The sequence below is a fragment of the Manacus candei genome, unplaced genomic scaffold, assembly GCF_025592945.1.
Source record: "Manacus candei isolate 608988 ecotype Guabito, Panama unplaced genomic scaffold, ASM2559294v1 h1tg000028l, whole genome shotgun sequence".
NCBI classification, from domain to species: Eukaryota; Metazoa; Chordata; class Aves; order Passeriformes; family Pipridae; genus Manacus; species Manacus candei.
The window spans coordinates 1,321,046-1,465,224 of record NW_026138076.1 but is presented as its reverse complement, the minus strand read 5'-3'; the positions used below and the strand labels follow the sequence as shown (position 1 = coordinate 1,465,224).

The window sequence follows — 144,179 nt, the reverse complement described above, 5'->3', positions numbered from 1 at the left end:
AGGTCCTACACTGATTTTCTGGCTGTGCCAGGTTGTCTCAGCTAGTACTGTCTGCCCATGTCTAGGCAACAGGCTGCCTTCCCATCCATCTCACATGGCTGTATTTGTCCTCACCTGCCTTCTCCTTCCTCCTGGCTAGGTCTGTCATCATTAAGGTGAAATGTGGGGGAAACAGAAACAGGAACTATAGAGCCGGGGTTTTATGAAATGTGAACAAAAAGAAGAATTCATCTGCTAATGAGCTTTAAGCCAAGGACATAGAGAAAGAAGTGAGAACCCTTCTCATGTTCAGAGCATTTTGATTAGCTGTGACTGAACCAAGTAAGCAGCTTGCTTGAAGTGAGAAAGAGCTTACCTCAATGATGAGTTTTGTAAAGGGGTCTGTGATAACTTTTAGTAGCTCAGGGGCATCTTCACCACTTTCAAGATGAAAGGACTCAACTATAACATTGGTGAGATGGTAAAGATAGCCAGAAATAACTTCAATGGGCAACAGTGCAAACACAGCAAGCCAGTTAAAGAAATCATGGATTGTTGCCCCAGCAAAGGCCCTGCAAAAAGAAATTAAAAACCAGGTTTGCTTTTAATTAGACAAAATATGTACATCAGTTAGATATGAAATCATAGCAGTGGGGATGAAGCCCATTTCAAGGTGGGAATCATTTCATTTCCAGGGTCACAGGAGATGGCTACTTGGCTATGGAGCATTAAGTTGTCTCCACACTGTTGATCAATTAAAGAGCCAGCCAGGTGAGTAAAACAAGAAAAACTAGAAAAGGCAAAAGAGATCTTTAACACAAGGCTGCCAAGAGTACTCATGTGAAAAAAGAAGTGGCTGTAGAGCCTACATTTGTTTTGTCTCTCACCCATTTTTGGCACATTTTTATTCCTCAGCCAGTGATTTCCTCTGGGACCTGTTGTCCCTGAATCCTAGGGCAAGAGAGCTTTGCGGCCCTCTCATGTGTTCCTGCAAGCCATTGGTGTACAGCTGCCTTCCATCTTCTCCTCTAAAGCCTGAGGAGCCACAACTCTCCCCTCAGAGACTTTGGCGAAGAGTATTTCATATGTCCAGTATGGCACAGATGACAAGGTACCAAAGTCTCCTATCTCTACCAAGTTTACTGCCCATCTCCAGCAAGGCGAAAGCTCTCTCAGTGGTAATGTCAAGTGGTGGTCTAAAAGCTGTCACTTTATGTGTTCGACAGCCAGAACACATAATTTCTCTACAGTTACCAGATCTTGCTTACTGTAGACTTAAAAAAATCTTCAATATTGAAATCTTGTTTAAGGAGACTAGACAAAAATAATGTAATATTAACTTCTTATACAACTCTCCAATAACTGACATAATAAAAGGTGGGTGGCATAGTGGGAGCAGCTGAAAATTTATCCTTGTGTAAGATCATTAAAAATGGTGGATCCTTACAAAACCACAAAACTTTTAAAGGAACCCAATATGCTTTTCTTCAAGTATATGAAGCCATATATATGGGCAGCTTTGCACCTTTGCCATTGCCATGCTTGTGACTTTCCTAACTAGAAAGGTTGAATGGCTGTAGTAGTGATAGGGAAAATGGAAGAAAACCTACAAAGAAGGAACAAACGACTTTTCAGGTGTAGTGTTTAAGTACAATACCTTCTAAATTCATTCCTGTCCCCAGCTTGCATGAGTGCCACAATCGTGTTTGTAACTGAGGTGCCAATGTTTGCTCCCATGATGATCGGAATAGCTGATTGAACAGTTAGCACTGGAAAGCAGAAAAGGAAGCACTGAATGAGAAAATCAGATCATCAGCAAGCTCTATGCTTCAATGAAGATTTCTATTAATGTCACTGAATCCATGACTTCCCTTGATGTCACTGGGATTAGGTGCTGTGATCCAAATGTTTGCTTTAATCAAACCCCATGGGAACATGACACTCCCATAGTCCTGACTGAAACTGCAGCCAATGGTTATCCCTTTTCACCACATATTGGAGGGCCAGAGTAAGATAAAGTCTCTTTCCCAGGCATTTGGCTACTTACTGCAGAATTTAGAAATGATGCCACAGAAACAGATGAAGTTTAGTAACTGCCTAACATTAGAAAATTATGCAGATAATTTCAAAATTAAGGCATTCAGTGCCAAGGTTTCCAATGATTTTCATGGCAGTTGTGGTCTTACTATTATTACTAGTACTTCTAGTATTGCTACTACTATTAATACTATCATTATTAATTTTTAAAATTTTATTTTATATCAAGGTAACATCTGTGAAAAGCTCTTCCTGCAGTCTCTATTCTTACACCCAAAGCTTCCACAACTTGAACGTGGGTGGGAATGTTTGCACCCCAGATAAGATTTATGAGTAATCTGTAGGAAGATACTGTAAGCAGACTTACATGTGGAGGACACCATGCTGACTATGATGGATGAGGAAGTACTGGAGCTCTGGACCATAACAGTCACCAGAACTCCAATCACCAATCCCGCGACAGGATTAGACAGCACTGAATCATCTTTAAATATGTCCCCTGCTGCTTTACCTACAAAAAATATATTCCCAGAGTGAGGGAAGTGCAAGGTAAAGTCTACAGAAATTATCAGAGTGTTTAATTAAAGATTATTCAACCCATTTAATTGACATATATATAGCCATGCTTGCTGGTCAAAAAAATTACAAGGTGATGCAGCCCAGGGATCCAAATTTAGGTCCTGAACTCTCAGCTTCTCAGTTGTTAGAGAAAAATTTATATTCTCTCATTTCAGTGACTAAACAAGCTTTACTGAACTCTGCAGAGAAGCATATAAAACTATTACCATCAGAGGAAAGACTATCGCTCAAAAACCACATATGCGTAGATTTAAATGCTATTACTTGGTATTTTTGGTTACTGCCTCAAGGAAAACTATTTTAATAATACTGATTAATTCTGTCCCTGTAGCTTTCTGTGTTTCCAAAAATCCAAAATACTTCCACAGAAACTCATATGATAACCACTCCTGAACCCCTCATTTGAATTCAACCCTTGAAGATTGGCAAATGTAAAAAATATATTTCAATAGTTTTCGTCTTTGATAGTTTCGGGGGATATTTCAGTGCTGGATGCTTTGGTCAAGAGCACAGTTTTCATATTTCAACTTGTTGAAATGTCTTTCACATGTGACAGATTTATGCACAGATGTATCCATGTAAACTGTCACTAAAGTAACAGGAAACCACTAAGAAATCAGGGCCAATAACCACTACATCAACAGCTCTTTGGAATTTGAGGAAGAAAGGCCCTTCCAAACAAATGAAGGTCAGTCTTCAATCAGAGCTACTCCTAAATCTCTGTCTCAAAACATATGAAGAATGTTCTTGAAGAGTGAGAGTTGTAACTAAGTTGCTCAGATGAAATTTCCCATCTTATTCAGTTTATTCTTAATATTTTAAACATTTTCATACCTCCTACCAGTTGGAAAGCAGAGCTCAGAACATCCAGAGAACACACAAACATGTAGAGCAATCCAAGCAGCATAATGAACTTTCCTATCCCGTAGAGTACACGAATGATTTTTCCTTTTCTATCCAATTCTGCAAAACAAATACATTATGCATAAAGGACTTGCTTGAAGTGTTCTCTGGAACACTAGCACACAAGCAGAGACTATGTAGACAAAGACAGTGCTGTGAATTCAATGTGTGATTAAATCCAAAAGAATGTTCTTAATCACATTTTAACTGCAGAAGCAGGTACTTTGTTTACTTAATTTTACCACCAAAAAAAAGTTTTTTGGTATGTGACAAAAGCCTCATAAAATTTGAGATTGACCCTTCATTTTATAGTGATCCTACTGAGTAAAGAAAGACAGGAGCCTGGATATAAAACCATATTAGTGCTGGACTGTTTTCCATATATCTCTTTGTGTTTTAAGGAAGGTAAGCAGCATGATTTCCAGATCCTTCTTAGCTGACTAAGTATAAGATCCCCATTAACTTTTAGAGAAGGTGAGAGAAGAAGTGGTGGGGAAAAAAGTGCAGGTAATTTATTTGTGGAGAAATGGCTACCTGACCACTTGACCCCAGTGTCCTGCAGTTCCGGCAGAGCCCACGGGTCCTCTTCCTCTGGCCTTGTCTCATCTATCAAGGCTATTGTGGAAAATGCAGGTTGAATTTCCCCTTTATTTCCAAGTGAAGCCACATTGCCTGCTGAAATAGAACGTGTAAAAAATTGTTTAATTACTTTCCATCCTGTCCAAGGATCCCCAAAACTTATATACCTCTATAACTCACTGGTGAGCACGTTACCTTTGTGATTTTCTCCTTCTTTCCCAGCCATGTTCTGGTTTTGTTTGGAAGAGTCCCCAATATAGTTATTGGTTTCAGGCTTTTCTACCTCAGGCCAGGGAGCCATGATCTGTGACTAATAAAGTAGTGTTGATTAAAATGCACATGCAGTCTATATTCAACTTACAACAGGGTATGTGGGAGACATGATTAAGATTAAGAACAAAGGAGATGGAAATGGAATATAAGCAATTTGCCTTTGAACACAACTTTTTACTAATCTTTATGAATTATTCCTTAATTTCTGAAGTTGATTTCTTAATTATTTTTTAAATCACTCTTTATTTGTGTACGAAACTAAAAAAATTCTTTCCATCTCACATCTGTATTTTCATACACTTTTAACTGTCATGAAAGCAAAGATTCCTCTGCTTTCCAAACAGTAGGCATTTCTTCTCTTTAATTAATTTCAGCTCCTTTCAGGAAGAAGTCAGAGAACTGTTTTATTTTCTTCCACCATCTAGATTTAAGAAACTACCTTTACCAAACTGGTAATTCAATACATCGACCTTAGCAAAAAAGTTCTTCCCTAAACGCTGCTTAGTTTGGGTCATGCAAGCTGAACACAATGTTCTTGTTGCCTTTACTGCTTCATTCCCATGGAAGCATGGAGAGGAGAACCCTGGACAAGGTGAAGGAAGAGCCCAGGGTTTCAAGTTCCAGAAGGATGCTTGCTGAATGCCTGGACAAGAGCACAGTTTGAGACCGGTGACCATTTGCAGGTCTATATGTGCCTGTAACTCACAGCTGATGCTGCAGATGAAGATGAGCTAGTGGCAGCAAGGTCCATCTCACCCACGTCATGTAGGATCTCCCTCTGATCCTCATCCTTCCTAACCCCTTTTGAATATATTTGACATGCACCTCAACATTAATAAATAAATCACATGGCCAAATCCTGCCAGCACCGGTGCAAGCACCCTTAATAGATCCTAGCCCAGGTACAAAAGAAGGCAAAGCCTAGAAGAGTCCTACGTATTTACTTCACCAATGTTGGAAGCCAAAGGGAAGGACATGAAAGAGGGGGAAGGTGATCATGGAGAGACAAGCCAATATACACAATAATTCTATCTTTCTAGGTTTGTTGGTGAGCTCAGCCAGCACATCCAAAACTCAGTGGAAAGGATGGGAGAAGTGAACCCTACCCAAGAAAGCCTCACCTTCAGATCTGTCTCTTCCACCCTCTCTGCCACACGAGTCGATCAGTGCTGCTGGCAAAGCTGCCCCACAACCACCACGTCTGGCACCCTGTCACACTTCTGAAACACCGGTGAGCAAATTTGCTTCCTATGCTCCTCATAAACAAAGCCCCTGTGCCCAGCCTCCAAAAGTCAGGAGGACTTTTGGGCTGGACTATCATGCTCCCATAAACAAGGTTCAGCTACAAGCAGCAGCCACTCTAAGGGAGTATAATTAATCATTCATTTAATCATAATCCTTTATGTAGCTGGTGGTGAAAATGTTTTGTCCCTGCCCACATCAGTAAGCCACACATCCTCTTCCTTTTCCTGGGAAAGAAAAGGTCACAGACAAACCACTCATGTCTTATTCTAACAGAGGAGGGTATTGTTTGCTGGCACTCCACAAAGAAAAGAGTATCTCTCCTTCCTCATTAGCAGGAAAAGCTATTCTACAATTTCATTTGCAATATCTATGCTTTTACACGTTCTTTATCTGTGGTGTAAGAACCATAGCAGCTCCCAAGATACACAAAGATCTTAAAATAGATGAAAGTCACTCTTGCTTGTTTCAACAAGGGTTTCCATTTGCTTGAAGCAAATTCTTGCATTTTCACCCAGGCCAAAACAACCACCAACCCCACCTATGTCAGAACATCCCCATCTTGTTAAACGAGTTTCATTTATACATGTTCAGCATTTAAAGAGCTATTAAAAAAATAACTGCTCTGCACAAGTTCTTCTTAAGTGAAATGCAATCATGAAAATGCACTGGGAAGTCAAATGGTGAAATTGCATTGACAATGAATTCCAACCATGAAGACACAGAATATGCTGGACACCACTACTCCTAGAGATGCCATCAGTACTTCTACAGTTCTTCTCTTACACTCAGTATGGAAATTCAGCCTGCATGATTATTGTATGGAAACTGAACTGATGCATTCACTAAAGAAACAGGAGCTCGAAAACTTCGCCAGAAAAACAGACCCGTGTCTCCTCAATAAACTCATTCAAGAATTCAGCAGAGCATTTTTTCATAAGCATCTCCCATATTCCTGAGGTGCTCAGGATCCCACAGGTATGTCACGTATTATTATGGGTTTTGCTTTATGTGATCAAATGCCATAGAATGAGAGTTGATCACTTCTGTGGAGGAAGTTTTTGTATAGGTATGTATGTAAAGTTATTCATATGAGCCCTAGTCAACCTCTGATTTGAGAAGGCAGATTTGAATACTGGAGGTCTTTACAGCGTTTCTTCAAGCATTTGGATTTACAGAGGTTTAACTAGAACAGCCTGTTCTGTGTGAGTGGTATCAAGGAGTGATGAAAGCAAAACCACCTAGATCCTTGAAGCACTACCAAAGCTGTCATCTTTTTCCAGATCCTGACTCTTGTCCAAAGGAACAGCTGAGAAGTTTAGAGACACCTGATACTATTTGCTGGAGTCCTGCTCACAGCTACTTACTGTTAATTAATCGCTGTGCTACAAGGATAATCTACATTCTACAGTTTTCCCTTCAAAGAATTCTTCCTTGGCCCAAATACAAGCATTAGCGTCTTGATAAAAGACTCAGCAGAAGATGTGTGTGCTGCAGAGCAGTGGGGTGACAAAGCTGACTGCATTGCTCCCTGGCAGCTCACATGTGCCTTTGGAAAGGCTGACGTCAGGCGCTGGGTTAAAGACCAACATCCTTGATGCAAGATATAAATGACAATGAAAACCCTATTAGTGGTTTGCTTTTGAACACTGAAGATAACTATGCTGCCAAGGAACATGTTAGAGAACGGGCCAATGACAGCACACACTGCAAAAACTTGCTGCATTCAGCTGGACGCACAGGTCCAGGTGCAGAGGTGGGACAGCCACGATTGCTGGATGAGGTGCTGGAGTGATGAGCTCTGCCCATCCCTGTGCCAGCCCAGGTGTCTCAGAGATGTGCATCTGGTTCCCTCCTTGGCTGGCAGAACACCAGCCAGGGTGCCTGCACCCAGGGTGAAGTCATGGAGCTCCCATCCGGATTCACGTCGGCACTTTGGATATCCTCCTGTTTGGAGCTATGCTGAAATGGGAGCTAATTTCCTCCCGAAAGTGGCAGGTCACAATATGCTATGCATATTGCAAAGGTCTGAAAACTAATGCCTGCACAAACTGTAATCCAGTCCGTTTGGTGCACCTTGTGGCAAATCCTCTCACACCATCATGTGTGCTTCTTTCGTTGTAAGTATAGTCTTTCCTTGTCTTTGGGAAATGCTAACTATGTGTGACATCCTTTCTAACTTCAAAAGAAACTGAACCCTCTCCCTCTTAAGAGGGAGATAGATGGAAATAATCAATGGCATTCAAATTTTAAAATAAACTGTGAGGGAGGAAAAAGTCAGAGCCAAGTGGTCTCCCATGGTTTTTATATCCATACTGACTCTCTCACTGCAGCATTTCAAAGAGTTAAAGTCCCTGGGGAATTATCTGAGCAACACTAGGTGTCACACAGTTGCCCTATATTGCATTCCTCAGTGACTCACTGGGCTGTAACAGCTTTGCCTCTGTTGCAGGGCTGCACTCTTGGTGCTTTGCAGATTTAAATTAGAAACAGTTGTTGATGTATTTGTTTAGCTGGATTTAACACAGAGAAAATGAACTACCACTTGCTTGTGCCCAGGTGGTATTGTTCGTACCTCTCCACCCATGACAGCTCACCAAAAGGCCACCTTGTGCCTGAAATAAGAGCTAGGAACCAGTAACCCTTAAAGAAATCTCAATCCTGGGGAACAGACTCAGTCAAACCAACATGAAATAAAAAGTACTGAAGAAAATAGCAGTATTTTCGAAATTAACTGGTGATAACTGCAACAACTGCCAACGTGACCATACATATTGCTTAAGCTATCTACAGATTGCTTAAGCAGCTCCATATAAGGCTGTGGGTTCAGCCAAGCTTTCCCCATTTTCTCTCTCTCCCTCTCCTCCTTCTCTCTCAGTTTTCTACAAAAATACATCACTTCCTTATCATTCACCATAGAGCTATGGTTTTTATGTTAAAAAGGGATTTATCAGCTAATCTGATATCCGACTATATGACAGTAAATATGAATATTTACCACACATACTTCATAAGGATAAATACCAAGCTACATGGCAACCTTTCTTGTATAAAGTTTTAAAAAATATTGTCTTTTTCCCCTCAAAATATATAATTTCCAACATAGAAGCACATCATGTAGAGACAGAAAAAGAAAGATCCTTAGCCAGCACAAATTCATTCGGTAGTTTTACATCAGCTGATAGTTTTGCCCCAGAACCTGTTCCATGGCAGCCACAAAGCCCCAGGTGCAACAGAACCAGTAACAACTTAAATAAACACCCTCAGTGATTCAGCCTTACTAGGAGCAAGTCTTTTCTCTGGCACCAGCCACTTCCCTGGGGCTTTTTCTTTGAATAAGTTAGCAGACTTAACCAGGATGTAAACTTTCAACTCATGTAGTAGAAAAGGAAAAAAAAGATATTTGAAAACTACAAAAAAAAGCATTGTACTCGCTGTTTATCCCTATGGATTCCTGAAATTCATTGCTCACAAGCCTGAATCTAACACATAGCAAAACTAAAAAAATCATATGAAACAAAATAGCAAAAAGAACTAATTTCTAAGGAAGTGCAGAGAGAGATGAATCCCAAACATTAATTTTTGAGTTCACAACTAAGAAAAGCACTGGAAACTACCACTGAGGAGCCAGAGCCAGGAAATATCAGTGAACTACTTGAAATACCTAGTAGGTGTTTAAATAAAACAATTGCTTTTTCAGAATAAAGCAACAAGAAAATTAAAAACCCCACCAGCAAGGAAATAGAACAGATCTACCCCCTCCCAAAGACAAAACATGCAGTAAAGAATAGAGAGAGGAAAAAGTAATGACATTAAAAAGACTTACTGATCTAATGGAAGAGCTGATAATAAAAGTTACTGAGAAACCAGCTGATTGCCTACTGACACATTAGTTGAGCAAACTACATTAGACTAATGTATTCCTTTTACCTCCGTGTATCAAACCAAATTAGCATAAGAAAATGTTTCCATCAAGAATAGTCTGACACAGCCGTGGTGAGGAACACAGACCTTACACAAGATCTATGCTAACACACGAACTGACCGTATTCCCTTCCAATGTTTCATTAATAATATCCTATACATTTTCCAGTATCCAATACCACTGATTACTGTGACTTAAAATCTCACTTCTTTTCAATCCAAATAACAGTTAAAATAATACTTTCTTTTGCTATAGGCAGTTATTTCTGGCTGGGTTTTTGGTTGGGTTTTTTGGGGGGTAGCTGCTAACAAAATGCTTTTTTTCTTTATCATATTCCATAAAAAAACCCCCTAGCTGTTCACAGGAAAAAAAACACAGTTTGATTTCAGAACTATTTTTTTGTCACTTCCTTAAAACATAAATGCAGTTGAAAGAAAACAAGGTGAAAATGCTAACAATTGAATGACATTTCATATGCCACTACAGTTCCCTGTGTTAGCTCTCTGTTGCCATTCCTTAAGTTGCAAAAGCAGAACTTCAGATTTGCAAGCTAAACAAGCTCAAAGAAGAAGAAAACTCAGTCTTAGTTGTTCTTACTTACCACGTCTTTATTCCCAGACAACAGAGTGAACGGATCAACTGAGCAGCCACTGAAACCTGCAATATATATAGACAGGTGTTGAGCAAAGTTTGCTTTCATCACTGCACACTAACATTCCTATTTTACAGTCCAGAGGAACTGCCTACCTGCAACTTAATGATCACAATAAAACTTTTTTAGCAGGAGTGGGCAGCAACCAGGACTGATAAAACTACAGGCTATTTCACACTTATCACATTCTAAAAAATGTCCCATCAGCATTTAAGTACAAGTTACAAATGTGTTCATGTGAGTGCTGAGGAACGGTTTGTTCCAGCATGAAAAATTGCTGTCCACCTGATCATTCAGTAATCTTTTTTCCAATAATAATTTTCCAAAAATATTTTGCAATCTCAAAAGTCTGTCAAAAGGGTGTGAAGGAGATGTAGTACTGTTATTTGTCTGTTCAGGTGCCTATTAATCTGCCTTAGAACAGAAGTGAAGGAGAATCAGATAAAAAGCAATGTAAGTAGGAAACACGTAAGAACTTCTTAGAACAGAGGATGGAGTTTCATTCTTATCGGTGCTCAATGTTTGCAATTAAGGCAAGCTCATTAGCATTTTGGCTGTGGCTCTCCTTCCAAATGAGATTTAAAGATGTAAGGACACTTTTGATAATCAAATTCAAAATGCCAGTGATGAAGACCACCTGATGATAAATACATGTTATTCAACAAATACCATGTGGCATTATAGGTTAGACAAAGCAGTCACCAGCATTGCTGCCTGTTCTACTGATGAACTTAATGAGGAGCTGGTGGGGAGGGCTGCATTAGACACTGTACTTTATTATTTTTTGATTTTTTTCTGTTTCAACAGGCAACTTATACTGAGCAAATAAGCTGTAAACTATCTGCCTAATCAGCAGATCTGCTTTGTCTGCTTGTACGCAGTCATATCTCCCAGCAGCTTAGTGACTTAGTAACACAGTAAAATAAAACTCTTGCTTTTGCACGTTTCAGTCCCATGGAGACACTCAGCCTTTGGAGCAGTGAGTCAGAACTCACCTTTCTCCTGTGTCGGCATCAGAAATGTTTAATAAGCGGTGATCATGAAAGCTTCCACAGCCCCTCATGCAGCATCACATCCAGACAGTGGAATCACCAAGCACCTCCTCTGTCTGCAGTGTCTCTGCTGGTGTCGACCCCACTGCCCGCACCATACTGGGTAGGGCTCATGTTGTAGCCCAAGGATGGAAGCACCAGCCCTGCCTCGTCCTCCCCACCTGCAGTTTACACAGAGGTGGAAAGGATGGAAAGGAAACTGATTTTTCTTCTGTGCAAAGTGGAGAACTGTCCAAAAGTGTAAATTAGCAATAGAAAATGGACCCAGTGTCTACCTTGGTGGTTCACAAAAGAAGGTTTCTTAACAGAACTGTACTTTAACATTGCACTTAAAAATAGTAGGTTTTAATTGATGCCCTACATGTAGGAAATCAGGTGGATCTTTTAACTGGGAATCCTGTATCCCTGAGCTGTGGCTTATTCTCTACGGAGTCACTGTGAAACCCAGCTCTGACAGTGGGAAGGTATGAGATGTGTACACTTCAAGTACCCCATCGTGGCTCAACCAAAGTATTATGACATCTTCCACAGCATTTTTATTCCAACACTGCTCATTCCATTTGCTAAGCACAATCCTATGCACTGACCAAGTAAACATGTTAGAAAGGGAACAATTCTATATCAGACCCACTGAACTCCCACACAGAGCTTTAGGAAAATAAAACCAGCTACTTATACAAAAGCAGGCAACCTACAGTCTGTCTCTGGCAGTCCAGGGTGGACCTTCTACAGAGTCACTCTGGAAGAACCTCCGTAAGGACCTAGCGATGAAGGATGAAAGTGGATGTTATTTGTCCCAGAAGCCTTCCCTTCATTCAAAATCAGAGGAGAAGAGGCTGAAATCCTTCCCAGGATTGCAGGGCAGTCAGAGTGATAGTCCAGAGTGCTTTTCTTGCATCTGGCACTGATTCAAAAGATTCTGCTTCTGCTAAGGAAGAATAACAAAATGCTCTATCTTCTCCCTTTAGAGATTACTAGAAGCAACTGACCTAATCTAAAAAAATATTCTTGGATAGGAAACATTTAGTAAAATAAGGCAGCAAGCAAATTTCAAGGCTCCTGATTTCATCTAATAAGGTGCTGGATTACTCTGCAAGCTATTTGCAACACTACCTGTGAGAGTCTAGCACTTAACAGGAAGTACAAACACAGAAAATGTTTCAAACACAGAATAAGAAAAAAATTCCAAGCATGTGCAAATTTTGTGAGAGGTGAACTCTGTCCTGTCACTGTTATATGTTGCAAGAAGTTATAGCGCAGGCAACAAACATGTCTACATAGCAGAGAGCTGGACTACAAGCTCCCTTGTAGATCTGCCCCACAAAAAGGATGCATGTAGTGCAAGTATGAACCCCATCCATGTCTAAGACCCAGGCCCTAGTACAATAAATCAAGTGCATCTTAGTCTCAACCAAAACAAAAATAATTAAAGGAAAGTAAAAGAATGGCCATCCATCCTGCAAAGGTGTCAGAGTAGCCCAAGATACATATTTACTAACAATAATACATTATGAGATTTGCTCTTTTAGTAGACACAGCTTCGAAAGACAGCATGCATGAGCATGGCTCTCAGCTAACATCAGAGAGAAACTCTATCTCATAAAATTTAATTTAATTTTCAATATTCCATAAAGCCAAAGAAAGCACTAAGTGCTGAACACTTAGTGTGCATTTAAGATGGTGGGAATCTAGAAAACAGCTACGTGGCTCTTTACCAAAGAGAATTGGTATTGTTTCCATCATTTAGAAACACCATTGTCTATATTATCTTGTTCAGAAACCTTGAACAAGTCTAGTTGTCTACATTTGGGAACAACATGAGTATAAATCAGCCTTCCCTATTATGGATATGTAAAACACAAAGCCCTGATCATTAAAGAGAGAGGCCAGTGCTGATTTCAGTGGGAATTACAGCCAGAACAGTTATTTGTATTACTATACTGTGCATTTTATCTTACATAAATGATATGCAAAGAAATTAATGGAGTTACAGTAGTCAATGTATTTCCAAAGCTGAGTAATGAATAAAGTCATAAAGAGACAGCATTCAAAAGAGCCAATGCCAGGAATTGGAGGGTGAAATAAAACAAGAAGTGAAGGAGTCACAAAGAGAAAAATTACAGGAAGGGTTTTCAGACATAAAAAGGAAAATAAATATTTCAACACAGGAAAGATAGTTTTTACAGAGGAATAATATGGCAAACAATTTTAAACAGAAGTGTTTGTTTGGTCTTATAATAATCGAGCAGCACCTTCACCACAGAATGAGTTTATTCTCATTACTACCATGTCTCAAATGTTTTTGTCAATTCAAATGCATCCTTGGGACATGAGTTAAGAGGGTTATTTGTTTACATCTTCCATGATTATGTTTCCCACTAAAGTCACTTAATACAACTGTTTTTATTCCTCCTGAAGTATCTGATTTTGACTTCCTGTTTAGTAGACACTTTGCTACTAAGATGCACCAGTACCCACTCTCAGCATTTACCGATGTGTAAGAGATTGCTTGTCTGGAGCCTGCAGTACAGGCAGTGGTGGTGGTGGGGCCAGGGCAGGGGGTGTTCTGCACAGCCCTGCAGCCAGGCACCAAGCACTTCCAACCCACTCACAGGGAAGGACTGGCCAGAGGCAAAAAGGTACCGACTAAAACATGGCACATGTGAAAAAATAGCACCAGCAGTAGACTGAATTTGATTTCAGTCAGAATGCTAAAAATGTGAATCATATCACTGCTTTGACCACTAAATCCCAGAAAAAAATTTAAATCTTTTCTTACCATAGTTGTTCAAAACTTTTATTGCTTGTTTTAAACATGTAGCTAAGAATTTTAAAATATGTCTGTTAAAAAAAATCCCCACAACAAAGACCTGATAATGTTTTAGGACTAGAAATTTTTAATCACAAAAGAAACCTAATCTTATTCCCCTCTTGCTAACCTTTTCTACACTTTTTATAGTCTATTCCCTTACCTTGCCCCCACACCACACCCCTCTCCTCCCTGCTTCTGTTCACTCTCACAACCAATCTTATATTCCACATCCTCCTGTTGCCTCCCACTTTGGACACATATTCATGAATGCAAATAGTGTCTTCCCAACAAAGGAGTAATGGGGGAAGAGGAAGAGAAGAAGCAAAGGGAAATGTGAGAGCTCTTAAATAAATAATAATACTCACGCTCTTATGCAAACCTTAATTTACAGATTCAAGTGCTTTGGGAAAGTAGGCATTGTTGACTCCTTTTTTATTCACAGACAGTTAGAAGCTATCTGTATTTTAAGAAATCCATTGTTTTCTTCCTACCCAATTTGTTAACTCTTGGCTGACACTGGACATGGTGTTGCTGGTAGCAGGACAAGCAAGTATAATTAAGAGCAGCCAGTTGAGCATGTTTACAAAGAAAAGAAGCTTCATCTCACCTTTCCAACCTGTACACTCCTTCTGCACTTGCGCTGTACAGCCTGCTGGCCTCCACACATTGCCCATGGACCAGCTGCTCAGATTCCGTAGCTGTGCTTATTTGTCTTCTGCCCAAATGACTTCTGCCCTAAAGACAGATTTGAGAGTGACATAAAATGAGGATTGTTGACAAAATAAATAGTCTCCCACAAACATGCTACTCATTCGAAGGCCATATATGTATGTGCTAATTCTCTGTGGAAATGTACATTCCAAATAATATATTAAACACCTCAAACTCCAGGTGAAAAATCACAAATTATTTCATCAATGGCACCATTCGTTACTTATTTTTGCAAAATGCTTGGCAGCATCTTCTGTCTGAGCCTGCATCCATGAAACAAATTTTGGGCAACTCTGGGTGAGTTATCTTAAGGCGATCTATTGATATAAACTATTTTCTTTGAACTTACTTTCCACACAACCAATTGTCCAACACACTAGTTCTGTAAAGATCAGTAAACTAGACCTACAAAATTAACAGCAAAATCCAACCATCTGGCATTTAATAAATACCAAATACAATAATTTTCCTTAATGAATAGTTCATAAGCGATTACCCATGATTATCATCTAATACAAAGGTCCTTGAATGTGTCCAGAAAACAGCAACAAAGCCGGTGAAGGGCTGGAAGGAATGTCCTGTGAGGAGCCACTGAGCACTCTGGGCTTGTCTAGTTTGGAGAAAAGACTGCTAAGGGGTGACTTTATTGCTCTCTGCATCTTCCTGAGAAGAGGAAGTAGAGAGGGAGAGCTGATTTCTTCTCCCTGGGATCCAACAAAAGTATGTATGGGAATGGTTCAAAGCTCCACTACGGAAGGTTTAGACTGGACATTAGGAAGCATTTCTTTACCAAGAGTGCAGTCAAACCCTGGATCAGACTTCCTAGAGAGGTGATCAATGCCCCAGGCATGTGAGTGTTTAAGATGCGTTTGGACAATGCTTTTAACAACAATGCTATTCTAGTCTATACTGTTCTGGTCTGTTCCGTTCCATTCCGTTCCATTCCTGCCAGGATAATCAGGAAAGGATTTCAAGTCAGGTGTGAGGACAGCCCTCTCCCGTGTGAGCACTACAGTAATTTTCTTACTGTATTAGGCAAAATGGTCTTGCTGCACAGTTGTGAGATCTTACAATTAGGAGTGTACCAAACATCGGAAAAATTTTCTCCTTCTGTCATAGCAATTTCTCTCAGTGATGCCTGTGCCACATAAAATGTTTTGATCCTATCCTGCTGCCCCCTGTTAACACTGGATCCTCTTGGAGGATTTAATTCTTGGAAACACGAGATGCAAGAACCATCCCCACTCTCCTTGCAATATAAATTCAATATAAATCTTCAGCCTTAAGTCTCACATGAAGAAAGGCAATGCTTTTTTTCTTTAAACATAATTCTATCCCCAGGACGTTCTATAGACTTCAGATGCCTTTCTTGATGATGCATGCAATGAGTAACTTCACTAGAATAAGAAGACATAGTTTCTTTTAAACTATTGAAAACTGAAATCTGCTATAGACACAAATTTACAGTTTCTATTGACTCAGAAGAACCTACATGTGCATATGTAAGGCATCATACAGATCAAGGCATGCAGGCAGTAGCTACTTTTTAAGTGTTTACAGTTCATCTTTTTATACAAATATTTTTGGCTTTATAAGAGATAATTAAGGGAATATGAAGACCAATATTTGCTTTTACAAAGGAAGATTGAAACACATGCAAGGTAAACCTGAAGAGGAACCTAAGACAGAAAACATTTCCTCACAGCCCTGTTGTGCAGGGTTTTCCTCAGCTGTTTCCCTTAAAGAACAGAAAGTTATGTGCTTTTACCACAGTTGTTTCTCTTCAAAAGGAAAATCATAGAATCACAGAACGGCTTGAGTTGGAAGGAACCTTAAAGACCATCTAGTTCCAGCCTCACTGCTATGGGCTGGGATGGAACTCACTAGATCAAGGTTACTCAAAGCCCCATCCAACCTGGCCTTGAACACTGCCATGGATGGGCCATCCACAGGTTCTCTAGGCAACCTGTTCCATCCTCACCACTTTCCCAGCAAGAATTTCTTCTAACATCTAATCTAAACCTGCCCTCTTTCACTTTGAAATCATTGCCTCTTGTTGTGGCACCCTGCCCTTATAAAAAAATCCCTCTCCCTCCTTTTTATAAGCCCCCTTAAGGTCCTGAAATCTGTAACAGCTTTTCATACTGGGTACACAAAGCAGACCTCAAAGGTACTGAAAAAATATTCAAACCTTTGGGCTCAATGATGACAGAAAGATGCCAGTAGAAAGTCACAATAAAATATTCTCTGTCCTATTCTTAAGCTGAATTAGTGAAACAGGAATTTGAATATTTTTTGGAAATACAGAGGTATACTTCACAGATTTCTGACTCCATCATTAACTACTTTTCCTAAAGGAAATAGATCTAAACTTTGGCTGGTTGCTCAAGTCCAAAGAGGCAATACTATAGCAGAGACCATCTGCTTACTGTAAAAAGTGGATGTTGCTAACTTTTAAAAGCATTATGAACAATTCCTCCGAACAGGAAAACATAATTTTATCACAATAAAAAAGATCAATTGACAAACTCTGGCATAATATGACCTAATTAAGCTATTGTTTTTATGTCTTGCTAAGTATCTCTCTCATATTGCTGGAACACAGTTTAAAAATCAGTTTATGCATTTTAATTAAAATTGCTGCACTATCAGTAAAAATGACACTATCAAAAACCTACAGCTTCCCTTACTTTAAAATTGTTTCTCGTCTAAGTAACAAGCATAACTTATTTCAGCAAGAAGACAAGAATTGCTTCTTAATTGTACTGGAAGGACACTTTCTTTTAAAACCTGAAGGTAACAAGTGTCATTTTGCATATATTAAGATTTAAAGAGGTGGCTCTGTTACGGCTGCTGTGTAACTCAAGACTTTCAGAGTTGTAAAACTGTAACAGTATGCTAATTTCTATAAATTATATATAGCCCATTTACAATTCGTTACGTTCTGTTCTTGATCCCCACATCATGCTTGCATTGGTCTGCTATTTATTTATCAACTCTGTCTCCACAGGCCTCATAAATTGTTACTGGTTGCAGGAAACAAGATTTGACTTACTAGCCCTCTCCCCTGTCAGTCACAGCAAGGGTTTGCACGTGTCACATATCACAGAGCACTTTGTTTCATTATTATGTGAGTTTGAAAAAAGTCCATAGAAGTTCTTTATTGGAAAAATGCTGTTGAATACAATAAAAGAGGAATGAAATACAGAGTTTGTAATATTCAGAGATAATCAGAGAAGACATTTCAGAATAATTCTTACATATGACTTTTCCACAGATTGAAGTCCTTGGTCAGATTTAATTGTCCTCTGCTTGCGGCTGTTCTTTTCACTGAAACTTAGCATCACAAATAACAACCAGGATTTTTTTCAGACCACGTGCACTAAGAACAATAGGGACCACTGTGTGTGGGATGAAAGCCTGTCTCAGGCACTCACTGCGAACCACAGCCTGCCAAGAAAAGCAGTGACGGGGATGTGGACAGGACAGAGCTGCCCACCTGTGCTCGGGGACCTGGACATGCCCCAGCTCCTGCAAGGATGCTAAACATGCACAGGACAGGTACACCAAGTCTTGGCGGCAACTGAGCATCAGTTTCTAGATGTGGTGCCTTGGGAACGCATGCCTATTTCTCATGAATGAATAAATAGTGTCACAAAGTACAAGCCCTGGAAATGGGTAAATGGGAACACAGCAAACTGACAAGGTTTCCAGTAGAGTTTACACTATGATTGCATACACTAAACGAGTGCCCAAGGCTCAATCCAGCTCCTTCCCCTTCTACTCATAGAACTAGTCCACATGAATGTTGTTACCAGTTGCAGTTTGTCTTTCCTGTTTGTGATAAGTCATGCACTTACCTGCAAAGCTGAAGTGCTCTTGCGTAGCTCGATGTTACAGAGATGAAGACAGCAAACCATCACAGGAAAGGGTAGCGTGAGGAAGCAGAAATAGCTTGTACAACTCCTTTATTTGTAAAATCAAACATGTTGTTGTGCCTTCTACTAACTGACTTACTGATATTTCCTCTGGAAAGTCACTGACTCTTGTTCTTAGTCCCATACACCATTTCCAAAAGGTGCAAGATGTGGCAGATTCAGCTGCTGGTCTTGCATTTTGAAAATTAAAGCAGACCATAAATGGTATTAAAGCAAAATCAGCATGATTTGTTCAGGGGGCATATAGAACAGTTCCCAGCACCTTTAGAGTAATCTGTAAACAAAATACATAAGGCTTATTATGCCTGACAATAGTGTAATAATATCTGATGTTTGCATAGTGTGTTTCACGTTAAAGAGAATTAATCTGTTGCAGCACATTGAAGATGTAAGATTAAGAGAGAGAGAAATGGTTAAGAGCAATTCCTCATGAAGGACAAGTTAATATAGCCTGGGATAGATACCAAAGTATACACGAGATACTGACACATCTCTAGTCTGCAATCTTTGTTTTAAACGTTCCTCTTTCAGGTGGTCCTGAGCTTAAAATTGTTCTTTGAAGGGGAGGACATGGAGATGCCCAATTTCAACAACCATTTTTGAGAACCTTCTCTCCTTGAAATACTTTCCTATAAGAAGTGGTTTAGTGGCAGTTTTATCCAGGCCAGTAAGCACAGGAACATTGAGTTGGCTAATTTGAAAAAGCGAAAAACTTCCTGCTGAATTCTTCAAAATATGTCACCTTTCAGTCATGAGGCACCATCAGATGACCTCTACCAGGGGAGCAGCTTCATCTGACTCCCAGTGGCCCCTTGGTCACCAGATCAGGCTGCCTGCAGCACCCACCTGCTGCTGCCACCATTCAAAACAATATTTGGACTTATACAAGCTTCAAAGAAACAATGGAAACCTTCCTGCCCTCGCCACAGCCCTTGTGAGACACTTTGCTTTGAGCTGGACCCCCCAGGTCACCATCAGTGCAAAGCATTCCCCCACCAAATCCCTTCCTCCTCTTTCTGCCCATGCTGCATCTGCTCCCAGGGCAGCCTGAGCAGCCTGCAGCTCTCTGGCACTACCAGGAGAGGGGAATTCACTGCAGGTAGGAGCAGCCATGAGGCTCTCACCATTTCAGGTGCAGCGGGCGGCTGCTGCCCCTTGGGATGCAGGAAGAACCCAGCACATCAGCGTTCCAGGCATCCCAGCATAAAGTACCATGGCCCACAAAGGGGACTACCCTCTGGGAACAAAGTGGAGTTCACAGCTCGGTGATGAGGAAGAGCTGGCAGGGCTGGGGAATGGCACAGCAGGAGCACTTACCCCATAAATCGCACATCTGACAGCCAGGCTGTGGTTTGCAATGACAAGTATGCAGAGGGAGGGAAGGGGAATAAGGCTGAAGTGCTCTCTGCTGTTAATGTAGGAGCTGGTCCTCACCCTCAGCCACTAGCAAATCCAGCTGTGCTGTAATAGGCAGAAACACGCACCAGCTCTGATGAACAGGGTGAGATGTGGAGATCTCATCCTCTCCTAAGAGTTTACAACTGGCCAGAAGGAATGAAAGTTCACAGGCCTGGAGGTTCAGGGTGTAACTTGCTGATGCTTTTTCTAGTCCATAGATCCTGGTGATACAGTAAAACTATTCACAGATAAGAAAATGCATAGGTTTTTTGTGGGCTTTGGTTTGCAGGAATTGCAAGATATGTTTTGTGAGATAACCTCCATCTTATCTTTATTTTTTCTGTTCTGAATTAGGGCAGGCTGGATGCTAAGGCCATTTCTACCACAGTGTTAACTCCAGCAGGCAGAACAAGCTTCAATAAAAGAATTTTAGCCTTGGCCTGAGATTCAAGGAGTTAAAACGTGGCATTAGAGCTACAACAGAGCTTCTAGCATTGGAAGATGGCTCCTTCCACACTACAGAAGAGCAGGGAGCCACAATTGGCTAGATAAGCTATTCTCCCTAGACTTACTTCTCTGGCTAAAACAAACGATTGACTTCTAATATTCTGTATTTTATATATGTTTACATTGATTTTTAGTATTGCAGTCCTCATGCAGTTTCTTTGTATGATCCTCTGAACCAATACCAATTGACTGATATATGTCTGTCAGACAGCTCTTCACCACCATCACACTTCTCACACTAATACTTCTCCAGATTTAGGTATTACTTCTTTCTGAGAATATAGTCACAGTTTCACAGGAGCACAGATGAAGAATTCAGCAGGCCTAGAAAACAAATGTTTTTATTCAAAGTTTATGTTTTTATTCAAAAAATAAAATAAATTTGTGGGTTTGCACATCCTACCTGCACCTGACTTTCTGTTTTATCGACCTCCATATGTTAATAAATGTTGCCTTAAAATTCTTTCTGAGGCCTTGCACACTATAACATACCTGCACTGTTCTGGTCACTGCTTTCTCCCTTCTTGGATGGATAACATGTCACACTTGCTATTTCTGGTCGTGTTGTCTGCCTCTTGGGTTGGCAGCCATTTAAGCCATCTGAACCACAATTACCTCTGCCCATTATCTCAGAATTTCTTCTCCAAAGTGACCAGCCTTCCCAGTGCACTGTAGCTCCACATATTCCCACACCCCTGACCCTAATTGCTGCCCAGTGTTCTGCCCCTGGAAGCGAAGTCTTTTTTTTTCCCCTCAAAGATGCACCATTAACCTGGTGATCAACAGGATGCACAGGTACCGACATCATCAAATTTCTTTCAGTAATAAAGAAAGGAAGAGACTATTTGAGCTATGTTTAACAAATCCACTTACCTAAAGCCCATCAGGGGATAGATCCTCCTGTGTGAGTAGTATAAGCAAAGACAAATTATCTACTATTTAAAGACAAAACACACACGTATCATGGAGGATTTGTGCAGTTTTACCTCATGAGCTATCTGTGGCTGTAGGTTTTTGAACACAGTAACACTTTAAAAAAAGTCCTTTCATAAATTCCGCTTCTTTAGGTAGATCTTGAAGGTAAGAACTGCCTTATAGAGCATATCATCACCTTGCCATTACATCACACAATAGCATTTAAGAGCCCACTGTATCTAGGATTGCACGTGCAGCATGGCGCTTGCTGGTATGCACCAAATGCAATTGCCTACAAAGCAGCGTGTCAAAAATGCCTGAAAAACAAAATGGGGGACGCTTTTAGTCATTACAGTAAATAATACTTTCCTACCTGACAGCAGAGAAATTTTATTCAGTGTGTCACGTAGAGCAGCTGGCACAGCCTTCGCCTGGTGCAGCCTTCATCTTGTGCCAAGTCACACAGCTCGCACCTCTGAAAGGTGCCTGCTCAGTTCAGGACACTGCTGTCAACCAAAGTTACAAGCAAACAGAACCAGCTCAGGATGGCTGCCAAACTTGCAGGGACAGGTCTCTTATGCCCACCCTCAAATGAAAAGGCCAGGACAGAGGTCTTTCCTCCTCCAAGGAGGAGGAAGCCACTTCATAGCCTTTGAATATAAAACCAAAAGGTGGAAAAGCTCACAGGAATGTTCTCCCACCTTTCTTGTGAACTTGGTCAGGCTTGACAACACAACTTGAGCCTTGTCCAAAACAGAAATCACAGAGTAGGTGAACCAGTATGGGAGATCTCAGGAACCCTGGAGAAGGAGGAAAGTACTCTAAAACCCTTCACCTTTAAGTCCTTTCAATTAACTTGGCTTTTCTTACCTTTGATTCAAAATATCTTGTATAATTTATTGTTTGTATTTTGCAGAAGGCTAGCACAGTAAACATAGGCTTGTATTCAGCAGTAGTGTACATAAAGGTAATCAGGAACTTGGAATGGAAATTAGGTATGTCAAGATGCTCATCACAGCTTGATGGAACAACATAATACTGCAGTGTCTCACTGGCCATATATTCAGGGGTTTGTCATTTGAGTGCTTCAAGAGAATGGGAACAGATCACTCAAGCTGCCTTTCTGAAGTATTCCCTAAAGCCCCAAGGAGTCGGGAAAGGAGGTTAGAGATGAAGGTAGGTCTTTGGGACCTTCCAAATATGGAATGATGATTTGTTAAAACTCTTTGTGATTCATGCATTTTGTAATAAGAAAATTTCTGAAGGAAAGGTTCTTGGACTGAAAACTGGAGTGTTGTTCAAAAAAAGAGGAAAGATCTGTTGGATGTTAGCCCAAAATGTTTAGTTCATGAGTAACTCCCAGTAAGGCCTGACTGTACATCCTCTTCTAACCATGGCTATTCCATGCAAACCTCTATGGACAGGGTCATTTGAAGAGCAACTGCTGGGGTCAAGAGCTGCTTGAGAGCATTTTCACTTGAAAAGATTAGGAATAAATAACCTGAGCAACTCCACAGCAGAACTGGCTTTGGAACAAAGGCAGCTGTCCAGCAGGGGCCTGAAGATGCACCTCATTTAGCTAACCCAGTTGCCCTTCACACAATAAGTGACTAAAAATTTCAACAGTAATCAGCATATCAAATTTTGTGTTTAACACCAAATATCAATTCTCTGGACAGTAAGACTACAAAGTAAATGTGACAAATTAAAATGTATATATTTTTATTCACTTTATGCTCATAAAATCGTTGCCCATATCAGATGTGTATCACTCTTGGAGGATACTGAGTACTGAGGACACCTGTAAGAGAAATTTTGCATCCTAATAATAGCAAGTCACAGTAAAGCTTTTTTTTTTCTAATTATTTGTAGGCAAACAAGGCATAAAGGGCATAATAAATTAAAGTTTAAAAGTTAGAAACTAAGAAGGCAAGGAAGAAAGACAAAAACCATGGGTACAGACAACAATGACAGTGCCACATGAAGAATGTAGTTAAGTACAGAGCTTACTATGTGTAAAAAAAAACCCCAAAATAAACAGATGTACAAAGCTGTTTCCAATTTTTAACGTTTCCTTAAACATGTTTCTTCTAATGACTCATAGGAATAATCTGAGGACAACATTTTTAAGAGATGGTCCTATGGAAACACCTGCCTCATGCTGCTGCTTGCCATATATTCCAGATATAAAAGCAAGCTATAAGACAATTACACCTTTCTTTGAGAATTAATTCACATTAAAATTCCCTTTTCTCTAGACTACTATTCTTAGATTCGTATGATCCAGATGTTTAAACCTGATTAGATGTAACAGTGACTGTTTATAAGAATAACAAGTAATTGCCAAGAAAAGGTAAAAAGTGTTCATAATGTGATGAGTATCATCAAACAACTTGGAGATCTGTAGAGTTTAATGGCATTACTAAAAGCTGGTATTTCTAGTGATATAGACCAACAAGAAAGTACAATACCTTTCTAGTGCTGATCTTTACTTTCCCTGTTCAGAAAAATGCTGCTGTTCTGTAAATCCCTTATTTTTAGTTTCCAGTCAATCACAATCAGTGGAAAGAGACCAGCTCTTCCAGAAGAGGTTCAGAAGGTAACAACATATCACAGTACTCCTGCAAAACCAGCTTTTTTTCTCTGCTAATTGAAGAGACGGTTTACAAACTTGCTTATTTGAATTCTTTCCCTAAACTCATTTTCTGAACTAAACCAGTACACTGTGACCCCTGCTGACTGGTGGGTTACATCAGGACAATAACTTTGGTATCCTGAGCTCCCAAAAGGCAGCGATAAGTATCTTTCCTGTCCACTGGACTAGGTTGAAGGACTTGACTTCAGATACAGCAGTGGTCAGTCCCCTGCTTGGCAAGATGGGGCTTCCTAAGCAAAGGCAGTGGGGTAAGGCCAGAACACAGAAGAATAAAAACACTATGAACATTAGGGGATGATCCCTCGAGAAGAAGATAATGGGGAGAAAAAATACCCCCCATGTTTCCAGTTATTATGTAGACTGGACCAGAGTCTCAGCTTGGTGTCTAAAATGACCTTTCCAGAGATCTGAGATATATTTTCATGGTCAATGGAGTCAGTACTTAGGTTTGTTGACCTACTGCCAAACAAGCATCACCTAAGTAGTGCTGCAGAGAGGACATTGTAATTAGTCTGGACATAGTGCCATCCTACAGCAGCAACACCATCCAGGTGGCCTTGCACCAGGGCCACATCAGGGCATTGTACCACACTGATTTCTCTTGGAGAGGTTGGCTGGGATGATGCACAGTGTTTGGCAAACACCAGCAGATATCATTGGATGTTGACTTTTGAATTATGCAGTTCAGGAAAGAAATGTCGTGGTTTATTTAAACATGTTAAATAAATTCTCAGGCAATCTAATTTATGCCCAACTATTGATTGTACAGAAATCTCAACTTTGCCTCTGATGACAAAGAGCAAGCAAGGAATGGGGAAGATTACAAGCCAACTTTCTATGATTGCAGGCCAGAAAAAAAAAAAAGGGCAAATTAGATGTTTCCTTTTTAAGCAATGTTACTTTCCCTTTTTAAGTAATCAGGGGATTATAGTTCTATATAGTTAAGATCCAAAAACAAGTCAAACTTCCACCAAGCAAAAGGAAGACTAGACTTAAAATAGAAACACCATAAAATATGAGCTTCTTGTCTAACTCCACTATTTTCATCTTTCTCTAGTAGTGGAACTTTTTAGGTTTAAAAAAAAAAAAAAGTGTAACAGACTAAAAGCATAACAGACTCCTATTCAATGTAAAGAGTAGTCCAGCTTCACCATTTGTCCTAGCTCAAGTTTCTAGGGCAATTTTTCTGTAGTTCATTTCTGGTATCTCTAAAAGAACCTGAAAGAGGTTGCATCAGCTTTTAAGGAGCTATACCTGTTGGCCAGATCTATGTGAATGTTGCAAACTTCTTTTATGCTTATTTTAACTACTCCCAAAATTCAACATGCATTCTAAAGTAGTTTCAGTTATTCCAGAAGTAGCATTAAGACTTTAAATAGATGGTTTTACCAACTGTTGAACAGCAGCATGCCTCAGGCTCCTCTCTTACACTGGCCTCCACAAACTGCCGAAACGGAGCACAGATACATCTAAGCAAGCAGAATTCAGAGCGATTGGTGATGTTGTCACATCAGTGCCAGGTGGTGTCTCAGCTACCAGGTCATACATGACAGGTGCAGCATCTCTCTAGTGCAACTACCTTGACTTTTGCTCCAAGCACGCAACTCTGTGCAAAGGCACTTTTTATGAATAGATGAGCTTGGGTTGGCGCTACTTCAAGTCTTTCTTGTGCCATCATTCATGGCTGGTGTGGACCTGTCCTCTGTGAATTAAAAGCTCAAATTCCACAGACATCTAATGAGACTGTTTTTGACATTACCAAGGGCTTCATTTTACTGTGACAAATACTCATCTTCGGGCCAAAGTAGACAAGTCACAGGCACACATGAGGTATCACAACATCCCATGTTTCAGGGTAGTTCTTCATCATCCCTTATTCTCCTAGCTGTGCATATGGTTGATCACCAACAGTCTTCATGACTTTGAATATAATTAAAATATATAATAAAGCAGTATAATAACAATAATATGCATACAGAATAATATAGAAGAGTTTCATTTTAAAAAAATTTTAAAAATAGAGGCTAGGCTTGTAAGAGGAGAAGCATGGGTGGAATTACAGGCTGTGAGATAACAGCTCTCCAGACCTGTGTTGCATGGGCAACAGGGCTCCAGAGTCATATTTAACAGCTGTGCAGTTTCCAGAACAACATAGAGGATGCTCATAATTAGCTGATGAGAGGCTTAACCTCTGAGGCTTTGGTGGTGTTAAATACCAAAATCTAGGCTCTGTACATCTGCTTGCACTTCAGTACAAAATTCATGTGGAGCTATTCCTCCTTTTCTGTGGCTCTACAGCCCTGGTATTCACTTGTTAAGCTTTTCATTAAACACAGATAATAAATTTTCTCCATAATTTATAACATTCATGTTTGGAGGCCTTTACTAAGAACAATTCATTTTACTCTTGTGTTTTATCCTTGTGCTAATACCCTTGTAGCCAAGCGGATGGAGTTGAAACACAGCTCCAGTAGAAGAGTGATGTTAATGGATTCTCCCCATTTCAAAGAATGGGAGAAGAACATGAAAAAGGAGTGTGAGAATTTTTTACCTCAGTTCTACTTCTATTTTGCAGTATCTGAATGACCAAATGTCTCCGCTGTGATGTCAGTGAACCACAGATAAAAACAGACGAAGAAGCTGAGAAGCCTGTGGTTATTTTGGCCTCTGATAATGTCAAATTCTGCAGGCTAAGTCTCTACTGAACACCTAATATTGCTTCATTCCTGAGTAGTACCACAGAAGACAGTTTTGTGATCTAATTTTAAAAAGTGTTTTGTTTGAAAAGCTTGTTAGCCTTTGAGATAAAGTCAGCTTAGCTGCAAACCTATCTATCAAAGTTTTATTTGATTGCAAATAAAAAAATCCAAATTAAAAGGCCAAGCAAACATCACCTAAATATGAAGACTTACATATTCAAGGTTCCCAGATTCTCTGTTTGTTTTCTTTGGCTCTAAAGTCGTGATTGCTCATTACTGTTTTTAACACCAACCACGTGCTTCTCTCAACATTAAAGAAACAAACAGCATCACATTCCTACAATGAAAGGAAAGTCAAACAGACAATACAGCACCCCAGCCTTGTTCAAGGAAGACTATGCATATGGAAAGAGTGAGTCCAAGTAAATGAATAACACCCCCTGCAAAGTTTACAGGTACTGTGCCTTGGCCAGACATGTGCAGGTACTAGCTGGCATGGAATAGGCCCCAGCTATCCTGATTCTTGGGCCAGTGATCAAAAGGTACGTCAGAAACACCAGCTTACCACTCCCTGACTTCTCAGGGAAGAGCTGAGTCTTCCTCCCTTGTGGTCAAAAAGAAAACAATACCCAGAGAGATGGCTCTGGATAAAACAGCCTTTGCAAGAAATAGCTTTGGGAACAACAACAAAGCAGTGCCAGGTTTTAAAGCTGTGTAATATCCAGAACTGCAGGTATCTGCAATGCTGACCAATTAAGGACTGCATGCTTGGGATGCCCAAAGAATAGGTCTTATTTTGGAACATTGAGAAAGTTGAGTGAGTACAAACCAATGAGCATTGCATAGCACACATTGTAGGTAAAAGGGACAGGTGAAGGGCTGCAGTTTTCGTGTCCTCACTCACAGCAAACAGCCCCTTTCTCTCTAGAGTAGGAGTATTTAGATAACCTGGCCTATAGAAAAGCTTTCTCAACATAAATATCAGAATCTAATAGATGTATTTTCCATTTGCAGACCTGGACCTGCTCCAGAAAGACAAGATTAAAGACTCCCCTAATAACTCAGGAGGGAGAACAAGCAAAACATTTAGGTGATTTGTCCCTGGTGGAGAAAGAAGCAATGACACTGGCACTACTTTACTAATAGTTTAGTGACTGCTATCTACTCTGCTTTCTCCTCCAAACTGAGTCTGCAGCTGCCATACCTTGTTGCTCAATTGTGACGATAATTTTAATTATTTCAGTGCCTGAGAACATGCTTTATATCCCTGAAATACATTCAAGAAAGTGTAGAGCTCTATAAAAGTAGCAACTGAGGAAAAATTTTATATAGATATGAGAGAATTATTATTTATTTTCTTTTCTGACTTGTGCAGCTGCAGTTTGACCAAATAACTTAGCATCAAACCCAAAATTTTAGATTAAGTTGAAGCATCTAACTTACAGAAAATATTAAATCTTGTTTAAAGAGAGCAGAAGATGAAAAAGCCAATAAGTCCTTGAATTAACTGTTTCCAGGTAAATGATCCTCAGTCAAAAACCTGAAATGCATTCTAAGCCCATCTGTCCATCATTAATATCTTGAATATTTTTCCTCATGCAATGAAATTAAATATCTGGCACTAACCAAGTTCTGGCTTGAGCATACTTAAAATTGTGTCTGCCACCTTGCCAAACTGAAAAAAAAGTTAAAAAAAAAAAGAATTTAAGAGCAGAGCAAGTAATTTTTCCGAGATAATTTTTTACTTCAAAACTGAATGCTATGGTCAAATCTATGCAAAAATCCATTTTTCACTTTCTTTATTAATTCTAGTATGCTTATAATTAGAAGATAAATTTAAATGGCTTTAAAATTGCAAATAGACATTCACAGATAAGAAATATAAGTTATGCTATAATGTGGAAGAAAAACCACTGCAAAAATTAAAAAATAATTTCTATTTCTATTTGTTTTGTTCTATGGTTTCTCTTCCATTGTTTACCTTGCACATTCCTGCTACCAGACCTTTCCCACGTCAAGTAAAATTTTTATTAAGCTTGGTCATGTATTTACATTGAAGACCACAACAGCAGCGGCTGAAAATCAGTATCTGTACTAACACACTTTTCCCACAGCTGGTAAAGTTTTAATTCATCTCCACTGCGTATTTACATTTGAAACTGCATCACCTGTGACCATCTGACATCTGCTACACTGCCTGATGATCAACAGACTTAGTTCCCTTTGTGCAAACAGCTGAATCACACAAATCTTGTTCACACTCGGCTCTTTCACCATCCCTCAGTTATAATGTCACCAGAGGTGCACCAAAAGACTACATATTCCTACCAGAAACAGCAAATCAATGTGGTTGCCATAGAGATAATGCAGCCTCTTTGTCTAACAATGGATTATTGTGAAACCACAGACAACAAACAAGCATCTTTTTTTTACTGTATTTGCTTTTTTAATCTTTGTTCTTTACAGAAAGTATTTACATAAATAAATCAAAAGGGTTGTTATAGTAGCAACAAGTGCCAGGTTATGCATAGACGAAGGGTGTGCAAGGTGCCTCCCCTGTCCCCATGCAGGAGAGTGGTGGGGCTGGAGGCCCACGAGTGCTGCAGTTCTGCACCCACCGGCACAGCCCAGAGCAGGCCCCTGGCTCCCCTGCACAGCACCTGCCAAGGACCTTCCACCTCCAGAAGCTGTAGTGAGAGAGACCAAAATCCCCACCATATGCAGTGGTGCAGCCAACCACTTTAATTCCTGTGATGGATGAGCAAGCAAAGGATTTTTAAGGGGGAGTCCCACACTGTGCTGCAGCCCCAGGTTTGTGAAAAGTTGGCTACCCCAGAAGCAGGATTTCTCAAACTTGTTTCTGTTATGTCTACACTTACTAAACAAAAGGTACTGGGCCACACCCTACCTCATGCTAGGTGACATTCAGATGTAATGCAACATTTAATTTTATGAAACCTGTCTTGCCAAAGTTTGCAATGACCTCAGCCCAGGTGCATTCCCACCTCCCTCTGACACAGGCACCTGAACTCTTAAGCTTAGTTATGTTACCTTCCTTTCCCTTCACTGCCAACATTCTGCTTTTTTTTTTTTTTTTTTGTAATTCTCCTACACTTCTCATAAAAGGTGTTCTTCTTTCCAAGTCCTGCAACTCTTCTCCACTTTCTATTAGCATCCTACAAGTCTTTGACCTTGATTTCTTTCTCTTCATCTTCAAAAATTGCACCTAGAAGTGCAAGCAAATTATAGCTACAATTTCCATACCACTGAAGTGTTAGGGGTAGAGAAAGCCTAATGATTCTTTTTTTAAAGTTAGACTCATTCACAAAACAAAAACAGTATCTTGTGTTAGAGAGCTTCTCCAGTGTTTTGACGACTGCTTTTGTGTGTCACTTACCTAAAACTTTATATACAGTATAAAAAATTAAACAATCCAAAGCTATCATAGAGCTGAGTTCAATTGTGTTGAGTCTTAAAATATGCACTTCAGTTTCACAGAATCATAGAATATCTCAAATTCGGAGGGATCCTTAAGGACCATCAACTCCCACTCCAAAAAGCTGCAGAAAAAAATGTGACCTGATAGTGTATTATTTAAGAAATGGTATGCTATAGGACAAAGACAAGTAAACAAGCAGCAGCATAAGTTTTACACATGCAGGCTTAACATGGCTGCATTTTGACTTACGAGTTCCTGCTACAGGCTTTTTATATTTTCAGATAATTCCTTGAGAAGCACACCCACAGATTACTTACAGAGATAACTGTCAAGTGCCATGCTTTGAGAGTTATGAGCATGGAAATAAGAAGCTATGCCCATTGTGAGACAACTCTTGGTCCTTCTGAAAGAGGTGTCAAAGTCTCTACTGACAACTCCAGCTAGCTTTTCATCATCACATTTGAACCCAATGTAGCCTATTTTTGAAGCTTTATGGCATCTGCATTAGATGAGATGATTGCTATGCTTACAGGAACCATAAGCACTATCAAAGGGAGCAAAACAACATAACAGCTCTTAAAAACACCAACAATAAAAAGTAATAATACCTTTATCTCAGCACAGCTCTTAGACTCTGTGCTCCAGCATTGCAAAGCCTGCACCAGCCCAGAGTGGCAGGAGCAGCAGCAGGTGGAAATAGCACTGGAGATAGGAATGTGGAAGCCTGGTCTCCAGTGTCTGTGGTGGCCTCAGTGACACTGCCCACCACCAGGAGTGCCATTTAACTTAAACATTGAGTTGTGTAGAAACAACAGATTGGGAGAGGAAACAGATTTAGTCTGGCATGAATCAATTATCTAATAGTGAGGAGTTGCAGCCATAACTGGTCATCAGGGTTGGCTAGGTAAGGAGAGGCTGACTGTGGTAAGAAATTATGCTTGAGAGGGAGGGAAAGATTTCACAGTTCCTATCCAGACTGCAGTATGAACCAGCTAAACAAACAAAATGGTAAAAAGATATTGGGGCGCTGATGGGAGACAGGACAAGGACACCTGTAGAGGCCCAGAAAGGAGGCAAGTGTCTGAGAAGGGAGACAGGTTTATATGTAGGAAGCTTGAAGAGCTTGGATAGTGATTTTCATAGAGAGCTCAAGGGTGGCATCTGGGATTGCCTGGAGGAGATTCTTAAAGAGAACAGAGGAGATGACAAATCAACCAGGGTGCACAAGGGACAGGGTCTAGATTGGGCTCAGATTGGAGAGCTGGAGAGAGAACATGACCAGCTTGGAGAGAGGAAGGAGATGCAGTGATTGAGTCTGTGCCACTAAGTACACCACGTTTTCTTCATCCCCGGGGATACAAGCCAGCACTTGGGAGCCTTTTCAGCCTTTCTCTGTGTCCAAAATACAGTGCTACTTTGTATTTCAAAGCAGCACACTTGCTTTGAATGGGAGTGCCTGCAGGACTGAGTTAATATCATGTTATTAACCACCTCCTAGCCCAGAAGCAGTTACAGTCTGTTACAAGGAAGTTGTATCTTTTTGTACATTCTTTTCTGATCTATGAGTTCCAGTGGTGAGTTTTAACCAAAGTATAAAGCTGTTTATTATACTAGCACTCATTGTAGCAAGTGAGAACACAGAACTTGAGAAACTGTAAACAAGAACTATTGATATTATTTAATGGTTCATCTAGCCTGGTTAAGGAAGTTTTAAATGCATTAAGTACATTTCAGGAATTGTTTTGCCATGAGAGGTAATGCCTGACTTCCGAAGAAAAACCTGTTCACATTATTTTAATCTTAGAAAAATATTAAATTGCAGAAAAGTATAAATAATCAAATCTCATTATTAAATTCATTAGTGCAGTAGCAAACACTGTTATCAGTGTAGGAAAGCAGTTCTAAACCACTGTTTTTTTACAAAGATGAAGCTGAGCTCAGAGGAGGTCATCTCAAACTGGACAATTAGATATTAGCTTGATGAATTTGTTGATTGTCTTTCTGGTCTGGCCTTCAGAAGCTGTGAGCATCTAGCTACAGGGTAAGATCATATAGCCAGTGCAGGGGAAGGAGGGGCTACACTGTGGTGACAACCTGTTCTCAGATCAGTTGACATCAGAAATGAAGATTGACCCCTTGGAACATAACAGTCAACTGTAGACCTGTATTCCAATAACTTCTATTTGTGCTTGAGAGAGTGGGTATTACACAAAACTGTTTCATTTGCAGATAAAAACCTCACATTTCAATTGCATTTAGGAAAGAAAAACAGTAATTTTTAAGATCACACAATGATAATTTGAGGACCCAGTTTTCCTATTATTCTTGGGGTATACAACTTATATCTGGAAAGTAAATAGAAACAGTGTTCACAACAAAACAGCTTATTTTTTTGAATGTGAATCAGATTCTTTTTACTACACCTATGCCTACATACACATGTACAAGTATTTTTTGTGAAATGCCGCTTGATAGCTGCATGTCCAGATAGTTTTGTCCTTCTCAGGAAGGACAAAACCAAACTGAACCTACAGCAACCATAAAACATATTTACTCACTAACCCACACTGATATGTTTTTGCCAAAACCAGATAAGGATAATGCAGTGCCCTCAAAGAAGGCATTCATTATCACAGAATACCCTGTAAAACCCAAGTTGTATTTCCTACCTCATCATCATGGACTTTCCTGTCCCTCCCCTACTTACCCCAATACTTTGAACCCCCTTCCTTGTCCAAAGCCCCTCAGGTGGTGGCTTAGGGTTTTCCCCAGAGCAATGGGTAGTCACTCTCCTGTCCATCCCTTGCAGGAGAGGCATTTGTTATTGGTCTACCCCAGCGTTGTCCTTTGTGCTGTGATCCCAAACTGCCTCAGAGGTCTTGCATTTCCCACGCTCACCTGACCGTGGCCCTCTCATAGGGGTGTCTGAATACACACTTTTCTTTTTCTTTTTTCCAGATCTGCAGCCTCTGAAGGTGGTTGATATCACCCCAAGAATCCAAGTGATCTTCCAGACAAAACAAGACTTATATAGGAAGATTTCAGGTGAGGCTAGGAGGCTGAAAACAAAAGCATCACAAGTTTAGAACACAACACACTGATATTTAGCTGGATACCTTCTGAGATACTTTTGCCTTCCTTAGATAAGAGTTCCCAGACATACCCCATTACCTGGAGCAGGGAACACAAGTTTTCCATCAACAACATCTCAGCCAGGTATGGAACAAATTCTAAAATCTCCTAAGGCAAGTTAGAGGATGAGGGATGGTTGAGTCCCATCTTCCCCTCCCTCCATTTTACAATGAATTGCAATCTTCATTTAGTACCACCTTCTCAGTACAAATGGCCTTAGTACTGACAAAGCTTCTTGACAATTATTTCTGTGTCAGCTTTCAGAGTTCCTTTACTGTGTTTGAGGTTAACATTTTAAAAATAAGATAAAGAAGCTCATAGTCACCTGTCTCTGCTTTATGTCTGAGAAGTAGTGCCTATGCCTTATCATCAAACTAAATTATCTGAAGACTGAACCCAGACCTCATGTAGAGGATATCGTTGGACTTAGCTTCACTTCTGGGGTCTGATCTTCTCATTTAATTGCAACAGTTCTGATACCCTAGACACATGGCTTCATCCTACACCATTTGCTCATTTTACAGTCATTACAGATTCAATCCTAAACATCCACTGGTCGGATTATGTGACCAATACATTTGTTCTAGAACAAGCAGCAGTCACAAGTATTGAGGCCATGTTGCTGAGAACACAGCTGCGATGGGCAGGGCACGTCTCCAGGATGAAGGACCACCGCCTCCCTAAGATCTTGCTTTATGGTGAACTTGCCACCGGCTGCTGCATGAGAGGAGCCCCGAAGAAAAGATACAAGGACTCCCTGAAACAACATCTCAGCCTTGGCCATATTGATCACCATAACTGGTCTACTCTGGCCTCCAATCAGGCGGCCTGGAGACACACCATCTATAATGCTGCTGATGCTTTTGAGAACACACGCAGGATCACTCTTGAGGAGAAAAGACAATGCAGAAAGAATCGTGTCTTGCAGAATATACCATCTAAGGAGTCTTTCTGCTGTGCCTTTTGCAATCGGATTTGTCTATCTCATATTGGCCTCATTAGCCACCAGTGTGCTTGTAACAAACGTGGATAGAGCCTTCTTAAATCTTGGTTCACGAAGCCTAGCCATGATGACAGATTCAAAACATCAGTAAAAGTGCCTGTGAATTTTTTCCATGTGTAATCATCTTCTTCCAGTGATGAAGTTTTTAAGGTTTTACTTAATTTTTTATTAAGTTATGATGATATTGTGGAAGTTTTCATTAAAAAAATTAAAAAAATAATTTTCCTCCAAGGGAAACGTGGGTTGGAGTGTCTATTTCTAGCATCAGAGTCCTTGTAAAAGCAAATAAAACAAATAGAAATTAGTAGTACACATTCCTAATTCAATTTTCTTTCTTTCACATCCCTCGTTTCAGTCAAGTTACTTCAGACTGAGAACTGAGAAAAATAATTATTCTTATTTGTTCATTCTCCTATTTGCAGAACACTCTTCTTAAGAAACAAAGCTCTCCTACCTTGTAGGTAGGAGCTTGCCATCATCCCTCCTTCACACTTGCAGCTCCTACTCTTTCTCTAGTACCAGAGCTGCTGACATCACATCAGGTGTATGAAGACCACCATGAAGGACTGGCCCAACCACAGGACTCCAGACAAAGTTCTGTGCTAGGGCTCTCAATTTGACGTGTACCAAAAAGTTGCTAAAACATCCTAAGAAAGGTTAGCCACTTCTGGATGCTATTTACAATCTAGGGAACCATGGGCATAACTCTGTATTTTCAGTCTGCTTTATAATCAATAGCAATTTCTTTACAGGATGCACTTGCACCCACACATAGCTGGATTGTAATCCAAAATCAGAGCTAAAAAACATTGCTAGCTTCAATCATGAATTCAATGCTGGATTGACAGTAGTTAGCAACCCTGGAAAATCCCCCCATAGAACAAATAATTCACAAAGCTTGTGGTGTTTGGGGCTCCATATTCAAAAGTGCACACATTACTTTTATCAGGCCTCTCAGGAGGGACCAAGTGTTTACACTTGCTTAAACACACAGTAAACTGTACAGAACATGTGCAAGGGATGCAAATGCTGCAATGACTGGCATGCCAAAGATTTTCTTTTTACCTTTATAAAATGAACTGATTTTGGACTACTTCCCCAACACAGCTAACATTACTTTCATGCACAGGTTGTGTTTCTGCTCAGAATACTAACTTTTATTTCCTATCTGCACTTCAGAGATGTTGCAGAGCCCAAGAACTTAAATATTAGCAGTTATGTATTCTGAGGAAGCACCAGGAATTGAGGATACATAATGCATCTTGCTGTCTTCAGCCTCCTCTGGAGAACAGTCATTCTCCACCCTTTCCTCTCGGATCACTTAAAGAAGGTGAATCAACTCGTAACTTGACACACCTAATTATTATATGCCGCTAATATTCAAAGATGCTGTCAGATAAAGAAGAGGGTGTAGCCTCCATGCAAACAAGTTTTCCTGATCCCAAATCAAAGACCTTCCTTTAATTAGTCATCTAATTCATTTAGGTCCAAATGAAGCTTCACAGGAAAAAGCAGATCCAGAACAGGCATCATAAATGAGCAATTACAAGTCACTCACTCATCTTTAATTATTAGATATTTTCAAAGTAAGTCTTAAAAGGGAGGCTGAGGTCCTCTATTGTTTCTATCAGCTTCTTTAGTCCCCTTATTTTGATGGGCAATCAAATTCTTCCCTTTGAAACTGTTCTGGCAATTAGCCTGTATTTCCTGGTTTCCTGATTATAGAAAGGCTGCTCATATTTTTAATTTAGGAACTTCTAACAGAGGGAATCATTAATCCACCCCAAACATCACATTTCAGCACAGTCAGAGATTTGTACTGGATGAGTTTAGATAGTGGGTCCAATATTCAATTGTATTCTGATACTAAGTGATGGGTGTCTAACCAATATTTAGCTGCAGGTTTCCCATTTGCTTTGCTCCTAACTATCTTTCAGCACACACTATCCACTAATCTTGGCAGGAAAGGATGGCAGAATGAATCCAGCATTATTTTCCCAATCTTTTTTTGGGAGGGGGCAACAAAGAGGTGCAGCTGAAGGATGTTTTATTCTTCCAGTTACAGCAGCAACATAAGGTGAATGAGATGGAAAGAAAGAAAGCGCTGCAGCACAGTAGGATTTCTGCAACAGGAAAACTGGCTTGTCTCTCTTTCTTTGCACCTGACTAGCACCTATCTCCAAAGTAGCACTGCTCACACAGACTGTGGAAACACAGCAAAAACTCCCTAAAAAAAAGAGCAGCCCTCATGCCATGGCTTAAAATGCAGATCCCTGTGCAGGTGAAAGAGAAGAAAGAAGTTCTCACCTCTGGACCCCCACAGCCCACCATCTGTGCTAGCACACCACACACTGCTTTTCTTCAAGTTCTTTCAGGTATCTTCTGAAAAGCATCTTGAAACAGCAACCAAATAACTGAATCAGACACAAATTTAGGGAACATGATGCTAATGAAACATTCACAACAACTCTGATATTTCATTTGAATCCATACAGAGGTAAAAACATTCTCCCCTCTTAATATGATTAATTCAGACAAGCTCCACTTTCAGTTAGAACAATTATTTGAGTGGAGTAACAGATTATAATGTCCTCAGAAGAAAGTCACTAACCTTTTTCAAAACATAACACAAATGGGTTTTTAGAGACAAGGAATATTTTGGTTTTTTTCAACCAGTCCTTTGTTGTAACAAACTTTCAGAGGCTGAAGAAGCACTTCTCTTCCTTAAAGCAATTCTTTTTTTCCCAGCTGTGTCTGGTGGTCTGATAAAATATATTGATCTCTCTCTTATAAATACTGTTATTCAGAACATCCTCAAATATCAAAACTATCACTACCACTGAACATGATAGGTTTAATACCGAGGAATCATTTTAGCTCTAACTCTGAGAGAGGATTAAATCTCTATTTCTGAAGTGCTGATAATGTAGTCATGGCATTTCAGACTGCACAAGTGAGGACAGTTGCAGACTTAAATAGGCCAAATTAAGTTCCTAGTGAGCAAAGTACATTTCCCCAAAGCACTCTGAGGATGAACTCCAAATGTTCAAAGCATGGGACAAGATTACTGACACTGGCTGACCTGCACACCCTCATATCAGAATACTCCCAAACATGATGATTAGAAAAAGGAGAGAGTGTAACTGGGCCTCCGGCAGGTCATTAAGCAGAAGACAATGGCATTTGAAATGTACATTAAAGAAAAACATTGCTTGAAGGCTGCCAGAAATAAATGTTTATAGAAGATGAAGACAAACAGGAATTCAGCAGCAGTTTTTACAGCTGAAGAACAATGAATCTGGTAAATATTTTCCACTCATTTAATTTAAAAAGAAATCTACCTAATCTGTGTTCTCATTTTATGCATTTGCTCTCTGTTCTTATTATTGCAAACAATTTGGATCGATGGAATATTCTTAGAAACTGACATTAAAGCAATTACTAGGAAGAGATCACCTTGAATGTAGGGCAGTAAACATACACACTGAAGGCAGGCTGAACAAGTGTAACCCAAACAAACAGGGGAAAAAGGAAAAGCAATTCTGTGTCGTCAAAATACGTAAGTAATAAAAGTAATAGTAGATCTGGCTTCTTAAGGCCCATATTCAGTCCAGTCACATGCTCCCAGTCTCCTCAGAAAATACAGGAATCCCACAGAACATTTCTGAAATCAAACTTCACAATATAATTCCTCTTTTCCCCACCCCATCTGTTTCATACAAGATGCTGGATCTCTGGCTTCTTCTTAAACAACTGCACTTATCCAAAGAGAAAAATGTTTCTGTCTTTCTTCTTCACTTGGGCTCTAACACTCTTAACCATCCCATTCCTAGCTGGGTCTAAAAACTGGAGGACCAGCCAAGAAGGCATGGTAATATTCCTGTAGTATCACATCACAAATAATCAGAAATAGGAAAGTACAGATTTAACCAGAGATCTTAAGTCACAAATATCATCTTCAGCTGAAACAGAAATGACATAAAGGAAGAAGCACAGCATCAAAAGCCTTCCATGATTACTACCCCTCAGTACAAAGGTAAAGTTTGGCTTTGAGAAAGTAATGAATAGGCCAAGCATCTGAACCTTTAACATAATTGTAGTGCTTTATGTACCAAAACATGCAAATTATCCAGCAGTCAGGAAGTAGTCACCAAACTTCTGAAACTTTCTGCCCACATAGACCCTCTTCTTCCCCCATAGGTACTTTGTTTGCCCATTTCTCTGTGTTTTCTGGATGTTAGGTAACTGCTGCTCCAGTGGGGCTATCGTGTATCCAGAAAGCCTTGACAAATGGCCACTCTGCATATACAGACCAGCCCTACAACGTGTGCACAGTCACTGCAAGCAAGTTGAAGGTCGGCGTTTTTGTTTTTTTTATCCAGAGACAGTAAAAATAAAAATCAAACCTCTCACCAAAATCTACACCAATCTGTTGTGAGGATGCCTCAGGTCCACATATATTTCAGATGTGCTCAGAACCACAGCAGCACATGCCCAAATGCTTCTGTCCCATTCTCAGGAAATCTGACTGAAGCCCAGAGGAGAACCCAGAGTGCAGAACCCAGGAAGCCACATGAACCACCCAGTTAGTCCTAGTGAATCCAGGGATGACTAGAACTAATGTAGATTTATATAATCCAACAAAACTGGAACATTTGTTTTCTTCACATACTCTCTGTGTGTTCATCAGAATTACATTAAAGAGAAGGTCTGGGTTGTTCTTTTACCCAAAAAAATTCTATTTGATAGAAAGATATGAAGACATGACTACGAAATAAATTGCTGTAAGCTGAGGTAAGGTGTGGATTTACAGTACACACCCAGCATTTCACAAAAGATACCCTTGAGCATGCCCTCATCAGTGGTGCCATTGTGCTGTCAGTGCAGCGTGGCTGCTGCACCTGTGCTATAAGTGAGTGTGTGTGTGTGTGTGTGAGCAGGCACTAGCCAGCCAGTAGTTTATTCTTATAAATCCAAACACTTCCACCACTATGCCACATCTTGTTTGTAGGTCCATACACACTGGTCCAGATTTCTAAAGGAATTTAGGCATTTATCTTGGCCCTTAAGCATTTAATGGAGTGACACAAAGCCAGACTGTGTTAAGTCACTGCTTGTACTACAAGGACGACTGTCTAGATTTGCTTTTTTTATTAAGTGATACAGCACAGGACCTATTAAAGCACAGCCCCACTTGCCTATGTGAACTTTTTGAGATACCCAGAGCTAAGCTAATAACAGATGGCTGTATTAGCATGCAGAAACAGTACTAGCAGGTAGTGGGAGTCAACAAAAAGGAGTGCTGTATTTTAATTCACATTTTTCCAGATAGATAAGAAACTTCAGTTAGATTTTTTAAAAGAGGCATTGCATACTTGGCATTGCATTAGTATTATCAGCATTTGCCTACAACACTTTGAAAATAAACCTTTCATTATGTCCAGACATGATTTACAGATTCATTCCTGCAAACAGAAACCCTGTGTTAGTTTTAAGATAAATCCTTTCTTATGTTCATATCTGATTTACAGTTAATGTTGTTCAAATAAAAATGTATGACGCAGATTTCCATTTCTGTTCTGCTAGGAACTTCTATTTTTAGATGTAGGGCAACTTTATACTCCTTTAATGTGCCTACCACTCCTATATAGCAAAAGGTGCACCTTAGCAAGGGCTAACACATTCTGTTAGATAAAGAAATTCTGCAGAATGGCTGACAAAATTGTCAACATTGATAAGAACAGTAACGTGCCTGGACATCCTACTTGATGAAAGTCTGCTAAAGGAAATTACTTCTTTCTTTTCTTTTTTTTTTTTTTAATTGCAATTTGTTAATGTGGAAATAAACCAGAAAAGGAAGTAGCCCTCTGGGTACACTCCATAGTGAAACCACATTGCTCAGACACGTTCTCTTGCATCTGTCAAGTTGGGGCTGCTCCAGAGATCTTCACTGGTTCCCACTGTCAGTGTGAAGGTCCCATGTCATCAGCTTTGCCCAATATTGCCTCCACCTACGTCTCTCTCATTTCCTCTCACACTCACCTCCCACTCTCCATGCTCTGCCCAAATTACTGATGACTGACCCTTTTGGATTTTTTTTTTATCCACTCCCAAATGGGGACTTTTTTATATTCCACCTGTGCTCGTAGAAACAACCTCTCAGCCAGGATCTATCAAATATTTTCCTTCCATCAAGAGCACTCAGAAAACTCCTGTCCTGAAAAAAACTGCACTGTTAAAAATTATAGGAATATGTAGAAAACATGAACCTATAGGTACCCTACCTTTTGTCTGATCATTTATCTGGCATGTGTTTGGTAACAAACAGACAGTACAAAAAATATTTTGTTAACTAAATGAAAAGAAAAACAAGACTATTTCAGTACTTTATTTTTCCCCAAGTGACAAATCTGGGTTTAGTTTTTCAATAAAAGTGGAACTTTGGTACATATTTGAGATATATATATATGTTTTTTTTCTTTTATCTTTCCTATCTCAATATTGAGTCAAATGGAATTTTCCTGATTAAAAAAAACAGCTTTTCTATTTATGTTGTCTTCACGGTGGCCTGTGGTTTATATTTTATGAAATAATGATATCTTCAAAAACAAGAATACATAATGTGAGAGGAACACGCAGTTACTACTCCTCCTGAAACTCAAAAAAACCCTTACAATCCAAAGTGTGGAAACACAGACAAAAAGGACTCTGTTTACTGTTTTGTTCTCCAGAAGGCCTCTGCAGCACAAGCAATGATCGTGCAACTCAAATGCTGTGTTGCAGGGATCTGTGACATTCCTTGCTGCAAGCTTCTGGGAAACAATCAGCTTCTTCTGGTAAGAAGTTTTTCTTCTATTAACTAAATGATTTTGAGTTATTCAAAACTGTGAATATTTGTCCAAATGTTTATATGACTGAGAAAAACAAGGTAAATTCCATCCAACAATGAAGCAACTTCCAGCAATGTGTAACAAAAATAGTGCCTCCCTTACATATTTGCTCCAGTAAGTGTCTAAAAGCGATCCCATAATCAAGAATTGCAATCATAAATGAAAGACACTGGGAGGATGGCAACATTTGGAACAAAAACTCTTTCACCATAATGTAGATAACGTCTGTGTAGGAGAAGACACTTTGTATTTACTTAAATTTCTCAGGGATGTTCTCACTTATCTATTCCTCTCAATGCTTCCAAATTATTTGCTGCTTTAACAAAACAAAACTATTTTTAGAGAATTTCTCAACTCTGGAAAAATATTTTTAAATAACACTTGGAAAGCCTACCAGAATGAAAAAGCCTCTTTGTTTTTCCCCTGCTTAGTCTAACTGGCACTATCAAATATTTTCCTTTTTATTTAAAACACTTCCATAAACCTGGAAATAATTATACGTAAAATAACCCACAATTCTGATCTAATAGGAAATCCCTTGAAAACAAAAATGCAGTCTCACCTTAACAACCAGCTTCCTCAAAATCATCAATTACAGATTTGCAAGCGTTTAAAATTAAACATTAAATTAAGAGTTTTGTCAACCATGCAGTTATATAAGCATGTTCTTATTATTACATGGGTTAATATGGGAGAACATGAGTATGGAGTATGCAGAAAAAAATCAGAACTGAGTTTTACCTGTAACAAAAATTTTAAGTTAACTAAGGAACCTACTAGATTAGGTAGCACTGTTTATTTATTTTTGTCATATGATACTTTCTCCATTTTCTACAGAACTAGTGAACAAAGTTGAAACAAGAGTGTCACCTATGCACCTTACACAGCATCTGCAAGACTCTGAGTATTTTTTTTAATCAGTACCTGAACTTTTGCTGGCTACATAAGACTAATACATTCCCTCACATCTCAAAACAGACCTCCAGCTATCATGAAGCTACAGCACCTTATATCAGTCCCACATTTTCTGAGGGCTTTTAAATATGTAGGAGGAGTACTGAACATTTAAATGAATGAAAGGTCTCCCTTCTACAAAGCAAACAAAAAAAATCACAGGTAGGTCACAATCTGATGCATTAACAATGCTGATGTGTAGTACTTAGGGTCATTACGAAGTTCTTTACTGTGAGGCACTGGAACAGGTTGTCTGGAGTTGTGGATGCCCCACCCCTGGAAGTGTTCAAAGCCAGGTTGGATTGCCCTGCTCACAGCAGGGAGGTTGGAACTAATGATCTTTAAGGTCCCTTCCAGCCCAAATCATTCTGTGATTCTATGACTATGGTAAATAACTATGAATCTTGCCATAGGAATAATAAGATTAAGACCTATGCAGTGGAAGCAGCCTCCAAAGATTTGACAGACAACAGCAATCCAGTGCTCCGATTGCAGAAACCAGCACAGGATTTCCACCCCAGTTGTTTCCCTGTGGGCAAATCCCAAGCCCTCAGAGAAAGCCAATCCCCACCTCATACTAATAGCTGGTTTGAAAAGAAGACTTTCACTGCAGAAAATCTGCCATATCAAAGCAGCACTTGGAAGAATAAAAGATAAGGAAGGTAATGTGTGGCATGATGCATGTCCTGCCAGTTTTTCTTATCCTGTAAAACTGATAATCATACTTTCTGACCTCAACATGTCGCAGTGGTGAGATGTTCCCGCACTGTCAAAGTGCTGACACACAAAGCTAGTAACTCTAGTAACACTGCCAAACTGTATTTGGCAAAGAGATAGACAAAACTGTCTTGGGAGAGGGAGCTTCAGGAAACAACCTCAATAGACATCACTACATCACTTCCCAGTGCTGACACCTTAGAGACATAATACCATGATGAAGCTTTATTTTGCTGCCAAGTCTGACATCCTCTTGAGAATCTAAATTGAGCAATTGTTTACTACTACTCTTCAAGCACAGGTAGCAGAAAAGTTCTTGTGAGCAAAGACACTTGGATCAGCTTATGCTGGATAGAAACTGGAATAAGCAATACTGACTTTGCAATAGGTCAGCTAAGGAACAGTTAGAAAATCCATTCCAGAAGTGATGGTAACAAAAAAGAAGTCAATAGAAGTGTTTGGAAAAATAATGTAGTTGTCAAGGCAAAGTGAGGAGCCTTCAGAGAGGACTCAGGGAGAAAATGCTATCCCCTTACAATACCAATGGTCTTCTGTGTAGCATCTAGAAGTCTCTTGCTCAACTCCTGCCTCAGTCCAATCATACTTAATTTATGAGATAATCACAGCAGTTTGCTATAAAATGTCCCCTAGATATCTTTAAAGGATTGTTAAAGCTTTGAACTTCCTCACCTCCCTTATAATAGGTTTGAAAATGAAGTCACAAAACTACCTGATAAAACACACATGCTATAAATCCGTAAACCTAGATCACAAATGATACTAGAATGGCCAATAAAAACTGATTTGTGTTTAAAAGAAGAAACCAAGCCAGAAAGCAACAAATTACATACCGAAAAACCCCCTTCTCCAACCCCTCCTCTCCCACAGCTCCATAAAGTTAAGTTACTCTCACTTACCTGGTCTGGTGGAAGGTGTCCTTGCCCATGGCAGGGGAATTACAACTAGCTGATCTTTGAGGTCCCTTCGAACCCAAACCATTCTATGATTCTGTACTTCAAGCATCCTAAGATCTTCAAAAACACATGGCATCAAAATGTAACAAAAAAATAATGCCATAACTGATAATATTCAAATCAGGGAATGACCTTGCAGAACACCCATTAAGTGCTGATTTTGCAAAAGTCAAGCTGATTCAGTCTGAATGTGCACGTTTTCCTTGGAGTCCTTTGGAAGAGAGGCAAGAATAATTTCCAGATTTAAACCTTTGTCTGATGTAAACTCAACAATTTGTTTTAAAATGTCATTACTTGAACACAAACTTTGGTTATCTCCCCAAGGCACAAACTGTGCACAAAGAGAAGTAGGTGTCCAGCCTCAAACTGTTGAAAGATCCCAGTCTGAGAGAGAACTGAGAACACCGAAGACAGGTTTCTCTTAAAAGTATTTGCAGAGGCATGGGAGTTGCAGATGCTACTTGACTCACTATGAGTGACCTGCAGCTTTTCACATGAAGAAAATATTACACTCGGGAATAGCCTGAGGATCCAAGAGCTCCACTGTGAGTTCAGGCTGTCACTAGCACAGCTTTGGAGCTGCAGGGTAGAGCACAGCACTTCACCCACAGACACAGCAAAGTGTGTTCAATTTAAATAGACTTCACCTTGCACTACTTGAATATGACCTAACAAGCAAGAAATGCCACTTCCAGCCAGATTTCACTGCACTGAGAACTATTCTTCCCATCTACAATACTCCTTGTGTATACTTGGTGTCATGGTTGGGCTTCACAAATGAAGATTTGGGAAGGGCTCTGCCCACGTTTGTTACCAGCGCGCTGGTGGCTAAAAAGGCCAATACGAGATAGACAAGTCCAGTTGCAAAAGGCACAGCAGAAAGACTCCTTGGGTGGTATATTCTGCAAGACACGATTATTTCTGCATTGTCTTTTCTCCTCAAGAGTGATCCTGTGTGCTTTCTCAAAAGCCTAAATCCTAAACATCCACTGGTCAGATTATACAATCCTAAACATCCACACATCCACTGGTCAGATTATACTTGGTGGAGTAGAAAGGGGATGCCACCCCAGCAAACTGAACTGGCGCTTCTGATTTTCACTGAAAGTGGCTCACTACAGATGGGACAATTCCACACTCAGAAGTCAAATTCAACTCAGATTACAAATTCAAAGCAGCGATGACTGAGCTGCGTGTACTGTTGCTATGAGTACATGCATGTTGCATGTCTGAGGGATGTTATGGAATAAAAAAAGTAATGTAATCTCTAATGCAAGCAGAAAAACTACATGGGAAGTTTGGGTTTGTTACAGAACCTTAAATATGAAAGTCTCCAGTTGTGACACAGGAAGAAGAGAAGTTAGTCAATAAACACTGTGGGAAAATGAAAGGTGTAAATTTCACCTACATTTCTTTGGGACACCCTCCCCCAAATATAATTAGCAAGGATGCACTTGCTTTGAAGTTCTGCCTTGGTTCACTTTGAGACAACCCAATTCCAACATGGCTACAGAGACTTTGGCAGAGCTTCACTTTAAAAGACAGCTTTTGCAATAGAAAAATATGTAACTGATACTTTTGCTAATGCACTTCAACAAACTGTAAACATTTTTATCTGTTTACTACTCCTCTTTGACTCTTACTGAGTGTAAAGACACACAGATCTCTCCTGTTAATGTTAAGAAGTGACTCAGATGAGGATGTTCACTGACATCTTCTAAGCTTTGCTTTTGTAGCTATTCAGGGGGAAGAAGAGAGAAGCAGTCTCTGCTTGTTGGGAGAACTCCTTCAACTAGAACTTTAGAATCAAAGGCTAATCTTGGATCAATTTTGCTGGGTTAAGGACAGGGTGGCACAGGACTTTGGCTAGAGCTGAGATTGTGCCAGTGAAATGTCAGTACAGCCAACCATGACAGATAAGATTGTTCCTTCACTCAACAGGGAGCAATCAAACTTCAGGTCAAGGAAATATCAGTAATCTAGAAAGATAAAATACACTGGGGAGACAGGAAACTGGGGACAGAGTGCCTCTTCACTCTCCTCCAGCTGCAACTTCTATCGCCTCCCTGAAAACCAAGTCAAACACACTCCCAGTGTCATTCCTCCTGAGCAAGCCATCAAATCCTACTTTCTCTAAACATTCAGTCCCTTCAAACGTCTTGAAAATACAGACTGCAACTTTATAAGTGGATCTGACATCCATTATTTGACATGTGATCTTTTCAATACTTCTGCCAGCTACAGTGATTCTTCATGTCAAAAAATATTGATATTATTATTAAAAGTATTTAATAGAGAGAAAACTAAGACCCATTAAATAGGGAGAAAACTACGACACATCCTAATGAGCCATGTATTTACAGATCACCACCGAAAGTCTTTAATGTGAATCTCCCAGATACAAACCATGGCATCTTATTTGGGAGCACAGCACGTTGTAGATATTCCTGCAGTTGAAATAATACTCAAAATTTGTAACGATGAAAGTAATCTATAGTAACTGAAAAGTGAAAGCTCTGAAAAGTGAAAGCTCAGTCATACAGTCACTTCTGATTTCAGATCAGGGTCTGCTTTTATTAGAAGGCAGAGATCAGCCTTGAGACTTACCTACTAAGCAGGGAGCTTCAACTCAGAACACAGGTAGAAGTGAAACATGCAGTTGGGAAACTGAAAGCCTTGGTCACTTATCACTTCTAGGGCATCATTTTAGGAACATTGGTGTCTTTTTAAATTCATATGAAGAACTCAGTTCTGTTGGTTTGTATCTGGTTTTAAATTTATTTACTGTAGTCTGGACGTTGATACCAAGTATGAGAAACTCTTTTTTATCCACATTTATCTAAGTCATGGTATCATTGGACATACTGTGGTCATGCAGGGTCAATGTATGTCATAAGTTCTGGTGAGAAACCAGACCAAGATGTAGATGGGAACTTACTGTTGTCATAAATATAGTAGGAATATAACGACAAATTCTGCATTTAATTGTGTCCAGGAGCCTTCAGTGACATTTCACAAAGATAATCAAATTTGGCCTTGAGCAATTTGCTTTTAGGTTTGCTTTTAGTGATCTTAAAGATCATCTAGTTCCAACACCCTTGCCATAGGCAGGGATGCCACTCCCTATATCAGGTTGCTCAGGGTGCCATCTAACCTGGTCTTGAACACCTCCGGGGACTGGTCAATGGATACATTGCTAAAATTATCTCATCAGATACATTGCTAAACATCTTTCCATTCAGTTCTTGCTCTCCACTTTCCCTTCATACTCTCTTTAGACTGGTCCCTCCTTTCAACTTTTAAAAAACACTGGCTACATCCATTCATTCTCTTTGTCATTATTTCTTATGTAATCAACCCTGCAGCAGTAGCATAGCAAACAATAAAGCCAGGCAGTGTAAGAAGAGAAGGTGATTTCATTTTAAGATAAAACTCACACCCTCATATCCACATACTCAAAAAGCACCTGGACGTGCGTGCCCAAGTAGTCTGTGCAAAATTCAGGTGATAAGACTCCTGAACACAAGAGGTCTGGCTAGGACTCCTTGTGACAACACAGAGAAAAAGGGACACCAGCTATTAAGTTCTCAGCAAGAACAGGCTCACTTGAGGAGGTCGGGCTCCTGGGGAGAGCTGTAAGGACTAAATGTGATTGGATTCTTTATTTTATCCTCTAGGTTAAATGTGAAAACTGCATAAAACCAGGAGCAGGTATGATTACATAACTACAGAATTGCCAACAGAGGTGTAACAGTGCCAGCTGTGAGCAGAAGCTGTAATTCCCCTTGCAGGAAAAATGTTGAACACCACACATTTATACCCTTTTTTAACTTACTTCAACTCTGGACTTTGCTGGCACCAATGGTCTACAGGTTGATTTCTTAGCAGCAACATTACTTAACCTAAAGGTACTGTTAAATGCATTTTATTCACCTACAAGTGGCATTTCTTCAACTCCAGAGGTGGTACGTTGTTTTGTTTTTTTTTTCTTGGAATTCCTCCCCAAGGCATTCTCCCTAGAGATCCCTAAGTCATTGGCATCTCCCTCCTTGAGACTCACCCCATGACAATTCCTTTCATCCTCACTCCTCATTCATATGCAGTCTTCTTACTACTTTATAATTATAAAGCGAACCATGAAGTCTTCCTTCCCCTCTCCAATATGGGCTTCTTAGACTGCTATCATTGCTCCATGGCACAAGCGAAGCCAACTCTTCCCCTAAACCAGCTTGTGAAGCAAGAAATTAGATCAGAGTCCAAGAGCAACAGCTGGTTCAAGGTAGCAGGAAAGATCTTCTCAGATGTTACTGTAGTAGGTAACAGGACACATGAACCAATTCTGACTACAGATATTAAACACACACCACAAACTTACTAAGGAACTCCAGTGCTTGCAGAGATGGCTTTTCCATTCTGTCAAGGTTTACATCTGGGCTTAAGGCTTTTTTTAAGTAGGTTTTTCAAAGTCAAGTAGCATTAGAACCAACTATAGGTATTGCTACAAAACTACACATCCCTTCTCCCCTCTGCAAAAAAGAACAGTTATCATAATAATAAAGGACGCTTTTGTTCACTATTTCTCTACATCCACCTCCTGTTTTTTTGAGCAGCTCAAGTGGCTTTTTATGAAGGAAGGTACAAATGTGCCATGAAATCCATATAAGTGGGAGGCAATGGTATCACAGCATGTCCAGGTTCTGAAGCAAAACAGCATCAGCTGGTGAGAGACTGAAGCTCAAACTCGGCAATGTGGCAAGCTTTGAAGTCAGAGATCAGGCAGAAAAGGCATGGATAAAAGGTCTGGAAAAGGCATTACACAAGGGAAAGAGCAGAAAATAAAAGAAAAGTGGCTCAAGATCTTTAAAAAAAAATAGCAACACCAAATACAAAACAGGTAGACATTAAATAAGAGGCAGCAGTAAATGTTTCTTAGAGACCTAAAGACTTGTACTACAGAGTGGACTGGGTGCATGCTTGCTGAGAGTACAAGTTTTTTTGACTACAAAATTGTCCAGAAATTAAGACAACTTCCCAGAGAAAAAGGGTGAGTTTTCAGTTAGCATAAAAAAAGAGATGATGAAGAGATCAAAAGTGAGACCATCCCCACCTGGACACCACCAAAATCCTGCAACACTTCTGGATCAAGTACTTCTTATCATCCTTTTGAAAACAGATGCATAAACACATTACCAACATATTTATTGTTATAGAAATCTGTCAGCAAAATAAAATTAAAAAAAGAGTCAGCAATGCATTCCAAGCACTGACTCAAACTGGTGCTTTTGTATCGTGTCACTGTGAAATTCAGAACGTGCACATGTATTTATCCACACGAGACACAAAATTCCCATTGACTCAAGTTTATCCAAGGCTGGACTAGAAAGATGCACAGAATAACCTCAGGGAGATTTCTGAAGGACATGTCTCTGTGACACAGGACACACCTGCTACTAACACAAACTTAGAAACCATTATAGGCAGGACAGAACAGATTTCTATATGCCCATGGACTAAAATGACTTAGCACAAACTACAGCAAAAGAATTACCTCTAAGCCCTCCTGTGTGACAACTCTAAGTTAGACCAGAAGCAGAAGTTTCCTGGAAGAACACAAGGTCAGGTTTAAGCTGAGTGGGTTCTGTTATAGCAGCAATTGTTTATCAAGAGTTAATTGCTCTACACAGAAAATCACAGCACTTCTGAATGGGCACTTCTGGCCCTCCTCTCCTACAGCTTCATTGTGCCTTCAGCCATTGCCACCTGTTAGCTGAGAATGCTGAACAGCAAGCAGCTTTCAAGGAGGCTGTTAGGAAAGGGAAAACATGAGTCTTTTAAAACTGAAAGCATGTTTACCAGGGTCTCCCCCAAACAGTCCAAAACCTTCAGAAATCCACTTTAAAACAGTTACTTAAAATGGTGTCTTTCAAAACAAGAGGATAAGTCTAGTAATTGAGTTTTGCAGTGCCAAATAGCAATTTCAAAAGATTTATTTATTTTTAAAGTACAGAATGGAGTACATGCATAAGACTTGGTCCTCTCCACAAACACAAGGCACACTCACTGTTCTGAAGGAAGATCATGCATTTAGCAGCATTGTTCATTCAAAGAGATGAGTTTTAAATCAGTTAAGAATGACAGTTAATAGGGAAGAAGAACACATTTCAGATTTCTAAACACTATTTCTAGCTTCTACTGCTTGGCACTACATCACACCTACAGTAACGTATCAATTGCAAGCGACGTGATTATGCTGGGGGCTGTGCAATGCCACATCAGAATAAAAAAATATACTCTATTGTAATTTTACATTACAAAAAATTCCAAATTGAGAAGACAAACTTTCATGAACAAACTCACAGAAACTAGGCAGGCTGAGAAATGCAACCATTTGACAAATCATGCACACACAGACAAGTGCTGTGCTGAGGTCTCAAAAACTGCATAGACTGAAATGCTGTTACTGAGGACTGATGTTATCAAAAGAGCTTTCAAAACCAAGTATTTAAATGATGACTGCTAAATTTTGTTGTCTAACTAGTCTTATGATGATTTGCAATCTTAGATTTCAGTTCTACAGGAAGCTTCCATACCCATTACTAGAACACAAAGTCTGAGAGGCAAAGATTAGATTTGTTCTTTTCATATACAAGTTTATTTTATAAGAGTATTTGGGACTGAACAGGTTAACATCAGCGGGTATTTTTCTCCTCACCTACAAAAATGGCTAATAGAAAAGTTTTCAAAGAATTTTAGCTGACACCAAAACATGTGCCAGACAAAAAAGGGTCAATAAAGGTTCTCTAGAACACAGTCTTAGCTGAGAAGCAATACAGAATTCTGACTTGACTCAGTTGCTTCAGGAGATACAGGATCCATCATCTCAGGACCTGAAGTTAGATTATTTTCTAACTAGTTGGATGATCTTTCAAATGTATCACTCCAGTTCACCTCCAAACACAGGGACTGTATGAATAAGGTCCCTGCCTATCGTAGCAGTCAGGATGAGTTTGAACTTGTTATTAATATTTTCTGTTCATTCTTCAATACACAATTTCTTTGTGCCATTAAAAAAATATTTACAGTTCAGTCTTGTCCTCTTATTATTACCAAAGCCTACGTCAAGGATCCAGACCGGTTTCGTGTTCTTCAGTTTCATTAGGTAGTTCTTCAGCAGAAGCACCACACATATTGTCCTGGTTTTCTGCAGGCTGATTTAGCTCATCAGGTTCCCCAGTTGCAATCTGAGTTGTTTCTTCTTCCTCTTCTTCCTCAACTTCCCCATCATCCTCTACATCCATCTCAAACACCCTCACGTGGCGGAGATTTGAACTTAGCTACAGAGACATTAAGAAGTTTTTGTTAATAAATAAATAAGTAAAAGCATCAATATTACCTTAATTGTCAGTCAATAGCTTTGAAAATAGCCTTTATCTTTGAAACAGAGGTATCCAGGGAATTAGCAACTTTTTATTGCTCTACAGGCTGAAATGTAAAGCAAGCAGATTTATTAACTTCTGTTAAAGCTTTTCCATGTTGTTCTATGAGACAACTATGACTGCATCCTGACACACTTAGAGCAGATCATGAGAAAACAATCTATTTGTTTAAAAAAAAAATAAATAAAAGTTTTGATAACTCTTAAATTACCACTCTCTTCAGTCATAGCACATGTTCTTTAATAGCTTACAGGTTTGTTCAAGGATACCGCACTTACCACACAAGACACTTTTCTAATGCCATTTACAGAAACATACTGAGCTTTCATATTCTCCAGCACTCTCCACTGATTCTCCAAGAAGACAGTACATGTGGGTATCTCACCACTCCGTTCATCCAGCCTGTACAGAGCAAGGAAAAAAAACAAAGCCAGTACATAAGAAACAATTGTAGTTCTGAGAAAAACCTCCAGTTTCTTATGTCTAAGTTCCATCATATCATATGCAACAAGATGAGCATTTGAAACCACCATAATGCTTCTACAGATACTCCAGAGTGGGGGACCCAACTGTGGAGACACAGCATGTTCAACTGAGATAAATACATTACCAGAAGGTGAGAAGTGTAAAGTCTGATCTTCCCACAAGAAACAGCTACAGCAGGAGGATGAGGGTGGCTTTCTTTAAAACCTCTCCTCTCCTAGAAGAGTTGTTTCTGAACACAGTCCTGGATGCCTCTCCTGACACAGAAGTTGGACCTCCATGGCCTTTCAAAGATGCATCACTACAGTTCACCCCCACTCACAGGGACTCTATGAAGACAAACCCTGCCTATTACAGCAGCCAGGATAAGTTTGAACTTGCTCTTAATGTTTTCTGTTTATTCTTCAATATGCACTATCTTTGTGGCTTAACAAAAATATTAACAGGTCAGTATGGCTCTTTGAGGCAGAAATGCATCTTAAGCAAATCACCAGAGAAAAATATGGAGAAAAAAGTAAAAGCAAGGGAGACACAGCAACTAAAAGACTGGATTTACTGCTTGAACTACATCGGTCTTTGTGTGTGTGTGTTCACTTCTCCAGGTGCTCTCTTCTCCCTGTGACAATGCAGAGAGAGGTACCAATTCTGATGTTTCAAGGGTAAGCTGACAGTGTTTCTAAGGGTGACTACAAGGGGAAAGATGAAGAAATACCTGTGTATCCTTATTACAAGACAGAAGTATTTGAGTAAATATGCCAAAAACACCCTAAATTGAAGTATCCTGACCAGCAAAGTTAGCATCTTCTAAAGAAAGGACGATTTCTGATTCTACAGGGTGTCTTCAGTTGATCCTTGCATTTCATGACAGCCAAGTACATGGGTAGTATCAGTCTCAAGAAAGCAAAAACAATCCCCAAACCCCACAAAACAGTTTAGGAAGCTTCCATCTCCCCATCCTACTCTCCCTGGCACAAAAAGAGTTTGTCTTTACAATATTTACACACACACAAAGCACGAGTAACTGTACACAATTAGAACATTTTCTTAATTTGCTTTTCAGTTCTGCATTTTCAGATTTGCTCTAAGTTTTTCAGTACCTTTCTGTAGAATCCCAGATGAATTTCCTATCTTGGTCCTCATCTGTGTATACTGAAGATAAGGGCAGCTGAGCCAAGATTCTTTCCTTCCCCTCTTGTTCCACATTTTCTTTCAGAACTACAGTTACAGTTTCATCATCATAGAAGTGAGCATCCAAACAACTGTAGCATCTATAAGAAAATAATTCAGACAGCATGGAGGAATAAAAGGGAATACAGAACTAACATATTTTAAGGTTGAACAGCATTTATGTTAAAAAGTATTCAGTAGTTAACAGTGAGCTTTACTGTAAATGTTAAAAAGGTCAGTCATGCAGCTGTGACACTGAAAGCCATAACTGTGGCAGACTCCTGCATCATGCAGGAAAAATGATTCTGAAGGTAAAAAAAAAACCAACTTACAAAAAAAACTTACTAGCAATCTTCACATTTCAGATGAAATGTAAAAACCAGTAAACATAAACACCAAAGAAAATTTAGAACCGCAATTGAAGGTAGTGAGGGCAATCACATCTAGCCTTTCTACATGATAAGGATGAACTCAGTCTGCCATATGCCTTCTAAGATGGCTACATTCAGGCATATAGATTCTTATCTTACTTCAAGAATATCACAGATAAAAGCAATAGATGTTTCCAGCTAGCTTTTGCACATGTGCTAAAGCTCTAGTTTTCAACTGCAAAACTAAAATTTACTTGACCTTGAGATGAAGTGCATAATAAGACTCCCACAACCCTGCAGCTTCATGCACCTGTGCCATTTCTTACAACCTGACTCACCCAGATGCATTAACTTAGACGTTAATTTAATGCAAAATAAATAGTAGAAAACATGATCTTTAATTCAGCAATCTGCAATTCTGGAAGAAAAATCAAGTATACTGACCTGGAGTCTGAGCTCTCATTTATACTGTTGTTCAAGATGTTTCCAAACTCTACTGCAAGAATCCCATTACTGACAGACCTAGAACAACAGTGTTAATTATCTTGGTGACTAATTCTTTTCCATTCGTGGAGAATCCAAAATCTGTAACAGCAACTGTGGTACAAAATGGTGTAAGCCTATCTAAGCTTAGCACAATACATGTCTACATGCCAAAATGACATAACTGGTGGTTGGGAACCTTTTAAATTCTTCTGCTTCTCAGGAAAACATGACTAATGGAGTCAAATGGAAAACTGCATCTGGCTTACGGGATACAGTTCTTCTTTGTTGAACTCCTGGCTCGATTATCCTAGTCTCAGTTTGTTAAGTTACTTGTTACTCTACAGAAAAAGAGTTTGGATTGTTTTAGGTATCAATGAAAGAGGACATATAAGTCACACCACCGGGCAGTAATTTTGTCATCAGCAGCAATCAGCTGGGAACACAAAAGATAGTTTCAACATGTGCTTTCCTTAGTAGTAAAACTGCTTTAAAAATTCACACCTCATCACAGTTTATTGTGCCCTCAAATTAAATGACACAGATTATAAAAATGAGTATTTTACAAAGAGGAGTAGTTTTTCTTGTTTTTTAAACCCAGCTCATTTCAGCCATCCCACTGACAGAATGCAGCTTAAACAGTTGTATCAGTACAACTAGGCAGTGACAAACTGCATTGTGGACACAGAAATTCCTGAAGGTACACAAATCTAGACTCCAAAGAGATAAATTCTATTTGATGCACCCATTTTCCCTAAAAGTATTAAATTACAGGCTGCAAGGGGTTAATCAAAGGCAAAGCAACACTGGAAGCAGGATTATCCACAATTTTTCAGAAGTTTTCAGATAAAAGTAACTCTGTGCGGAGCAAAACTAAGCAAGTCTGATTATTTTTCCTTAGCCTAGAATCATCTTGGGTCTCGTGATTAGATTTTCTGAGTCTAACACAACACAAACTCCTGCTGCACTTCCTAACGTAGTCTTCATTTTCTCTAGTATAAAAGAAAAACTGTATTCATGCCACTCATTCCATCTTTTTAAATAGATCCAAACTGTAACTGTCTCTGTACACACGTGCCAAAGCTCACAAGCCATTTTTCCCCTCTTTTTGTCTTACCTGGAAGTGTCAGTATGTCTCCTCAAAATGTGTATTTTAGAAATAGAATTTTCTAGTATGGTGAAGAGGACATAATGTATATTGGATGTTTTGTCATTCCACCTGCAATGAAGGGGAAGAAATGAAAGTTTAGATTAAGTTCTAATAACTGGTAAACTACGCAGAATAAGGAATAGCAGCATACTTACAGAAATGGTAGTTTAAATAACTGAGGTGTGGAATCTTCACTGAAAAGGAAAAATCAAAACAGTTTACAAAATGCTACTCATGCATGAGCTTTAGTTGCACATATCTTTAGTTTCTTTTAGTAAAGAAATACCTTTGTGAAATTTTGTAGAGAGACAAGCAGACTGCTTGACGCACTGACCTTCCAATTACATCCTAACAAATATAAGAAAAATAGGCCATAAAATACAGGCAGTTATTCAAAATTATAGAGGTTTTTAAGACAAAAAACCCTCAACCAACTAACCAAAAACCCCTGAGTACACCTGAAAGAGAAATCCACCAATATTATGCTGGAATAAACATTCCTAATGCAAACAATACTGTCACTTCATACACTTGTTTCACATTTCTTCATCATATTAGACTAATGTATTGCCAACTAACATCGTTACTTGGTACACAGCATATACACCAAGATAATTAAGATTAAAACCAGATCCCAATAATGTGGGAACAGAAGATGTGAAACAAGAAATCCCCTGCTGTGCTCTCCCCAGCCAAAGGCTTGAGACATGCCAGCAGTGAAGTTAGACTACGCCCAAGTTGTAGGCACTCAAAGATTAAAGCATCAGGCCTTGCTAAGCGTAACTACTACCTTCAGTTGACCACTATCCCTAAAAAAAGGTTACCATTTATAAAAACTGAACTTACTGCTGGCTTTTGTAAACACTGATCAATGATCCCTTCCATTTGCCTCTTGACAAAATGCAGTGATTTCTCAGGATAGTAGGGAAACAGAAGTGGGCTTTCTGTAAACAAATAAAAGAAGTTAATTTAAAAAAATACTTGTACCTCTATAAAAACGTATTACACCATTATTAAAGTGACAAACTGAAGTAAGTCCAGTGAAGAGTCAGTAAGATGGTCACAGGGCTAGAGCACAAACTTTACAAGAAGCAGCTGAAGGGGCTGGGTTTGTTCAGCCTTGAGATGCAATTGCTAAGACGGAACCACAGATTGGTCTCTTCAGCTGCCTCAGTGATTAACTGCAGAAGAAATCATTTGCAAAGCTGCACACAGGGAAAGAAGAATATATAAGGTCATAAGCCCCAGCAAGGGAAATTCCAGTCAGATATAAGGAAAAGTTTTCACAAGGATGGTTAGTCGAAGCATGGAGCAGGGTGCCCAGAGAAGGTGAGGTCTCTATCCTTGCAGACATACAGGACTTGACTACACAAACCTTGAATAACACAGTTTATCTTCAAAATTAGCCCTGCTTTGGTTGAATTAGATGATAGTCTAAGTTACTCCCTGATTATAAATTTTAACTCAAGTAACTCACTGGATTACAATATGAAACTAGACAAACAACTGAGAAATGAAGGTCTGCCTGCCCCTTCCACTTTTCTTCACAGCTCATTCAAAATTGCAAAGACATAATAGCATTTACCCAAGAGCTAGAAAACAGTTGTCATAAAATATCTTGTAAAAGCAAAACAACTTCCATACTTTTTGTAGTAGCTATGATTTGGTTTCAGTACAACTGATTCCTTCTTATGAGATGAACTACTCTGTAAGAAGACATTTTGCTTTTGAGATATAACTCCTTACTTATTTATAGCCTGTTTCTTTTCCAGTATTTAGGTGGAAAAAATAATAAAAACTATATCAACCAACAAAGCAATATAAAACACCACGGAAGGGTAGAAAGTGTCAGCGACAGAAGCATTACTTGTCCTAAAATCCTATAAATATCTCAATACTTGCCAAATTAATACCAACAAAAGCACTTACAAACCATCACAAATCTTGCGTAGTAACAGAAATGACCAGTCATCTACATATCTAAAGTATCAAACATATTTTTAAAGTATATCTAAAAATACATTTTCCAAATACTATTTTCCAAACAAAAAAGCTATCCTTTCCTCACTTTTTATTGAATTAAATAGGCAGAAAAAGGCAACTGTGGCAGATCCTATTACACAGCTTACACTGTCAAGGTTTTACAGTCTATGGTTTCTAAAGGCAAACAAGAATCATTTCCACCATCAGCTCATTATAGTCTCTTACTTCTTTTTCACCACTAATAAACAAAATAATCTCAGACCCCAGTGAAAACAAACAAGTTTGGACACTTCACCCAGGTACAACCTAAGCATAACTATTATTTTCTTGAATTGGAATTAAGATATTCTAAAATAGACATCTTCTACGATTCCTTCCAAGTCAACACTTCAGAGACTGGTACAGAAAAACAGGGAGCTACTAATACCTAGAAAATGGTAATAAACTAGATAAGCAACTACCTAAAACCTGTGTAAAATAACAAGGCTTGTTTATTTTATTCTACTCAGATGAAGACCAATGATTAGCACTGCAGAAGTAACTTGTAAGCATGAAAAAAAAGATTACTCTTCTAAATTTCTTACATTCTATATACATCTTCGATTCACTTTTATTTTTTATGAAAGCAGATTACCTTTAAGATGAGTACTATTTTTAAGGAAGTTAAACCACTGGTTTCCCTCTGTATTAGGTGGTGATACAAGGTCATCATCTTCATCTTTCAAGTACTAGAAAAGAGACAGACATTTTTAAGACTGTAATTGAAGAATAAAGAACATTGGAATTCACCTCCAACATTGCCCCTAGCAAGTGTATTAGACACTCCCTGTTAAATTAACATGCCATAGTCTTAAAACTAGATATTCCACCTCTTCTAGAAACAGTAAGAAAAATCAACTACTGCGTAAGATCACATGGTGATATTTCCATACGAAACTAATTTAAATCAAGTCTGATTTAAAATGTTTTGAAATCCAGTGATAAATGCCATAAAGACAACAAACACATTTCAGTTTTACTGAAGCTGGCTTTTACAGTTTTACTGCTGCTGGTTGCAAAGAAGTCTTGCCGTTTTCCTAAAAACACAACATGTGTAAGCTGAAACTGTAAGGCATGTTTTTAAACACTACTTTTCCTAATAACAGGGAGAAACAAATAAAATGTTCTCTTTAGCCATTATTGATATGTGCAACACAGAGCACAAAGGCCAAGGAAGAAAAGGGGACACAGCTTTAAAAGCTTCTCCATCTAAGAATTTTCTCATTTATTCTTTTTGCATCTATTCCTTAGCTCTTTACCTGGCCAACTCTCTCCACATTGAAATATTTTCCTTTACGATTGTAAAGTTCTGGTGCCTGAAAAAATAATGCAAACAAATCTATTATTTAAACACAAAGTTAATAAGAAGTAGTGAACAAAAAGATGATTGAATTATTTTTTATAAGATTTTTCAATCAGCTCTTGGCAACAAAAATACAGTCAGATGCTGTACTTTGAAAACCAGCATCACTTACCTCGTTGAAGTGTTCAGTAAGAAAATCAGCAACAAATGTGATATCTTTTTGAGTCATCTAAAAGGAAAAAAAACCAAACCCAAAAACAGTGAGAAAAGCAAAGGGTAAAAAATACACTTCAATGAGAACAGAACACATGTTCTATAGGCTGCACAAACACAGCTCCCTCAGCCTGTTCTCACAGGGCAAGTGCTCCAGCCTCCAACCTGCCTGGGAGCCCACTGCTCAACTCACCCCAGTCAGTTTTGTACAGGAGGGCCCCAAGCTGGAGCAATCGGACAAGTGCTAAGTAAGGACAGTAACTACTTCCTTTGACCTCCTGGCCGTGCTCTTGTTAGTACAGCCCTTGTTACCCCCGGCCACCTTTGCTGCCAGGGCACACTGCTGGCTCACACCCAGCTTGTACCCTCTGACATTCACAGATCATCTCAGCAGAGCTGACATCTTCCCAGCCAGCTGAGGCCCAGCTGAGCAATAGCAGGGGGTTACCCCTCCCCAGGACAGAACCTTGCATTTATACTTGCTGAACTGTGGGAGGTCCCCACCCCACCAGCCTATCTCTTTCCCCCTGGAAGGCTCCTCTGCCCTCAAGCAAGGGCAGTGTGATGGTGGCTGCAAATCCAATGCAGGCATATTCCATCTCCTCTACCAGGGCACTGGTAAAGATGTTAAAACCCCATTCTGGTCAATTTAGTCATTTAGGGCATACAAAGAGCTCCTATACACAGAGGCCTTGCATTCACATACAGTGCACTAAAAACTGCAGTATTAACAAAGAAAACAGAAAAAATAATTCATGCAAGACAGCGTATTAGTGTGAATCTAAAGGCATCGACTTTCTCAAAAAAATAACACAGATGCTATCTTTTTAAGTTTTGGAATAGAACAAAACCAAACCTTTAATTCTACTTTCCAGTTGAGCAGAATACAGACTACATCAGCATTTATCAGAAAATGTTACTCCTACCTTGTTCAGCTCTGGAAGCACATGATCTTCTGACATCCTCAACATCGCTGAGGGAAAAATTATATTCTTATTGCATTAATACTGTTTTCCTAATATTCTTAATTTCTCATGTCTATGTAACAAGAGATTGCCATTAAAATAGATTAATTCATCAGAAGCAAAAGAGTCTGGAACGAAGAATTACAAACTGAGACTGAAATTAAGCCTCACTAGTCCCACTAGCTTACAATACAAATCTTGTAGAATTTTTATCTTTAATCTTTTCCAACTGCATTCTACCCTGAGATGAAATTATTATAAAAAGGGTTCATAAGAATTTATTCATGTACATACTAAGAGTAGTAAAATGGGTATATATAAAATACATGAATATTGTCATGCCCAGAATCATGCATTTGAACAGAATTACACAGAAGTAATTTTAAATCAGCAAGGCTTGGATAAAATTCTCTGTTTAGTTTCAAAACAAGCAAATAACAGCAAACATAACACAGAACTCTGACAGTTCTGCTTTCTGCAATTTTTAAAATTAGAATTACTATATTCCTGCTAGTAAGTGCTAACAATGCATTTCTGGTGCTTTTACAGTATCTGGTAAGACCACTTAGGTTTTGTAAAGTAGTCAGTTAAAAGTTACAAACTTATTCATAATCACTTCAGAAAAACAAGCAGGCTAAAATACAGCATTCTGCGCTTCCTTCTAACATTTTCTCCGCAGCTACTCAGACACAATTGAAGGTGGCTACCAAGTGCATCCAGACTCTGCATTAACAGAGTAAAGGAGAATTAGACTGTACTTCAGATTTAGTGTAAACTAAATAAAGTCCTTTATTTTCTCCAAGTCGAGACCAGCAAATTGCTCATGAAGCAGAAAACAGTTTGGAGCAACACTGCAGGTCAAGTATGTACAATACCCACTCCACACAATAAGTTCAATCAAGAACTATCAAGTTTATGATTTATGTGTTTAATGGTATAATTACTCGTCTCATCAACTGTATCCTTTCAGATGTCCAGAAATTTTCTATGATAGAAATAAATAGATGGTTATAACTAAGACTGGCCCGATTACTTGCCAACATTTAGATGCTTACAATATAAAACAGACACTGGATGATTACTGTGTCATCAAGCTTACCAACATACAGCCACCGAAAAAACGCCTTGAAGTTTTTCATACTACTGTCGATAACTCTGAGCAAGAAACAACAAAAGAAATTACAAGACCTAAATGTCACAAGCTGCTCCAGGCTTAAGTCCCATTTTACTACAGAAAGGCCTACAAGCAATATCAGTTTTTTTAAAAATGCCCAGTGCAACCTTTCAGGTAAGACTATTCCTGCAGTGAGACAAGATCAAAGCCCACCACCAACAGAGGAGCTTTGTTCTTTCAACCTCCTCTATTCCCAGCTACATGCAGCCCCTTCAGTACAAAACTCATAGGAATGTTTTCTAATCTCTCCAGACTTTACACTTACTGAAGTAGCTCATTTGCCTTCAGGATGAAAGAACCAACAGCAGTAATAGCCTCTGCAAAAGAAGCCAGCCATTATTACTAAGCTTTCAGAAGTGAAATCTGATCAGGTAAGTAGCAGACACTACTGCACCTTCAATTCCAGATGCATCTAATCCCAAAGACTCGTATTTTTGTTTCCATAAAGCCATTCCTTTCAGTTCACTCAAGTGGTATAACAGAGCCTCAGAGCCACTAGGAAGGAAGAGGAAAGAAGTAAAATCTTTTAGTCACCCTTTGGAAATTCACGACTTTGCTGTGTGCTAATGGTAATAGCATGATAATGCTATTATCATTTACTGTGCAAAGTGCATATATAATATGCCATTTAATCTATAATTCATTCAACATTCTGTGACTTACCTCTGCAAATGACTTATGACTAACTTCTGTATACTGGAATAGGAAGACTCTATGGACTGACCAAGTTTTTTTAAACCCTGTTAACAAAGATATACAAGCATATAATAATTTTCTGTTAACTTACCAGAACAAAGATTAAAATACAGTGAAACAGATTTAGTATGTTTAAAAAAGTATTAACATACCTTTACTGTCAGCTGGTTCATTAATAACGCCTGAAGTTCCAGACTGAAGAAGGTGGGGAGAGAACCAAATATGCATTTATTTTGTGTTTCTACATCAAGTGCAAATGCATACTCAGATAAAACAACAGTAACTACCTTGCTTTGCCCCATAACAACAGCTGCATAAACTCATCCTGAACAGAAGTGGTTGTATTCTTTTCCTGTCAGTTAAAATGATTGAAAGATTGGTGAAGAGATTAAATCCAGGCTACCAAATTATCTCACAAACACTTCAATTAAATTATATCGGAGGACCCACCCATACCCTTGAATGTTGAAATCAGACTACTGAGCACTGAAAATTTTCTAGTATTTTAAGTTTTTTCAATTGTATTACCCAATAAAAATTCTAAGCAGTTTACCATCACCAAAAATCTATTTTAAAAAAAATAAATCATATTATTCAATTAACTTCTGGCCATAGGCAATGAACACAAAATTTAAGTAAATCCAAGGCCATCTTAATCATGGATGTTATACAAGCTCCACTGAACTAGGCTGTAAGTGCTGTTACTCAACATTTACAGTAATCAGTTTAACAATGAATAAAGTACAAAGAGCACAACCTTAAACAGAAACCAAATGATAAACAGCCGGGCAAGCTGAAAGCCTCACTTTTGAATATCTCAGAATAAATAAAACAAAGAAGTATCACAATACAATCATGTTTGATTGTACTAATGCATCTTCAGCATCAGAGCACCTGACACACAACAGCTTCCAGGTTGTCTCTGAACTTAGAGACTGTTAGCTAGAGACATCATGCTTAAACATTAAGATATGCATTACATTAACATGAAAAACAGAATTACTTCAAAAGTTTTTCCAAAAGAATGGTTAATCCCACAGTACCTGTACAAACTTTGTGAGTCGTGAGTCCATCTGCATCAGTATTTCTTCCCATGCTTCACACATGCACGTCAATGACAACTTTATATACTGTAATACAGAAACAGACATTAGTATTATTTCCTTTCTCCCCTTAATCATCACACTCAATAACTGAATGTTACAATACAAAGGGAAGAGATACTGTAGATGTTATGTAAAATTTATTATCAAATTCCAAGTTAGAGCTCTACATTTACTTAAAACCAACTTAAGCATCCTACTAGAAAACATTTGTCTTTACTTGCATTAAGAATATCGAAGCCTGTAAGAACTGTGATATTAAAAGGACAGAGTAACATGACTGTACCTGTAACAGAGTTGAAATGTGAGTAAACTTCCGGGCCATTCGAGTTACCTCAGGTAAGTAACTTGATAATAGACTAGTGTCCAACTATAACAAATGAAACAAGCAACAGTTAACAGATGATTTGTCTTTTAAAAAATTCTAGATTACAGAAATTAAAAAACAGATTGAAAGGACCCACCGAAAAACTGTCAGCTTTCATTCCTTTTAAGTTGATTTTAAGAGGAAAAGAGATGTAATTCAAAAAAGCAATAAATATTTTTAATTCATCTATAAAAACTCCTGATAAGGTTTCTCATTCTGGAGTTCTAACAGAATAGTTTTAAGGATGACTGTTCCAGATAGATGGGATAATGAAAAGCACTGCTGTTATGCCTTTGTGTGTTGAATGAAGAAAATTTGAATAACTAACTGTAATTGAATAAATTAATGTTATTTTAAGAGTAGGATTTTAAATAATGCCTCAGATCATCACCGTCAGTCTTATGAGTGAAACCATGTTAACATCATAAATCTAAAAGCTAAACTGGGATAAACTTCAGAAAGGCTCAAAATATTATTTTGTGAGGTTTTTTGCAAATAATGGAAAAGCAATAAAGCTACCCGAACGCAATTTAAAAAGTAGTTTTATTTTTAAAGAACATTTTAAGATTACTTTACTTGCCTGAAAATACGTTATCTCTGCTTCACTGTCTGAAGAGTCTCGTATCTCTGTAATAACTGACAGTGATTTCAAATCACTAGACAAACACAGTCCACGACAGGAACCTGCCACCTGAGGGATTCCAGTTTAAAAGTTAATAAAATATTGCATTTCCTCTAAGATGCACTTACTGCTCTAACACACTGACATACAAAGATGATTGCAGTCAACAACATATACAGACAAAGGGTAATTTTCAGCTACTACTCAGGAACAAAACTACTCTTTTTATTGTGAATTAACACTGAACTTTGCTTCATGTGAAACAAGATGTTAAATTCTCCAGTTAAAATGTCTTTTCATCAATAACCAATAACCCAATTAACTAGTTTCTTTAAAATTCAGTAACCCACTCTCACTTGTGCTTAAGCACACATATGTATATTTCCACTCAATTTAGCTGAAGTTTGGTATTTTATGAAGAAAAAATATGGAAAGGAATGGAACATACCCCATTTACTGTAGCGATCTTGAACATTCCATATGCATAAATCTCAATAAATCCTGAGCTGCCACCAAGGACAAGAGCATTAAGCCTATTAAAATAGAACAGTGTATTGATAAGCATACTGAAAGAAATTCAAACACATGCAGATATAGTTCTTAATACTCATATACCAGCCCTTTAATAAATGTTCCTCTAACAAATCACTGCACAAAAGGAAACGCTGTGCTACTGTCTATGATCCAAGAAATCTAAAGCAAACAAAAAATTAGCTTGGATTTTATTGATCAAACCTGCCTTCTAACATTTACAGTAAGAGTATCAATTACGACATTAAGTGAGAGAATAGGGGAAAATAGTACAATTTAGTCACAGAGTCCTTTTTCACTAACTTTATACCTTCCAGAAGAAAAAAGTAACAAGCTACAGTCCACCTACCAATACAGGCTACAAAGAACTCTTACAAAGCTATTTTGAGTTTATCCTAACTACAGGCAGAGTAAGTTGGCCACAGTCACTCAGTGGCTCCTCAACAAAACCTCAAAGGACATAAGCATTTGAAATGAATGCTGCAGCAACAACAGCCACAGAAGTAACAGCATCAGAAACAGAAACCCAGAAATACCAGAAAATTAACTGCAATTTCTGCCTCTCACACACCTAAATATGTTGAAGCATAACGTTTCAAGAAACATTCTGTCTGAAGACAGAACTTGGCAATCACAGTATCTGAAAAATGTTTGGTTTGATTAATTGAATGTATGAAGGGAGCACGGAATCCACAAAGCTCCTACACCACAGACAGCCACTTCTCTCTCTCAAGCAAGGAAATTCTACTGTAAGAAGAGGCATCAAGTCTTAAAAAAGAAAAACTCATGATAGACAGAGATGTAAATTTTGATTTAAGGAGGATGATTCTCAGTGGTAAGACTGTAAGGAACAGTAAAAGCCAATGGAAAACGAGGTACAGACATTAAGTGCCCTCCTCAAAGCAGCACCACAGACACTGCACAAAGCCAGTCTCAGTCTGCTAAACTGCACTTCCTCCAGTTGCTCCTGGTGTGTGTCCTAATAACAGATGTTTATTCTCAAGTAACACTAATATAGCTGATTTCAGAGTTAATGTTAAGTTTAGCTTTATCACACTCATATAAACCCCCAGGAATTCCCTGTCTATAACAAGCATCCACAAATGTCTCCAAGACCAGCTTCAGTAACATAAAATAGCCTTCAAATGCATGCCAGGGAATCTTCTAAGAAAAAGAAGATATGGCATCAACAGCAGTTGCTGATCAAGTGCCTTATAATCTCTCTAAACTGAGGGGAGACTTCTTTTTTAACATATTCTTTGAACTTTATCTTTGTACACAAAAAAAAAAAGACATTCCATATAATTTCTCCAGGATCCTTAAAAACAATTATTAATAACTTCAAAGTAAACTTGCTTATGCATTATTTTATATTTTTGAAAACCCAACCAACTAAACAAAAAAAAAAAACACCTCAACCAACAACAATGCACAGATGGATTTTACCTGACATCACCCAGAAGCTTCATAATCTCATCTGACTTTTCCTCACTGAAAATACAAACCATGTAATTAGGGCTTATGTAGCTTGTCTCAATACCAGAAAACAAAATAAAAGAAGAAAATAGAGAGCTATAAGATGACAGTTTCTTACCTGAAAATTTTTGCAGTGGTACTGTAACTGAAAACAAAATAATTACCGTCAATAACAATGTTTGGACATCTGTAGAGCACTAAAGATGAAGAACTGAAACAACGATAACAAATGGTAAATAGTATCTTCTCAAGTTTACTAGTGTAACACTTACTTTTTTGGTAGGGCTGGTAATTTAGGCAAAAGGAGGTTTGATTCATCCTCAGCATTGTAAAACGAAGTGAGAACACTGAAAAAGAAGCAATACTGTCTTTACCCAAGCTGTAAAAATGAGAAGAGACTTTCTTTTTAACTTCAAAGTTAGAGCATATACTCAATACATCATGTATATCAGAGCTACAAATATCAGTGGGTAATCCCTTATGGGATTTTTAATAATTTATCAAGTGATCAAATTAATAAAAGAACTCTGAAATTTTTTTATTTTCACTGAAAAAAGTTTGTGTCTGCTGGCTTGGAGGCTTGCCACCAAAATCCTTCTGCATCTCTAATGCAGTTACTGACAGAGGATTTCTGTTTAAACTCTGCAGTACAACCTACCCACACCTCAAAACCGCTAACGGCACATTGTGGTGATAGGAACATAAACACACAATACTTAATATCACACCACAGACATGCCAGAAGGATGAGACCTCCCCACAAAGAGCTAAGCCTATCCCCATCAGGAGAAGAATGTTAGAGTGATTTAAGATGCAGTTATTTTCATGCTATTTTAAGATTGGTGTTTTCTGGAGGTAGGGAGGAAAATCCCCAAGTCAGGCTTACAACACCTCCCTCTTTTAAATAAATGTTTTATTTAATTAATTTCTTGCACTGCAATAAGGTGCACATCAGAGGTTTCTGTAAGACCACAGAAGTAGGGATCATGATGTCCTCCAGCTCACAAGCACTGTTGAGAATTGTTCAATCCCACAGAGCTCATGGTCACTAGTGACAATCTGACTTCCTGAACAACAGAATTGCCAATGGGATTGGATGTAACACCAAAGACACACCGTGAAAGATGTAAACATCAAACTAAAGATCTTGAAAACACAGGTGAAGAAATACTTCAATATAATTATTCTAACAAAATAGAAGAACATAACATTAGTACAGTGAGTTAAATGAATTCATTGGTATTGACGTAAACTGTATCAGAAGTCAGGCTGTACAAACTATCACTAGATTAAGCAGCTTTCAAGAGGCAGGCGTTCAAGATTAGGTTACACATTACATTTCAGCATGAAGAACCATAAGATTAAGGTATCAGCACTAAAAATAAGCATATGGAAAGTGTCTATTCTAAAAAAATAAAAAAAAATAGGAAAATCTTAGCCAAGTGGTGAAAAAAAGCCACAGCTATGGAATTTTGTACTATTTTATATGACTGCTTCTAACACACTTAGTATAAATTATTAATAAGGTGGGCACTACATAGCCTGTAATTTACTTATAGAGTTTTTCAGACTCACCTGCTTTCCTCAGTTACTTCCATCCAATGCATGTATGTAATAGATAAGTCCACAGAGAAGGAATGCAAGCTTTCAGGTTTTTCTACATCACACAGAATAATCCGCTTGGTATCAGCAAGGCCAAAAGCCAAAACTAGAGAAAGAAAAATAAAATGTATAAATAACCAATGTGCAAAAAACTCTGTATTTTACACTGACCTAGAAAACAATGTGCCTTCAAAGCCAATTACTGGACAGTTTTCTTGGTCTGTTTACAGTCCTTTCAAACTCTCATTTGAAATCTACTTATTAAAGTTTGAACTCCTGTCATGTTTTAGGTGGTAAATTTAAGGCAAAGGTCTGATTTCATAATTATTTACCTGCATGTTGAACTGAACATGCTTATAACGTTTCTAACAACAGTTTCAATAAAGTACAGCCTTCCAATTTTGCAAATTTGAGGCCAATATTATACATAAAGACTGTCCATCAGAAAGGTTTGGGTTTTATCGCAACAGAAGTTAGGACTTACTGAGCAACTTTTGCATCACTTTCTTCCTAACTGTCTTCATCCCTAACAGCATATGGCAAGCACAGGTTTCTGTACTTATTTCCTTGTAATCACACGTAACCAGCTTAAAAAGAAGTTTCTTAAACTCCTCAGATGCCATCAGAAAACAATGTAGGTAGTTTTTGTCCACATCATGAAAGAAGATTGTTCTCATTCTCCCACCTCCAATGAATCAAAAATTAACTAATTTCCTGCACAAGTCTATTAAGATACTAATTTCAACATTATTTCTGTTGATAAAGGTGTTTCTTTCTCTGGTCTATTACGAGAGCAATTTTAGCCTCTGAAGTTTTGCCTCTGCCAAATAAACTGAGCTCTTCAATCAATCCTTATTAGACAGCCAGCCTCTTTCTCTTCCAATAAACTTTGCAGTTCATACAAAAATATTCTGCTTAGTTAGGAGGTTGAAGTTTTGACATACCCTGAAAAGCAGTATTTTAGACATAAATCTGTCTTGCAAATCTTTCTTGCAGTTGCATTCAAAAGTGTTAATCTCTCTATTACTGTGAATGAACCTACATAAAACTGAGCCATCCTCCTCTTCAAACACAGTTAATTTGAAAATTTCCTTCGCAGATAAAAGGTATCATCACCACAACATTCATGATTTCCCATGGGATTTTTATTATACCATGTCACCTTGTATACTTGACATTACTTTTGCCATCTGGTCTCCAAGCAAGAGCGGTCACTTCTTTTCCTGTATTTTCATTTGGAGGTAAACTCCACACTCGTTGAAAGTTTGCAAGCCGATGAAGTAAAACCTACCAAGCAAATAAATACATCGAAGACAAACTTAAACCACATTCTCCCATTAACACCACTCTGTAATTCACTTCAAGACACAATTTTTTAACCAGTTTTTAATAACTCGTGTTGCAAATACCACCTACTCCTGTAGCAGATGATTCACTCCTATGTTCTTTTAGAAGGCAGCCCAATGTTTACAGCACTACAGAGAAATAAGCTGAGCCTTGAACAAGGACAGAAGCCAGTAACAACTGTCTCTCCAGCAGACAGCCCGAAAGCACAACAGTCTTGTCTTCATGCATGACCACATGCAGAAAAAAATACTTGACCATTGATTTAAATACGAAATTTCACGCGCTTTAAAATCCCACAAATGCAGGCAAGGAGCGCATCACGAGTGAATTTGTTTGGAAATTAGACTGTAAAGAGGGAAGGGGCACTAAGAATTAAGCAGTTTGATTTAAAAAAAACCCTGCTCTTCCTAGATGCTTGGCCAGGCTTACAGGAAGGATGCCTCAAGCAGCAGCACAGGCATCTGGCCTGCAGGGAGAGGCAGGGCCCTCCTTCCGGCAGCAGCCGCTGTTCCCTCGGCCCCGCACTCACCTCCCCCGCCCGGTTGGCCAGGGCGATGAGGTCCCTTTTGGGGGACCAGCACATGAACACGACCTCCTGAGGCAGCTGCTTCTCGCCCACCTGCCTGAAGGCGGGCATGGCTGCGGGGCTCCGGGAGCTCCCCGGGCCCTTCCCGCCCGCCGCCCTCCGCTCTCGCTTCCGGGGGCGGCGCCGAGCCCGGGCGGGAGCGGGGGGCGGGTCAGGCTCCTCCTGCTCCGCCCTCTCAGTTAGCTTACTAAATACCCTTTTTTTCCTAGCCTCTTTTCCATTTGGAGAAAAAATTTTTAAAAACACAAAACCATTTCTCCGAGAGGACTGTAACTAACAGAGCTTTGTTTCCCAAGAATTTTACCTTTCCACCGCCTACCCTCACTTTCTCCCTTGCCCCAGGTCCCCCAACACCTACCACAAAACCACAGCATCCACCAGTACCTCACCTCTCAGCAGTACTCCCCTGAACGTCAGATTCCCACCAAATCAGACAAATAGCCAATCCTAAACACACAAAATTGTTACGTTATACAAATACACGGTAAGGGCTGTGGTAGTTCACTTAGGTTGGGGGTTTTTTTTGGTGCCAGTAACGATGTGTAACAAAGGAACTGCCACTTTTAATTCAATCAGGTTTTATTTTGGATGTTAGTATTTACATTTTTAGAAAATGGAAACAAAGGCTGGCCATAAAAAAATAAATAATTAAGTAGCAGCAAGAAAAGTCATGTCTTTTTTTTCTTATTCTTTATTTTCTTCCCGGAGAATATGGCACGTTTCATTGCTGATCTTTTACAGATCCCCATCTTTACCTTCTTTGAAGTTTTCTGCCCTTTCTTTTTGTCATTTCTGTAAAGAAAAAAGGAACATAGAGATTAGAATAAAATGGAGAATGAACTTTTACATTTGCTGATATTTTAAATAATCTGTCTGTGTAAGTACATGAACTGTAGTGACAGTATGTGAAGCACCGGCACAAAAAGTACAAGGAACATTCCATCTTGCAATGTTATGATATTTCAACTTCCTAAAACTGTTTCTCCACTTTATTGCCATTAACTATCTTTCACTTATGTACTTATTCAGCATTTAACTTTGAAAGGATATAGAAAACTTAAGAAATTCCCTCACAAAAAAGCACACACAGAGTTTCATGCTGAACATATAAAGCATAAATACATAATAGAAAGGCTTAGAAGACAATACATAAAGTTAGGGAGACTCCTGCATTAGGAAGACTCCTGCAAATACAGGACCTAAATACAACTAGCAAGTGGACTGTTTTGTCTCTGACAAAGGATGTATTTCACAACGGGAAATGTTGGATAACTTTAATAAATAAAACATACAGAACTTTTTATTAGAAAAAGAAAGCTACGCTATATGCTGCAATAAGTCAACAAAAGAAGTAACTGATGACGTGAAAGGACTAAACCATTCTGGTACAATTGACCAAATAGCATCTTACTTGACAGAAGAAATAGATGAGGCTTCATGAATTTTTTAGCATCCATTTTACTTTTTTAAGCAAAGAAAAAAAACCCCAAACGTTAAGAGATGGAATTTTTAAAAGAGATACATAAACTGAAACATTACTGCCTTTTATCTCTACTACTCCTTAACCAAAATTTGTTTTAATGCCACAGTAAGACACGAAGCAATACTCCTGTACTCCTCTACCATCCAACAGGCATCTGGTGAGTCTCTTGATAGTGATCCAAGAGGGTAATTATCTGAATCTCACTATGCAACAAGAAGTACAGCTTTTGTGAGAGAAGATTTGCATTTCCGCTGCTATAGCCATTCAACTCAAGAATCACAAACAAATCCATGACTCTGGAGAAGCTACCAAAGTGTAGGTCAACTATCCAGAACTGGAAAGGCTGAGACAACTGCTGCATCATGTCTTAGCAAATCCCCTTTCCTCTTTTCAGTTAGTTATATATGAAGACCACCATACATGATTCTTTTGGACTTCTGACACATACAAGTATGTCATTCTGTATATTACAGAAGGACAATCATGGAAGACTGAAAGTACTCAATGTGATCCTGATTAATGGTGGAGATTTAGATCATACTACAAAAAGCACCTGAAATACCACATGGAAAAAAGCAAAATATGCCACAACAAAGCAAAAGAAACAGGAAGCAATAAAACAGTGTCAGTGTTTTCTCTGACCTGTCATGAGGAATTTGAAGGGGATAAAAGCTTTTTATTACTTCAATTTTCAGTCTTCTTGACAGAGCTCTCCTGTGCACCACTCACCAAGTTTGCGATCCATATAAATCAGTTTTGAAAGAAAAGCCACAGACAGGGAATTGGGAGCCACAGGAGCTGCCATTTATCATATCCTCCCTTCAGTATATACTCCCCAGCAACAGAGCAGGAGAGCAACAGTGAAAGCTGACATCAGTACTTAAAGCCAAAAATCATCTCTTTCTAAATTCATTCCATGACATAAGATCTGATCTCACCTGACTGCTACCTTTTATTATATTAATGCAATATGACACTTACTGGAAAGCTGTCCTGGTGCGGGAGAGACTGGGACAGGCACTGCGCTTGTGACCTGCCTTGCCACACACAAAACAGCCAGAATCAGTCTGCTCACAACTGTGGTTTGGAAGAGCACAGCAGTTGCAATTGTTACAGTGAAACCAAGCTGCAAAATAAGCAACATGATTTATTATATTGAAAATGTTTATAACGATAATTCTGAAAACGAGGTTTAAATATAGGCCACAATACCCAGTTTCTAATTCTGGATTAGTTTTACAGAGATGAACGTGGTCAGTTTTGGGTTGCTCATCCCATCCCATAAGGCAGTCAGATACCTCACTAAATATACTGCACAATTATGTGTGAATTTTATTGCCATGAGAACTATTATCATGTATGTGATCTTAACAGGGAAAAAAGTCCAGATGTTAAAATGTATTTACAGATTGTGATTTCTGTAACAGTAACAAAAATTATTGCTTCAGCTATTTGAACAGAGCTATATATACAACTAAATTTGTACATGAAACATAATTTTACTCCACCCTCTCAAGCATTTTAGTAATTCCCCATTTGTTTATGAAATTCTAATGAAAAAGTTTACAGAATTAGGAAACACTTATATGACAAATGAAAATATTTCAATTTTCCCATAATAAATATAAATGAGATTTAGTGTGCCTTGACAAGAAGTTATCACATTTCCACACAGTGCAAATACACTTAAATTAATAAATAGCAGCTTGTGCAAAACAGAGATTTTTCGTTTACTCTGCGTCTTCTACTACATTTTACTTCTACATTTTCTCTCCTGGTTTGTTATCTCAGTTTCTTTGGACTAGGTACACTTCTATTTAGAAAAGTATTTTTGTGTACTTACAGGGTTTTACACATTTTTTGCAAAGAACACAATGTTTCCATCGTCTGCCATCCTACAAAAGACAAATAAATGTTTTTTTTATTAACCCCACACACATTGATTCTATCTTAAAACTAAACTACTGATGTATGAACCCCACTGTTTACAGAAACAAGTCCTCTGTAGGAAGGACTGTAACTCAGAAACAACAAACCTGAGAATCTGTGACAACCACAGCAAAAGGGCTGCACTTTAAAATTAGCAAGTTCTAAAACTTCAAAAGATAAGAAAACATGTACGTGCCAACAGACCACTGGTGAATAAGTTATGGTCTGAGTGGCAAGTAGTAAATTTTTCTTGTCCTCTTAACAACACAAAACCAGAAATTAATTCCCAGTGGGTTATGAAAGATGTCCTCTGAAGGTAATAATAAGTCTACAAAATTGGAACTGTTGGGGGTTTCCCACAGAACTTGGTATCAGAATAGGTTTTTACCAGAGCAAATATTACAGAGACTCCTATCTGACTACTGCTAAAACTGCCATTCAGAAAGAAGGGAAAATACTTACTTTTGACGTACATGAATTGCACATCTCACAGTGCTGGTTACCAGAACTAACATACCGCTGACATAAGGTGCAAAACCTGGAAAAAAAAATGTACTGGTCCACATTTGCTAACAAAACAATTAATTTTACACAAGCTTAACAATAAACATAAGGACTGTAAAATCACTTTATTGAATTAAAGATTACATCTTTGATGCATAAATGATACTTAGGCAATTTAGACATATCCACATAGTAAAATTCAGGAGCTTGAATTTGAATTATCAACACTATCAGTAGTAAATCAAACTAAATCCACTCCTCTGTCCTTGATGCTTCTCTTAGGGTTCATTTTTTTAACTACTATCTCAACAAAGCTGATTATCATACATAGCCGTAAATCCCTCTTGTAGGTATATATAACATTTCCCACAGAGAAGTTGAGGCATCTCATCATTCCACAATCGAAAATATAAGCTTCTTTTTAGGTGTTCAGCTCTCCTACACACTGTCTATATACCATGCAACTTTAGAATGAAACAGAAAAATATGCTCGAGCCTGGCATCCAAGTTAGGCAAGACAACACTGAACAGCACCATCCCAAACTCCTTTAGAGACTCTCTGCCCTAACTAAGAACAAAGAAACTCTTTCAGTTACTTGAGCATTAACATATCTTACCTATAACCTTCTTCTACAGGAAGTACAATGATACTTGGGGTAAGGTTTGTGAAGATACGGACAGGAGATTGTCTGCGACCTGTCTTGCCATGTTTATACAGCGCATGATTATCATAGTCTACCTAGAAAAATAAAACCGTAAAAAAGAGCTTTAAACTGAACGCTAAGCATGGGCAAAGCTATTTAGATATTTATTATCTTTATATGTGCCTTATAAAACGTTCACGTTTATATATAAACTGCAGGAACATGATAAAGTTATCAAAGGTATGACTAACAGAAATACAGAACGCAGGCTTCACATGAGCACCACGGGCTTCGCAGTGTGTCCAACACAGCCAAAGTTCAAGGACACAGCCCATCTACAGACAAGTGCTACCACTCTATCAGCTCCATTCATACTCCTGTTCACACTGCACACAACTGATATTTAGCAGATTCATTTGGTTCAGCCATACCTGGTAATCCATCATACTGAAGCTTGGGAAAAAGTCAAGAATACGAGACTCAAAGAAGTATGGAAATATCCAGAACATGGGCATCTCTTTATTGTCTTGACCTAGTAACGAAAAGGCTTTGATGTACATAAGAGGTATGTGAAGCATGAGAACTTTACAGTAAGCATTTGGTATACATAAACATGGATATGTATGTCATGCTAGGCATAAGAACTAGTTCCTGCAGGAAACAAAGTTTTGCCATATTTTATTTATGCGTAGTTGTAAGTGCCACGTAACTAACAGCTCTTGTTACCTGCCTACGTTGGTAAGAAATGGTACTGGTTTGATAGCTTATTTTTCTCTACCTTTTAAGTCCATTTTAATGGAAAAGCAGATTTGGAAAAGAATGGCAAAGGGTTTTAAGAGAGACTTATAGAACTGGGCATTACTAAACTAAAAATATCAGGAGAGTAAACAGGATATGGTAGTTCGTCTTCAGAAATTATAACGTGAGTGTGCTCACATTCACCTCAGCAGCAAGAATCACAGACTTATTTTAAATAGATACTTTTCTTATAGTGATGTTACTGCTTAACCCACCTATCTGGCTATAATACATACCTTCTTTTCCTGTCTCCTTCCACATTGCCATCAGTTTTTTAAAACTAGAAGCCAGTGCTTCCACTAAACCTCCAAATGGGGGATCAGTTACCATAATGACTCTTTCACCATTATCTTCATACAAGAATTTCCTACAAGTTTCACGTGCAGCCTGTAAGAAACAGAGGTCAACAGATTAAACAAATGTAAGAATATTGTCTTCAGCAATAAAATGATCACTGTAGAAGGTTCAGGTTTTATTCTTGTGGAGGTGAATTTCCTCTTGTGTAGCATTTAAAAAACAAAACAAAAACCCCAAACAAATTAAAAGAATCCCAAACAAAAAAACCCTATTGGATTTGAAGCACTGAAAACAAGTGCCCTTTTCAGTTAATGTATCAAAGGCAGATGCAGTTTAAGCTTCCTAAGACAGTCTTCTTCCTAAGGATACTAAATTTACCTCAGAAAAAATGATGTTATTCATAGTGAGAAAACAAAGTTCAGGCTCAGAATACATTTTATTCATGCCCTTTAACTTATAGTTCTATTCTGCAAAGCATTACCACAGCAGTAGGAGAAAAACACGTCTACTGAAAACCAATTCAATCCATACTGATTATAAAAATACATAGTATTCAAATTGTAGCAATCCAACCTGGATTCTATTATTAAAGGCAATGTAAAAACCTATGTATTCACTGCCATCTTGCAGTGTTCTATCATCTGTTACTTAGATTCTATTGCATACCAAAAGCAGATTTTTAATACTTATATGCAACTGAAAGTTCTGCAATTCAGTCCATGAATACACTGCAGAACAGTGTCATTACAGGTGTCACCTTTGCACACCTTGAAAAGAACTGCAATATTTATAATGTAGATGAACAGAGTCTTTAGTTTTAATTGAAAAATACAAAACTTGAATACAGTGATGGATTACAAATATTTGAAGTTCAGGCTTTCAGACCAGCTTCTCATTTCATTCTAAATTATTCTTTTTATTTTCAAGATCTCATTCAAATGTAGCCTTTAGAATGGAAAAATCTGAAAATTACCTACATGCTGTGAACGGTATTGAAAGAAACATGTTTATACAAATAACCAGAGCCTTACTAAAGTCAGAGGAAGAGCAAAGAGTGAGTATATTATTGGGACAAGAGTTTAAAATTAATGTTTGGACTTGAATTAGACTGTGATTCTCTTACAAAGCTATAACAGACATCCTATTACAGCTACAGGTTTCCTAACAAACTCGAAATTAAGCACTTCATGTCACATTTAAAAAGAAACAAGAAATTAGGCATTTTCATTGAGCATTACACCAAATCAATCTCATTTTATGACAACAAGGTTAACCTTTTGACCTTGCTTTTCTGGAACAAAGCATAAAAACCTCGTTTTCCCTCCCATCTCAAGCACCAGTGATGAAGTCTTGTAGCATCCACTGGGCTGGTAAAGGCTGGGAATAAAATAATGAATTCTGTTGTAGCAACACAAGAAAAAGGGTAATGAATACTTACATGAGGCAACAGCTCACACCACACTGTCATTTTAATAAAAGCAGGAACTAAGGTGTCTAAGCAACATTAGTTAACATAAATATAATAAGTTTGAATCAAGTGGGAGAGAATTACTGAATAGGCACTGTCATTCTTTGCTTTCCAGTACTACTGACCATTTTTTCTCATGTTTTCTACTAGACTAGCTTCTTACAAAATTTTGCATTGACAACACTTACTTCTTTACAAAAGCACTCAATAAATACTCGGCCTTACCTCTCCACCAAAAAAATAATGATTGAACATGTTGTAGTGGCAGAATTCATCCTCTGTGTAAAATTGTGAATACCTGTAAAATAAGTTCAAATAGTACTGGAAAAATATAAGCAACTTCTTGTGTGTCCTAAAAGGCATTTAGACTGAAAACAGGCCTTAAGAAAAACATCATCTTTGGGTTCTGATTACTGACAACACATACTTAAACTGAGGAATTATTAAGTATAATTAGTTTTCTCATAAACCGGATGTCATTTGTGTATGTGTGCATGAACTAAGATGCAGAGACAAGAAAGTGAAAACAACCACCAATTTATCTTTCAAAGTAGCAAGAACACAAATCTTTACACTTATTCTTCAGACAGACAAATGTTAAAACCTACCTGAAATCAATATCTAGTAGAAGGCTTCTAACTCTGAAATCTTCTTCTTGTGATGCTTTTGACTGGATCATTTCATGAAGCCTGAAGTATAATTGGAGCAAAAAAATTTAACACATAACCACTGGTTTCAGAAATGATCTTGCAAGACAAGAATGCCTGGTACTTTACTAAACCTAAAACCAAACAGATAAGAGAAAATGGGGTAATCTGAATTTGGGTGATTCCCTTTGGCCGATACTCAGAGTTAAAAAAATAGGTTAGTCTTAAAAGATGAAAAGTCAGTGAAACCTATTGGATCACCTTGCATAAAACCCCCCTGAAACAAAGCCAAAGAAATGTCACTGCAGTAAGAAATAAAGCAGAACTGAAGTGTGTATGTGTGTTTGTGTTATTTGCAGTGCTGCTGCAGTCTTCTCCTGTATCTTTTTAGTTCAAAGCAAGACCCCACGAGATGCTTGGATAACCCCAACCAATTAAAGCATAGTGAACCTCTTATTATGGGAGAATCACTGATTATGTAATCATTAGTAAGCTGCACAATTTTGAGATATAACATTATTTGAAACTGTAGCAACTCTCACTGATGTACCTGGGTGTTCCAACAGAGAGCACTCGTCTGAATCCTAAATCAATAAGGAGATTAAGTAGAAACTGGCAACTTCTGTCTGCAAATAAATACTGTGCATTTGTTTTTTTATTCTCCAGTGGATTCAGAAATTGACTGGGCCTTTTGAGCTGGGTAGTGGAGATATCACACAGCAAGTGGTGATTCGAGTGTTTTTCCCATTCTGCTGGCAATAGCAATTGCTGGCATTCCTGGCAAAACCTCCTCTTTGATAATGGCAGCAGAACAAAATTCTTGTACCTTTAAATAGAAAAGACAATAGGGAACAAACTTTGCAAAAAGCCTCTATGAAAGACATTTAGAAGAGTTACAGAAGGAGTTTCACATTTTTTAAGTATTCAGACATTTAAACAGACAATGCAGTTTACACTGCTCTTGCAAAACTCCACATGTGAATTAAGTTTTATTTATGAAAGAATATTCAAAGGACACTCTGAAATGCACATAATATATGGTAACCAAATATATTGGGAGTCTCCACAAAATAACTGGATTACAGAGTGAAGATTTCATAGACTAACTGCAAAGTCCTGTATGTTTATACACAAAAATTCAGACATTATTTGTTACTGTATTACCTTTGCTTCTTTTTATAATGTTAAGCCTGTTACTTTTGCAAACTAACGACAGGCATAAATTAACTGAAACTACTACTGATCTGTTGTTAGCAAATTATGAGCACTAACATCAGAAGAACTATACAAACATAAAAAAACCAGTTCCTGGGTTGAAAATACTGTGCTCTAATTAGTTGTTTCATGCTATTTTCCCATTTGTCCAAATCCCTCTACCACATCTTCCTATTTTAAAGAATCCTGAAATGTCTTCTCTACATTCAGAGTACCTAAACCTGTATTACTTCATTTCTACTAAAGGAAATATGCATAACAATACCTTTCCACATTCTGTCTGTGTGTGAAAGTAGGTTGATGATTTCTATTATATTCTTCACGTGCTGCAAGCCTTGTTTCCGACACCTGTAAAATTTGTGTACGTAAAAAGTTACAAAACAAACAGCTATTGCTCTGTGTTGTACATCAAATCTCAACATTAAACAAAAAAGGTGCATCAAAGGTCTCATGCTTTAGTTACTCTGCAAGGAAAAACCATCACATTCCTTGGTCTGTTGTTTCAGAAGAACAAGTATGACTGCAGCACAGGGGCACACTGCAAAACAACACCAGTCTCTCACTGTGAAGTTAAACCATGCAAAAAAATAAATAGGATTTCATTCTTCTACTACATATCTTCTACTCAGGGAAAAATTCAAAACGTGATTGTGATGTAGACAGAAAGAGTTATCCTTTCCATTAATGTGTGCCAGCAGTTCCATTCCCTCTGAAGAACTATGATGTGATTCTGAAAAACTGATGACAGCAGAAACATTGCCCAAGTCTTTTGTGTGATCATTTTAAAAGGACAACAGCTCTCTGTTATGACCTGTCACTGAGTTTGAGTCATTAACCTTTAACATTTCAGTCTCTCACACTCTTCTCTGACTCTTCTACTTTGTTCCCACAAAACATACTCATGGTTTCATGTGGAACAGTTTCAAGACATTTGCACAAAACTTATGGAACTGTTTTGTTTAAAGGAGGAGACAGTAAAATTCAACAGAACAAAAGACACCATGATACAAGTGACATTTAAAATGACTTATCACTAGGAACCCCATTTAAATCTACACGACCCAGTAACCAACCATCTCGTTTTCTCTTTCTACAACTTTTCAGTAGTAAGCAGCACAGCAAAAAAACAATTATGAACCCAATTAAATTGCAGCCTGCCAGTCTCCTGAGGACAATGACTGCAACACAATATACTCATTCAGGGAACAGAAAAAGGAACACAAAACACATTGAAAAAAACCACGGCAAGCTCTCTGTGAATACATATCAATCCCAATTTCATTACCCTACAAAATTATGAGACCAAAGGTCTTTAGGCAATGAGAAACTGCTGAGCATCATGCTGAACCCCACCACCTCGGAATTTTGTATATCCCACTTTTTGTTTGCATGCAGTAGATTTTCTCTGTCTTAATTATGGGAGATGAGAGCATCCTGGGATCAGAAGTATCCCATTTTGTTCAACATTGCATAGCATTAGCAAACTTCTTACCTTAATTATCTATGCATTTTGGCAATACGGTAACAAGTGCCAGTTTTGCTCTAAATGTACATAGCTTTCCTTAAAAGTTATACTTGAAACATGTTCTCCTGACAGAAATAAGTATTCTGCTAAGTATAAACTATTAGATAAAGTTTAGAAAGTGACAATTGCCACAGATTTCCAGAACAAAATATACTTTTTAACTGTTAAATCGGTAAAAAAATCCCCACTATTTCATAGTATGATCGACTGATTTGGGTTGGAAGGGACCTTAAAGATCACCTAGCTCCAATCCCCCTGTCATGGGCAGGGACACTTTCCACTAGAGGATGTTGTTCAAAACCCCATCCAATCTGGCCTTGAACACTTCTAGGGATGGGGCATCCCCAGTTCTCTGGGCAACCTGTTGCAGTGCCTCACCACTGTCACAGTAAAGAATTTCTTCCTAACACCTAATCCAAACCTACCTTCTCCGCATTTAAAATCATCGCCCCTTGTCTTATCACCACATGCCGTTATAAAAAGTCCCTCTCCAGCTTTCTTGTAGCCCCTTTAGGTAGTGGAAGGTGCTATAAAAGGTCTCCCCGGAGCCTTCTCTTCTCCAGGCTGAACAGTCCCAACTCTCCATCTTTCCCTATAGGAGAGGTGCTCCAACCCTCGGATCACCTCCGTAGTCCTGAATCTCCAGCAGAATCTTAAGCAACGCTCTTACCTTCTCATCTTCCCACTGAAAAAAGTTACAATCCTTTCTATCCCTACAAGCTGAACAAGCATAGAATCTTCTCCCTTCCTCTTTTCCTTGGCTGGTCTTCACGAACAGCAGCGCGGGACCTGGGAACAAACGCGACGATACGATGACACGGGGGCACCAGCAGGTTTGTTCCACCGCTCCGCTGCAAGAGCCGAGCTCCCAGAACAAGGCATTCCCCACGGCTGCTGCAAGGCAAGCCCTGCCGGGAGCCCAGGAACGCTGGGGTGGTGCCCCCCGCCCCTCCGGGCTCACCGTGCGGGCAGCTGGGCGCGCCGGACGCCGGCCCGACCAGGGCGATGCCGCCGGGGCTGCGCTGCCCCGCCGCCATCGCACCGCCGACGGCCCGACGGCCCCCGCGAGCGGCGCGCCTGCACCGCGCGGCGCCCCCCAGCGGCGCGGAGGCCTCGGCGGGAGCCCCCCACCCGCGGACAAGGGACACGGCGGAGCCCCGACCCCGAGCCGGTCCCACTGGACGTTCGTCATTCTCAGCAGGCGTACCCCGTGCATCAACACTGTCTTTAATTTTTTAATAATCCGTTTGGATAAAAACAATCATGGCAAGTTTATAAAGGTGGGCGTTTCCATCTCCTTTCGAGCTCCACCTTGCGGTGGGATTTACATTTAAGGCTTAAACATCTCAGTTTTGTGACTTCGCTAACGTGCTACATTAATATTTACATCCACTCAAAATTACATAAAATACAAGCATTTTATTATTTCTGAGTTCCAACAGTATTGCTTAGAATTACAAAATACAGCAATGTCTGAAATACTGAAAGTTTCATAAAAGCAGCAATCTTTCTCCCATTTCCAGTCTTAAATGTCCAGGAAATTACTAAAATAAAAATATTTATCACATTACAGAAGCCGCAGACCTAGAAACATGACCAGCAAGTCTTAAACCAGGTAATTTAAGCATAAATGCAAATGGCAATTGGCAGGTGAGCATGACATTGCTAAGAGCACAATAATAATTCTCTGCTGTATGTATTACAGTCTTTTCCAGTCAAAAAAAGAAGTGTTCTCTTTTTTCCAGTCAAAAAAACAAAAACTGTGTTTAGCTAGAAATTTAGAAGGCAAACTGGCTTCGTGATGAACACATTAGTGATTCTGTCACTAACAATGCAGAACCACTTTGGTGACAACTGATGAACACATTTATAGTGCATGGCAAAACAAACCTAACAACACGGTGCAATTCCTTCATTGTGATGCATCTATAAAGAAATATCACAAATTTCCATATATGTGCTTAAATACACAAGTTCTAAACACTACAATGAAACTTCAACCTCTGAAATGTACACTCAGTTTCTATTGTCACAGTAGAAACTGTATATTCACTCAGGCTGAATTTTGCTGTAATTCACCTACTTAACTATTTTTGGTCCCTGTGTGCAAAAAAAAAAAAAAAAGGTAGTTGGAGCATTTTTCCCCTTCTCCCTTTCTCCTACTTGTTTGTCAAGGACAGATTATTATTTTAAGTGCATGACTTTTCAAGTAACTAGCCTACAAAAATCTATAACCAGTTTAAAATATCAGGAAAAAATTCCAAGGAAAAGCATTTTTCACAATCAAAGATAACATTCTGAACTTTTTTTTCCAAAGGCCATATAAAAAGAAATTAATAGTGTACAGATTCTCACATGTATATTAAACAAAAAAAATCCTATTGTATTCAAAATTAGTTTCTCAGCATATGCAAACTAGCTTCCCTTATTCAGAATACATTAATTTAGCCTATAAAAATACAGTATGGACAAATTTTTCTCATTCCCTGACGTAAGAATTCACAATTTTGACACAAAAATTGTAAACTTTTATTACATTCAAAATACATTTCTTAAGTCTTTAGAATTTAAGTTCTGAGGTGTTGGCAGTCAGAGCTCTTGGTATTCAGCAGAAATACGTTATTGCAGAGCCTTTACACAAAAGTAGCTTTCTAAAGTTAAGAGAACTTACTCTTCCCATGTATTTTTGTTGCTACCAGGAGGAAAAGAAAGGCTTCCTGCTATGAAAGGTCTGTGTGAATGCATTACTCAGGTGAACAATTCGGCCCTGACTTCCAGTGCTACTTCGCTCTACAATCACACGTGGCATCTGAACAAGCTGAATGGGACTTTTTTCATCCTTTAATGCCTGAGTAAGGTTTAGTATCTAAAAAGAGTAAAAGCAGGTAAGGTTAGAGTACACAAATAAAACTGCAGCTAACAGGCTTATAAATTTAGATGCCACTCAAATCAATTCTGTAGAGGACTGTGCTGATGAATGAATTAATTTTAAAAGATACGCTATTGCAAGTAGAAATATTTTATTTCTTTGGTAAGATGAAGACATCCTGCCACTAACTACCCTTCCATTCTTTTCTTGAATATTTCATGCAATCCTCTCCAAATTTTCAGAAAATGTTATGAGTCAAAAATCAAAGAGCATTTTAAATTTAGCACATCTCTTGAAAGCACTGCACCTTTAATGAAAAAAAAACAACCTACAAGAAAGCCATGATTTAACATAGGATCTATCACCAGTTTAGCCAAAATTATTTTCATATCAGAAGATATGAAGCCATATTATTAACACATACCAAACCCAGTGCTAAGATCTACATTCAGCCCTCAATTCACAGGAGTCTGTTATCTTCCTTCCAAAACTTCAGTGCTCATGGACTGCCCTGATAACTTACTCCATATGCAATGTTATCCTGCTGAAAACTGAGGCAAGTTTTCATTTTAGCTCTGGTGACACACTTGCATTATCCTTAATATCAAGCCTTTTTGTCCCCTGCACAATGACCTTGTCAAACTTACTGATCCTCTGCTCACTCTGCACTTTTCAAAGTTCTGAGGCAATCCTTTGTAGATATGTGTTACCTGTTGCTTAGACTATACATTCTTGAGAGAATTATTTCGGGTTTGAAACGCTTCCCAAATTTTTTTACCTGCACTTCACAAAAATAGGCTTCTAACTATGTTTTGTACCTTAAAGACCTCACTCCTTACATGCAAGATATGTTTATCTGCAGTCTTCTTATCTTTATCAACTAGATTCCTGGATTTCTTATTCTTAAATTCCCATTTTTAAGGATGCATTTAGATGTTTTGGCTATCCTGCAAATTCATCCCAACTGAATGCATCCACTATCATGTGATCTAGGTAGCCAGCTCTTCTATAATGCCCTTGTAACATACTTTCGTTTTACACCAAAATCAAGTCTAAAATCAGTGCTAAAAGGCATTGTTTGCTGATGTATTTCCAATCACATCCAAGAATTACTCATTATCTGCACTTCTTCCATGCCTGAAAACCTGACATTTCCCACAGTGAAACACACTCATATAGATAGAGAAAGATTAAAAAAAAAACCAAACAAACACAACAAATCTCTGCTGAAAGCCACCTCAGGGACAGGGTACAAAAAAAGGGTCCAGATGTAGCTTTTAGAGCGAAAAACTAATTTAGACAACCAAGCAGAGCTGCAGTCTTGTGCAAGGTACTTTCTGATATAGGAAATTCTACAGAGAAAACAGCTAATTAAGCCACTCTAGGAATTGTGAATGTCTGGCTTCAAACTATCCATGTTGAATTTACGAACACAGAGAAGTCAGTATCAATATATTTAGTGCGAACGGGACTATGTCATTTGCAGAAATGACATTTTATGCCTACAATGAACTAAATAACTTGTTCTTAGCTAAAGCTTTTTCTCTAATATTTCACACCTGTCTTAAATTGTAAAACTGCAGGAAGATGGAGAAACCCTCTTCTCTCTTGTTTTGGTGTTTTAAAATAACAAACAAAAAAACCAAAAAAGCCCAACACTTAACAATCATCAAATTTCTAATCCGAAAATGGCTGGACTGTTTTGAAGTATAGTTTTAACATTTGATATTTTATTACCTAATATTGCTTTCTTGTGAGAGGTATTTGAATAATCAAGTCAATCCTCCAAAATAAAGTCACATTTATTTTAACAGCAAAATGAAATTACACATCAAGTTTTCCATCCAAATTTATGACTCTTCTCCAATATTTCGTTTTTAAAATGCCTTCTAAGAATACACAGTTAATTTCTCCCCTATCCCCCACAAAACCAATAAAATCCAATTATTTAAGAAAATCTTCTATTAAAAAAAAATAAGCATACACTTTCTGCTGTCTCATCTATATGCAAATGGGAACAAACTCTAAGAAGAAATTGAGTCTTCTCAGGTGAAAATACCTTCAAGTGTCTTTCCATTCAAGAGAAGTCAGTTTTTGTTCCTCTAAAAAAAGCAGCTGAGAAGTGATGACAAATTAAATACACAAAAATCTAAGAAAAGCAGACTTACCTGTCCCCTCATAACAGACATCTGGTTTTCAAAAGTAGCCTTGTCAAATCCTTTGTCAGTCTTTATTAAGAAAACAAACAGTTACTATAGGAAATGACCCACTTATTTTCAGCTATATATTTAATATGTAAAATCATCAGTATCATAATAAGCATACTCATATTTACCAACACTATAATAATTTTTGAAAGCTTCGAATAGAATCCTAGTATGACCCACAAAAAGGCCTATTTATTGCAGCAAGTTTACATACGTGAAAATGAAAAATGTTCCACATCATAGAAATAAAATACATCAGTGGATATCTCTTTTGGTAAGTGGTAAATACCAATATCTGGTAGATATCAGGCTTAATACCATTACATAATGTTAACACTCCTCTTTCTCTCACATGTACTCTGGAAGAAGAACATTTCCTCCCTTGGATTTATTAAATACTTCAACTAACAAACCCAGAATCAAAGACACAAATATTTGTGTTTCAGGATCCAGTTTTGATAGTAAAGCTGCACTTTCATTAAAAGTTTAAAATTTCAAATTCTTTCAATGCTCATTTGTATTATTTCAATTGAACACCTGACACAATTGTTTATGGAATATTTCAGATAAGGACACTTCTTTACATGTCAATATTGTAGCACACTTTTAGTGTCTTTAAAATGAGTTTGACTTTAAACATGGTCAAAATTTCAGCATCAGTTTAGCACAATATATGTACATAAAATTTATATTTTTATATATATATATATATATATATACATACACACAAAAGGCTTGGATGTATTTTTAGTTATGTTAAATACATGATTTCCTCAGGTTGCTACTGCTTAAGTGCATACACACCACATAGGTATGTTAAATGGAGTTTTTACACAAATTTGTGCTATAAGAATTAACTGGTTTTAACTGATTATGTGAAACTTAGATATATAATAGATAATTATGTATTCAGATGAGTTGATTACTATGAATTAACTACATTGGCAACACAGTTTCCTTATAATTACATAAACCCTTTCAACCATGCCAATGTTAGAGCTAAAATAGCACAATAGCATGATATAAAAAAGTTATATTTTTTTTTTCCTTTTATGACTTTAACTGTTCCATTACAGGTATCAGCTATTTCAGTAATATTCAATTCAAAGAAGCAGCTGATTCACCTTAAACAGTTCATAAAGATCTTCGCAAAGGTCCTGTACGAAGTTCATATCAGAAACGCGAGGAAGAACAAGATCTCTGGTCTCCTGAGAGAAAGGAACTTTTGCTTGAGGAAGCCAAGCCCAGTGAAAGGGATCTAATACAGGAAAACAGTACACTTAGTGATTAACAACAGGCAAAAATTAAATTCTTGAGCTGCCTGCTGCATGCTCTCAGTAACACACCACTTTTTCCCAACATGGTTTCCCCATACACCCCTTTTGGCTACAGTTGCAAGAGCAGCTTTACAGCTGCTAATCCTTTTTTCCAAACAGTAAAAACATAGTAAGCAATAAGTAAAAAAAGTATACAAATGAAACACTACAAGCATGAGAAGAGGTCTTTTCTAGTTTAACAATGCAGTTCCCTTTGGAGTAAAATAATAGCTGTAATAAAATAGAAATCTTTCACATGTTTGACTCATTTATGAATTAACAAAAAAGTAGCTACTATTTTTAATATAATTTTTAGGTTTTTAAAATGCTTTCTTAGCATGCTGAGAGAAGGTTCTTAACTTTTCACTCAATTGCTACTAGATGGTTTTTTCAAAACATATTGCAAGAGTAATGAACTTCCGTATGACCATTTTTTTTAAGTGCTCCCTTTCTTCTGCTTTGGGTAATGATTCATTTCCCAAGGCTCTGCTTATGAGTTTTGAGACCCAAGAGCCTGAGAGCAAATCTTACAAGTGAAAACTGAGGCAAAGTCAGCACTGAGTAACTTCTTTCTTCACCTTTTGCCTTCAGGTCTTTGCTGCACTTTTCTTCAGTCCCATCCTCACTTCTGATTTACTTAATGCTTTCTTGTTGCTCTTTATGTCTTCTGCTAGCTTTACTTCAGCTGAGCTTTGACATTCCAAACTCTATTCTTGCACTTTCAGGCAAAGTCTCTATTTTTTCAGAGGAGTTTCTACATCTTCTTTTTTTTTTTTTTTTTTTTTTTTTTAATTAATATACTTAATATTTGCACCCCCAATTCAGGCAGGAGTTCCCTGTTCCTCCATGCTGGACCAACTTCCTGCCTTTTGCATAGGCTGCTCTCTGGCTTTTAGAAGGTTATCCTTGATGACCAACCAGCACTAGTCAAGAAAATTTGCTCTATGTATTAAGAGGCTGCAATTTGTAAATGCCATGCTACAAGTTTCCTTTACAGAATTATCACATGCCTGTCGAACTGCACAAGAATACTAAAGGATCATGCAAGTTTAATACTTTTGATTCTGAAGTAATAGATGGTATAAAATAAGCCATAATTGCTGTGTCTCTAGAACAGCTACAGAAGTGACTGTAGCCAAGAGATATGTAGGACAGTAACTATTTAGTATCAATATATAAAGAGATTATACAAAGCTCTGGCTGGAGTAATAAACTAGCCTTTTGAGAGTCTAACTAGCCCACACTTAACTGCCATAACTACCTGCTTGGCTAATAGCCCTCAGAAATAATTGGAAACCCTGTTGGGCACCTCCCTCTAAACTGTAAGTAATCACAGATGTAGTCAAAAGCAATCTCACTTAAACAGTAATAGTATTTTCAAGTAGAGTAAAAATTGATAACTAAATATTAACATCTAGGAAGTAAGCTAAAGATGAGAACAAGAAAAAAATAACCTGTCTACTTGTCCACCTATAATAGTATTTTTCATTTTGAAACAGAAATTTGGCCATTAGACAGACAGCTTGCATATCCTTTCACCTAAGTAATTTTCCACCATGTTTTTCAAGAAAATACATGTGAAAAACATGTTGCTAAATTCTTCCAATTCCACCATCAGTCAGTTTACATACAGTACTACGCTTATAAGTGTCCACGTATTAACAACGTTTAAAAGTAAAAAATATGAAAATGGACTAAATCACATATGCCATTGCAAAAATGGCACTTGTTCCTAACTTTCTGAAGAAGAGCATGTTATTTAAAAATTCAATGTATAACTACAGTGATGATTTCTTAGTTTCTTACTAAAACAACCCAAATAAAAAATACTTCTTTGGAAGCTACTGTCCTGAAAGGAAGATGATAGAAGAATGCAATACTTACATGCCCTCCACTCATCAGGATGCTTAAAAGGAAATGCTAAACCATTGTCAATTGCAGCAATTTTAATAGATTCTTTAGTTATACTCCATTGGCTATCCTGTTGAAGGAATATTTAAAAAGTAAATGATATTTATGTGCTTATAAAAACAGTGAAACACTTTAAAATATTAAATAATATACTTTTTCCCTTCACTGGTTAAATTCAACTTAAACAATACAAAGCAGTATCCAAATAAACTCAAGTACATATAACTCTTACTCTAACCCTATTAAAGAGGAGCCCTTCCCCAAATACAAGATAAGCTGAGCACATAAAGAGCTGAAAAAATGTGCCTGAGCAACAGTGGGCACTTTTACTATTATTATAACCCAATCTAGTAAAGCCAAAATACAGAACAATATAAATAACTTCTAGCACTGTTCTATATAGACTAGTCTAAAGAAAATAATTTTTCCCTTCATTTTGCCTAGAATAATTTGCAGTTATCATATATCTTGAAACCATGCACCAGGATTAAAGGCATGCCCTTAATCCCCAGCAAGACCAAGGTACAAAACTAAAAAATTTAAAGAATATAAATTTCAATAGTACAATTTTCTTACCTTATCTGAAAGATCAAGTTCATCATCTTCTTTTTCGTACCTGACTAACCAGTTATCATTACCTCTGTCTTTAAACAGAAAAATGCATGTCACAACATAACACATATAAAGAAAGCATCATCTCAAGTGATACACAATGACTAATATTGTAAATTGACACTTCACCCATGTAAGTCAGGCAAAACTGTTCAAAAAATTTCTTTCCATCACAATACATGTGTTTTAGCTTTACTGAAATGTATAGGCAACTGATTCAGTGAATGACCACAAATGTACCAAATGTTCTTTGGTATGTAGTATTTCTTTAGTTTCCCTAAACACAGAATTAAAGTATAATGAAAGTATTTGCTTAAAAATATCAAGTAACATTTTAAAAGGGTTGTTTGGATTTTTTCATATTGCAATCCAAAGTAAATTATTTTAAATTTAAAATGCGACTTTCTGGCCTTCAGTTTTGAGAAAAGCATCTGAAATGTACTAAAAGTCTTAAACACCAGCTTTCAGCCAGCATTGCTTACCATTTCTGCCTTACAAAAGTAGATAGATACCAAGAGACACTAACAAATACCTGTGTTTCTGATGACATAATCCAAGATAACCAATCTTTCAAACTGTGACTGAAATTCTTTCCTTGTGTTCTCAGGTAAAGGATCAGTTTCAAACTTCCTGAGCCAGTAGTCAGCTTCCTTATATCCTTCAACAAACAACTGGAAGGAGCCAACCTGAAATATTAAGAAACAGCATTTGGAAAATACACTTGGGTAGGTCACATAAGTAATCTCAACTTTGAAAGTACATAATGAGTTTTTCTGTTAAAAGTTCAGAACACAGCAAGTATGACATTAAAAAAAAAAAAGATTACTAAGTGGTTTCTCTCTCATTCCTAAACTCAAAAAAAAAGGTAAGACTCAAATCATGAGAGTGTTTTTCTAGGATTTTTGATGGTTTTGGTTTTTTAGGTTTTTTTAAATCTTTGTTTAAACACTCACTGAGTTTACCAGGAACGAAATGTAGCCAGATGGCTCAACACAAATAAACAGTCAGTATTACAAGAAATAACATCTATTCTCTTTTTTCACTGGAAGCACTTGATTCAATAGTTCAGAGAAAACTGTAAAAATGACAAGAGAAAAATCTTCCTCTCTGATCAGCTTTTAACCATCACTGATGAGAACAGCAGCACTAACCACTTTTTTCAAGACAGATCCTTTTTGCACAAAATTGGCTGAAATACATTTCCCAAAAGAGTCCAAGGAAGAAAAGCTGAGATGGCATAGGCTCCATATGTATGTGAAACAGGAGAGGTGCTCAAGATTAAAATTCAAAAAAGAACTTATATTTGGGAAGTAAAATGCAGATAGATAAACACATGCAGACACATGGATAAATACAGAGCACATGGAACAACCACGCTCATGCGAAGCTTGCACAACCTGTGTCACGTGGATCTAAATTGCTGGGAACTGATACAAGTGGATTACACAAGCTGTATGGAACCTGTGCTTTAAAAGCTTAGGATTAGAACAGTGTAGTGATATTTTGGGGAACCAGTAAGGCTCATTAGGCCAGAAAGATGCCAGGTTTTAAGTCGGCATAGTCTGCACTCAAGACAAAAGGAAGGTAGGAAGAAGACAAAAATTCCCAAAAGAATAAAACAAACAATAGAAGGCAAAAAAAAAATTAGGAAAAAATTAGGAACTAGATAAATTTCAGGGAAAAAACACTGACAATATAAAAACATGATATTAAAAGGAAATGTACTAAACAATCAATAAATACAAAAAAAGAAGTGAAATGTACAACAAGTTCCAGCAGAAAGCTTGACTGTAAACTGAAACAAAAAGTGCCAAGATTATTAAAGTAGTTCAAGTGAAGGAATGATATAAAAGTGGATAGATTTTGCACAGAAACAGTCATATTTATCAAAATTTCAGACATTTAGAGGTAGTTTTCAATAAGCAACAAATGTTTTCTTCTACTGTTTAAGTTACTTATAAATACTCTTTTTTTTTTTAAACTCAAAGTTTTGTCTAAGAATCAGGAAGTGCACAAGGGACCTATTTTTCATCTTACCTTAGGAGGTAGTCCAATTCGATTAAATTTTTTAGCAACTTTTGGCACTTTCTCTAAAGCATACTTTTTTCCTCTTGACTTTGCACGATCTATTGCACTGTAATTAAAGGTCTCACTGACAAGCCAGACGACCTTAAAATATGAAAGTTAAACACAGCTCAGAATTCTTTATTATTTAAATTATAAATTTACATTTAATTTTAGGCTCAGTTGTCAAAAAAAGAAAAGTCAAAAAGGAAGCATCAGGCATTTCCAACAGAAATTTTATAGAGGTGAATATTTTCTATTTTACAGATCTCAAACAAAAATGGGAATTTTATATGCTGATTTTTGCAAATTTGCATCTCACCAAAACATGAGGCACAAAAGGTGTCAGAAAATACTAGAAACTGAAGTGGTTCCAAAGAAAAGATTCAATTTGGATTCAATTAAACTTATCCTTTAAAACAAAAGTCACAGTCACTATTTCTACACCAAACCACTGTGCCTTTGGACTTGCAACAGTTTACAAATGACAATACACAAGGATATCTACACAGCTGCAGTTCAGAGACTGTAGGGGTTTTTTATTCAGTAATTTATGTGTTTTAACTTTTACCTTAGTTTTAGGTACAACTCCCAGCCCCAGCTTCTCATCTACAAGATAGGCACCAGCTTCAGAGAGGTATCCCTGATTTGGAACGAGGCAGCCTCTGCCAAAGCAGCAAGGACAACAAATTTTGTGAAAATATTTGGTCCATTTTGGATTTAGATGTCCATAAGGCTCTTCAGATTTTGGTTTGAACACTCCAATAATTTTCTAAGATAAATAATACAAAATTAAAATATGAGCACTTTGAGTTGCAAAATTAGTTTAAAGATTAGTTATTTGAAAATACTGGTTAAATCCTATACACAGCATTTTACAGTTGCTCTTTTTAGATGATGAGATAATAAAACAAACAAAATGAAATGCTAAATACATTTATCATCAAATGCCTGTCTAGGATTAGTACAAATTCAAAATAAGCTCTTCACAAGAAAAAATCCAAACCAACTACTATTTTCTTTTCCAAAATATATTTTTCAAAATTTAAGAGGACTGCATTTTAAAATATAATTTTTTTTGTATTCTAAGTTTTTTAAAAAGGAGGTTACAAAAGTAGCTTTAAGAGCAATTTTCAGCCCACCAATTAACTCACTGACAGGTTATTTCAGATGGAGAAACAGTGGCTCCAGGAAAGTGACAAACATAAAGAACATTAATAGTTGACTGTTACATTTTCTCTTTTAAATCTATTTTCCTATTGCTCTGAGTTTGAATGGATCAAAAGCTTCTACACTCTGCAATTCCCAAGAGTGGTGTCATTTGCCACTTCTGTAGATTCCTCAATTTAAAGTCGACAATGGTTCACACCATCAGCCACCATTTATCTGCAGTAAATACTACATGTAGTAAATACTAAAATTAATCAGAGTGCTGTGTCCAATTTTGGACACTATGCTTCAAGAAATCTGTTAACACACTGGAGAAAGTTGAAAAAAAATGAGAATAAGCACAAAATATGTGAATAATGAAAGGTGGTATGAACAAAGGTTGTTTAGGCTAAGAGAAAATGAGGCCTTATGAACTACTTGACAGGTTGCTATAGGGAAAAAAACACATTTACTGTTGACAAGCCAAAAAATGATAGGTTTAAATCCCAGCAGATAAGTCACAAAGAAGAAACCCTTTAAGAGCAGCTCAAGACTGGAACAGACTGCCAGGTTCTGGAGTCTCCAAAGCAGGATGCAACTAACAGGAGGTTAGTTAGACATTTATCAGGACTCACGTTAAAACAATCCTGCTCCACAGCACAGGCACTTAATAGATGATTTCTCAAGGTGCCTTCTACATATGATTCTGTATTTGTTGACCTCAAAGCAAAAGATTATTACCAGACTAAAATATATAACCTTTCAATTGCCTGTGATGAACTCTGGCCTGCTGCATTAAGTCCGTGTAATGACTTTTCTATAGCTCACGTGGAATGCTGTAGAAATGCTTATCTTCATCCCTCCTCACAGCACAGTGGCAGGCAAATCAAATTCTTTCTAATAAATATTTAAGAACAACTGTTTAGGAAGCATTTTCACATATTAGTACTTTACTGAATCCTCATCAAAAGAGTGGACCTCTCAATAAGCTAAACACGGCCTGTTGTTGCACCAGTTCTCAGAGCTGATTGACACTCAGGTCAGGAACAAGTTTGCTGGCAGTCAAAGACTGTTGCAGTAACTGCTGATTTGGCTGGATTAGGGAGAGGATCCAACCAGTTGCCTTAGCTTCTAGAGAATTTTCACCCATTTTGTCCTAGACAATCTTGCTTTGCCCAAGATTGTCCAGGACAAAGTAACTACAGAGGACTTAATTCATTCAGTTTGGAAACAGATACACGAGATACCAGGCATTAGCAGCATCATCTGTCTCATCCATCTATTTTGATTCATTCCCAAAAATACCATTATTTGCATTCAAATTGTAAAATAAGTTTCCTATCAACAGAGAAAGGAAATAAATTGACAAGAATTCTCTTGGTCTTGGTATGCTGTTATCTATGACTGTAGATAAAACCATTCAAAACCAAGAACAAGTTGTATGCAACTGCAGACACAATTCAATTTAGACCTACAAAAATGGTTACACTTATAATCAATATTCTATGTAATGTGAAAGGACATCATGTTTTTGAATACATAACTATTTATTATTATTTTTTATTTTTAAATCACAACATTTGGTACACTATTTTAATAAAAATTACAATGTGAGGTTTAGAAATGTTAAAGTTATTTAATTTTTTTCTATTGAATCACATGTATCTACCTGCTTAAAACAAAGCTACCAGCTTTGCATTTCCCAGAAATGTTGTGGTCTATATAGTAGTACATTCCAAACCTCTAATTATCTCTTTTCTGAATCACTCTCTAGAAAATACTTCCTACAAAGTGCCCATTTGAAAAAGGAGCTTAGCTCATTCCATCACTTGCCTGGACTGTACTGTGCTATACTGTCAAATCTAGATATGGTTTCAAGGTTTCACTGAAGTTAGAACACCCTGCCAAATTTTGCGGAGCCACCACTGTTGAGGACCAGAGTAGAATCAGAAAGCTCAATATGTAGGACAAGCTAGCAAGGCCAGTCTTAATTTTGCCAGTCAAAATTAATTTACAGACTGACTCCATTAGCACTACCAATTAGCCAGTAGTTAAACTGCCAGGAAACTATTGCAGAACAATTTGTAACAGACACAATGCCTTGTATTTATTGGTTACACAAATACAGAAATATTCAATACTTCAGCAGTAGTGCTGCTTAAGTACAGAACTCCTTCATATCAGCATACAATTATATAATTTTTGTAAATAAATGCAAAAAAGCTAGCTTTAATTAGGTAAATTGATTTTTATCTTTCTGATAGACTCAAATCAGCAACTCAGATGACCTAATGGAAACAGCTTATTTTACCTGTAACTTGGCATTAGTGTGAGTAAACACTTCAGAAGCTGACCAGTAAGAAGGCTTAGCACTTCTTTAATGAGCTCCTTCCCAGCATAAGGAAGAGATTACTCAAGAAGAATAGAAGGCAACTCACGAAACTGGTCTGAAGTGGAATGATGCAATACTCAGTCCAACAGGATCTGAAATCCATTCTACAAATTAGAATAGCACTATTGACAAAATTAAGTTTTATGAGATCTTTAATATGGATAGCAAACACAGATAAGTTCTTAATTTATTGCAAAGAACAAAAGCAAAATTGAAAGTCTGCTAAGAACTCCGTATCATTATTCTCACAGTCCCATGTTGACAAATACTTCCATATTTTGTGATAAATCCTTCCTGACCCATATAAAATAAGTGGTCTCTTTTTTTAAATCATTTCTCCTAAATACTTACATTCAAATCAATGACCTACATAAAGGAGGAGGGCAAGTCACTACTAAGAACTTAACTAGGAACAAAACCAACATTTACTGCAAAAGAAAAGTAAAACCAACAAAAAAATCACCACATAAGAAGCTAGGAATAATATGCCCCATCCAAAATACTACAGTTATGCTTACACAAAAATGACATATAAGTAGTCTCTCACTAGCGCCAGGGCACAGTGAATGTCTCAGGCATCTGCTAATCACCAAAATCCAACAAAATCAAGTCTGGAGAAGTTTCAGAGAAAACAGATTTGCAGATATGGAAATACAGAACAAGTAAGATTCTTCTTTTCCCCTAGTAATTTCTCTACTAACTCTCTAAGAATAAAAAAAAGTCAACTGCACAGCATTAAGAAAAACTCAAAAAAAAGCCCACTTAATCAGTTGTAAAGTATTTTAGCATGACACTGTAGAATACTCTTCAGACACATCAAGCATTGAATTTTTGAAAAAGTATTAATTTAAACCAGTATTTGGTTATTACTCAGATTTTTTCCTATTGCACATTAAATAAGATATAAACCTAATTTAAAATACCTCTTTACAAATAGAATAAAGTTTGAATATGTGTATATAAGTACACAACCTGGAAATCTACAAAGATCTAAGCTACTGAAATCGGGAAGTAACGTAACGTTTAAAAAGCCAGATGAAAATTTGAAAAGGTTTTCATATTTACAGCATTGTATGTGATAGCAAGAATCCCACAAAGTCATCAGAGAAAGAATTCTTTTTCCCTCCAGTTTCAAAAAGAGAGAGACCCTCCTTCCCAACCTACTTTGGCTCTTCTCCAGCAGAATAAAGGGGATCATTACTAACAAATGTTCCTGGAACACAGGTTACAATGGAATAATGGAGCTGCAATGTGCAGTTTTCAGAAGATTTTGAAGGGTAACTCTGCCACCTCCCATAACAATAAATTCATTAATAAAATCATAAATTTACATATTTATTTATATTAAGTCAGGTAACTGTTCTAAAAAATCACTCATTCAAAAAAGTGTAAAAACTATGACCATAAAATTGGCATTAAAACAAACTAAACAACTGTGAAAATTAACTGACAAAACAGGAATATATTCTATAATGATCAATAATATGACTAAAAGCTAAACAGAACCCAAACTACTCCCTAAATGAAAGGGAAGTGACTGTTATGGGGATGCACAGAATAACAACAATCTTGAATATACTCTGAAAACCTAGGCACTCAAAATGTTACAACTTCCACATCCAACACAACTGAGCAACTGGGATCTTCAGGATTAATGAACACCTACATCTATCTAAGACCAGAAAACTCCTGATTGAGCTTAAAATAAAATCAGAGATGACAAATTAACAAAAGTTGAGGGGTTGGAACTCTTATTTTATGAAACAGATGGGTAGCAAAGTATTTCTAATTTAAAGAAAACAATGTGAAAATATGTCTGAAACATCATTTTCTGTTACTAAATATTGTTGACCAAATGTTACTTTTCAAGTCAGATACTCAGGTAACTGTTACTTCTCTGTCTCAAAGTAACCTTAGGACACTCCCTTGATGACCACTATTCAAGGTACCATCTACCACTATGGGAGGGGAAACCAAATTTTCCAGTTAAGATTCAGCAGGCAAGTTCAAGCAAAAAGGTAGATTTTATACCACTTCTCACCCATCTACCAGTCATATAGGAGAAAGGAGACATGACCTAAATAAAAGACTATCTAAAAAGAGAAGAGATAAAAATGTAGGAGGCCTAAACAGTACTGAAATCAGAAGCTCACTTGCGTCAAAAATCAACTAAAACGTACAGAAAACAAGATTTCGCACAAAGGAATTCCTGAATTGTTTTCAGATGTTAGAGGCCCTTTTATTTTCTCCATATTTATTTGATGCAGATCATTCAAACACGACAAAACTGCAGCAGAGAAATAATAGTTATTTTGCCTTACCTTGTGCTGCAAGACATAGAAATCTAATTATTACTTGCATTGATTTTTCCAACATCAGTGTTGGCATACAATAAATTATTAAACAACTTATTTAAATGAATTTCCATTTAAACAGAATTTTTAAATGTCCATTTTCAGTTCACTGCTGATAGTGTCCCTGACTGCAGTAACATGCTCACCCCTTTTGGATCCTTGGCAAAGTAACTCCCACTGGATCCTTGAGAGATTCTTTCTGGAAAAACTCCACATTCTATAGCTTGTTCTGTTCTCAGAATAATCTCTGCAAATTCTGGATCATCTAAAAATATATTCATATCAGCAATATGTCCTGTATGCCCTGAAAAATAAGAAAACAAGGAGTCTTAAGTGCAATTTGTACTACTAATTAACAGCAGCATAAATAAACACATTGAAAAGCCAACACCCCTCCCCTGCTGACACCCATTAAACAGCAGGCTGAAAAATCTGGTCCATTAAATCAGTGCAAGTTTTTCCACTGATTTATCCATGTCTAATCGACCTTTTGTTTAAAGTAAATCAGCCAAACCCACAACAGCAAATTTGAGACTACCACTGCTAAGTGTTTATACTTTTCAAGGATTAAAAAAAAAAAAAAATCACAAAAACATTTAAAGTCACAACTGTAAAAAAAGTGCTAAAGATTTTACATATTATCTGTGTGTCCTTCTGCAGAGAAACCTACCTGAAAGCAAACTGCTCATTACCCACTAACTATTAGGATGGTATCACACCCTTGAGTCAAGAGTTTAGCAACGTTCATTGTCTGCTGAGACACAATAAAGTTAACCCACTGAAAAATCTGTTACAAGTAGCACTCAAAAGTGGCATCAACATCCCCGTGGAGTACCACGTGCCATCACTATTCCAACATTAAAACATTGTAAGCAACTTGTAGTGTTTCTTTATATACCAACCAAAAGATCAGGTCTATGAAGACACTCATAATGCAAACTCTACAACACTACACAAACATTTAGAAAGACAACTAGAAAGGAAGTTGCCAGGATTCTATTCATCTTTCAATTTTTTCAAACTATTTATTCACAAGTTTTGAAACTGTAGATTATTGTACCTTACTTTTAAGGCTGGGATTATTCTACACGTTCACTGAGTGCGTTGTAATGGGTCTGTTTATTAGGGATCATTTCTGCATTAAGAAGCAGCTACATTATTCTAAATTAAACATTTACAGATAAAAGTCGCTTTTTTCCCATTTCAGCAATTGGAAAAATGTAACATACATCCTTCTGGAATGCAACTGATACAGAATCCACAGAAAAGATACCCCTAAACAGTTTGTGGAGAGTCAAATTAAAAAACTAAACACCTTTTTGTAGCACAGGACAGTCTTTGAAGTTTTCTAGAACACTAGCACTTGCGTGCAACGTACCACTCACAAATAATAATATGGCTTCCAAACAAAAGAACTATAAAGCATTAAAAAAATAGGAAAACCTTAGTATAAGTTGGCAACAGGAAGAGAAGCCTGAAAGCTAATAGCAGGTCATTCTTAAGGATCAACAGCTATGGCCCCTTGGATCAGAATCTCTTACAACTACTCGGCAAATACTGCTGTGATAAACTACACTTTGAGACTTCAGAGTCAGACAACAAGAGACAGGGAAAGAGTTCAAAGATTTCCCTGCACAAAGTATTTAAGTGAGTTACAGAAATAAACCCAAAGACCCACAATGCATTTATTTTTATGGAAAAAGTCACTTTGAATCAATGATTCTTATTACATATTCAAGCCTCGACTACCTCTACACATCCACATCACACACCGGAGCTGCAACTACTACATATTTCTGTCAGTGAAAGCAAAATGCAATATCCATGCTAAGTCACACTGCACATTGATCTTCCAGGTGAAGAAGACCTACAAATGAAGTTGTTCACATGGATTGCAGTTGTCTCTGCAGAAGATTCAGAGGGCAGTTTTTGATTTCTGTGCATTTATTCCACAATCTAATACTGTAGTCTCACTGCCTTGGGGAAATTCTTCAACCATGTCTTTTTTAACATAAAAGACAACTTAAGGAAAAAGCTGAAAGCAAAGAAGTCGCATTATGCTGCACAGTCAAGGAAGAAGAGAGAAATTTTTGAAACTCGTGCTTTGTTCAGTATTGCTACAGTGCCGTGAGAAAGCCTGTTACAACAGTGATGTCACCGTACAAAACCATATAGGCTGGCAAAAAAGAAACTGACACTTTAAAGTTTATCAACACTCTCCCTATGCAAATAAACCATCTTAATTGAAGGCAGTATTTGCTGAATGTGGTAGGGGGTTTTTTTGAGTTGGTTTCCTTTTCAAAAATCATTTTAATCAAGTTTTCCACTGAGAAAGTATGCTATATCACAACTTATTCCCAGTTTTATAACTAATCAAGGTTTCTCTTGCAATTACTCTAGAAAACTACTCTTCTCATTAAACTGCCACTAAGTAGACCAGGCCTCACACACACACAGTCTAACTACCAAGCTCAAGAACTTTTTTCAAATTAATTTCAAATTAATTTGCCCAAGACTGGGAAGCTGCTATACTAGAATGATGAAGACTCACCAAAGAAGATACAAATACAATCATTCACATATGCACCTCAGCCTGTTCTTCTATCAAGTGTACATGACATAAGCTAAACTCATACACTTTACAAGAGTAATATGTATTAAGTCCTTCAGCACTAAGCTAGATTTATACACTTTCAACATGAACATGGCTAAAGGTAGTCCCTTCAACCAATTCCATCTTTTCCAATACAAAGTCTCATATTCTGATCATAATTCCATTATGGAAACACTCAGTGTTCCAATAACATGCACAAATAACATCTGTTGCATGTTGGTTCCACCTGACTCGTGAAACAATCCTGTACCTTCAAGTGTTATACACACAAAAAAGTTAAGGACAGGGAAGCAAGGGATGAGATGCTGCAATCAATCACAGTTCTGATATTTTCTCACACATTTTTCGGGCAGATTCCAAGTAGTACCCTGCATTCGCTGTCCTAACTGCCCCAGTGGTGCAAGAGCCACCTCTAGTCTCCACTCTGAAGCATGAACTTCTTTTTTAAAGTGTTTTGAAGTTTTTGAAGTGTTTTTTGAAGTTTTTCTAGAAGTGTTTTGCTAGAAGCACTGTCTCCTTAACACATCTTTGTGGAAACAAGACAGGAGAACTCAACATTTTAATGGCATGTTCTCATTACAGGTGTGGACTACACTTGGGACCAGTGGTTAAAAGAAGAGATTATTCTTTCCTTATGGTTAAATTCTATGCGCTATTAAAAGCTTTCTGTGGCTACTAAAATAAAGTTACTAGCACAATTTATTTTGTTTAACTTGATAGAAGTTTTGTTTGCTTTTTTATTTATTTATTCAATTGTTGCAAAAGGAACAGTCTCGCCAGTCTCTGGCAAGAAATCCTATGCTATGATTACAATAGCAAACACTATGAAATGACAGAACTCCACAGATTTCAGTCAGCAAACCCATCCTAGATGTACACCTATTTAGAAACTTGCACAGAATCAAAAGGTTGTAAGCCTAAAGAAAAAAAAAGTAAGCAATAAATAACAAGTAATTTATGATTTTGCCAGTATATTTAGAATTAGGTAATGGCTACACTTATGCCTCTTTTCAAATTAATTATTAAATTCTTGCATTTCTGAACTTTCACATTATACTTCTCTCTTCAAGACCAGATTTCAAAACATGGAAAGATAAATTTCTATGAAAACCAAAGTTATGACAGTAGAGTCCACATCTAAAACTCCTAAAGCATGTGATGGTACAAAGTGAACATATGATTGTATGAGAGACTGAACGGTTGATGACTCAAAACAATTGCCCATTTGTGGAGGCAGCAGGGAGCTTTGCTGAGGCCAGGTTTGCAGGAGGCGAGTTTTTGGGTGTGTAGTGGCGATTCACACAAGACAGAGAGGGTGAACACCTACCACCAGAGGCTACAAGCCAAGCTTTGAGCCAGGTAAGCAGCAGATCCTGCGAAGTGGAATAGTGCTTTTTATCATGCCAATTGTGCTCCCTTACACACACACACAGTCCCCTTCACCCTGGGAAGGTCAGGTTAACACAGAGGCCTGAGGGTATTCATCCCTCCTGATGGGGCATAACTGGCTCAACTACGTTGATGTGAGAGGCAGTTGTCATGTCTTAGAAGGTATCATAAACCATCAAAGACCCCCAAAGCACCCCAGACTCACTTCTGAGGCCTTTCACCAGAGGACTGAAAGCTCCCCACCCCCAGGGGAGGTACCTAGGCGTTCCCACCTGTCCTGAGCATAAGGGCTTCCCTCACAGCCCACAGATCAAGACTGTGACCATCACTTCAAACAGTGGACATTGAAATGGCAACAATCAAGTCTTGTCGAAAGATTAACGGGTGGTGGTATGTTTCTACTCTTATTCTTTCTTTCTTTTCCCTTACACATTGTCTTAAGTGATGTTTTTATTCTTTGATATTGCTATGTTAGTACAGATAATAATAGCCAAAAGAGCTACGTACCTGCTTTCCATAGCAACCAAGTAGTTCTAAAATAAACTCTCTCTATATACATATATACACTTACAAACAGCGATCATTCACTGTCCTTTCATTCTAATCTACCCCAAAGGATCTATTAACAAGAGTCTGGGTTACCCTTGCCTTCTGGGGTGGGTTGTAACAGATTGGAACAAAGAACAGGCACAGACTGAGTTTTTTTTTTCAAGATGAAACTATGGGGGTCACAAGAAAGTAATCAGTGGGATAGGCGAGACAAACAGAAAACTTGATAGTTTGACAAGTGTTCAGGAAGTAGCATTAAGTCCCACCACAGAATGCAGTCTGTGAAAACACGCAAAGCCACAAGTTCAGAAAAACTTGACAGAAACAAACAAAGCAAGGCCCAACAAAACAGCAAACAGATAGGGAGAAGAAGTTAACAGTGGAGACACTCATCAAGATGTAAATGAGTTCGTGCAGCCCTGCACAGAGACACAAAGCAGTTGCATTTCGATCGATTCGCAGCACCTTCCCTTCACTAAGTATTAGTCAGTGAGCCCACATGACGAGCGAGGGCAACGCGTCTCTGCCCCTCGCCGACGCTGCGCCCCTGGGCACGGCACACCGAGCGCACTGCATCCAGTTGTGTTTGTGGCCCCGCTGGCAGCACAGAGCCAGGCAGGGGCTGCCTTCCCCCCTCCCCGGCACAGACGCCCAGCCCGACCCGTGCCGTCCCCCCCGGCCGCTCCCGCGGTGCCGCCGAGCCCGGCGAGGGCGGTCGGGCCGTACCTGCGGCGGCCCGGGGCTCCCTGTCCCAGGAGGCGCCCGCTCGGCGCCCGCGGCCGGTACCCGACGCCCGCAGGAGGGGCTCGTCCTCTCCATCCCCCTCGGGCCCCGAGTCCGAGTCCTCCGAGTCCGAGTCCTCCTCGAGCCCCGGCTCCCCGCACTGCCGCACAGCCCCGCCGGGGGCGGCTCTCGTTCCCTGCGGTCCCCGCCAGGGCGGCCCTGGCTGAGGCGCCGGGTCCGCGAGGAGCAGCAGCCGCTCGTCGGGCTCCTCGGCGCCCGGCTCCGCCATGGGCGGCGCGGCTGGGGCTGGGGCTGGGGCCGGGGCCGAGCGCGGCGGGCGGCGGCGCGGCCGGGCGGGCTGGGGGCTCTCCCGCCCCTCCGGCTGCGCGGCCCCGCGCCTGCGCGCGGCCCCGCGCCCGCCCCGCCACCTGCCTTAAAGGGGCCGCGCCCGCAGCTCGGCCAGCGCCCCGGCCCGGCTCCAAAGTCTGCGCCGCGCCAGCCACCGGTCACGGGGCGCGCACAGCAGCTGGGAGTTTAACAAAAACACCCCTCGAACTCGCCTTATTTCTACATCTGGAACAGGTTTGTCTCCTGGCCACCACTTGCCACAGCCAGCCGCTCTCCCTCCCACGCTTTACACGACATTGTTCTATATCATCACGGTAACTTCCAAAACGAAGCCTAAAAATAATATAAGTGAAAACAGTATGAATACATTGGACACATTGTCATTATTTTCATGTTCCCACAACAACAATGCGATCTTGACTGGAAGAAAGAGAATACAACTATAACCCCACACACTGCATCAGATTTTGACCTGGATGCCTTGTTCCACACCTCTCTATAGAAGAGGGATTTTCCTCAGATTTTGGTGAAATATGGGAGAAAGATGTACACCTGAAGTATTTGCATAGAACTGGGATTCTGGGTTATACCAGGAGCAAATCAGTTCTCAGCTTAAAATAGTAACTGTATATATTAATTATTCAGTATTCTCATAATTATGCATGGTGTAAGGACTCATTCTGTGCATAACCTGGATCACAGAAAGAAAATCACTTTGCTTGGTTATGAGAAAATAAAACCTTACTGAAATGCTGGACTTGTGTTTGTTTTGTCTTACATTACCTGTCAGCCAGTGGACTTTGGAACTAAGCTATGTCATTTACTTAGGTAACTACTAATATCTGTAACATTTGATAAAACTGTTCACAGTTGCATTTCTGTTTCCATTCCTTTTAATTAAAAGTGAACTTATCCAGTCACCTATGATTCCAGATGAATAGCCATTTTGTGCCTAGTAAACATATTTATGAATGTTACAGCAACTGGATGTAATTTTCTGTATAGAAAATTCTATAGATGTTAATTTCTGTATGAAGCAAACAAAAAGATCAGACTAAAATGGGAGAAATTTGACATTTTTCTCAGCAGACTGCTAATACTGCATCTCCCATTAGCTACGAGTGAGTTGTGACTGTTTCAACAACATTCCATTAAACAGTTCACTCAAGGGCTTCTAAAAACTTCGAGAGTTCTTTCTTCTGATAAAACTAAACAAGAAATAACTCATTAGTTATTTTTCATAGAATAATAGGATGGCCTGTGTTGGAAGGGACCTTCCAACCCCCCTGCTATGGACAGGGACACCTCCCACGAGACCAGGCTGCTCAAAACTCCATCCAACCTGGTCTTCAACATTTCCAGGGATGGGGCATCCACAACTTCTCTGGGCAACCTGTTCCAATGCCTCACCCGCCTCACAGTAAAGAATAAAAAAAAATATTTCTCTTGGTTTATGAGCTCATCTACACATTACTGTACTTCTAAATGCAGTTAACTGGTAGTTTTCTTCTCCTGATGCAATGAGAATTCTGTAACTTGCTCATAGGTCTTGATCTAACAAAGCCTTTACATTGCCTCACTCTTCACTAGTACAGAGTTCAAACACTACGACAGCTCATAATTAAACAAAATACACATCACCGTCATAGTTATTAACAAACCATTAATTTTAATTCCAAGTAGCTAATGCTCTTCAATTAGCCACATGGATTAAAATCACTAACAATTACATCACGCAAATAAGTTGGATCATTTTCCTCATGCTAACGCTTCTGTCTCTATCCTTCTAACCCACAGAGCATACTTTGTCATCTGTTCATAATACGTATCTGAGCACCATGTCAAAACATTGGAGTAGAAAAAACAGAAGGAAAAAAAGGGAATTCACGCACAACCCTGCGCTTTTCGCTTTAGGTGAGCGCCCTCTTGTGATACAGATCGAGATGAGCAGCTGCTCCGTGTTCATAAAGCAGCAGCAACACGACGGACGCAACAGCCCACGCGCGGCGTGACTGCGAGGACTGAGGAGCGGGACAGTTCAACTTGTAAAGCTCTCTTCTGTTCCAAAGAATTAAGGAACTGTGTTAATTTTAGCCCGAGCTAAACAACAATTATAACAGGGTGTAAGATTATTCTGTCAGAACGCCCAAAGGATCGTAATTAAACTTACAGAAGCAGGACGGTCAATATGCACTCTTCACGTGCCAATTAGCCGTCTGATCTTAAAACTGTAAAACAGAAGAATCAGATAAGATTTCATAAACAAATTCAGCTGACCAGATACAGGCTGGTTAAAACCAAATATTGGAACAAACACACCATATACGTAACGCGCCTCTTCAATTTCTGTACTCGCTACTGGTTGTTTTATAAAAGCAAATGGGAACCTGCCAGCTCCTGCGACCGCCTCGTGGGGCAAGGGCCAGTTCCAGGGAAGCTTCCACCTGCTGAAGATTCACTGGCAGTCCCTAGTAAAGATGCAAAGCTGTCCCTGATCTCCTGCTGCTGTAACTGCCTTTTCTCAAATAATGTAAAAAAAAAAAAAAAAAAAAAAAAAAAAAAAAAAAAAAAAAAAAAGTAAATTAGGTCTCTCCTGATAGCATGTCTTCGTCCCTCCGACGCAGTTTTGGGTTGCACTCCTCAGCCCCACAGGCAGGTTGCTGCTATTCCCTGAGGACAATCCCACAACCACTTGCGTCCACAAAAACATCCCGAAGAGCCCTAGCCCTGTCGGGGACCTCGGGGACGCACGCTGTTACCAACAGCCTAATGCCAAACTTTGCGGGGCAGGGAAAAACAATCCATGAATAGGCTCTTCCCAACCAAGTAGCCTGTGTTCCGGCGGGCTCCTCCCTCACGCCCCTTACGAGAGGACGCCCCGAGCTCGGACCGCCGGGCCGCCCACCTTGGGCTCAGGGCCAGGGGCCGCCGCACCCCCGCACCTGCACTGGGGGGCCGAGCTCCGCCCCGCGGCCGGGCAGGGCAAGGCAGGGGAGGGAAGGAGAGGGGAGGGCCGAGCCGGGCCGGGCGGGTTTTGCCCGCGGCGCGGAGCCGGTGGCGGGGCGGGGCCCTGGCGCTCCGTGCGCCTGCACCGCCCCGGCCCGCCCCTTCCCGGCGGAAAGCGGCTGGCTCCACGGGCCTGCTCGGCGCCGAGGGGGAGCGGCGGCGGCGGGAGCGCCGTGGCCATGAACGCGGAGAACCAGGGCTGCAGCGAGCGGCTGGTGACGGCGGCCTATGTGCGCCAGGGGGCGCAGGGCCGCCGCGCGCACGAGCTGCGCCTGCGGGCGCTGCTGGAGCAGGTAACGGGGTCGGACCCCGCTCACCGCGCTCCGGCCGGGCACGGCCGCCCCGAGCCACCCGGGCTCCGCGCACCGGCGTCCGCACCGCGGCAGAGCCGCCCGCCCTCCGCGCACCGGGCTCCGAGCGGACAGAGCGGCCCTGAGATTGCCGGGGTCCGCGGCGGAGCCGCCGCGCAGCGCCGTGAGCGCGCAGCCGGGCCGGGCTCAGCCGGGCCGGGCTCACGGGCCTCGCCGCCCCTTGGCGCGGCGCCACCGCCCTGTCCGACCCGGGGCCGCACGGTCGGGAGAGCCGCGGCCGGGGGGGCAGAGACCTCACGGACACCCGGGGTGAAAGGCCGCGGCTGAGAGGGAAAAATAAGCGACCACCTTATGTTATGTAAAAGGCCCAGCGAACAATTAATGTTTAAAAGCAGTTGAGATATTTGCACATTACTAACGTTGGTCAAACGTGATACACTTGTAAGGTGCCGTTTCTTTGTGTCCAGTTTATAACAATAATTATCAATGAATTAGCAAATGTTTAGTTCTTGGCCATCCTTAGTCATGTCATCTGCCGTTTCCGATTTAACTTTGATACTGCATTTCAGAAATTCAGATTTCCTGAATTTGTTGTGTTCTTACTGGGACGTGTGAAAAAGCCTCTGAACCTATAGCAGCGCTTCATGGGTTTATGTGCTCCTTTCTTCAGAGGTTCATTTTTGCAATTGGCAAAGATGAGGAGTAAAGACCACAAGAAAGCGTTTTTCTGGTTGCAGGTTTTGGCATATTCTGGACGTCGTTTCCTTAGCTATTAGATAATAACTAGATAAAAACCCTGCAGAGGTTTTTATGTGTACCATAAAGAACACTTCAAGGTGAAAAATATCCTGATTATTTTAATGTCAGGATATGCTAATGTAACTGTACTTAATACATGGAAATACAGGTTCATAACATTAGTTAACATAAAACAGCATAATGAAAATACAAAGAGTGTGGGAAAGAAGGGTAGCAGTCAAACAAGTTGCATAAAGTTTTGTTCATTTTTAATTTCTGAGTTTTGTAGTTACCTTTATATTATTATTATTAAGGGAAAATGTCCTGAGGATGGATGGGATGAAAGCACCATTGAATTGTTTCTTCATGAACTTGCTATAATGGATAGCAATAACTTCCTGGGCAACTGTGGTGTGGGTGAGAGGGAAGGAAGAGTGGTGTCAGGACTCGTTGCCCGAAGGCATTACAGGTACGAATTACTGACAGTTTCAATTATTCAGATTTATTATTAATGCTTTCAAATACCATATTTTATTGTGTTTTGTTGATAGCATTTGAGAAAAATAATGCAATAATTGAATTGATGCAACTTTCTGTATTAATTTTCATTAGCAACTCACTGGAAAGTCTTGAATGAAACAAAAATCTTTTGTCAGGGTTATGTCTTGTATGCTTCCCTTGCAGAAGACAACTCAGTATCTTCAGCTTCTACAAGGGAAGCAGAGATCTTCCTGTTTTAAAATGCACTATGCATTACTTTTTTAACAAGGTACAACTTTCCCCTGTATCTTATTAAAAACTACTGCTCACTGTAGTTTTGCGATAGTGAACAGCTGTTTGTATTTTATTATATTTATTAATAGCTTTATAATGTTATTAGCTGATAGGCAGATGAAAGCACAGCTCATTTATAAAGTAGGAGATCTATAAAGACACAAAGAGCTTTTAATAGCTTTTAGCCCTCCTGACACTTGATGGGTGTGTTAGATGCTATAATTTTAGAGATTCTGCTTTAATTTCCTTATGAATATACTTTTTTGTGTGTTTGTGTGGAGTTTTGTGCTGAGTACCTTGCTGTGATGTTTTATCCAACAGGCATGGAACAAAGTGAAATCTCCTGGAAGTTTCTCCTTGAAAGATTAACACAAAAGCATATTAGAGACCAGAAATTTAGCAAGCATTACCATATGGAGGTTGAGTTACTTTGGCTTAATGGCTTTCATAAGTGCTACAGTACCATGAAAAATTAATGGAGGAAGCCAGTAATACATCAGTTTGGCTTTTTTAGTTTTGTGTACGGCTCTTTAGACTAGGATACATGTGGTATGGAAGGAGAGTGTCTAGGAAGTTCTGCTTTCTGACAGTGCTGGAGAAATCCTGTCTGGCTTCTGGCCAGAGGGAGCCTGAACTGGCATTTAGCTATTGTTGTTCGCATGCGGCTCTGTCACCTGGCATCTCGCTTCACCTGCGAGTGTCAGCATTAGCAAGGTGTCCTCCACTGCAGTGAGTGTTACAGGTGGTTACAGGTGACTGTGGGAGTGATGGAGGCAGCAGGAGATGGTTTTCAAACTGTCTTTCCTTTCAGCTTAAATTCTAAGGGCCAGTCTTATGGAGGATTGCTCCTTAGGAAGGAGTGCTTATGTGTAGAAAATAAAAAGTGCTGGTATAAGAAAGTTGTTAAGAATGTAGTTGGAACAGCAAAGAAGATATTTTAGGTGCAGTGGGGATTATATGTAAGTTTCAACTAATTATCAAGTGTTTGTTGATTTCAACCTATAACTTGAAACAGGGAAATAAATTTAAGCTGTAAAACTATGCTCCAAGAAGTTCTGAATTCCATGTACTCATCAGAGTGCATTTTACTCCATTCCCAAGATAAAAACAGAATTTAAGCCATAAATAGGTGTGTATTGTTACTAGCTTACTTGAGCAGCTGCTGCATTTCAACCATGGCCAAAGTTAGTTCTATAAGCTTGTATTTTATAAATTATTCCAGGATCCTCCACTCCTGGAAGGTACTAAATAATATTCAATATTTATAAATGCCGTTTATAAACATAATTTATAAACAGAATGCAGACAGACATGGTATTCCATGATAGATAATACTGAGTAGCACAATGAGATAGATGAAGATGTAGAAGATGGGCAAAGCATATATATATATGTTTTTCACAGTGTTATTTCCTTGGCTTAAGGGGATGAACCATTTGTCAAGGGAGTATCTGTATAATACCACTATGCCTATGATACTGTACACTATAGGCAAATCATTTTTGTTTTCCTTGGAGTTGTGTGTGTGAATGTGTCAGCATTTATAATGCTAATTCAACAAACATCAAGAAGTGCTGAAGTGCGCTTAAAAGGAAACCTGCCAGATGCTAAAGGTGTTGCTACTGTGGGTATTCTCAAAGTTTTTACTTGCATGCTGGAAGATTTTTAATCTAATGTTTAAAAACCCACCAAATTTCATACAAATATATGTAGTTTGTTACAATGGAATTCATCGTAATGAATTCCAGATGCAAATATTGATGTAGGTATTGATGTTGCATTGGATACAAAATTTTCCACAATTGTTTATCAGATGAAATTCTTTTTAGTCAGCAAGAATTATTGCTTTGCTATGTGGAAAAACTTGATGTATGTTTTCAACTTCTTTTGTTTAGATTGATCCATGGAATTGGAAGGTCAGGTGATATTTCCGCAGTCCAGCCTAAAGCTGCAGGGTCGAGCCTTTTGAATAAACTTACTAATTCAGTCGCTCTGGATATTATAAAGCTGGCTGGTAGGTGTAAATTTGAAAAATCTTTCTTGTTCGTGGAGGTGTGTCATGGGGTCTTCATGTTAATTTCTGCCTTGTTTTTTATGTGCAGGTGTCCGGACAGTGGCCAGTTGCTTTGTGGTTCCCATGGCAACTGGCATGAGTTTGACTCTGTGTTTTTTAACATTGCGGCACAAGAGACCAAAGGCAAAATACATTATCTGGCCACGTATAGACCAGAAATCTTGCTTTAAATCAATGATAACTGCAGGTAAGAAGAAGCTGATTCATCACACAGTGTGGTCTTCTACAACTATCAGAGTTTCATATCCTTGCAGTAAGATCCAAAAAAGGCCTAATGCATGATTAGTTTTGCTTTATTTCTACACTCCTGATTTCTGACATGCAATCACATGTATGAGTTGTCATCCTAATGCCTTGTAAAATGCAGGCGTATGCTGAGGCACAGAGGTGTATAAATTAGTCAACAGAGAACACAGTACTAAGGAAGTTACAGTTCATCCTCAAAGTAAGATGCCTAGTTTGCTCTTCTGAGAATTATGTGAAACCGAAGCCCATGATTCAAATCTCTCCCTCCTGAATTTATGTAAAAAATGTAAGTGTCCGAGGAGTTGTGATAAGGTGACAATCTGTCTGATTTGCACAATCTTTTCTGTTAGAAAAAATCTGTTAAAACAACAGAAGCAAGAAGGTTTTTCAGATGTATACTGGAACTAAAACCTCAAAATTAGTCAGACTTGTTGAGTTACATTCAGGTCTTCCTTTTTTTGGTCAGGTTTTGAGCCTGTGGTGATAGAAAATGCATTAGAAGGTGATGAGCTACGGACAGACCTTGAAGCAGTGGAGGCCAAAATCAAAGCTCTTGGTGCTGAAAATATTCTTTGTGTGCATTCCACAACATCTTGTTTTGCTCCAAGGGTACCTGATAGGTAAGCAGTCTTTGTAAGAAGTGTGTTATTTGTTACAGTAAAAACAAACAAAACCCAACAGACCAAAACCTTCATGTTTTGAATGTCCATCTTCTTAAAATTGCTTCTGCCAACAATTAGTTAAAGGTACTTTAATCACCTTGGCTGAAGAGTGTTCCACTTTCAAAAAAGTATATTAAAAGGGTGAGAATAATGCAGAAGGTTTTTCTTCTGCCATATAACTGAGGTTAATGATGATCTCTTATGGTGAAATTAATGTCAATTTGGTAGTGGCTTTTTAATAATTTCATTGAAGTAGTAAAAGTAAGACTTTCACAGAGACATAGTCCAGTAAATATAGCTCCATGGCTATATTTAAACAGTAACATTTTAACGTTACTGTTGCCTTTTCTACTCTTCTCCTACAGCCAATGATGAATTTTCCTAAGCTGTTAATACAAAAACATTGTAGTTATGAATGAAAAATAGAGTATCTGAGACATTATTTCAACCTGTGCATTGGTTATGAAACTTCTCAATCTGAAAGTGTGATGTTGGAGGAGAGGTGCCTGAAGTACTTGGCATATTGAGTCATTTGCCCAAAATGAGCATTGTTGTTATTTGCAAAACCTGCTTTCTGTATTTGCTTGCAAAATAAGTATGAAGAAGCAAATTCCTTAGGTTTTATGATTCAACAGGTATATTTTTATCAGCTTTTATGTACTTTGTTAAAGTAGGAGGTATTAATGTCTTTTTTTGCATGGTTTTAAATGTAGTGTCTTAGTAATTTCATTTCAACTGTTTTTAATTTATCACAAAACTGAAAAGACTGACATTTAGAGTTCCTCTGCAGTGTGTGCTTCTTTGTTAATTACTTTGTTATTTGGAAAATTTAGTTGACTATTTGCAAGTGTGTGAAAGAAAATTATTGACTCTGAAATGTGGCAAGTAAAGATATGTTTCACTCTCTTTTCCTACCTTTAAAAAAACCCCCAGTATCTATCATATGTTAACCTAGTTGCTAGAGGGAAGTTAAAACCATATAATTCTGTCAGAGTAGTATGAACATGGCTTGAAGTTGACTTGCAGATTTATTGGCTAACTTAAATCACAGCTATCAAAATTGAATGGTCTGTTTTATAGCTCAGGTAAATGAATCTTTTCCTTATCTGCTTCCTCTTTTTGACATGCGATTGTTTTGTCCTCTACAACTAAGAGATGAATTATTAGGTAGTGGCACTGTGTTATGATATACCACAGATATAGGAGGATTTGAATGCACTTTCTATTTAAAGGATACTGTCAACTGTTGAAGGCCATAACATTCATCTTCCTGCAGGAAGGAAAACCCTCTACAGCATTTCTGGAGGGTGCCACTTTAAATGTCTGCTTTTACATATCTTGCATTTGTAAGGCTTTATTTAGTTGTGGTGGTGGTGTTTTAAACTTTTAAGTAGTTTTAGGGCTGTGTGCATATAGCTTTCCTTTGAAGTATTGTTTAACTTTGTGGGAATAATTCGCTAGTGTATAAACACTCTTGCTCAGAGAGACATCAGTTCTCAGAGAGTATTTTACCTGCTCTTGCTGTGAGGTGTTTCTGAAACTACTGATTTAAGAGAACCGAAGGGAAAAAAGTGTTATTTTTCAGTTGGTTTATGTACTTAGCAGAATTCTGTATCTTTTTACTTTCAGTAATAGAAAAAAAGAGCAAAGCTTTCTTTTCATGAACTTTCACAAACAGGAGAGAAAAAATTGTGAAATATTTCTGTATTTGTGACTATTAAGAACTTGAGTAATAGCCAACTTACACTAATGCTTTATGATGTGACTAGCAGCACTATTAATGGCTCATTTTAAGCCTTGGAAGAAGACAAGTGCTATGCATCATTGTTTGCTTCTCTTGCATATTAACACACTCTCTTCAAACTGTAGAATTCTCATTCTGTATTGTAATATGGATCTAATTGTTCAGTAGAATATTTTTAGGAAGAAAATAAGAGACTTTTCTGTTTTCAGTGCTTATAGAAGCTAGCTTATTGCTCCTTTAAGTCTCAAGAGGTGAGAGAGACAAACATATATAGCTGTACACCCTCTGTGTTTCCAGTTTGATGAAATTCTCTGCCTACACCCCAAAAAAAGCTTGTAAGAGGGGAACTGTGTTACTTTGATTCTCTCTAGAAGGTGACTAATGAGTCTGATTAAGATCAGCAGATCAGAAGGCAAAAGCTTTGCCCTGCATATTGTTTTGTTTCCTCAAGTATTCTGTTACTGTTACAGAGTTCAGGATGTTAATAAATATGAAAAATTATTGGACATGCAGCTCCTGACAAATATCTTGACTGTAGAAGATCAACATGTACATTACATTACTGGTGTTTCCTAATTGTAAAATACTTTTGATTTCTTTAAGGATAATATGGTGATAGTGATTTCCTAAGGATTGAGGTTCAGAAAATTTACTATGACATTTGCAGCTGAATTTTGCATTGCAGAACAACACTAGACAATGTAATAGAAATAGAATGCAAAGGAATGTCACCTCTTGGAAAATGTTTTCATACTCTGTCAGATTTTATATGAATGTCAGTACATTATAGTGAGAGGCTGTACAAAAAGAGAGTAAAAATACATTAGAAGTAGAGTTTCCTGGGGTTTTTTAAGAGGCAATATTACTTTTATCATCACTTAAATGACTATATATTACCTTATATTTTCCAAATAGATCTTATTTCTAAAATAGGTTCACAAGTTTGGGGAAAATCATGAGTTTTTTTTAAAAACAGAGCATCATTGGAGTGCTTCAGAAAAGGGTACTAAGTTCTGTGTATGTTTAAAAAGCTGAAGGCCCTTACCTAAAATGATCTGTGCACTCACATAAATTTTAATTTGACTGATTAATCAATCCAGGCTGAGCTCATTGTGATTTCAGGTGATTCCAAATGTAAGTGAAGTTGTAAACAGTTGAACAAAGTTTCAATTTGTCAATCTCCGTATTCAGACATTTTAGGACTCTCCATTCCTTTAAAGAATTTTCTTTTAATTAGTTTGTCTGAAACATGCAAATGAGATTCCAGCCAAAGGATTGAAATACTGGTTCTTTGAATTAAACAGAAGCATGTAAAAACTTCCTGTTATATGATGCTTTTTATTCTCAAGACACTCTTGGAACTTCCCTAGACCGATATCATGTTGAATACTAGAGGAAAAGTTAAAAAAAGTGTGATTAGCTAAAGCTCTCTTAGTTAACATTAAAGTAGCAAAAAAAAAAAAAAAAGCTTCTACCTGAAGCAAAATGGTTTGGGATGTAATTACTGGTGTCCAGACAAAAAAAAAAAGCATGAAAAGTTTCAGACCAGATTAACAATTTGCAATATATGTAAAAGGCAATAGAATTTTTACCTTAACCTTTATAGTTTAAGGTGACAAGTACTGCCTTGAGGTACTAATCAAAGCATTACCTTTCTCATTCTGACCTCCTTGTAGACTCTTCAGTCTTTTAATGGTCTGATTTGTAAGATGAGTTACAGTTACCAATGCTTCTCTAAATTACAATTTTATGCTCACAGGCTGGAGGAACTGGCAGTGATTTGTGCCAGTTATGGCATTCCCCATATTGTTAACAATGCATATGGAGTTCAGTCATCAAAATGTATGCATCTTATCCAGCAGGTAGGAGCTGTGTATTTCCAATAATATTTTTTAGCAAGTAAAGTAAATCTCTGATTGTAGACAACCTAGCCGATTTTATCAGATGCCTCATGCTGTTGAGAGTAATCCCATGCATGTCTGACATTTGAACAATTTTCTGAGAAAAAAATAACAGAGGGAAATAGAACTTTAAAATAATATTTTTTCTATTATGTGCTTTTTGTATAATAACCCTACATTTAGTTAGGTTTTGTGTATGTTCATGTGTCTTTCATAATGGAAAAAATGTCCTCAATAAGCTTTCTTAAAATATTTCGTAAGCTTGTTGACTAAAAGTAAAATACATACTTGAATAGGGATTAAGCCTTCAACAGAATGTGAGTTACAGATTTTCAATGGAAGGTACAGGATGCTACAGCAACACTTTATAGATGTTGAAATATTGTTGGCATAGAGAACGGCTGAGGAAACTGGTTTAAGTTCAATGTTATGTTCAAAAAGGTTTAATTTCTGATGCTGTTTGGTTTGAAGAGGATGTTGCTTAATATCTTAGATCAGTCATGAAGCAGAATTCTTGCATTTTTGCTAATTGTATTGTACGTGTGGTGTTCTTCAATATTTCTCCTTTCTCTCTGCCTATTCAAAAAATAGGGGATTATATTTTAACAGGATCCAGGCAATCTTGAACTATTATTAATTTAAAATATGCTAGTAATCTTTTTCTGATTGCTAAGACGTTATTTACAGGGCACAGACATGATTGTAACAGGAACGTCCTGTTGGCATTTATAAATTTTGAAAGAGAGGGAATTTAACAAAACTTGAAGTGTTTTGTGAAATAGAAAAAGGTATGCACTTTATTTGTAATGTACTTGGTACATTTATTTCATTTGCAAAAGTTTAGTGAGAAACTAACATGAAGGGGGCTGTGGAAATGCTGGGGTTTGCTGCATGAAGTGTATCTAATGATAAACGTTTCAGACTATAAAGCTACAAATAGAAGTTTTACTGTTGGTTTCTGCATTTTTTTCTAGACTTGATAAGTTGTTTGTTTATTCTTTGCTTATGCAAATGTATACATTTGAGCTCTGATTTGTTTTACATTTATTTACAAAAATTTATTTAGTGTGCTAGAAAATGTGCTGTTTATGAGGGAGTAGTTACTAATGAATACTTAGGAATATGTACATGCTGAGCACAGTTGTGAATAGAACTTGTGAGAGTATCGCAGGGGAAAAGCTTTTGAGACCATTTATTTGCCATGCTTTTCCTGTGGTGGTCTCCTGTCAATTAAATCAAACAGTAGCTTCTGGTATTCATCTTCCCATCAAAAACCTGATGAACTTGGAGTGCTTCTTCCTATCTCACATGCATTAAGCTATCAAAACATAGAAATAATAAATGTGGTTTAGTTGGATCTGCTTTTTTCAGTCTGTTTGCCATAGGTATTAACTCTGTTCTTTCTTGCATTCAGTTTGTAGCACTTTAAATTGTATGTGTTTGCATGTGCTTTAGTATTTATGGGGTTTAATATAGTTTTCAGATTCTTTTATGCTGCATAGTTTTTAATTGTACGGTTCCCTGTTGCATATTACTCAAATTGAAGGTGTACTGCAGAATATAGACTTTTTCCTTTAAGAAAATCTGAGTGGTTAGGTATAAAGATGCTTTTTTCTCTGAAGTGGGGGGATATCTGCTGTAAGAAGTTATAGGGATCAGGATTTTGCAAGTAGCTTTAGAAGTGCTGTAACAGCTCATTTGTTTTAATGCAAACTTATACGTGTATAGAGAGAAATCTTTGCTAATGAAGCATTAACTTGTAGTCCTTTACTGTGAGAATCTGTGAAAAGTCTTTTGAGTTGAACAGTTTTAACTGTAAAATTCCCATTAAATTTCGAGGGGTTACTTTTTGGTTGTTGAAAATGGGCTCCACTTGGACTTGTGAGAACTAAAATCAGTATTTTAAATCACAGAAGAATGGGAATTTGTAAGGTACTGCGTCAAGCAGACAACGGTACTACTAGTGAGCAGTGCTAAGAAAAGGTAATGTTATGATTTTTATTTTTTCCATAAATGCAGGATCTGAGAACGTTTCAGGAATTATATGTGGGTTTGTTACATTCTTGTGTAATTATGATGCTATCACGTTTCCTTTTTTTCTAATATATGCTGTGGATTTGTTTGTTTGTTTGTTTTTGACAAAGGGTGCTCGAGTGGGCAGAATAGATGCTTTTGTTCAGAGCTTGGACAAAAATTTTATGGTTCCAGTAGGTGGTGCTATCATTGCTGGCTTCAACGAGTCCTTCATTCAGGAGATCAGCAAAATGTATCCAGGTAACTAGTTCATGGTCTGATTTCAGCCATATGAAATAACTGTAGAAAACTTGATTATCAGCTTTCTTTCACATAAAATTTATTTTTGCCACTTTAATCTGCATATTGGGTTTTTTTTCAGGAAGAGCATCTGCATCTCCTTCCTTAGATGCCCTCATTACACTTCTGTCTTTGGGTACCAGTGGCTACAAAAAGTTACTGAAAGAGAGAAAGGTAAGCTTTTTGGCAAGCAGCATTTTCTTGAAGTCAGCTCTTAACAAAGTCTTGTTGCAAAACTGCTTTGTTTAGTAAATCCAGTTTCTGTCTAGAAAGCCATTGAACTTACTCTGAGCTCACAGCTGTGAATCTGGAAAGGCAGTATGATATAATTACTTCTTGGCTAAATGGTACTTATGAGTAAGCATGATTTCCATGTTGTTGTTTGTTCAAACCAGATAGCTAAACTGAGGTCCTGTACTATCTTGTACAATATTCATATTTGTTGTTCCTATGTATAACTTAGGAACACAAAAGCCTAATCTGAGAAGTACTGTACTGTGTTATCATGGTCACAGTCCTTCCAGGATGTGAGATTGGGCACTCAGAGTAACCCAGGGTCTGTGCTCTTCCTCTTTTGTCCCTATTGTGCCTTTGTGCTATGATAGTGTTTAATTAAATGATTGTGTACCATATTCTCTGGAGAATCACAACTTCTGGTTAGGTTATAAATACTGTGCATTGCCACAAAAAGAGAAGAATACTGTCACTTAAGGTATTCATCTAGATACAGAGATAGGTTTCTTCTCTGCCTTTCACAGACTATGTGTTTTAAGTTGGATATAACTGCATTGCACAAAAATTCAATGAGTGTTGGGTTGGAATCTGTACATCTTGAGTTATCCTTAATTCTGGAAATAATAGAGGCCTGATTTTGCTCTCTGTGTAGTAACACAGAGGATTCTTTTTGTGGAGGCTTTAGATAAGGAAATGCTGTAAATTAAGTACTATTAAGTTAATAGTTTTAAACAATGCATTATCTGTTTCATTATTTTATTTATAAACTACATTCCAGTTGTTTCTTGCTGACAGCTTGCTGCTGTCTCTGATTACATGGCAGAGCAATAGTGCTGGATGCTGTGACTTATTTCTAGCTGCTTGTAGAGGCGTCCAGAAATTCTGTACTGGAATTGAGCTACCATAGGAATAGTTAGACTGTGGAAAACCAAACCAACTTAGTTGCCTTACAATGACTAAGAAAAATACGTGCAACTAAAGCAAAAACATGGCTTGTGGAACACTGAAATTGGTTGCCACTTTTGCCACTGTTGCAATGTGGTTTCTAGTATTTTATTCTGGATTGTTATATGTATTGCCACGTATGGTTTCTGTCTTCATTAAAAGCAAATTGTGTTTTTCCCTCTTTACTCTCATATCCAAAGGAATCTCAAGTGAGTTTATTGTGTGTTCCAGAAAGCTGATTTTGATGTTAGATATACAACAGTAGCAGATGTATAAAGAGCAGTATAAATATTGTCCAAATCGTAAATAATAATTCTTTCATAAATAACGTATCTTAACAAATAGCTGTATATTTTGAGTCATGTCACTTTCTTGGAAGTAGAATTCTAAAGTAAATGAAGGATTATATTTTTACAACTTCATGTCTTTCAATTTCAAATGTGAGTATACTCTGTAAAGAGAGCCTTATATATGGCATAAATATGTTTCTTTTATTGGATTTGCTGTAGAAATGGAAACATTTTTGCTTAAATCTGTTTGTTCCTGAATTGTAAAAATGTAATAGTGATAGTTTATTGCCTGTGCTCTGAGGAAGCAAAGGCAGAGCTATTAGGCTTCCAGCAGGAGCTATTTATAGCTTGACATTGAGTACTCGTTTTTATATTGGTGCAGCTGCACCTACTCACACAAAAAATCAACTATAAGACTTCAGGTATTTTTTTTCTTTTTCTTTTTGCTTGATCCTTATTCGCATGGGTATTATTTCAGGTTATTTGACCTTAGGCCAGAAAGACCAGAATATTACTGAAAAGAGGGAAATCTTACACAACCAAGGAAAGAAATAGTCTGCCCAGTTTTTCTTTTATACGGGTGAACTGTTAAATATAGGCAGGGGAGAGGAGCACGTACAGGGAGTGGAATTTTTCTGACAAGCTGGCAGTTGGGGAGTGTGCAGTTGTCCAGGAGTATGGGATTATTATGATATGAAGGAATAAAATGGCACAATGGATCTGAGGACAGGAGAGAAAGGGAGTAACACAAACATGCTGTCCAAGTAGCTGAATGAAGGTGGCTATATATGAAATTTAATAAGGAATGTTTTCAACAGTTGTATCTATCTGATATTCCAGAGAAAGGATGGAAGACTACCAACAGTAATGTTTTCTCACTTGTTCTGAATTTTCAGTATTCCTTTTTATGTGTTTGTGGTGTTTACAACAGTGGTTTTCTGATCTCAGTAGCCGATTCCAGGTCCTTTTGCAATGCAGATGATAGGTGGTCCATAGTCAAATTTGTTAATATCTTTGCTTTTAAATAACTCATAACATCTATGTAAAGGTTAAGTTTTTGTAGCAACTTCCTTGATGCCTCAGTAGAGGTCCCATAAATGTCCCATATCACGTGTTTCCAGATCATAAAAGTTGCTATTTTCACGTATGTCTGTCTAAACCAGGCTGTGTTTAGTAAATATATTTGCTACACTCTGTAATAGCCTAAACAGCAGACTTAGTTGTCACCTCAGTTTTTATGGAGAGCGAGGACCCTACATTCAGGGTTTACATTCAGGACCCTACAGACCAAATTTAATAACTGGTCCTTTTAATCCATTTAACTAATTTTTATATTGGTATTATCAGAGAGATGATGGCTTCATTTTGTTTTCAGCAGTTATGGATTTCCTCATTAAACTTTTCTTAATCTAACAATGAAGATAATTCTCATTTTCTTAAATGTATTTCTGTGTTAGTTGGGATGTGATGGAACTTTTTATATTGCTATCCATCTGTCTGTATATTTTCTGAGAGTGCAACTGGCGTTATTTTTATGTTCTTATTGAGCATGTATCTAAAATATTTAAAATCACATGGAGTGGGAGGAAATTGTTTGGTTTTTACAATTCAGTAAAATACTGGGCTTATGTTTCATGAGTTGTCATTGATGTAATTGTTCTGATTGAAATAAATTATTTGTACAGTTCAGTGTGACTTTATATTGCTGTCCTACTTACGATGGAAGAAGAGGAAAGCCATTTAATGATGGATATTAAAAATGTAAAAAAATCAGATATTCTTAAAGTAAAATAGACACTTGTTACTCCTTTTTTCTTTTTTTGTTTTTTTTTTTTTGTCTAGTTTGCTTACTACACTATATTTTGTTAAACGTGGGAATGTTACAGGATTTTCCCTATGTGAAACATGTGGAACCATATTCAAACTTTTGAGTAACTGGAGACAAAATAGTTTTAAGAAAATTGTATTAAATGGTGTTGCATAGTTAGACAAGTGCCAAGCATGATTGGAAATTTCAAAGAGGCTTACATAGTTACAGCATGTATTTGAGACGTATGGATCACAAGGAGCCTGAACTCAAGGTCTCACAAGTGCTGAAAAGGAAATGTGTTGATTGATGTTGTTAAGAAACGCCTTTAAAAAATGTGAATGTCAGCATTAGCATTACCATATCAGATTGGCGAGACTTACTGGGTACTTTCTGTTTAATGACATATGTTAGATACATATAATATGAAGGTTTAAAGGTTCTGTAATTAATTTCTTATTTTTTAAACTTTCTAGTATAAATTCAGAACACAATCCTTGCAAGGCAGGAGGATCTATCTAGGAGGGCATGTGGTATGTACAGGTGTCACACATGTACACATACAGCTTCTATCATGTGTTTGCCTGCATTTCAAGAGAGTAATCTTTCTTGATCTCGATCCTCAGCACTGCAGCTTCTCTTTGGCTGCAGGAAGTGGTCTGATCAGATCACAGCTCAGATGCAGCTGGTCAGTCTGACAGAGCAGAAGAGTGGCTGTGATGGTTGCATGATAAACAGCAGGGGCTGCTGCAAAGTAAGATGGGACCAGATGGGTCTCAGGTACAGCATAGGAGAGTTGGCATCTGTGTCTACTATGAAGAGGTTGTAAAATTACTCTTGTGCAGTGTCATCTTTAGTGCCATAAGCAGCTATATGGCTGCTCTCTGAGGGTGGCTCATCTTTTCAGATGAGAGTTAAACAGGGAGGAAGGCAGAGTGTTACAACCTCACCCTGTAAGCAAGCTGGGTGGTTAGAGCCAGCTAGGATAGTTTCAACCATCCACAAAAACTTTTCTGGTCTTCATCAGTTGCCTCTTTGTCACCTGGTATGGGACTGACAGTATATTTAGTAGCCCCCTCTTCTTTTCCTCTGGAGTTACTGGCTTTTTCTTTACTTGTTTCCCTTTAGTTATTTTCATTTGGAAGAAGAATTGTGCCTATTACAGTGGAGCATCAAATGAAGAATCACCCATCCTAGTGTAGCTTCTGTTAAAAATAATTTTATAATGTAAATATGGTATGATTCAAATGATTGTTGTAATGATTGTTACAGCACTTCTTGAAAATATGTTTGTATATGTGTGTGGAATTAGGCTGTTTTGTCCAAATAATTGAATTAATTGGCATATTTAGTGCATACAGCATTGCTGACTTGTTCTTTGTCATTTTTAAGGTGTTTTGTTGATTTTGGTCCTGGAGGGACCAGAAGTGCAAGACATTTCCACATAGTTTAGCATTCATTTCTCTAACCTGATGAGGTTTTGTGATAAGTTTCTAAGGGGAAAGAGTGAATTAAATAATGAAACTTAACTGACATTTGGTGCCTAGGTTGTGTGGTGCAACTTTAGCATAATAGTTAGCTTTGTTGGAAAAAACTTGAGTCCCTGCTACAGAAAATCTATTATGTAAGAGCTCATTTATACATAATTGCTTAGGGTGCTTATAAATTTTCCATATAAGAGAAATATTTTATAATAGAGGTTGGTTATAGATTTGACCTCACAAAAATATTGCTTTTATCCTTTTTTTGGAAAGGCAGTTAATCTATTTTGTAACAAACTTCTGAAATTATAAAATACCTAGAGGACTTCCAGTGGAAAGATGCAAGAGAGTATTGTTCATAAAAATAAGTTCTGAATTTGTGTTCATGTAGCTTCGGTCTAACTGATGAAAATAACTTTAATTTTTTGTTGCCATCTTTCTATTTTCCCTTGTTTTAACAAATTCCTCTGTATGTAAAAGCCCATCTAGTAACCTAATTTCATTTAATAAATGTAATTTAATTTAATACATTTATACAGTGGGTAACTTGTTATACCAACTTGCAGTCCTTTCAGTAATACTGTGAGAGATTTATCAGAGAATTCCCTAGGTACGACACATAAAAATTAATTACTTAGGAATTGGTTCTTGTTCCAGTATATTTTTTCTCAGTACTAATTTCACCAATAATATCTCCATAGTAAACACAATTTATCTATTTCTGTAGTAGTTTACTTCAGTTGTACAAGTAAATAGCCAGCAGAGGGAGCACAAATTAATTTATTACTTGTATGAAAAAAATACTAATAAAATGGCTAGCACTTATTGTGGAAGGCAAGTAACAAGTAAGTAATGTGCTTATATTCAGTGAGGGACCAGAACAAAGGCAAAACTGTGTGAACATTTGAAACATAAATGTTTTTCAAATTCTGTGGGTGAACTGTAAATTAGCTCTGATGAATGGAAACCATAAAATTACTTGATTTCCAAGAAATAAGAAATATTTTCACCAATTTCCAGTTCTGATAATTAACCATAGATTCCTCCCCAAAGTTTTGTTGTTCCAAGTATTACAGAAGCTTTATGTTCTTGTTGATAGTTGAATCAATAGCCTAATTCATTTAGACAGTAAGAGGATACTTTTTTCCTCTCCGTCTGAATTCATTCTGTGGTATCAGGTCAGGAGCTGTGTTCATTTGGTTACTCGTGAAGTGAGACTGGGCTTCTTGCAGTGGTTCAAGAAAAGTGGCTGTAACATTATTCCAGCTTGGGTACCACAAAGCTCATTTGGTTTTGTAAGACCTTGGGGAGGTTCTGTTCAAAAACATAATTTTGCTCACGAGCTATAATTTGTATCTGTCAGAGTCCATAGGTCAGAGTAGGATACTGGTCTACAAACAGAAGAGGCAACTCTATTTAAAGAATGAAAAATCACTTGTCAGGTCCGGAAATTGCTTAAACAGGCAGTCACACTGAAGCAGATCAGCAGCACAATTTTTATGACCAGAAAGAGGAAAAAACTGGTGTTTAATATCTTTTAAAAAGACTGTTTAATATCTGTATGTTTTTGCTAATTTTTATGAGAGACTAAGCATTAAAAAGAATGGAAAAAAAGCCAAAGCATACAATAAGAAGAATGATGTTTATTTTCAGTCTGTCAATAAGTGTTTTGAGCTGATATCTGAAGAGGAAAATATTGGACTGAGAAAAAGCATGAGCAATTATCATAGATTACTACTGGGGAAGAGGGAGGAAATAAAATACAGATGAAGTAAGAGTAGCAACCTTTTATGTCCAGTGTGACTTGTATCTCAATCAAAACATTTATGAATGTCTTGTGACACTTTCATAATAAAGGTGCAATCCAGTTAAGTGATAGCAGAAATTCAGATATCTCTGTTCTTTTAGTCAACTTGAACAGGAGGGGGGTCGTAGGAAAAGGACAGGCTGCACAACAGAGCTGAGTATTCAGGAGAGTATATATTGTGTGAAAGAAGATTCAATCAAATGTGTACTCGCAGCCTCCTTCAGAGGCTGGAGTTGTATTCTCATACAGAAAAAGAAGTAAGTCTTTGCACTAGTGAGAATTGTGATTGTATGATGCTAGAAACAAAATGTGCTGATTTTAGTCTGGAATGTATTAATAGAGAGAAAACAAAGTAAGGAGCAATTTGCCGTAACGTGGCCGTCTGTGATGGCAGCAGTTCATTCTCAGTGGTTTAGGGAGCCAGGGCAGGGGAAGGCTCTTGCAGCAGTGGGGTGGGGTAAGACCTGCTGTGCAGTGGGAATCTCTTCAAGTTTTTACCTCCCTAGATTTCAGGGCCACAGAGAGAATGACTGACATCCCAAGGACATATATTAAACCAGATAGAGACTTTTGTATCAGCCTGAGAGATAAGAACAGTGTTCTGGAAATGGAGCTGTTACTTTATAGAATTATTTCAGAGAATTGTCTAGTCCACTTACTTGGTACACTTGAAAAGAGAATCAGCTGGGCACCTGTAGCATGTAATGGAGACTTAACAGTTTTGTGAGATAGGTGCTATTTTCTCTGTTTGATAGCTAATAAAAAAAATTGTATCTTTTTTTTTGCAGGAGATGTTTTCCTATCTTTCAAGTGAGCTGAAGAAGCTGGCAGATAACCACAATGAGAGACTGTTAGACACATCACATAATCCCATTTCCTTAGGTAATTGTTGGGGTTTCATCTTTTAAAAAAATTCTAATATACTGTGCATTCATAATGCACTTTCACGTACCATTCCTATATATTAAACATTGTTCACTACACTATTAAATTATTCTTAGGCTGATATGAAACCATTGAACCCAATGAGGTCACCTACTATAAAAGTAGAGTAGTAAGTTAGGCCCATTATTTTGCTCCTGTCCAACATATTCATTTATTGTAATCAAGACAGTCAGAAGATGTTAGCATATAGTAATACTTTCTATCAAGTGCATTTAAAAATAAATTATAGTGTAATTATTTTACTGGTCATCTTAGTGTTTTAAAAGAGATTATGGAATTCCTCCTCAAGGTATTTGTTCTAATCAAAAATTCTGCTGAACACCAAAGTAGTACTACCCACCTGTGCAGAATCTGCACACAGTCTAATCAGAGAAGTAATCTCTGACAGCTTTTGGAAAAGTTAAAAATTATGGCATTTCTTTTTTTCTTTGTATCTGAACACAAATATTTGGCTAGATCCTTTCTGTTGGAAAGCAATTTGTCCTTTGTGATGATTCTTTGGAGAAAAAGCGGCTTTGTAGCAGTTTTAACCTGACCTTATGTTATTTTAGCCATGTCACTGAAGAATCTAGATGAAAGTAATGATGCTGCTGTTACCCTGCTTGGATCTATGCTCTTCACAAGACAAGTTTCTGGAGCAAGGTAAGGATGCTCTGAATTAGAAAAATTTGTGGGGGTTATATTAGAATATATTTTAGCATATCAGTTATTTTGGCATATATTTTATGAAACCCAATAGGATTTGTTTTATACCAGTTGTCTCATGATTACAGAATGCAGTCAGGCAATAATGAGTCAGAGAATAATCACCCTTCTTCACCAGTGTTATCAACTAATGTCTCCCTACCTGAGTTAGCGGTGAGGCTCCCTTTGTTAACTTTGGTAGGCTGAATAGATAATCTATGCCCATTTAATTTAGTGTCATTATTCCCTAGTACCCCTTGGTTTCATTTAGTTTCCAGATGTTGTCTGATCTTATAGTTCAGGTGTAAGCTACTGAGGGAAGATATTTGTTTTGTTTATTGCAGCACGAATATGGTTATACTGGTTATCAGGGGAATAAGCTTTTAATGCCCTACATAGCTTTTTGTCATATGGAAGAAAATTCTGCTTTCTGAAACTAATTGTATTTAAAAAAAAATCAAAATCAATAGAAATCTACAACCTGAGCCAGTCTGAGGTGAATTTATTCTTAGAGACACTGTTACATGGAAATGCAAGCCAAATAATTTTTAAACATTTTAGAAGAGAATGATTTAAAATTTGTTTTGGCAGCATTCCTTAATCTGAATATTACTGCTGCCGTGCTCACTTCTGCCATAGACTTACTGTCATTTTTTTGTAGCAGAGCTGAATGTTTCCACATCAGAAGGCATGCTTCATTAGCTTGGATTATTCCACTTCCTAAACAGATGAATGACAGTAAATCTATATGTGCTGTAGTTAGATGCTCTTTTTGATTTGCCTGTCCTAACCTTGGCTTGTCCTGTAATTGTAGCCATCTTTGGTAAAATTATTCAACAGGTTGAATTTTTGAAGTTAAAACTCTCCAATTCTTTGCCTGATGTAAAGGTTTCAGGTTTTCCCTTCTTTTATGTAAGTAATTCTTTTGCAGTATACACTGTTTGACCCAACATTTCAAAAGATTTTTACATGTTGTGCTGGTGCTTGAGTGTCAGTGGTAGGAATAGCAACTCACTACTTCAGTAGGAATTTGTGTAATTGTGTTCAACCTAGAGTATCCCATAAAATGTCCAAGACAGCTTTAACTGAATCATAATTTTGTTTGTTTCAGGGTTGTTCCACGTGGGTCTGTACAAACTGTGAATAACTACACTTTTAAAGGCTTTATGTCACATGCAAATGACTACCCCTGTGCTTACCTCAATGCTGCCTCAGCAATTGGAATTAAAAAGCAAGATGTAGATATATTCCTAAAAAGACTCGACAAGTGTTTGAAGACTTTTAGAAAAGAAACAAATCAAGAAAAAAGTATAAATGAAATAAGTGATTCTAATGCAACCACAGAACAGCTTGAAAACTAGAAGATACGGATTTAGTAACACAGGAAGATATGTTTTTTTGTCTGAATTATGTCAGGTTTCTATTGGGTTAGAATTGTGCATCTGCAGTGCAGAAATCTATTCTTGATCTGAAAATAACAATAAAAAGTTGGGTGAAATTCAGCTTTAAGAAAGTAAGTGATACTCTTCCTGAGACAGAGGGCCAGTCACAATTTTTTGCAGCGTACAAAATGCACTTAACACCTGCCAAAGTAAAGCTTTATGTTCATGAAGCCTTTGATTTTGCCTTTCAGTCTGTGTATGGCTATTTGGACCAGTGTTTACCAAATCACCAAATGTTTATTCACATGTTTTTGTTTAACAGGATTGTCTGTGGCAGTGATTGAATTCCTTCCTCGGTATAGACTATCCAAACAACACATTTCACTGCTCTAAGAGTATCTTGTTTCTCATCAGTGTATGTGTCACTTTTAATTTCTTTTCAAAGATTTATGCAAATGTTGGGATAGCCCTCACTAAATACAATGTTCAAACTGCATGGGGAGATGACAGTTGGAATAGTACTGTTTTTCCGGTGTTCTTACCTGTCATCAACTACCTAGAACAAATCAGCCTCCAGTGGCAAAGAAGAACCTAGAATACCTCCTATCCTGTCAGTACTCAGCTCTTGAAAACGTTTGTCAGCAGCCCATAGAAGCTTTAAAGTCAGAGCTTGTAGAATGGAGAGGTACAGTCATTGGGGGCTTTTGGCTTTGTTTTTTTATTTTTGTTCTTCCCATTTCCTTTGATAGGGTGATCAGATCAGAGACTCACTGAAAAGAAGGAATGCCATGTGATTAATGCAGCAGTTTCAAGAGCCTAGTGAGCCCTAAGAATATTTTGGCATTTTTAGTCTAATGTTGAAATTTATAGACTTCCATTTCTGTAGTGTCTCTTGCCATTGGCACTGTTGCTTCTGTGGCTCTGTGCAGTTGCTGATTTGAATTCATTAAGCAAACAATAGATTCAGAGTCTGTTCCTGAAACAAAGGTTCCATATCACTGGAGTGACAGTGCTGTAGGTTGCAAAACTTGTAGTTATTCTTGAATGCAGTTGCTACATTGTATATAGCTTCTATTTACTGTTCAAGGTGAGCATAACGTTCAAAGACATTTTCTTTGTCTGTAATGTAATAATGCTCAGGATACCACAATTAATGAGTTCTGAACGTCAGGAAATGTTTTAGTTACTTTGTTTAGTGGGAACTGAGACGTATATCCTTCAGAGCCCCTTGTAAATCAGTTAATCAAAATAGTGGTGCCTTTGAATGTATTGTCTTTCCAGTGTGGTCAAATGAATTGATAAAAGAGGTGGTGCTAATATATGGGAGTTAATAATATGCTAATCATCATGAAAGTGCTCTCACTTAATGAGGTCCATTGTATCTTAAGCTTAAATTGAACTGGTCCTTCTACATTGTTATTGCTAGAGGTGCACGTTAGATTGATTAAAGCTTGTGCAGCTCCCTAGACTGCAGTCACAGTTGTTATTTGCTGTACAAACACATCCTAGGAGACACGTCAGTTAGCTTGGCCGCTGAGCCCTTGTGGCTGTAAGGAGATGTAAATGACTTGTCTTTCTCTCTCTCTCTCTTTTTATTTCCCCATGCTTTTTTTTTTTTCCTCCTGTTGAGGGCATGCTGTAACTCAGTTTTTCCAGTCAGTAAAACTTGCACAAACTTTGGAGTCAAATCTCTGCAGATCACTGCCTCAGTGTTCCATATATTGGAGCAGCCAGTGAAAACCACCAGGCCTTAGTGATACTTTTCTTCTTGGTTTTTGAGATTGCTGTTCTGTGGCTGAATGAGTATAAATTATTGATTCAGATGACCAGTCACAGAATGTGGATGTTAGAACTATCATTACAGAAGCCTATAGGTGTGTGATAGCAGCTAAAATAAGCATTTGATGAATGATATCCTGACTGAGTAAAGAAAACAGCAGTTATCTTCTCTGAGAGGAAGAAATCTCTGCCTTTTGTGATCTCATAATAAATTGTCTGCTACAAGTAATTCACCCAGTTCTACCATAAATTGAACTACTTCCTCGGGTAGTGTTTTTTTCTGTCTTTGAAATGTTTCCCATTTGCAATCAAAGCTGAAAATTTCAACAAAGCTCTAAACAAGAATCCATAGAAAGAGGTAAGCAGTTTATTTTGATTTTGACCTCTTAAACCTTTTTTATTAAAAAAAAATTAAGATGATGGCTTTAATTGAAAACAAAAATAAATTTTAAATTTGTGTCATTAAAACTCTTCACAGATCTTAGTGATGCCACCTGAAGTCAGAAAATTTAAAATATTTTGATAAGTGTGTCCCACCATGATGTATAAAATCTTGAACTAAATATTTATGTTATATTACTTTGGTAAGCTGTTGTACCAGTCTGCAGTTTTGTTTCCTTGCTTTGTCCCTGTAAGTGTCTTCAGTTTTAGTTAATATTAATTTTTTACAGACAGAAGCAATCTATAATGTTATACAAATGTAATGAAGTTTTAAGTAATTCAAATGGCAATATACTTCCAAGTAAATGGAGAAGACTTGGTTATTCACAGCGTATTTGGAACAGGAGATTCAGTAGAGGATAAAAAGTATTTTTCAAATAAGAGTGTAAATTACTTACTCTCTATTCACTAATGTCTGTAATAAAGTAGGGAAATAACACCGAGCATACACTCATGACTTTTCATTTCCTTTGTATAGCAGCTACAGGGAGATTTCATGGCTGTGGCCGGTCTCACCCACTGAAAGCAATTCTGTGAATGACATCAATAACATGGACATGAGTTTGTCAAAGTATGCAGAGTAAAACAAATATATTAACAATATTTGCCTTCTATGAAGATCTTTCCAAGATTGATCACCGAAGTAAGAAGCTTCTTAATTAATCGCAGCCCTTTTTCTAATCTCTACATAGACACATGTCATTAAAGACTTTGACATGGCTCAAAAATCTACAAGAGCCAACTTGCTGTCTCCAGCTTCTGCATTACTAGAGAGACATCTGGGAAGGCTGCCTGGGCTTCAGCACATACTAGGGGTTGATAGAGCAGGAATCCTTAGTAGAAACACCAAGAACAGATATCCATTTAGTAAGGCTATCTCACAGCTACTATCTATGTAGCTACCTTTCTCTGTCATTTTCTAGGTTGCAGCATGTGGTTACCAGCCATGAAATAGGAATAGGCAAGCACTTGAAATATTCCAGGAGAGCTGAGGATTCAGAAAGACAGGTTTAGGAGGTTACCATTCTTGCTACCTAGTGTGCTGCTCTAGGTTACTGCCCTGTAGCCTGATCTGCAGCTGCCACAGTTCATACAGTGTGTTAAAACACTGAAGCTGGGGTGTGCTTGAGCATTGCCAGGCTGGGAAAGCAGTGGCTGTAGAGCCAGCACAATGCACATTGTGCTGCTGCAGCACGGATGTTTTTACTGGAGACAGTAACCTTTGGCAACGGGGCAGGGTGCAAGGGTAGACGGGGACCACTCAGCTTGCTGCGGTCTGAATCACCAAAATGGCTTTCCTCCCTTACAGTGCCTGTAACTGCTGCGTGCGGTGCTTTTCTTTCCCTCTGGTGTTGCATCTTAAACTCTCTGGGTCTATACATGTGGAAGAAATGAAGGAGCAGATGGACATGCCTTATAAAAATAGCACTGGGATAATATAATGCAAGCAAACTGACACTGAATGACCCATCTCATAGGCCCACTCTAAGTTTGCTTTTTTTTTTGTAGTATCTGAGATAATCAACAAAACAAAGGACTTTAAGCAATAATATTGCCTATTCGTGCTTTGCTCATAACAATTGCCTAAGATACAAAGCAAATAAAATCTACCAGATGCAGCAAATTCTCTTGAGCCTAAGAAAGCAAAATTGTAATGTTGCAAATGTAAATGCTGGCATTGCAGCTTAATACACATATAAACCGAGCAATCTATATTGTGCGATCATCATTTTTTAAGAAAGGCTGGAGCCCAGAGACCGGCAAATGTTCTCATCTGCAGTGTATCAGCAGTTCTCAGTCTTCAGCTGCTGTACAGATAATATTTCTAATTGAAGAATCATCACATGAATCCATATGTGAATGATAGATGGGCTATAGCCTTTTGTTCACGATGCTTTAAAAATTGAGTTGCTGGTTTTACTTTTATAAGGCGTGATTAGATTGCCTTTTCCTTCCCCCCTCCTTTTTTTAATGCAACATTTTAATCACCCTGGTCTGACAGGATTTGGAATCTGAAGGGAAAACAATTTCTGTAGCTGACAATTTTTTTAAACAATAGCTATTTAAAGCTTTGAATTGGTTACAAAGTGACTCTCCACAGAGAGAACCTTTGTTCAAATGTTTTTAATTCTGAAACTAGTGCTTGAAAAATTGTGCTTGATGTGCTCTATAATTGTTTTTCATGTATTATACTCTTTTCCTTCAAAGATAACAGCATACACTTTAGTGCAGTTTAATAATCCTTTAAAAAATCATAGTTAAAAAGGCATTTGCTCTGTTACTCATCAAGCATCTGTTGTATCAAAGAACTGGTAATATATTTATCTTGATGGATAAGCTTCAGTGTTCTGGACCAAGTTCAGTGTAACTGGACCAAGCTTCTAATACTCCTTTGGGGATCCTAAAGTCGAGTTCATGATCTAATTAAGATCAGTGTGATAATTATATCTGCTGCTGAACAGGAGTCTTTCATCAAACCACATTTCAACTTAATTCTGTAATGTGACATCAAAGCTGATCCAGTTCAGAAACTGAATTGCTTTCTTAACGTGGATGGTGAAATTTAATTTGCCTTTAGATCCTGGATTCAAATCCAGGCTGAGTCAGCTATAGCAAAATTATAACTGCTTGGGTTTTAACCTAATGTGAATAGAAAAAATACAGTGGTTTCAGCTGGGTGCTGCCTTTCCTATTATTTGTTCTCAAAGGGCTGCAAACATTAGGCTCCCATCTTACACCTACTGCAGGTTGGAATGGGGAGTTGGTCATGCACACATAACACGACAGCAACAGAGGTGTGTGTGTTATTGATCTTTTTCTAGACATCCCTAGTAGGAATGCACCACTTGAGAATTCAAGACAAACACGTACTGTTGCTGTTGATTTGTTTTCTCCAAAAACTGTTTCTCAGGTGCATTTCTTTTGATCGACGTGTACCAGAGGAGCACATGCACGAAATACAAGGAAAAGGAGCGAGGTCTCCAATATTTTGGAAGGTTTCTAGATTGGTTATAAGTGTCAGGCTTTTGCAATTAATAAAGCTTATATTATATGTATAAAGCTATGGAAACTCATGAAAAAAATGTTCGCAACCACTCTTGTCTCTTACCAAAGCTGTTTCGGAGCTGAATTCTGTGCCGTGACACCTCTGTAGCCCCTGGGCCAGGGTGTGCTGCTCCAGCACCACAGCTGGCAGATCACTGATGCAACTCTGAGGTCTGGCTGCAGGAGAACTCAGTGCCCAAGCAGGTGAAAGCATTCCTGCTTTGCTTTGTTAGTGGGCTGTCAAGCGGATATGAAGTAGAACTAGTTTGCAAACATGGACACTGTTGAGCAGTTAATCCTGCAACTAGTCTTTCTGGAGTCTGAGGAACTGCAGAGGGGAAGAGAGCTTCATTTGGTCTGTAATATGTCAAATTAAGAAATGTAGCTGTTGAAGGAAAATAATATGTCAAACGTAACTGAGAAGTATTTTTAAAAAAAAATTCCAACATACTATATAAACTCTTGATTAAATACAAGTCTGCTTCCTCCTCTCATTGTCTTCTGGATCTCTCTGTAGTGAAGCTATAATGCAGAGTCTAGCTTCTGGTTCTATACAGCATCTATTTCAAAAGTGGTAGAGGAGTTGCAAATGCTTTAGGGGGTGGAGGGGCCTGGGATACAGTAAAGATACATTTTTAAATGGAAGATGAGGAAAGTGTCTAGGAAGTTCATAAAAATAGAAATAACCTGAAATGCTTACTGTGCAGCTGAGGAGGTGGTGAGTCTCCAGAAAGATTGGAGTATGCATAGTAAAGTCTTGACCTTCTGCACAGTGCAAGCAGCAGAGAATACTATCAAAATGTAGCTCTTGTCATTGCAATGATAGCCTGCTCTCTAATACTGTGCATTTCCAGTACTCTGTCCTCCCCTCACCTCACTGAGTAATTTTGGCTGGGATTTTTTTTTTAGCAGAATCTAGTGTAATAATGCATCAGAAAAAGGATGGGGAGGGGGGGAAGGGTGCCTACCAGTGTATTGCCATCCCCACTGATGCAGAACTTCCTATGCACAAAGTCATCTGGAGCACACAAAGGCAGCAGATGCAAATGCACATGCCACTAGCTTTTTTTGTTAAAGGGTTTATAACCAGTAAATGCATTTCAATTCTTATTTTTTTTTAATAATGATATAACTGATGCCATTAAATCTGACACTCATATCCCATGCAGATGGCACAAGCTGTCACGCTCTGGTTTTCTCTTTGGTTTTGTTTCTAAAAATTTCAGCTGAATGTTAAATCTGTGTCAGGGCAGCACTCCAGGTTTCAGAAAAGACACATGCCATGTCGACCTAGCAGTGGATGGTTTCATTAGACCCCACACAGTTCTTTTCCTGCCTCTGAAGGCATGCTGAGGAATTTCAACCTCACTGGTCCAGGGCCTTTTGAAGTAAGGTATTTCTCAGTAACTTTTTGTAACCAAGAAAGTGGAGGTCTTTGTAGGCTACAGACACTCTTCACAGTGCCTTGTGGTGACTTCACACACTGACTTCTGGATCCATGTCCTCATTTACAGGTAAATAGCTTTCATCTCTTTTTGCACTGAGATGAGTAGAATAAATGCTTCTTTATTGCTCTTACACTGTTATCGGTATTAAAAGTTATGGTGAATGAAACACTGCTGCCGCCTTCAGCAAGGCTGTAAGGCACGTGGGTATGCTAATGGGAGCAGAACCAGGGATCTTTCAGCTCCAGTGATGGTTTGCCTTGTGCTCTACGTAATGAAACGCCGTTAATGGCTCTGCCAAGTGAGGCAGGGACTGCGGTGGCCTTTCTGCAGGTGTCAGCTGGGCAAAAGTTGAGTGGGGAGCTGGCCTTGGGTTGTCCAGTCTACTGTTTTCTCTTTCCTAGATGTGATGGCTCTGCAGCAGCCTTAGGAAGAAGAGGCAATAACAATGTATTTTTGTCATGGAAGGCAGTAGCTGTGCCTCACAAGACTCCTGGGGCACCACTTAGCAGAGTTAAAAGATGCCCTTTTCATTTAGTCACTATATAACTGCATTTCTGAGTCTCCTGGTTTGCTTTGTTCTTGCATTTTTGAGTCTCCCTGTTTGCTTTGTTCTTGCATAAGCCCCTCTTCCTGCATTTTCAGGCCCTAATTTTCTCCTACCTTGCACTTTCTGTAGGTTTTTACATCTGTGCAAGTGGTAGGAAAACTCAGCTCTTTTGTTGTGAAAGCATTTAGGGTATATGCTGTATTTATTTGGCACAAGCGTAGAAGGCCATAGCAGGGGCAAGGCAGTGGGGAATCAAGCCAGTTGTTTACATCTTCCTCCAGAGGACTGGTAGGTCAAACATCCTTCTCCTGTCCACAATACTCTGCCATTAACAGCTGTTAGTGAGTGTTAGCACATCATATTTTTTTCCCTCGAGGCTGAGCACATTATCTCTACAACACTCCAGCACCTTGCTGGGAACATGCCACAGCTCTGTTTTCAAAGTGTTTTGTTAATGCTAGTGACCTTGGTGGTGTGACCACACCACCTGCTTTACCTGATAAGATCATTAATTTTTTTCTTCTCAGCCTTTGTGTTGAGTGTAAGCAAATCTTCATTTGTACCTGGAAAACACTGCCCGAACATCAGCTTACTGGAGCGCTGACCTGTGTCTCCCGGTATTTTTTAATGTGTTAACAGACAATTAGAAGAAATCACTTCAATAAAAGCAGAGTGAAAACAAGCTTCTCATTAGCTGCAATGGAGCAAGACGCCATTGGAATCAATCACAGGGCTTTTCAGCTGTCACTCTGCCGCAGCAACAGCTGTCTGTCAGTTGAGGTGACAGGGGAGAGCTGATCTATTCTCTTCTCTGAGCTACAGAGATAAGCTGCACATGCACAATGAATGTGTTCCCAAAATAAACACATTGGGAAGAGCAGGGTTTTTTCTTCAATGATAAATCTTCACACTCTTCTAACAGTTCCTCCTTCCTAGTGGATTAAGAACTGCCTGAAGGGCAGATCCCAGAGGGTCCTAATCAGTGGCACAGGATCTAGTTGGAGGCCTGTAACTAGTGCTGTCCCCCAAGGCTCAGTACTGGGCTCAATATTGTTTAACTTATTCATCAGTAACTTGGATAAAGGGGCAAATGCCTCCTCAGCAAAATCACTGACCACACAAAGCTGGGAGGAGTGGCCAATATCCCACAGTGATGTGCAGCCCTTCAGAAGGACCTCAACAGGTTGGAGAGATGGGCAGAAAAGAACCATCTGAAATTCAACAAAGGCAAATGCAGGGTCTTGCACCTGGAGAAGAGTAACCTCATGCACCAGGACAGACTGGGGGGCAACCTGCTGGAAAGCAGCTCTGCAGAGAAGGACATGGGGATACTGCTGGACAACAAGCTGTCCATGAGCCAGGAATGTGTCCTTGTGGCCAAGAAGGCCAATGGTATCCTGGGGTGCATTAGGAAGAGCATCGCCAGCAGGTCAAGATGATCCTGCCCCCTTGCTCAGCCCTAGTGAGATGCACCTGGAGTGCTGTGTCCAGTTCTGAGCTCCTCAGTACAAAAGAGACATGGAGCTCCTGGAGCAGATCTACTGGAGGGCAACAAAGACAATTAAGGGACTAGAGCATCTCTCTTAAAGGGAAAGGCTGAGGGAACTGGGCCTGTTCAGCCTCAAAAAGAGACAACCAGGAGGGGACGTCATCAATGTCTATAAGTATCTGAAGGGAAGGTGCAAGAGGATGGAGCCAGGCTCTTCTCGGTGGTGCCAAGTAATGGGACAAGAGGCAGTGGGCAGAAACTGATGCACAGGTGTGGAAAGTATTACAGAAATGTGGTTGATAGAAAGAGGACATGAGAAAGATGCTATAGCTCTGGTCCCATGGTAAGGGAAAACTATTAGAAGGTCATTATATCTGTGAAACTGTACGTGACAGAAGAATAGAATAAAGCGGATGGGAAAGCAGAACAAATAGCAAACAAGTAACCATCAGAATGTGAAAGAAACAGCATTTGCACAAATATAACTTAGGTAATCAGAAGCCAATGATGAGCTAGCGCTTGTAATATGCATGAGGCTAATTATTAACCTTTATAAGCTCAAAGCCTGCAGCAATAAAGTTGGATAAGTTATGATCAATTCTGTGGTCGTGTATTCTTTTCCCGTTGTCTACAATAAATGGTGACCCCGACTTCTCGATTTAAAGAAATGGGGGAATCACGGTTTTGGATGGCAAGGTGTCGGAGCCTTAGCAGCGAGGCTGGTCGGAAAAAGTCGGCATAAAGAGCGACTTCGGACCTGGAGCGTTGTATACACAAACTCTACCGTACGTGCTGCCGGACCTTGAAGGGCTGCAACAGCGCTGTCGTAGGTATGGATAGGCAAGCAGCATATAGTTTATTTTCTGAATTTTTACAGAAAAAAGAGGTTAAAGATTTAGACTTGAAAAAGGAACTCCCTGGGTTGCTTGATTATGGTTATGAGAAAGGGTGCTTTATTAATCCGCATACAGTACATTCCTTAGAGGAATGGCGTAAATTTGGTGATAAAATATGGGAGGCTGTTTTAGATGATGACAAAGTTGCAAAAAAGCTGGGAAAGCTTTGGAGGGTGGTTTATAATACATTGTTGCAGCATGAGGCAGAACGTCGTGTGGCCGAACAGGCTCAAAATGTGAGACAGCAGAACAAAGAGTATAACAATGCTGATTGGTTCTCTTATAAGCCTTCTCCCCCAGCTATGCAGACAGTTCACCTCCCCGCTGTGCCCCCTGATTTTTCTAAAATAAATACAGACGGGTTGCTGGAATCAGAGACATCTGCAGCTCCTACTGCACCACCTCCCCTGGCCGATGTGCCCAGCGGTCAGATCGACCCTTGGCCCACGCCTCCTCCTCCTGCTCACTCGACCAAAGAGCCTGTCCCCGGGGCATTCGGTGACCTGGTGGAGGCCATGGTGAAAGAGCAGAGAGAAACTTGCGCTGCATTTGCTAAGCACTGTATGGAGCAGGGTGATTCTCATGGGCTGCAGGCTGTAGATTCGCATGCTTTTCCAGCTATATATAATCAGGATGGGCACGGAGGAATGAATGCTGCTATCACTCCATTAGACTGGAAACTTTTGGCACAATTGCGAAGTATAGTCAGTGAGTTTGGATTACACGTGGAACCAACTAAACAAATGTTAGATTATTTTTGGTATACACATCTTTTGCTGCCATCTGATCTCCGATCTATAACTCGTATGATATTGACTGAACATCAACAGTTGTTATTTAACACACATTGGCAAGCGTTAGTTCATGAAAGTGTAGCAGAACATCGGCCACCCGGAGACCCTTTGCACGGCGTCACTATAGATGAATTAATGGGTATGGGGCCATATACACGCCCTGAGGCACAAGTTTATCTTGGCCCAGATAAGATCAGAGAGGCAATGGATCTCGTTAGAAGGGCTTTGGACAAAGTTAAGGAGCCGGGGGGGTACCTTTATATATGAGCTTAAAACAAGGAAGGAATGAATCATTTGGAGAATATGTTGATAAGTTAACAGCTGCTATCACTCAAGCAGGGGTACCAGATTATATGAAGGGAACTATGTTAAAGCAACGTGTGTTGCAAAATGCTACTTCAACAATTAAACAAATAATAAGTACAATGGGTCCTTATTGGACTATTGAAGAATTGTTAGAAAAAGCATTAGTTGTTCCCACAGGAGAAAACGCATTTCTAGTTAATGCTATTCAAGATTTAGCTAAAGGACTTAAGGAGCAGGCTCAAAGTTCCCAGGCTCAGGTTTTAGCAGCTCTTGCACCCCTTCAAGCAAAGGTACATAATTCTACAGAAGGAAAAGCTCGACTAAGATGTTATCGATGTGGAGCCAGTGGACACATCCGAAAAGAGTGCCAAGCGACAGGAGTTTGGTGCCAACAATGTCAAAGTTCCACTCACAATACTTCTGCTTGCCGAAACCGCTCGGGAAACTTATGATGGAGCGCGAAGAACAACAGTGGCCGCGCAAGGACACAAGTCGTCGCTGCAGCACAGATGACTCCAACCAACAGTTTTTCACCGAACAATACATTTCACGGACAAGAAAACAGTTGCAACCTACCACAGCCAATAGTCTCGGATTGCAACCTGCCACAGCCGGTAGTCTCGGATTGGACTTGGCAACAACAGTAGAAGTCACCTTGCTATCCACCCAACCTCAAAAGATTCCCACCGGAATTTATGGACCTTTAATAATAAATAAACAAGTGTTTGGTGCACTGCTGATAGGAAGATCATCAGCTAGTCTTGCTGGCTTATTTGTAGTGCCTGGACTTATTGATGCTGATTATACTGGGCAGGTAATGGTCATGGCATACACCATTTTTCCACCTTTGAGAATTCCTAAAGGACAACGCATTGCTCAATTAATACCCTCACCCCAGTTAACAAAACCTTTGACCAATGACCGACAATTAATGCAACGTGGAGATTGCGGATTTGGCTCTACAAGAGGACTTACCTTATTGACACTAGATTTAAGCGAACGACCAAAACATAAAGTTACAATTATCTGGAAAGATCAAACAAAAACACTAGATGCTTTACGGATACCTGCCAAGTGGACTCGAACTGCTGTGAATGTTCCGAGCTCCAACCATAACGGAGACAGAAAGGAGGAGAGTGGAGGAGAAGATTCACCTGTTGCTTCTACCACGACTGTATGAAATTAAAGGGTTGCTCAAGAGCTTACGACTAAAGATTCGACAGTGTAGTGGTTATGAGGAGTATATCCAATTACTGAATTCGCTGTATCACTTTTCATTAAGAGATTTTGGTATAGAGCATTGCTTTGCATGCAAAGAGCCAGGTTGCTTGGCCTGGATTGCTTTTAGATGTAAAACCTGTGGAAGCAAATGGTGGCTTGAGCAAATTAATTTGTCAGGTATTTGGTGTAGAAACTGTGCTTTTACATTATCATTAGAGACATGCACACGTGAATTAGAGTAAACAACAGGTTTGCCAATAGCTGAGGCATTACGGTTATTTGAAGCTGAAGAACAAGGGGTATTAGCTTGTTTGCGCTGGGATACTAATCATATTATAAAAAGACTGAGTGTAATCAAAGGTATAAAAATAATAGCGACCCGGTGTGGGAAGGACACACCCCTGACGACAATATTACCTGTCGGTCCCTTTGAAGGCGATCCACAACGATATCTAGATTTTTGTGTAGAGGCACATGGTCGGAGATTTAGAAGAAAATGATGATTTCTTTATGGTTTTGGATTTTGAAGACAATTCTAATAACACAAGGACATCCTAGTATCCCTGTTGGGCCCAGAGAAAACATTTGGGTAACGTTTGCCAACCAAACAGGTCAAATGGACTTGTGTCTAAGTTTAGCCTCAGCGTCAGATCCTTTTCAAACGTGTTTGATTGGCATTCCTTACCTTGATACAAGGGATTTTGCAGGATGGGTTAGCTCTAATCATAACAAAACTGAGGTGCAATTAGCCTGCAATGTAACAAAAGAATGCACAAATGGCACCAAATATGCATGAGGCTAATTATTAACCTTTATAAGCTCAAAGCCTGCAGCAATAAAGTTGGATAAGTTATGATCAATTCCGTGGTCGTGTATTCTTTTCCCGTTGTCTACAACACACAGGAAGTTCCACCTGAATATGAGGAAGAGCTTCTTTACTGTGCAGGTGACCGAACACTAGAACAGACTGCCTAGAGAGGTTGTGTGGTCTCCATCATTGGAGATATTCAAGTACCATCTGGATGCAATTCTGTCCAATGTGCTCTAGGATGGCCCTGCTTGAGCAGGGAGGTTGGACCAGATGATCGCTGTGGTCCCTTCCAACCTGACCCATTCTGTGATTCTGTGATTCCTCCTCCTTTTTTAGTTTACCAGGCTGCTGTCACCCCCTACCTTTTTTCTTACAGTGGTTGTGTGTTCTGTTTTTTATAGATTTGGTTTTCTGTATGCTGCTGCTTTATATTTCTGCGGCTGCATCCGACCTTCTGCTTCATTCCAACTTCTGCTTCATCCCATCTTCTGCTATGTCCCACCTTTGGTCGAGGTAGGGTCTGTTTAAGGAGGATACACAAGTGATGCTGCCTCCTAGGCCACCATGACCATGGCTGGCAGTGCCATGGCTGCAGCTGGTGTCCATAAAATGATGGTTGGAATTGCTTGGATATGTTTTAAGTGGGTCTTAAACTCAGTGTGGAGCAGAGGAGCTGGAAGAGCTTGTGAAGGGACTAGTCCTACTTCAGGCCTTACCTCAGTCCTTTGTAAAGGCAGGCCTACAAGGTTTTTGCATTTGCTTTATTTCTTTATTGATCAAGCATGAGTTTAATAAATGATAAGGAGCCTTCAACTTTCCCCTACCCACTGTTTGCCCCAGTTTTGTTGTTCCTCCACAGCAGTGCTGATATTATTTTCATGTACAGGGCAGTGCTGCACCTCCTTTCTCTCTTCCTCATCCCTATGCTGGATGAAGAGAAACAGATTTCCTTGTCAAAAATCCTGTGCTTTGGGTCTTGCTACATGGCCCCATGCACAAGTATATCCTGGCTGTGTGTCCTGTGTGTCCCTGGTGAGTGCTGGGGTTCCAGGCTGGCTGCGTGTGTGTGGTGGGGTCCTGGCCTAGCTGGAAGTCCCCCCCAGCGCCGCGCGCAGCGATTCAGTCCCCAGGTGTGGCCGCAGCGGGAGAGGGGAGAGAGTGGGGGAGCCTTGCCAGCAGTTGCTGCGTGCCCGTGGAGGAGGAGAGAACAGCTTCGGAGCACACAGAGGTTTGCCGTTCCAAGTTTGGGGAGGGAAGGGGGAGGGGGGTGCAAGGGAAGGGGGTTGGGGGAATAGAGGGGTGGGGTATTCAAGCGGGCCATGGAGGTCCTCTGATTGGCGGGAGGGAGAGCGGGGCACTCCTGTAGGAAGTGTCACAGGTGAGCAGTGCGCCTGAAGATACGTGGTAACACAGTGGAGGAAGGATATGGTCAGGGTGGATAGTGGGATTCCTTTAGAGTGATGGGAGTCCCAGCCAAGCTGGGGCCTTGAAAGGCACCCCAGCCTTGGATGTGTACGGGGGCCAGAACAGTTGGTTGGTTTGTTTGTCTATTTGTTTTTGGCTCACCTGCGGCTACTGCCCAGGTTTGGCATGTTCTAGATATATTTGCTTTGCTCTGTTACGTCCTGAAAGGGTGAGCAGGACAAAGGGTTGTTCCTGGGTATCTCCTTATGATTGTATGTAAATAGGTGATAGTAAAGTAGGAAATGAAAGACTTGCCCAAACCGTTTTAACAGGAACATACCCTGTGTGCCCCTGTGTGGTTGCGAGGTCTGCTGGCAATGGTACATGCCTTTGGTAGGGTCGCCCATGCCAGACAGGTCAAAACCGTAGGGTCGGATACAATACAACCGTGGGCAGGATGAGCTTGTTAACCTTCTGGCAGTCATCCTAGGAGAAGGACAACTCTAATCCCAAACCCAGGCAGATGGAGCTTGCTTAGCCCTGTAGGGCCATCCATCTAACAGAAGGTCACTCTAATCAAACCTACGTCCTGAGGACCTCACTGCCACCATCCAAGCTCGCTCGGCCCTGGCAGATGAACCTCAGGATTAAAGGGTGGGTTCAGTTCCACACATACTGCATCTCACCTAAAAATCCATTGCGCAGGCTTGAAGGCTTTACCCACAGGCAAAAAGTCCTGTAGCGACGGGCGAGGGTTGAAACAGCAGATGAAAGGTGCACTGGGAGCCGCAGACCCAACTCTGCATGCAGGCGGTTCAGGATATTGGTCATTTGAGACTGACCAATTGAGACGACAGTCTCTTGGGGCAGCACCCTGAACGACCAAGCAGCCTTTTCAAGGACAGCACTGCTTGCTCCACTTGGAGAGGGGCCTAGAAAATGTGACCTAAACAAAGCTCATCTCCACTTTCACCCGGTTGGTTAACCACAGACCAACGGGCATCTTCTTCTAATGCGGTCACACAAAGACCAAAAGACAAAGGTACGCACCTGCCTCCAAAGGTGTACCTAAATTAACTCTAGCATGCTGGAATATCAGAACCATGCTCGATTCTGCGGATAGTGGACGTCCTGAGTGATGTTCTGCCCTAATTGCCCATGAGCTGGCTTGTCTCAACATTGACATTGCCGCTCTCAGTGAAGTTCGCCTTCATGAAGAAGGCAGCCTCAGAGAACATGGTGCTGGTTACACACTCTTTTGGTCAGATAAGCCCAGAACCGAAAAACATCTCTCAGGTGTCGGCTTCATGATTAAAAACTATTCTTCCCAAACTCGAAAATCTGCCGACAGGTCACTCTGACTATCTCCATACACCTTCCACTCCACAACAACCAACATGTCGTCCTCTTTAGTGTATATGCCCCAACTCTCCAAGCTGACCCTGCCGAAAAAGATAAATTTTACGCTGACCTGGGCCACCTTACCCAAAAGGTACCTGCAGATGATAAGATCATTATCCTTGGTGATTTCAAAGCCAGATTAGGTAAGAATTTTGAAGCATGGAAAGGTATATTAGGCAAGCATGGTGTTGGAAACTGCAATGATAATGGTTGACTTTTGCTAGAATTCTGTGCGGAGCAACAGCTCATCGTCACTAATACTATCTTTCAGCAGAAAAATAGTCTGAAGGCAACCTGGATGCACCCCAGATCTAAGCATTGGCACCTCATCAATTATGTCTTGGTGCGACGGAGAGATGTCCTCGATGTCCTCCATACCCATGTGATGCCCAGCGCAGAATGTCAAACAGACATCGGCTTGTGCACTGTAAACTCAACTTCAATCTTACATTCAAACCCAAAAGGCGCAGTATCCCAAGGAGAAGACTCCAAGTTAACAATCTCCAATCAGCCACAGTAAGAAAGAGATTCCAGGCTAACCTTCAAACTAGGCTCGAAAACCATTCCACAGATTCTGCAGATTCCTCCCCTGAATCAACTTGGCACCATATTAAAAACAGCATCCTGCAGTCCTCCAAAGAATCCTTAGGGTTCTCCCTCAAGAAGAACAAGGACTGGTTTGATGAAAACAATCAAGAAATCCAGGACTTGTTGAGGAAGAAGAGAACCGCCCACCAAGCACACCTTGCACTGCCATCCTGTCATGCAAGAAAAACAACCTTTCGTCTTGCATGCAGCAAGCTCCAACAGAAACTCCGTGACATCCAGAACAAGTGGTGGATTGATCTAGCTGTAAAAACTCAACTATGCGCAGATACAGGTGATCACAAAGGATTCTGTGAGGCCCTGAAAACAGCATACGGGCCTACATACCAGGTACAAAGCCCTCTACTCAGCGCTGATGGGAAAACGCTTCTAACAGATAAAACCTCCATTCTGAATTGATGGTCTGAACACTTTCAGACTCTTTTCAGTACCAACCATGTAGTCCAAGACACAGCCATTCAGTCCATCACACAACAACCGGTAAAGTATGAATTGGATACTGCCCCCACTTTAGGAGAAACCCTCAAGGCCATACAGCAGGTGAAAATCGGCAAGGTAGCTGGGACTGATGGAATTCCACCCGAAGTCTGGAAACATGGGGGCCTTGCACTCCATACCAAATTTCACGAGTGTGTGGTGCACTGTTGGGAACTAGGCACTAACACATCAGACCTTCATGATGCAGTCATCATCACTTTGTATAAGAAGAAAGGTACTAAATCAGACTGCTCAAATTACCGTGGTATTACTCTGCTCTCCATTGCTGGCAAAATTCTGGCAAGAATACTTTTGAACAGACTAATACCCGTTAGAGCAGAAGGAATTCTACCTGAAAGCCAATGTGGTTTTAGAGCCAACAGAAGTACCACAGACATGGTATTTGTTCTCAGACAACTACAAGAGAAGTGTAGGGAACAGAACAAAGGTCTTTGTCGACCTCACCAAGGTTTTTGATACTGTGAGCAGAAGAGATCTGTGGCAGATTTTGGAACGTTTAGGTTGTCCCCCCAAGTTCCTTAAAATGATCATCTCACTCCACAAGGATCAGCACGGCCAAGTCAGATATGGCAACACACTTTCTGAGCCCTTTCTAATAAAGAATGGCGTGAAACAAGGCTGTGTTCTCGCTCCTACCCTATTCACAGTCTTTTTCAGCATGATGCTCCAAAGGGCCACTGCAGACCTCGAGGATCAGGACAGTATCTACATTCGATACTGTACTGATGGAAGCCTATTCAATCTAAGGTGACTGAAGGCCCACACCAAGACCTTAAACCATCTTGTCCAGGAGCTGCTTTATGCTGATGATGCCACCCTTGTTGCCCACACAGAAGCAGCTCTGCAGCGTTTAACATCCTGCTCTGCAGACACTGCTGAGCTCTTTGGGCTGGAAGTCAGTCTAAAGAAGACAGAAGTTCTCCATCAACCTGCACCTCAGGAAGTCCCCCATCATCCCCACATCACCACTGGCCAATCAGAGCTCAAATCAGTCCAACAGTTTAATTACCTAGGTAGCCTCATCTCCTCAGATGGTAAGATTGACGGGGAGATAGACAACAGGTTAGCAAAGGCATACAGTGCTTTTGGAAAGCTTCATAAAAGAGTTTGGCGAAATAAACACCTGAAGAAAAGTACAAAGATCAATGTTTACAGAGCCATAGTGCTGTCTACTCTCTTATACAGATCTGAATCACGGGTCATCTACTGCAACCACCTGTGTCTCCTAGAACGCTTCCATCAACGCTGTCTCCGTTCAATCCTAAACATCCACTGGTCAGATTTTGTGACCAATACATCTGTTCTAGAACAAGCAGCAGTCACAAGTATTGAGGCCATGTTGCTGAGAACACAGCTGCATTGGGCAGGGCGCATCTCCAGGATGAAGGACCACAGCCTCTCTAAGATCCTGCTTTATGGTGAACTTGCCACCAGCTGCCACAAGAGAGGAGCCCCGAAGAGAAGATACAAGGACTCCCTAAAACAACATCTCAGCCTTGGCCATATTGATCACCATAACTGGTCTACTCAGGCCTCCAGTCGGGAGGCCTGGAGATACGCCACCTATAACGCTGCTGATGCTTTTGAGAAAGCACGCAGGATCACCCTTGAGGAGAAAAGACAACGCAGAAAGAATCGTGCCTTGCAGAATATACCACCTAAGGAGTCTTTCTGCTGTGCCTTTTGCAATCGGATATGTCTGTCTCGTTTGGCCTTTTCAGCCACCAACGCGCTTGCAACAAACGTGGGTAGAGCCCTTCCCAAATCTTTGTTCGCGAAGCCCAGCCATGAATGAATGAATGAATGTCCTGTGTGGCAGGCTGTGCAGGTTGCTTTGCTCTCCAGTCATGCTGGGGTTGAGGTTGCTCCTGGTTTTCTGCCTTACACTACAGTAAATAGGCCTTTGTATTTAGGAGTCTGTGAATCTTGGGTGATCTCACTTCCTCACTAAAATATAGCAGTGTAAGCATTGTGTCATGAAAGTGCAGAGGATGACAGTGACTCAGAAGATTGATCATGTCACTGGTTCAGACTAAGAGCACATACATCATGAGGGACTTGCTTCAAGGCCTTCCAAAA

At 38.8% G+C, this 144,179-nt stretch overlaps 5 protein-coding genes and 1 long non-coding RNA gene across 12 annotated transcripts in view; 1 reads left to right on the top strand and 5 right to left on the bottom strand.

The window, feature by feature from the left end:
* SLC34A2 (solute carrier family 34 member 2) overlaps window positions 1–10,248 on the bottom strand; it is a 20,828-nt gene extending 10,580 nt beyond the window's left edge. The window contains exons 1-7 of one of the 2 annotated variants that reach the window (XM_051789845.1): window positions 10,119–10,248; window positions 4,273–4,387; window positions 4,033–4,173; window positions 3,430–3,558; window positions 2,384–2,527; window positions 1,637–1,748; window positions 356–551 (exon numbers count right to left, since the gene is read on the bottom strand). In XM_051789845.1, coding sequence (XP_051645805.1) covers window positions 356–551; window positions 1,637–1,748; window positions 2,384–2,527; window positions 3,430–3,558; window positions 4,033–4,173; window positions 4,273–4,387; window positions 10,119–10,217 — 936 coding nt within the window. In that variant the 5' untranslated portion in view covers window positions 10,218–10,248. The remainder of the gene's footprint in view (window positions 1–355; window positions 552–1,636; window positions 1,749–2,383; window positions 2,528–3,429; window positions 3,559–4,032; window positions 4,174–4,272; window positions 4,388–10,118) is intronic. The other variant, XM_051789846.1, reaches the window with a different exon arrangement.
* Window positions 10,249–49,937: 39,689 nt separating this feature from the next.
* ANAPC4 (anaphase promoting complex subunit 4) lies at window positions 49,938–69,207 on the bottom strand. Of its 3 annotated transcripts, none has more exons than XM_051789844.1 (28): window positions 69,007–69,207; window positions 68,312–68,417; window positions 67,104–67,236; window positions 65,801–65,875; window positions 65,647–65,673; window positions 65,499–65,543; window positions 63,970–64,054; window positions 63,480–63,590; window positions 62,819–62,902; window positions 62,473–62,559; window positions 61,717–61,781; window positions 61,582–61,624; window positions 61,397–61,473; window positions 61,128–61,228; window positions 60,999–61,050; window positions 60,659–60,714; window positions 59,521–59,567; window positions 58,554–58,610; window positions 58,338–58,394; window positions 57,674–57,767; window positions 55,903–56,000; window positions 55,343–55,404; window positions 55,212–55,250; window positions 55,024–55,125; window positions 53,868–53,945; window positions 52,983–53,153; window positions 51,681–51,804; window positions 49,938–51,300 (listed from the first exon to the last, which is right to left on the bottom strand). In XM_051789844.1, exons 1-28 carry the CDS (start codon window positions 69,112–69,114, stop codon window positions 51,085–51,087), a joined length of 2,400 nt encoding a protein of 799 aa, XP_051645804.1. In that variant the 5' UTR covers window positions 69,115–69,207; the 3' UTR covers window positions 49,938–51,084. The 3 variants fall into 3 exon arrangements, with proteins under 3 accessions (XP_051645804.1, XP_051645802.1, XP_051645803.1); XM_051789842.1 differs by having other exon boundaries at window positions 68,293–68,417; window positions 69,007–69,024; XM_051789843.1 differs by lacking the exons at window positions 68,312–68,417; window positions 69,007–69,207 and adding an exon at window positions 68,173–68,302.
* Window positions 69,208–69,625: 418 nt separating this feature from the next.
* Window positions 69,626–80,652, bottom strand: ZCCHC4 (zinc finger CCHC-type containing 4). The gene is made up of 13 exons (XM_051789857.1): window positions 80,535–80,652; window positions 80,244–80,362; window positions 78,314–78,396; window positions 77,384–77,659; window positions 76,795–76,875; window positions 76,412–76,484; window positions 74,658–74,808; window positions 74,055–74,155; window positions 73,597–73,718; window positions 72,938–73,013; window positions 72,390–72,441; window positions 71,528–71,672; window positions 69,626–69,855 (listed from the first exon to the last, which is right to left on the bottom strand). The coding sequence occupies exons 1-13, from the start codon at window positions 80,608–80,610 to the stop codon at window positions 69,732–69,734; spliced, it is 1,479 nt and encodes a 492-aa protein (XP_051645817.1). The 5' UTR covers window positions 80,611–80,652; the 3' UTR covers window positions 69,626–69,731.
* PI4K2B (phosphatidylinositol 4-kinase type 2 beta) lies at window positions 80,275–102,119 on the bottom strand. Of its 2 annotated transcripts, XM_051789859.1 has the most exons (11): window positions 101,726–102,119; window positions 96,594–96,751; window positions 91,124–91,324; window positions 90,526–90,657; window positions 89,021–89,174; window positions 88,453–88,520; window positions 87,850–87,946; window positions 85,774–85,907; window positions 84,611–84,670; window positions 82,245–82,439; window positions 80,275–80,362 (listed from the first exon to the last, which is right to left on the bottom strand). In XM_051789859.1, exons 1-10 carry the CDS (start codon window positions 102,009–102,011, stop codon window positions 82,266–82,268), a joined length of 1,464 nt encoding a protein of 487 aa, XP_051645819.1. In that variant the 5' UTR covers window positions 102,012–102,119; the 3' UTR covers window positions 80,275–80,362; window positions 82,245–82,265. The 2 variants fall into 2 exon arrangements, with proteins under 2 accessions (XP_051645819.1, XP_051645818.1); XM_051789858.1 differs by lacking the exon at window positions 80,275–80,362 and having other exon boundaries at window positions 80,973–82,439.
* A 336-nt stretch (window positions 102,120–102,455) lies between these two features.
* Window positions 102,456–105,068, bottom strand: LOC127472151 (uncharacterized). Of its 2 annotated transcripts, none has more exons than XR_007904884.1 (3): window positions 104,397–105,068; window positions 104,241–104,298; window positions 102,456–104,128 (listed from the first exon to the last, which is right to left on the bottom strand). It is a non-coding gene; the product is annotated as an uncharacterized LOC127472151 (long non-coding RNA). The 2 variants fall into 2 exon arrangements; XR_007904883.1 differs by having other exon boundaries at window positions 104,458–105,068.
* A 54-nt stretch (window positions 105,069–105,122) lies between these two features.
* Window positions 105,123–128,237, top strand: SEPSECS (Sep (O-phosphoserine) tRNA:Sec (selenocysteine) tRNA synthase). Of its 2 annotated transcripts, none has more exons than XM_051789861.1 (11): window positions 105,123–105,369; window positions 106,440–106,594; window positions 108,795–108,913; window positions 109,002–109,160; window positions 109,686–109,839; window positions 113,385–113,487; window positions 115,671–115,800; window positions 115,922–116,013; window positions 123,192–123,285; window positions 123,900–123,990; window positions 125,144–128,237. In XM_051789861.1, exons 1-11 carry the CDS (start codon window positions 105,256–105,258, stop codon window positions 125,391–125,393), a joined length of 1,461 nt encoding a protein of 486 aa, XP_051645821.1. In that variant the 5' UTR covers window positions 105,123–105,255; the 3' UTR covers window positions 125,394–128,237. The 2 variants fall into 2 exon arrangements, with proteins under 2 accessions (XP_051645821.1, XP_051645822.1); XM_051789862.1 differs by lacking the exon at window positions 105,123–105,369 and adding an exon at window positions 105,415–105,810.
* Window positions 128,238–144,179: the final 15,942 nt, after the last annotated feature.

Bases quoted from the DNA above. Each gene is read 5' to 3' on its own strand.
- ZCCHC4 (XM_051789857.1), bottom strand. From the start codon at position 80,610: ATGGCGGCGGGGCAGCGCAGCCCCGGCGGCATCGCCCTGGTCGGGCCG. The intron at 74,809-76,411 runs GTAAGGCCGAGT...TGTTTCTTACAG, and splicing joins ATTATTTTTTTGGTGGAGAG to GCTGCACGTGAAACTTGTAG. The intron at 69,856-71,527 runs GTAAGTGTCATA...TTTTCTTTACAG, and splicing joins CGCACCAGGACAGCTTTCCA to AAATGACAAAAAGAAAGGGC.
- ANAPC4 (XM_051789844.1), bottom strand. From the start codon at position 69,114: ATGCCCGCCTTCAGGCAGGTGGGCGAGAAGCAGCTGCCTCAGGAGGTC. The intron at 62,560-62,818 runs GTACAGTCATGT...TCTGTATTACAG, and splicing joins ACATTTCAACTCTGTTACAG to TATATAAAGTTGTCATTGAC. The intron at 53,154-53,867 runs GTCAGTATACTT...ATTTTCTTATAG, and splicing joins AATGAGAGCTCAGACTCCAG to ATGCTACAGTTGTTTGGATG.
- PI4K2B (XM_051789859.1), bottom strand. From the start codon at position 102,011: ATGGCGGAGCCGGGCGCCGAGGAGCCCGACGAGCGGCTGCTGCTCCTC. The intron at 85,908-87,849 runs GTAAGTATTGCA...TTCCTGTATTAG, and splicing joins TCCTGATGAGTGGAGGGCAT to ATCCCTTTCACTGGGCTTGG. The intron at 84,671-85,773 runs GTGAATCAGCTG...TTCTTAATAAAG, and splicing joins ATCTTTATGAACTGTTTAAG to ACTGACAAAGGATTTGACAA.
- SEPSECS (XM_051789861.1), top strand. From the start codon at position 105,256: ATGAACGCGGAGAACCAGGGCTGCAGCGAGCGGCTGGTGACGGCGGCC. The intron at 105,370-106,439 runs GTAACGGGGTCG...ATTATTATTAAG, and splicing joins TGCGGGCGCTGCTGGAGCAG to GGAAAATGTCCTGAGGATGG. The intron at 123,991-125,143 runs GTAAGGATGCTC...TGTTTGTTTCAG, and splicing joins AGACAAGTTTCTGGAGCAAG to GGTTGTTCCACGTGGGTCTG.